This window comes from Lemur catta, chromosome X, assembly GCF_020740605.2.
Source record: "Lemur catta isolate mLemCat1 chromosome X, mLemCat1.pri, whole genome shotgun sequence".
Taxonomy (NCBI): domain Eukaryota; kingdom Metazoa; phylum Chordata; class Mammalia; order Primates; family Lemuridae; genus Lemur; species Lemur catta.
In genome coordinates, this window is record NC_059155.1 from 57,373,166 (window position 1) to 57,511,346 (window position 138,181).

Consider the following 138,181-nt stretch of genomic DNA (forward strand, 5'->3'; position numbering starts at 1 on the left):
CAAAACTTATTCAGACTTTTCAACAAATTTTGTCATTTTTCCCTTCACCATTGCTTATAGGAATGTCCAGCTTCCTCTTAAATCTACTGTTTTTCTTGTAGGGCTGCATACCCTAATAATTATTTCAGAAAGGGTATGTGTGTCATGAACTTTCTAAAATATTTTTGGTCTCATTCTGGATTATCCTGGCTGGATATAGATATCTAGGTTCAGTCATTTCTCATCAGCTCTTTGAAGAGCTTCTGCAGTATAGTCTCTCTTCCCTCTTTTCTCTCTGGGACCTTTCAGGATTTTATCTTCATCCTGAAATTTTATTTCTGTGTGTGTGTGTGTGTGTGTGTGTGTGTGTGTGTGTTGCACGTGCACGCACGTGTGTCAATCATGCTTTTCATTTTAAAAATTCATGTCTTTCTTCAGTGCAGGAAATTATTCAGAACATTATTTCTTCAAGCAATGCCTTCTCTCCGGTCTCTCTATTCCCTGTGTCTGGAACTCCTATTAGATGAATGTTGAAAATTCCAGGATCTATCCTCCATTTCCTTTAATTTTTTCCTTTCATACTTCCTTTTTTTTTTTTTTTTTTTTTTTTTGAGACAGAGTCTTGCTCTGTTGCCCAGGGCTAGAGTGCCATGGCGTCATCATACCTCACTGCAGCTTCAAACTCCGGGGGCTCAGGCAATCCTCTTGCTTCAGCCTTCTGAGTAGCTGGAACTACAGGCACACACCCCCACGCCCAGCTAATTTTTCTATTTTTAGTAGAAACGAGGTCTCGCTCTTGCTCAGGCTGGTCTTGAACTCCTGACCTCAAGTGATCCTCCTGTCTCAGCCTCCCAGAGTGCTAGGATTACAGGCGTGAGCCACCTCGCCCGACCTCATACTTTCTATTTCTCAATCCTTTCGTGCTACACTATGAAGTGGTGCGGTGCCCGAACACATTTTTGTTGAGTTGCTCCAGTTTCTCTTATTGACATGAAAATGCTTTGTTATTTATTAGAGATAGTTACTTTTAATTTGTTGCATGTTTCACCATTTCCCCCTAAATTTGCCTTTTTAAAAATGGTTGTTTATGGCGTATTTTGACTTAGATGATACTTTAAGTTTTACATCTTTAAATATGTCAGATTTATGTCAGAGTTCAACTTTTTTTTTTTGCATGGCATTAATTCCTAAAACCTTCAGAGTTTCCCAAGGCACAGTCACTTTAACAGAGAATAGAACAAATTATGACCATTCGCACACATTTCCATTCTACACATGAAAACAGGATTGAAATTCTTGCAAAAGTGCTCACTTCAGCATCATATTGAAACAGGTCCTTGGGTCAAGCTTTGTGAAATAGGATGAGATCACCCTCTGCTGATGCCAGGAGCAGGGGCATCACCTTCATCTGCTTTTGTGGTGCTTTTTGTTACATATGAAGACTTGCATTTTTAAGGCCAGGCACTGGAATTTCAGGTTACCATTATTATTAAAAGGCAGGCTTGTTCAGCTTAAGTTTAGTGGCAGTAAGGGATAAAGAATAGTGAAATTAGAAGTAGATAGTATTAATCAATTACAGTCAATTGCCCTATTTGTAAATAGGGAGGGGGGAAAGATTATATATCTGTAGTGGCTTGTATATGAATAAAAATAATCTTTAAAGAGAGATGTCCTTAAGCATCTGAAGATTTCTTTTATAAACACACGTGAATTGTTTTTGGTGTGGCCCTTGCACTAAAAATGGCTTCCCTATTTCTAAGTGATTGAAAAAAATCAAAAGATAATTTGTGACACTTGGAAATTACATGAAATTCAAATTTCAGTGTCTATAATACCATTTTCACTTATTAGGTGGCAAAGATCCATGTTGCATAACTCAGGCTGTTGGCAAGGCCATGGTGAAATCAGCCCTCACATCCCCATGCTAGGTGCTCGTGACTCTTGTTTGGACCAGCTCCTTCCTACCTCAGGGCCTTTGCACTTGTTGCTGCCCTCTGCTTAGAGACACTCTTTCCCATGATAACCATGCGGCTTGCTCCCTCTAGCCAACCTAGAGCCCAGCCCACTGTCCCCTCCTCGGTGAGATCTCGCTGACTGCTCACACACCACTTCCCCACATCACTTCACATTTCATAGCTCTCATCTTTATCAGAAATGATTCCTCTCTTAGCCTCTCTTCTGCTAGCTAGCTTTTTCCAAAAAGAGCCAGAGAGTAAATGACATTGCAGGGCCATATGGTCTCTGTTGCAAATCCTCAGCTCTGCACAAAAAAGCCATAAACAATATGTAAATGAACAAGCATGACTGTGCTCCAACAAAACTTGACTTAGAGGCACTGAAATTTGAATTTCATATGACTTCCAAGTGTCATAAAATATTATTCTTTTGATATTTTTTAATCATTTAGAAATATGAAAGCCATTCTTACCTTAGTTCAAGGGCCATACCATAATAAGTGGCAGGCTGAATTTGGCCTGTGGGCCATAGTGTGTCCACTCTTGTGCTAGACCATCAACTCCTTGATGGGCACTATCATCCGCTTCATTCACTGCTATGTCCCCAGCACCTAGAACAGTGCCTGGCACCCAGTAGGCTCTCAACAGATGCTTACTGAGTGAGTGACCACATGGGAACAGGCACAGTCCTACTTTCAGGGCCTCAGTTTACCCCAGCCTGGACTTGAGCAGGCTTCACCAAGAAGTCTTAGGAAAAGATCCGAAGGCGGAGGCCAGAGCTGTAATTCAACATCTTTATTCTTCCCCTTTAGCCCAAGGGTAATTCTGACCAACAGCTTTGGCCAGGAGGAGACAGAGAAGACTGGGCTGGGCAAGGGCTCCCCCAGGGCCTGGCCACCTCCTCCTTCCATGGAGTTGGGGTTGCAATTAGGGCCATGATCCAAGCTCAGCATCCCTGGGGAGGAAGAAAGTGGACCACTCTGCAGCCTCTGCCGCCCCCACTTCCAACAGTCATGCTAATGAGAACCAGCCCCCTCCACACCCCAGGCACGAGGGACCCTAGAGAGTGGCCCAACTCCCTCCCTCCATACGCACGTATGTGTGTGCACGGGGACCGAGGCAGGGCATGGTCAGTGTCCAGACACACTGCTCTGGCCTGTGGCCCAGTTGGCAAACATAAAGCCTATACTGATCGCCATGAAGAGGACCCCCAGGGCACCAAAACACAGAGCCTGCAGGCAAGAGGGAGAGAAGATAGGGCTAGTTGAGACTCCCCACCTAAGCTCCACCTGCGAATGTTCCTTAAGCTCTCCACCACCCTCCAGAGAGAGCCCAATCCACCCTGACCCTCCTCTGTGCTCCCTACAGCCTTCCCCTTCCTGTGAATCCTCCCTCATCTTCCCAGGACCCATCCAGGAGTGCTCTCCTCCAGGCTCCTTCTGGAAAGTACTCCCAGCTCTCTCCCCAACAGTGCTCCTTCCATCTGCCTGCAGAATGCTCCTCGCATGGCAGCCCCTTCTTGAGCGCTCCCTCTTTTTTCCCAGCCCCTGCTGGTGCTCCGTCTGCTCTGCCCCTTCCTGAGACAGTCACCCCTGTTCTTCCAGACCATCACCCCTTCTGCATGTTCCTTCTTCCCTCAGCCCCCTCCTCAGAATGCCACCTGTCCCCAGCTCTCCCCTGGAGTGCTCACCTGAATCTTGGGCCAGGAGAAGAGGGGCTCCACCTCAGAGGGTACAATGCGGAGGTAGAAGATGCTGGGGAGGATGAAGATGAGGCTGGGGGCTGACGTGGACCCTGGAGGACAAGAAGGAGGGACAGGAGTCAACCTAAGCTTGGGTACAAGGCCCATATTAGGTGGGGTATGGGACCGGGGTTGGGGATTCTGACCGATAACCCCAAAGATATCCCGGATGGTCGGCACACAGATGACAAGGACATTGACCAAAACAAGCAGGATCAGGGCTATGGCCACGTGTCGCAGCCAGCTGAAGGCCTTGCCTGGGAAAAGCAGCTGCTGCAGAGCCCGGCGGATCTGCGGCCAGACAAGGGTGCGGCAGAAGTCAGGACCCAAGTACTGCCCCCTTCCATGTGATAATCCGCTCTGGCTCCACCCCCATCCCGATCCCCGATTTCCCCTCCCTCTGTCTATGGCTCTGCCTTTCCAGACCTTCCATCTGTGCCTCCACCTGCTCGGTGAGCTTCCTGCCTCTACCCTCTGACAATCCACGTCCCCTTCTGTCTGAACATCCACTTGTGCCTCCTCCCACTGCCTGAAATCCTCGCCCTCCATCTCACCATCTCTGCCTGCCCCATCTGATCATCTACCTGTCCTCCCACCCTGAGATCCCTGCCTCTCTCCAACTGACTACCTCTACCTCCCCCATCTAATCATTCCCGCCTGCCCCTCCCCCAGCCCCCTGACCCTCTCTGACCTGCCATCTGCATCCCCCCTTCTGTCTGACCATCTATCTTTGCCTTCTCTGTCCATCTGTCAATTCTGCCTTCCCTGTCTGTCCATCCTTGCCTCCTCCATCCACCCATCCACTCCCATCTCCACCCTCCACCTGAACATCCATGCCTACGTCGTCTATCCATCCATCCATGGCCCTCCTCCCCATGGGCCCACCCTCGCCCCCACACACAGGGAACAGCACGACTGGCACAGTGAGGGTCACCGCGAGCAGCACGGCCAGGCGCACGCAGAGGATGAGCATGTCCTTCTGGCTGTACATGTGCAGCATTTCCGCCTCCACGCTGCCTGGACCATGGGACAGGGAACACTCGATGCAGGATGTGGCAGGAGCACCAGGACCAGTGCCCCAGAAACCCACACACACATACATGGTGACAGAATCTACACGTGTAATGCACACCGCCTCTCTTTAGAAACGGATAGGTACAAGGTCATGGAAGAAAAGAGCTCAGAGGCTCCTGCCCCAGCCCTCTGCCCAGTCCCCACACCTGTGCCCCAGGCCTGGCCCCAGGCCCACTCACTGTAGAAGGTGAGGTATCCGAAGGTGGCTGTGAGCCCGTACATGCAGAACATAGCCCCAATGGACACATTGGCCACAGCCTGCATCCTGCGCTGGGAGGGCCTGAGGTGCAGAGGCCATAGAATTGTCATGCCCAGAATGCTGGACTTGGCCTAGACCTCTCAAAGCCAGCCCCCACCCTCCAGCATCCCATTCTCGCAGGCTGACGTTCAGCTGGTATACACTGGGATGCCCATCTCCACCTCCCCGTGTGACTAGCCAAGCTTCCCCTCTCTGTCCATCCATATCTCCCCCCATGAGACCACTGGGATACCCCAGGTAGCCTACAAGGGGCAATACGCAGAGCCTCAGAAATCAAGGGACCCCCACCATCATGGCAAACCCCATCTCTGCCTCTCCCCTCCATTTGACCACCACTGCCTCTCCCTTCCATCTGACCATCCATGCTGTCCCTCTGTCTGATCATCCACACATCCCCCCATCATAACACCCCTACCTCCCCACCCCTGTCCCTGCATACCACCCCTCCATGTGATCATCTGATCTCAGCCTCCCAACTCTGCCCATTCACATTTGTGCTGGATGTTAAAATAGGGGAATACTTAAGCCCCGGTCAGTAAATAGTCACCGCCCTGAGTCCCTTGAGGCCTCCCGGCCACCCCAAACCCCTCCCTTGGCACAACCCAGCCACTAGCAGGCTACAGTCCCAGGACTGCTGTAGGGATTGCCAGGCATATGACTACCACCCCCCTGCTGGCCCATCTCACGTGCCCACCTGCCCGCCCACTCACCGGCAGAGCTCTGTGTAGATGGGCAGCACCTCAGGGTGGCAGACAAAGGCGAAAGCCATAATGGGCACTGTGTAGGACATCTGTGGAAATGACCCAAGTACACAGTATTAGAGTCCACAGGGGTCCATCCCCTCCCCCCAGCCCCACCATCGCCCTCCGTATCAGACACGTGGGGGCCCCCCAATGCCCAATACCTGGCTTCCCTCTGAGCAGGATACTCCGCGTGACAGGATCAGAGGGTCTGAGTGTGACGCAAGCTCCTGCATGCCCGCATACCCACCTGTGAGTCGACTGTGAACATCTTGGCCTCACAGCTGCTGTTGAGCCCCGGGGGGGCTTCACTCTCTATTGCTGTCTCATTGCGGCTGACAGCACAGCCAAGTTGGAACTTCTTATAGATGACCTGGGGGTGGGGGGAGCAGGGAAGAGAGGCCATGGTAGAGGCTGTGTCCCAAAGTCCCAAACTCCCTCCCCACTTTTTCATATTCTTCTCTCTGACTCACCGAAATGAGGAAAAACAGCATGCAGGTTAGAGAGAGACCACTGGTGTACCCCAGGTAGCCTACAAGGGGCAATACAAAGAGCCTCAGAAGTCAAGGGATGCCCCCCATGCCAAACCCCAAACCCCTAGTCTGGCCTTCAAGGACCCCTTGCCCCAATTACTTTTGCAAAAGCTTTTACTTCCACCCAGACCAGCCACCCCTCCATAGTAAACTCCTACTAATCTGCTAAAACCCACATCAAACAAGCTTTCTCCTGGTGTCCCGTAGCCCTTGAAAATGGGAAGTTTCTCATTGGCCTCCCCTCTCGAACCCGCTATCCAATGACCAACCCAGGAAGCCTCTTACCCAGATGTTTCATAAGGGCCAGGGGCAGGATGATTAACACACTGACAAGGATGATAAGGAAGTTTCCCTTCAAGAACCAGTTCCTAGGGAGACAGGGAAACACAGTGCCTCGCTGCCAGCCAAAGGAAACCGTCAGGTAGACACTCACAGAAGACAGACAGACAGATCTCCACCCACAGTCAGGAAAGATAAGCTGACACCTCAGCTGTGATAAGTCATTCAGGTGGTTACAGTGACAGATGGCACAGCAGGATTGCGAAAAACAGACTGATTATGAAGACAGTCAGTCAGACACCGTTGAGGGGACAGAGCTGACAACACATGCACAGTTGGACAAAGCTCACCGTCAGATTCAGAAGCGGATATACAATCAGATGGTCAAACATGCCAGATCAATCAGACTCAATGTGAAAATCAGTCCAACACAAGGTGCCAGATACAAAGATAGAGTGAGTCACCGTCCTGGTATGTCTGACAGGTAGAACAACAGTCTGATGAGCTGATAGACAGGCCCCAACACAGAGTCCGTCAAAAAGTCAGAAACACACATGCACGCTTGTTTGAACAGCTTAAGGTTTGCTGGATGCCTGAAAGTATGCCCATGGGATGATGTGGCCACACAACCAAAAAACAGACTGAAATAGAAACAAAATCAGCCAGCTGGCCACTGTTGGAACTAAGCTCCAAGAAAAACTGAGATGTCGGAGGGATACTGGAGGATACTGTACAGATATTAGAGGGAGGGGCCCAGGGAAGACTGGTTAATGCAGAATCAGCTGAGCAATGCTCATTTGGTCCAAACAACTTGACTGAATGCCTACTATGTTCCAGGCATTCACACGTTCTCTTTCTATCTCATACATAAAGTTACCCAGAAATAAACCAACAAAGCGCCATTGGCCATATATACAATGAGAGCTAATTATAATAATTAGACATACCTAGTCACACTGTAAGCTACCTGATGTTCTCAGAATCAAATCAAAAATCTAACAGGATATATACAGGCAATAAAAAGCAAGCACTCAGTTAAAACTGTCAGACACACAGACCAACCAACCCATAGTCACACTCACAAAACCAGACACATGCATACACACCATGCAAAGTCCATGGGACCAGAGTCAAAGTCAGCCACTGGTCACGTAGAGCTGTGCGTTAAACATGCAAAGGCAGCTAGACACACCGAGCTCGAGCAAAAGCATCACCACACACTGCACGCACACACACACTGCTGGGGCCCATCATAGACAGACAGACAGACTGAGCAAATGCTGGGTGTGGACTCAAACACACAGTTAGCTGGATGCATGGTCGGAACAACAGTCAAAGTTGCAAACCGTAAGACAGGGGCCATATACATACAGTCAGAGTTGGGGAGCACACACACACACACACACACACAGCCAGAGAGAATTTGCCAGAACAAAAGTCACCAAATCAAACCCAGAGATGGAGTTGACTGGATACATACAGTCAGAGCAAGTCACACAGACATAGTTGATACCACAGTATACTACCCACACACACATACACATAACATTGGAATCAGCAATCACACACTTGCGGCTAGACAGATTCAGCCAGATGAACCCAAAATCAAACTCAAAGAAACAGCTGGATGGGGAAAGTTAGAGTCAGACACATATGGTCAGAATCACAGTACACAGGACACAGCTGGAGTCAAGCATACAGCCAAGCCAGAAAGAACCGACCAGCACAACAGTCACTGAATCAAACCCACAGACAGAATCTAAGTCTACTGGCTATGCGCAGTCACACACACACAGGGTCAGCGTCAGAGGACACTGGCCATACAGAGTCAGTCACCAGCCAGAAGCAGCCAGAATGACAGTCACAAAATCAGCACATGGTCTACTGGACTTCTATAGTCAGAGGAACAGTCACACATACTGTTGGCATCACGATATGCAGGAATCACAGTCAGACCCAACTGGCCTGCCCAACAGTCACAAAATAGAACACCTGGGAGTCAGCTGGACACAGAGAGTGGAAGAGAACAGCCAGACTGACCTCACAGGCAGAGTCAAGCGACTGCAGGCCAGCCGAAGGGTGTTGCTCACTCACCCCTCGGGGGCCCTGTTCAGGAAGGTGCCAATAACCAGGGGGAGCTCAGATTTGATGATGAACAGGTAACTGGACATGGCTGGTGCGGGTAGGGGGAGGTATAAGTAGAAGGATTCCCTTCATGCCCCCACCTCATCTTCCCCAGCCCAGCCCACCTCACCCCACCCTCTTCCCCACCAAGCTGACCCCCACCTCACAGACTCCTCACCCCCAACATTGTGCAGACAGATGACCGCAGCCACCGCTACCTTCCCCGCAGGCCCGAATGCCTTCTGTCCCAGCTGCTCATAAGCCCGGATGCCTAGTGAGGGGAGGGTATAGGCAGGAACAGGTTGTAGGTCCAGGAGGCCAGGCCAGGGGTGCAGGCCAGACGTTCGGGGAGCTGGGGAGTCAGGGCTTGGGGGAACTGGGTTTGATTGATGGAGGCTGGAGGTGTGGGCTAAGCAGTTAGGGCTGAGTTTGGGGGTAGAGTCTGGAAGGTGGGATCCGAGACCAGGGAGAAGATTGGGGGCTAGAGGTAGGGAGTAGGGGGCTTGGAGCCAGAATATGGACTGAGACCACGATGGGAGTGAAGCCCAGGAGCTGGGGAGCCGGGTGCTGAGGAGTGGGGGCCTTAGGGTTATGGGGCTAGCTTCCAGGTTAAGGGGGCAGTCTGAGGACTGAGGGTGGGGTTAGAGGTAGAGTGCAGTGGTCTGAGCAATGGAGTCTGATGGCCGGACTGAGGGGTGGGGGTTGGGAATTGGGAGATGGGGATTTGGGAGACCAGATAAAGTCTGAGGGTCAGGGTTCTGGAGTTGAGTGAGGGGTCTGGGGTGCTCAGCCTGAGATCTGGGGTCAGGGTGGTATACCCAGAGTCTGGGTATTGGGTTGAGGTCTGGGGTCAGGGAGTTGGGTTCGGGGTCTGGGGTCCAAGGTCTTGGGTGAGCTCTGGATGTGGATCAAGAGAGCCTGGGGTCTAAAGGGGTGGGCGTAGGGGCTGGGATCCAGGCTCTGGGTCTCACCTATGACACCAGCACACGTCAGCAGGAGGTGGATGGAGTACGAAGACAGAAGTGCGATGCACAGCAGCAAGGCTCTGTGGCGAATGGCAAAGCTTGGACTTCGTCCCGGGCCTCCCGCCTGCCCCACAACACCCCTGGCCCCCCAGGCCACCCATGGACTCACAGGAAGAAGAGGACCCCTGTGTGGGCCATGGCATAAGCCAGCCCCAGGATGCCGCTGCCCATGATGGCGTTGCTGAGGTTGAACACTGACATTCCGAACGATATCTTACCCTCGAACTGCAGGCAAGGGGTAAACCCCGGGCACACATGGGGAGGGAGGACCAGGTAAGGAGAGGAGTGCTGGAGCCAGCGAAAGAAGTGAGTGGAGTGGGGGGGAGACACCTAGGAGGGGCCATTGGAGGGAAGAAAAGGCTGGAAGGGAAAAAGAGTTGAAGATGGAAGGAAGCTGGGAAAGGAGAGCTGGGAAGAAGAAAACTAGGAGAAACTTTGGAGGGAGCAGCTAGAAGTAGAGAGGACCAGGGGAAGGTGGAGCAGCTACCAGAGGCAAAACAGCTGGGGGAGTAGCTGGGGCTGGGGATCAGCTGAGGATGGGGAGCACCGGAGGGGGGAAAACAGCTAGGGGAGCAAAGCAAGCAGGGAGGGGAGCAGCCAGGGAGGGCGTACCTGGGGAAGGGGAGTATCTGGAGGGGAAAGCAACTGAGGAGTAACTAGCTGGAGTGGGGAGATAGCTAGGTATGGGGACAGTTGGGGGAAAGAGTAGCTGGGAAGAGGCAGCAGTAGGGGAGGAGATTAGCTGGGGCAGGTGCCGCTGGGACAGAGCCTCCAGGGTCACTCACATCCATGAACTGGACCGGCTTCCTCCCAGGAGCAGGACCACGGCTGGGCAGGAAGCCCTCACGTTCCTGCCTGTAGCTGGGTAGGCCAGGGACATGGGGGCTGATGAGAGGGTAACCCTGACCCCCGACCCCACCTCCTTGAACCCCCAACTCACTCCACAGCATCCACAGGAAGGGTTCCGTTCATCTTTGGATCCTGCAGTTCCATCCTGTAGGTAGAGAAGTGTGGTGGGGGGAGGGAGAAGTGGGGGGGTACTACGAAGTGAGGAGAGCTGCGTGAAGGAGGAGGGGGTCACACAGGGACAGGGAAAGAGATGAGGTAGGGGAACAGGAACAGAGAGGGATGAGAGACAGGGATATAAGTGGAGAGAAGCCAACAGATAAAGAGACGAGAGAGTGAAAAGACTCAGAGGAGAGAGGCCGCCAGCTACTCAGAAAGACACAGAGAAAAGATGGCAGTGACAGATAAACAGAGGGAGAGAGAAACAGGAAGTCACAGAGAGACACCAACGGCAGATGATATGGCCATTTGGAGCTGGGATAGCCTCTCAGACCGGGGACTCACTCTGTCTCTCCTGCCGGCTGTCTCTTTCATTCTCTTTCATTCCCCCGGTCCCCCGCGCCCCCCCCCCTTTCCCTCCACCCTCACTGCGTGGCTCACTCCTTGCAGGGACACGTGTCGAGCCCGGCTGCCCCACCCCTTCTAATGCCCCTCACCCCCCCTCCTGCCCAGAGCTGATGCAACCTGTTGAATGGACTGGGGGTTGGGGCAGACTTGCAGACCCCAGCTCCAGGCGCTGCAAACTGCTCTCTGCCACAACTCTGAATATCCTCACTAGAGGCCAAAGACAATCCCCAAACGAAGCCCCTCCCCAGGGATAGAAGTGACCCAGAGACTCCCATTTAATTCCCCTCCTAGGGCCTAGAGGTATTTTCCAGGACCCCTATCACGTCTTAAACACTCATCTTTTGGCAGAAATAGCTTTGGAGACACTTCCAGACTTGAGAAACTTCCTGGGCTTAGGGTGCCTCAGGGACCTGACCCAAGCCCTAATTTCCCCTCCTGAGGATGAGAAGTCTCTGAGACCTTCAGCAAAGCCCCCCTCCCAGGGCCTAATGTGTTTCCTGGAGTGGAGGTGTCTCTGCAATCCTCATCCAAGCCCAGAGCCCCCATCTTGTGGATGCAGGGTTTCTGAAGAAAGCCCCAGCTGTAGCTCACTCCCTGGGAATGAGGTCTCTCAGACACCCCCATTCAGAGTCCCCATTAGAGCTAAGACCAGATCCAGGAAACCCCCTCCCAAGTCCTGAATCCCCTTTCTGGAGTGGGGAGAGGTCTCAAGGAGCCCCACCCCTAGCCATGAGCACCCTCTGAAGACTCCCACCCACTCCTAAATTTGCTTCCTGGGATCAAGGTAACCAAAGGACATCCCCCCGCCCTATTCAATTCCCCCCACTAGCGCTAAAAATGGGTTCCCTGAGCCCCTTCCCGGGACCCCAACTCATATCTTGGGGCCTCCGGAGACACCAACCGCACACCCCCTCCTCACCTCCTTGCTCCTCTCAGCTCCAGAAGCCGTAGCAACTCAGACTAGGACGCAGGGACCCCCACAGCCAGCGGCTCCGCAGCCAATCGGGGAGCAAAGCAAGCAGGGAGGGGAGCAGCCAGGGAGGGCATACCTGGGAAGGGGCGTATCTGGAGGGGAAAGTAACTGAGGAGTAACTAGCTGGAGTGGGGAGATAGCTAGGTATGGGGAAAGCTGGGGGGAAGGAGTAGCTGGGAAGATGGAGCAGTAGGGGAGGAGATTAGCTGGGGCAGGTGCCCCTCCCCTCCGGAGGCCCCAAGATATGAGTTGCGGTCCCAGGAGGGGGCTCAGGGAACCCATTTTTAGCGCTAGTGGGGAATTGAATAGGGTGGGGGGATTTTTTTTTCCCGGGGAAGAAATGTACATTTTACTTTTTGTTTTCTTTTTTTAATCTTTTTTTTTTTTTTTTTTTTTTTTGAGACAGACTCTCACTCTGTTTGTTGCCCGGAATAGAGTGCCGTGGCATCAGCCCAGCTCACAGCAACCTCAAACTCCTGGGCTCGAGCAATCCTCCTGCTTCAGCCTCCCGAGTAGCTGGGACTACAGGCATGCGCCACCATGCCCAGCTAATTTCTTCTCTCTATATATATATATATTTAGCTGTCCATATAATTTCTTTCTATTTTTAGTAGAGATGGGGTCTCGCTCTTGCTCAGGCTGGTCTCGAACTCCTGAGCTCAAACAATCCTCCCACCTCGGCCTCCCAGATTGCTAAGATTACTGGCGTGAGCCAGCTAGTCTGGCCAGAAATGTACATTTTAATTTCTTTTCCTTCCTTTTGGCCCTAGGCGGGGGAAGGAGTGGGGGGAGGGGTGCCCCCATCAGGACCAGCCTGCGGGGAGGCTGAGGTCTGTGGGTGTCTCGGTGGTGTGGGAGATGGACTAAAAGACTAAGGCAGTAGATCCATACCTAGAGAGAGGGACAGGCACACAGAGGGAATGGAGTCAGCGATCAGACAGACAGCAGGAAGAGATGGATGGCGGGAAGAGGTGCACAGAGAAGGAGAAAGAGGAAGAGGAGGAGAAACAAAGTTACAAATAGAGACAGGCAGGCAGGAGAAACAACCCCACAGGGACAAACAGACCACAGAGGAAACAGAAAGACAGGAGGGGGTGGGGGGGGCAAGGGGAGCATGGTAGACAGGCAGAGGGGTGGTCACGGGGAGAGACATATGGACAGACTCAGAAACAGGCAGGTGGGTAGGGACAGGCTCATGCAGGCACCTGGAGGAAGGCAACAGGCAGTCAGGCCCAGCAATAGACAGGAGACACAGGCTGGCAGATAGACAGGTGGACACACCCAGACATCCCCAAACAGGTTGGGACCAAACACACCCACCCAGAGAGGCAAAGGAACAGAGGGAGAGGTTGAGGCAGAGAGACACACAGAGGGACAGAAGAAACAGGCAGGGAGCCAGACAGGGTGGATGGAAAGGCCTAGGGACAGCAGTGGGACTGGTGCAGGGCTAGACCAGCCAGGCCATCATAGGCCTTATAGGCAGACCACAGACAGACAGCCTAGTCGGGAGAGGACCCTAGACCTTGGAGGCCTCCAGAGGGAGGCAGGGAGGGCATTTGTGGTTGGGTGAGGAGTGTGGACACACACAGTCTGCACACTGGGCATGCCCCGGCATCTTGGACCCCAGCCCGGGCATGGGGTGGGGCCTGTCCAAGCTCTAACTCAGGAGCCCCAATGTCTGTCTGTCTTATATGGGGGTCTGTCTGTTCACTGCCATGCAGGCATGTGACAGGAATGTCTGTCCCAGGCAAGGCATGGGACTCCCCTATGGGGAGTCAGGCAGGGTGGACTTGGGGTCTTCACGCAGCTCAACTGGGCTGCTTGATGCCCAAGTGGACAAGAAGCCTCTGTCTAGGCCCCTCGCCTGCCTGCCCACCCCCTATAGGGAGCACAGAATTCCCGGAAAGGCCAGGAGCTGGCTGAGGCTTCAAAGCTAGCCTAGATGCCCCCACCACACCCGAAGTTGGAAGAGGGCAACGGATGGGGTGTTTACTTCCCCACAGCAGGAGAGAGACTCCTGCACACTCTGGGGATCACAGCTACACAGCAGGCCCCATCACTGCCCCGTCCAGGGGCTCAGAGATGGGGGCAGACTCACCATCACCCACAGAGGTGCAAACGAGTACAGCCCAATGGGCACACACACTCACAGCCACACACGGAGAATACAGGCTGACGGACACGACACACTTAGACTCACCAGTGCACACGGACAGCCCAGACTCACGGGACAGTCACACGCACTCACAGCCACACAGGGTTGCTAGTCTTACAGGTATCATCAACTACAGACCCAGAGCCACGTACAAAAAGCACAGACCGGCCCGGACATAGGCTCATATAGATTCACAGACACTACAGACTCCCAGACATCGTCACTCACAGACCCACAGCCACGCCAAAGATGACCAACAGGCAAGTCACACACATAGACTCGCAGCCACATACAGCCAACAACATCGTGCACAGGCTCTATATCTCCCCCCCAACCCCCTGCCCCACCCCCACCACACACACACACACACACACACACGATTCCACATTCAGATGGCCCCAGAGGCAAACTTCCAGATTCAAGGCCTAAAATGATACTTCTGTGAACTAGCGTGTGCACTTGTGGCCACATGTAACCACATGCAGCTCTGATCACAGAGAGAGAGAGGCACTCACAGGCAGACATGATTCTACAAACAGAGAAGCTACAGCCACACACACACACACACACACACACACACACGCACAACTGCATTGGAGCAGATGGCTGCATAGAGCCGTGTACACACACAGCTATTCACAAGTCACGTCTGGAAAGAAACAGGGAAAACATATACAGGTGCACAAACAGGAAGTGCAGGGATACAGAGAGTACACTCGCTATCGTTGCAAAGAGGAAATCCAGAAAATAGACCCAAAGCTGCCTGAGGAAGAAACAGGGGAACCAGAGAGTACACATACAGCAACAAAAGAAACACCCCTAGGGCACACATACCAGCAGCCGCTCACCTAGAAGAGACACACTGAGAAGCGAGAAGACAGACCCATAGACATAGGCAATACACACACAGGAGGAACAAATCCTCAAATACACTCATCACCCACAAGCATTACAAAGGAGACAAACACCCAAGCAGCACACGCACAACCCCATATAAATGAATTGTACAGGCAGATGGTACCAACACACACGGTCACCAAAAAAGAAACACATGGGCAGGCACGGTGGCTCACGTCTGTAATCCCAGCACTTTGGGAAGCCGGGGCAGGCTAGGATCACTCAAGGCTAGGAGTTCAAGACCAGCCTGAGCAAGAGCAAGACCCCATCTCTACAAAAAAATAGAAAAACTAGCCGGGCGTGGTGGCGTGTGTCTGTAGTCCCAACTACTCGGGAGGCTGAGGCAGGAGGATGGATCGCTTGAGTCCAGAAGTTTGAGGTTGCAGTGAGCTATGATGATGCCACTGCACTCAAACCCAGGTGACAGAGCAAGACTCTGTCTTGGAAAAAAAAAAAGAAAAGAAAGAAAGAAACACATGAGTTGAACAGGTAGACATAGACAGAAGACACAATCAGGCAAGTTATTTAGGAAGACACACATGCAGCTCACATACAGGTGTTTATGGCTGAGAACCTGTACAGGCAGATGAGATACACTCAGGCTATTCACACACACACAAACACACACACACACCTTCCCAGTACTCCCCTCCAGGTCTATCTACTCTGACTCTCTCTCCTCTGATACCCCTCCCCCAGCCACAGACATTACACGTGTGTGCTACGTGCTGGCCAGGGAAAGAGACACCTGTCAGCAGAGGCCTTGGCCCAGGTAGTTAAAGGGGGTGGGAGATGGGGCAAGGCAGGTATCTATATTTCAAGAAAAGTCCGGGCCGGGTGCGGTGGCTCATGCCTATAATCCTAGCACTCTGGGAGGCCGAGGTGGGTGGATCGTTTGAGCTCAGGAGTTCGAGACCAGCCTGAGCAAGACCGAGACCCCGTCTCCACTAAAAATAGAAAGAAATGATCTGGACAGCTAAAATTATATATATAGAAAAAAATTAGCTGGGCATGGTGGCACATGCCTGCAGTCCCAGATATTTGGGAGGCTGAGGCAGAAGGACTGGGCATGGTGGCACATGCCTGTAGTCCCAGCTACTCGGGAGGCTGAGGCAGAAGGCTTAAGGACTCCTTAAGCCCAGGAGTCTGAGATTGCTGTGAGCTAGGCTGACGCCACGGCACTCTAGCCTGGGCAACAGAGTGAGACTGTCTCAAAAAATAAATAAATAAATAAATAAATAAAAAGAAAAGTCCTAAGTGTCCTGTCCAAAGAACTAGTGTACCTTGGACAAAAAGATAGATACCCCCCCCCCCATCCATTTACCACCTCCCCGCCGCAGCCTCCTACTCTGGTCACTCCCGTCCTAGAGTCTTCCCCAGCTCTCCAACATTGCCCAGCACAGGGCTACCAGGCACACAGCAGGTACTCAATGAATGTCACTTATCAGGTGTCATATTATTATCACTATCATCTTCTAGGGGACGGATGAACCTCCACCCAGCTCTACACCCCGTAGCTCTGCTAAGTTTCAGGGCACTGCAAATAGCAGGTGTTCACCATATGCTGGTAGAAGGAAAAACAAGGTGAAAGCAGGGGCTGACTGCACAAGGGCAACCTGCTTTAGACCGAACAGATGTCTGTAAGCACGACCGAGGCATTGAGGCCATGCCGGGGATAAGAACGCTTTGTTAGTTCAACAGAGTAGGGCCCCTTCTCGGGGACATTTATGGGTTTTGTTGGTTCAGTAAAGCAGACCCTTGTGTGACATGTGGGATTCCTATCCAGTCTATTCAAAATAATTTGGGGTTTTTGTCAGTTCTTCTAAAGGGGACTCCTGATTTTCATTAAAACAGGTCACTGCTTGGTAGCCTTCAGGAAAGGAAGCAGTTAACAGCAAAAGCTTTCTCAGCTCTGCCACTTATTAGCTGTGTGGCCAGGAGCAAGTTCCTAACCCTCACTGTGTCTCAGCTTCTTCAAGGGCATGATAATGCCTAACTCACCGTGCTATTGGGAAGACTGAATGAATTAACACAGGCAAGGCACTTAAAACAATGCCTGACACATAGTAATTGCTCAATATATATGTGTGGATGGAATTAATGAATTATTCTCAGTCTGTGCATTTAGGATTCTAATCTGTCCTTTCATGCAGACTCCCCACAGAGTAACTCTCTTTCTAGTCACTTCCGTCCCTCAAAGCAGCCCCTGGGCAGCAAAGCTCTAGTCCGGTGCCCCTGGCCCACCTCCCTCATTCCCCCACACTGTTAAGATGCCCCTCCAGGAAAGAGCTGGCCTGGCAGCTCCCCCCTCCTTGACCTCTTCAGGAGGCTGAGGGGAGGACACCTTTACACTCAGTGGGGTGCCGGGTGGGAGCTGCAGGCCGACACCCTACTTCGGGAAGAGCCTGGGGAGTTCAGAGCCTGGCTTCTGTCCCCTAAGACCCCGGCCCTGCTGGAGGAAACAAGTTTCTTTGCTGAAAATTAAACATCCTCTTTGTGAGCGGCAAGAAAACAGGACGTGGGAAGCGTCCCAGGGTGAACATGGGCCCCCAATGCCTGGCACCCTCTCCTCTCTTGTGGAACAGAAGCAAAGTGGCTTGAACCCTTCCTTTCTCACACTCGCTCAGCTCTGCAGGGGAGCCGCAGTCCCACAGCCCCCACAAAGCCCTGGAGCTCCGCTGACGAAGCTCTCAGGGACTCCTTCAGGAGGCTCTGTGTCTCTGTCTATGCCTCCGCCCAGAGCTCCACAAAAGTGCAGGGCGCACCACAGAGGAAAGAATGAAGGAACAAAGCAACAAAAGGGTAAAGGCAAGAAACATTTATTAAACATCAGCGGTATACCGGCCCTGTTCTAGGCCATGGGAGGCAGCAGTGAACATGACAGAACAGGAACCCCCACCTGATGAAGCACCCGTGCTAAGAAATGAGGAATCAAACATTCAATTCTTTGAATACTCACCAAGCTGGTTCCCATATCAGGGTCCCCTCTGCCTGGAACGCTCTTCCTCCAAATATTCCTAGGGTCTGCTCCCCTTCAGGTCTCAGCTCAAATGTCACCTCCTCAGAGAAGGCTTCCCTGACTCTCTCATTCTCCATACCTTTCTTCATAGCTTTTTCACCACCTGACATGTCACATATTTATATATTTAATAGTATATGCTTACCACAATTACTTACTAAGTAAATGTATAGAAACAATAGAGTATTTCTATTAGCATATACATTATATGTCATATGTATAAGATGATACATAGATTTGTATACATACACTATACTAAATGCATAAAATATATACCATTATATTAATATATAATGGCATATTTCTGTTTATTACATGTGTTTATTATGTAATTTATGTACTAGTAAATATACATCACTATTTCTATATATTGGTTTGTTTTTTTTTTTTTTTGAGACAGAGTCTTGCTCTGTTGTCTGGGCTAGAGTGTCGTGGCATCAGCCTAGCTCACAGCAACCTCAAACTCCTGGACTCAAGCAATCCTCCTGCCTCAGCCTCTTGTGTAGCTGGGACTACAAGCATATGCCACCACGCCCAGCTAATTTTTTCTATATATTTTTAGTTGTCCAGCTAATTTCTTTCTATTTTTAGTAGAGACGGGGTCTCACTCTTGCTCACGCTGGTCTTGAACTCCTGACCTTGAGCGATCCTCCTCGGCCTCCCAGAGTGCTAGGATTACAGGCATGAGCCACCATGCCCAGCCTATTTCTATGTATTGTTAAATAGCATATATGTTTATATCGGTTTTTTTTTCTTAGAGATAAGGTCTCGCTCTGTCACCCAGGCTGGAGTGCAGTGGCATGATCATAGCTCACTGCAACCTCGAATGCCAGGGCTCAGGCGATCCTCCCGCCTCAGCCACAGGCGTAGCTGAACTACAGGTGGACACCACCACAGCTGGCTAATTTTTTTTATATTTTGTAGAGACAGGGTCTCACAATGTTGCCCAGGCTGGTCTTGAACTCATGGCCTCAAGTGGTCCTCCCACCTTGGCCTCCCAAAATGTTGGGATTATAGTGAGCCACTGCAGTCTGCCATGTTTATAAACTTAATATAATAATATATATCTTCCCTTGTCTCAATTTCCTCAGCTGTAAACTGGGGATAATTACAGTAACCACCTCATAAGGATTTTTTTTTTTTTTGAAGAGCTGGATCTCTCCACGTTGCCCAGGCTGGGTTCGAACTCTTGGGATCAAGCAATCCTCGTGCCTCAGCCTCTGGAGTAGCTGAGACTACAGGCGGTACACCACCGTGCCCAGCTAATACTCGTATGGATGTTGTCAGGATTATGAATGAACAGAGGAAAAGATGTGCTGGAGCCAACTGTACAGGTTTGAAGGAGCTGCTTGTTCAACTTTCAGAAATGTTGTGGACTGGCAGTTGAACAGCTGTTGTTAAAAATAAAATTATATAAACTTACAATTAAATAAATCAGACATTAAAGGTAATAAATACACAAAATTCATCACTTCCTATTTTACTGCATTTCACTATTTTCTATGTTCTTGAGGTCATTTACCCCTATTTTATCTGAATTGTTGAAAGAACATATAATGGTGTACACTGCATCTCTTTTGAACTCCCCGTTCAGTGACTACATATAGATAACTTGAAATCTGATAAGATGCCAGTATGTAAACCGTGGAAATTGCCAGCTACTCGTGAGATTGAGACGGGAGGATCATTTGAGCCCAGAAGCTGGAGGCGGCAGTGAGCTATGATCCTGCGGTGCACTTCAGCCTGGAGGGGAGGAGGGGAGGGGAGGGGAAGGGGGAGGAGAAGGGAGGGGAGAAGGGCGGGGAGAGGAGGGGGAGGAGAGGGGTAGGGGGGAGGAGAGGGTGGGGAGGGGAGAGGGGAGGAGGGAGGAGAGAGGAAATGTTAGAAACGAAGACTCCACTCCCCCCCTCCAAAAAAGTCAGTTAACCATTGACCAGCACACCACTGAGAGCACTTAGTGCCTAGCACACGGTAAACGCTGCGAAAAATGTTTCCTACTATATTTATGTTTGTCCACTGGGGTCGCGGTGTATAGTCTTTTACATGTGTGGGTCGGAATTAAAAATCTGAAGAAAAAACAGAATTACAAAAAGCCAGATGGTGTGCTAAGTTACACTTATTTAATCCTCCCAAGAATGCTGTGAAGTCTGCACTATTGACTATCCCCATTTTCCGGATGGGGAAACTGAGATTCTGAGACGGTAAAACTCCGGCGGCGCCATCCGTGAGCGGAAGCGGGATTCGGCGTCGCAGCACAGCAGCATCCGCGCTCGCGCACTTGATCGAGGCCCTTGCCTTACTCTCACGGTTACGCCACCAGCGGTAATTTCGCTTGACGGCACAAGTGAAATGAATAGGTGCCTTCGTGCTTTTGGCATCTTGGGAAATGTAGTCCACAGGCTCAACGACCATCACGGTCCGAGAAGGGAGGGGCGGGGAGTAAATCGGTCATGGCCTTGAAACAAAAGAACAAAGAAGCCCTTCTTGTGCGCCGCGACGTTTCAGCCACGCAGCGCGTGAGTTTCGTCGCTTTGGTCGTGCCCGTTGCATGTTGGGAACGGCAGGTCTCATGACTCGGATACGTCGACACAAAATGACGGGACACACGTTGTACGTTCCCATCAGGTCTGGGCCTCGCCCGAGCCTCGGCGTTCCAGGACGCCAAGCTTGCGGTGCAGCAGTAACCTTTAGGTATGTATGACAGGCGTTCGGGTCGACCACGAACACAAACTGAAGCCCTACGACTTTTCATGTGTTTGGGCTCCCGCCGAGGCTCGGACTGCTAGCGGACCACCCTCCTTCCTCCGGCTTCTCCCCATTCTGAAAGCTGAGGTAGGCCCTGGAGCGCGGAGGACGTGGATACAGACTGAGGCCGTGAGGCACGCCTGCACTGTCCCGCCGGCGGGGGAAGGAAGGTGGTCCGTCCTCAGCGCCGCAGCTTCATAGTCCAGGCACCTGGCACCGGGTGGGTGGGCTCCAGACCCAAGGTTTGTCAGCAGAAGCGGACCAGTATGTGGGGTGGGCTTGGTGGGCAGGCATAGGGTCGCAGCTGTCCGGATATCCGCGGAGCCTCCTCGAGAAGGATCTGGTGATCCGGATGGAGCCACGGTTTTGAGGTGTTGATGAGCAGGGACGGGGCTGTGGTCAGAGGGCTGTTAATGGGAAGTTGGGTGGACCATGCAAGAGTAACAGGGGTCAAGTGGAGTGTTACTGGGTAATCAGTGGGGGCTAATATGAGTGTTTTAGTCGATGTGGAGCTGTTGGGATATGTTCATTGATTAGCTGAGGGGGTGGTAGAGTGGGCATCTAGAATATAATGGGAGGTGGATGGAGGTGTGATACCCGAGGGATTGATGGAGTTATAACACTCAATGGGTTAATGGAGAACAATGGGGGCATGGTAATTGAAAGGATAGTAGCAAGGCTATCAAGGAAATAATAGAGAAGGATGGAGGTCGATCAAGGGACTAGTGGGGGTAGTGGTGAAAGAAGAGATAATGAGAAGCTGATGGATATTGTAGTCAAAGGGTTAATGTGGGCTATGGTGGCATGACCATCTGGGAATTAATGGGGACAGAGTGAGCAAAGAAAGGGTACTAGTAAGCTGTTGGGGGTGTGATCATCCAGTGATCTATCAGTGGGGGGCACAGTTGGGCAGTGAGGGGAGAACGGGGAATTGATGTGTGATCATCAGGGAGTAACAGGAGTGTGTGTTACGGAAGGGGTTACAGGGTAGTGCAGTGGTCTGTGAGGGGTCAGTTGGAGGGCTGAGTTAATGGGGGCTGATAAATCAGTAATTGAGTGTTTATGGGGAGCTAATAGGACATGATCCTCCAGGCATTAACAGGGGCCGATAAAGATATATTAATAATAATAAAGGAATTACTGGGGGCCTGATCATTTGAGGGATTAATGGGGACTGGAGTAGACAGAGATCAAGGGGTGAGAAGTGCAATGAGGTAGTATTAGGATAATGGGGATAAGAAGGGATTAGTTGGGGACTAATAGGGCTATATGAATCTAGGAACACTGGGGACAACTAGGGAGACGTCACTGAGATGTAAGTAGGGATGAGGAGGGCAGGGAAGGGTTGATAGTGGGAGTTACAGGGTTTAATGTGTGGAATGTGGTTGACAGTGATGGGAAGTGCACAGGGTCACTGATGGGTCATCTATGGGATAAGTGTTGGGTTTGTGGGGTCTTTAGTGGAAACTGTGAGGTAAGTGATGGAGCCTGAGAGCTCAGTGATAGGGTCCTTGGGGCCCTATAAAGTCAGTGGGGTCAGTGCCAGGGCTTCAGTTGGCTCATCTGCTGAGTAAACTGTCACATGGGTCAGATGAACCCAGTTTGGTTTGTGTGGTTCTCTCCACCCTGCAGAAGTAGGTGGCAGCCCATTCAGCTGGTTACTGATACTGGGTGGCGTCAGCTGACTGTCGGGAGTTCCTTGGACAAACTGTGTGTGAGATGGGACGGACATCGAAGGACAAGCGGGATGTCTACTACCGCCTGGCCAAGGAGAATGGCTATCGTGCCCGTAGCGCCTTCAAGCTGCTACAACTTGATGAAGAATTCCAGCTCTTCCAAGGTCCCTAAATGGCAGACGAGTCACTGGGAAGTTGGTGGCGGGGTGGGCAGAGGAGACAGACAAGTGGACTGGGTCTGCAGAGCCCCTGCGGTAGGTGGGCTGACTCAAATGGGCCTCTGGGGCAGGAAGATGGGCAGAATACCCAAGAGGAGTTGGGTACCTGGGCAGTGGAGAGATGGGGGTGCTCCCCAGTAGAGAGGGATGAACTTTGCAGGGTCCCCAGGTTGGAGAAGTAGGTGCAGCTGACCAGTATACTTTTGCTGTGTATCCCCAGGTGTGACACGGGCAGTTGACCTCTGTGCAGCCCCGGGCAGCTGGAGCCAGGTGCTAAGCCAGAAGATTGGGTAAGTGTGGGGGTCCCCGATGGGAGGTCCAGGAGGGCGGGGGCCAGGAGTGAAATTGGGCTGACATGGGCCATGTTGTCCACAGGGGCCAGGGGTCTGGCCACGTGGTGGCTGTGGACCTGCAGGCTATGGCTCCGATACCAGGTGTGTTACAGATCCAGGGAGATATCACCCAGGTGAGAGCATGGCTGAGGGAGTTGGGGTGTATCCTGGGTGAAGGCCCCCACCTGGGAGCTATAGAAAGTAGAAGAGAGACAGAAGGATAGAAACAGAGACTGAGAAAGACAGAGTAACAGCAGAGAAACAGAGCCAACAGGTCTTCATCGGAGAGAGGCAGCAAAAAATGATGGCACTGGGTCCCTAGAGTTGGAGCCAAGTCTTAGACAGGCAAAGTCTGAGAATTTGGCTGACCCAGGGGCTGTGGGCCAAGGCCATGGGCAGGTGGGGTTCAAGGGCAGCAGTGGGAGGCCCTGGGGCCACTCATCCTCCCTCTCTCCATAGTTGTCCACTGCCAAGGAGATCATCCAGCACTTTGAGGGCTGCCCCGCGGACCTAGTAGTGTGCGACGGGGCTCCTGATGGTAAATAGCCACAGGGGGTGGGAGGCCCAGTGTGGGCCCCTGTGTGTGTCCTTCTCTGTATCTCCCACCTCGGTTGACTTCTGCCTCTTCAGTTACTCCTTCCTCTTCCCTCCACTCCCAGCCTTCTCCACATCTGGCAGCTCCTCCCCACCTCTGTCTTCCTCCTCCGCATATCCCACCCTTTGAGTTTGGTGTCTGTTGTTCGCCCTTCCCTCCTCTCATTTCTCTGCAAACGTCCATTGCCACGGTAGTGTTTATTCATCGTTTCAGCCAGCCATTCAACACACATTTACTGAGTACCTGTTGTGTTGGGAAAACATCTGTGAATAAAATTCCGCCAATGTCTGACCTCATGGAGCTGATGTTCTGGTGGGAGCAAATGGAAAAGAAAATAGACGATTGAGCCAATGGCCTGTTAAAAGGCGCTAGGTACCAGAGGGAAATCAGTGAGCAGGCCCGGAGGGGGGATACCTGTTGGGATTTTAAATACAGTGGACGAGGAAGGCCTTACTGACTTGGCAGCAGAGACCTGCAGGAGGTGAGGGAGTAAGTCATGGGTATGTGTGGAGAAAGAGTGATCCAGGCGAAGTTCCAGCCCATGTGAAGGAGGGTGCTTGGTATGTGTGAGGAGCAGTGAGGAGATCAGTGGTTGGAGCAGAGTGAGGGAGAGAGTGGTAGGTGAGGTCAGAGAGGTCACAGGGGACAGGTCCTATAGGTCCTCATGGGTCATGGTGAGGATGTTAGCTTTTTCACTGAGATGGGAGTTCAGAGAAAGCCATGTGAACACAGGGGGACTGTGCCTGACTGGGGCTGTGACCAGACCCCTCGAGTTGCTGTGAGCCGTGTGAGGGACGAGGGTGGAAGCAGGGGACCTGGGAACGAGGAAGTGACAATGGAGGCAATAGCGGAGAGGAGAAGAGGGTCAGGTCAGGACATCTTTTGAAAGTAGATTTGCTAGTGGCTTGAATGCGGGTATGAGGAGAGGACATCGAGTGGCGGCGTCAAAGGTATCTAAGGTTTGGGGCCTGAACAACCAGAAGCATCAGATGAGATGGGGAAGCTCGTGGGAGGAGCAGGGTCGGGAAGGAAGGTCGGGAGTTTGGTCTGGATGTGTTGAAGATACGAAGTGTGATCTGTGAACCTGGAGTTCAGAGGAGCAGTCTGGGCTGGAGGTGGGAATGATAATGATGCTTGTGCATGTGGTGGTTTTGAGAATTAAAATGAGTTCCTAAGGATTAGGAGCTCAGAATGTGCATCCAGATGGCAGAGAATGATTTGCATCCAGAAACTTAGCAGTAACAGAGCCTGAGCCTGGGAAACGTTTGTAAGCTTCTCATCTCTCTGGTACAAGAAGATGCATAGAATTACACGGGACCCCGTAACGCTGTTCCTCTCGCCACAGTAACTGGCCTCCATGACGTTGATGAGTATATGCAGGCCCAGCTCCTCCTAGCCGTGAGTAACCCTGGCTTCCCCTGACCTACCCTGGCCCCCTCCTGGCTGTCCCCCCCTCAGCCTTAGCCATCCCTCCTGCCCACAGGCTCTGAACATTGCTACACATGTCTTGAAGCCAGGGGGCTGCTTTGTGGCCAAGGTAAGCCTTGTGGGACCTGGTGGCATGTAGGGAGAAGTCCCTGAGGGCCGCCCTCACCCCTTCATCTTTACCTCCCTACCCTGCAGATATTCCGAGGCCGGGATGTGACACTCCTCTACAGCCAGCTGCGTGTCTTCTTCCCCAGCGTGCTCTGCGCCAAGCCCAGGAGCAGCCGGAACTCCAGCATCGGTCAGTGGGGTGGAGAGGCTGGGCAGGCAGAGGGGGATCTCAGGGACACAGCCTACAGAGGGTGGAAGTGGTAGTCACCCCTCACTCCAGATTCCTCCCACAGAGGCCTTCGCTGTCTGTCGGGGTTATGACCCTCCTGAGGGCTTCACGGCGGACCTGACCAAACCCCTGCTGGACCACTCGTACGGTGAGAGCTAGAGCCTGGGCCCATCCCTGGGGAAACTCTGCCCCCCTTATACAATTTGTGTCCCGAAAGGGCCGGCACCCTCAGCCCCTGGTGAGAATTCTTTCCCAAGAGGATCCTCCACCCCAGCCTCTGGTGGAAATCCACCTCCTCATGGATATTTTGTCCCAGGAGGGTGCCAAGCCTTGCCCCGGTGGACACTCCACCTGCCTAAGGCAATTCTGCGCTGGGAAGACTCAGTCATGCCCCCAGTGGAAACTTCACCCTGTGTGGAACTTCTGCCCCGAGAGGGTTTTTAGCCTCGCCCCTAGTAGGAATTGATGGAGAGGTGAAGAACCTACCCTTCTAGAGACACATTCGAGGGAGGCAACACGGAATGGAATATCAGAACAGGGGGGTTTAGAAGGGGTGATTATGGAGGGCCTCCCTGAGGAGGTGATCAGAACCAAATGACAGATTTCTGGCAGAGGCATGAGAGACTAGCTGGTGGATCTGTGGGGGCGGGGCTTGGCACTTTGCTGCAGCCTGTGTTGTGACTGGCCCCAGGCGTCTCAGCCTTTTCCTCAGTCTTATTTTGCCCTTTTTCTAAAACTCAGATTTCAATCAGCTAGATGGTCCCACCCGCATCATTGTGCCTTTTGTGACCTGTGGGGACCTGAGCTCCTATGATTCGGACCAAAGTTACCCACTGGATGTGAGTGCCCAACCAACAGTTAGGTGGGGGGTGCGGGGAGGCTGTCCTGGGTTCCCGGGTCCTTACCAACTCCTCACCTCTCACCTCGTGTCCCTGCAGCTAGAGGATGGCTCAGAGTACAAGTATACCCCGCCCACGCAGCTCCCCATCTCCCCACCATACCAGGAGGCTTGCACGTTGAAGAAGAGGGGGCGACTGGCCAAGGAGATCTGCCCCCAGGACTGCCCCATCCGCAGAGTGGACACCTTGCCCCAGCCCCTGGCCGCCCCTCAGCCCCACACCCTGCTGGCCCCTGAGGTCTGGAAACATGGCTCTGAGCTCACATTTGACCCCTTCCCAGTTTGCCTCCCAAACCACATGGTTTCTGGGGCCAAAATTCTCTTCCCTGTCTCCCAATAGCTATAAAAATCAATGGGTAAAACCAAGCATAATGAACAGAAAAGTTCAGCAAAATATCTGAGTCTCTTTTTTTTTTCCCCTTGGGTAGATGGAAGACAATGAAATGAATTGTTCACCTTAACCCATTAAGGTAAGTTTGCCTTTTTGTCTAAGGGTTTGTGTGCCAGGCACTGATTCAGGTCGAACTAGAGCAGGGAGCAAACAGGCAAGTGTCTCGGCCCTCTCAGAGCTTCCAGTTTGGGGAAGAGACAGACAAAGTCATAGACTCATGACAAGTCCGTGAGTACAGGAGTTTCTCCATACATACACACTGTTAAGTATGTCACAGTGATACAGGGGATGAAAAATAGAAAAAATAAAGCAGGGTCAAGAGTACCAGGAATTCTAGGCATGGCAGTTTGCGCTTTTTAAAAAGGTTGTCATGGACGGCCTCACTGAAGTAATGTTTGAGCAAAGACCTGAAGGCGGGAATCCGTGCGTTTATCTGGAGGGGAGAGCATTTTGGGTAGAGGACACAGCAAAGTCCCAAAGGTGGAACTGTACCTGGTATGGGAGGAAACAGCAAGGGGGCCAGTTTAATGTAGCCGAATGGGCTGAAACTGAAATGTTAGAGAACGGCCCTCTCCAACAACGGCCAAGCAAGTTATTGAGACTTAAGTCTTCCATTTAAAAAGATACCTTAAAAAAATTGAAACAGCAAATCACAGTGGGAAAAGATATTTACAAGCCTTATATGTAGTGTTTTTAATATTGAAAAGGTCCTATAGGGCTGGGCGCGGTGGCTCACGCCTGTAATCCTAGCACTCTGGGAGGCCAAGGCAGGTGGATCACACGAGGTCAGGAGTTTGAGACCAGCCTGAGCAATAGTGAGACCCCGTCTCTACTAAAAATAGAAAGAAATTAGCTGGACAACTAAAAATATATAGAAAAAATTAACCGGGCATGGTAGCCCATGCCTGTATCCCCGGCTATTCAGGAAGCTAAGGCAGAAGGATCGCTTGAGCCCAGGATTTGAGGTTGCTGTGAGCTAGGCCGACGCCACGGCACTCTAGCCTGGGCAACAGAGTGAGACTCTGTCTCCAAAAAAAAAAAAAAAAAGGCCCTATAAATCATAAGAAAAAACATGAGAATGGCCAATAAGCACATGAAAAGCTGTTCTCACCAGGGAAATGCAAGCTAAAACTAAAAAGATTGACAACACTAAGTATTTGGAAGGACTGCAACAATTGGAACCATTGTACATGCTGCTAGGAGCATAAAATTGTGTGGCCACTGTCAAAAATTATCAGGCATTGTCTACTAAAGCTGCGTGTATGCCAGGTCCACTCCTAAGAGATGAGTACTAGAATGTTCCTAGCAGCGCTATTTGTAGTTACCTCCATTAAATCATGGTATATTTGCAGAGGAGAGCTACACGGCAATGAGAATGGACATCCTATAATTATACAAAATAACACCTTATAGTTACTCATTAAGCTGAACATCATATATGTTTTATGCATTTTTCTATGTGTTACAGTTCATGATAAAAGGGGGGAAAGTCACAAAAATGTTAGCAGCTTAGTGAACAGTGATTATAGTAGAGAAAACTGGAACACATGTTTTTGTTTAAAACTTCCTTTTCCTTTCATCTTTTGGTTAGCTGGCATGGCAATAAAACTCAGAAACTGCCTGCTATCAGGAAAACCGGAACGTGGGTTGATGAACTTGTTTTCAAATATCTCATCAACGGGACCTGAATGAACAAGCCCTGAGTAGGAATCTGCAACAACCAGCACGAAGACAACAAGGAAGGAAACACTGCAGAAGTCTGTCTGTACTGCAATGGGAATTCTTGAATGAGGTCTTACCGCTTCTCTAAACCTCCTCGGGGATGTCCTGATTACATCTAGAGTTTCCCCTGAAAGCAGAGGTTCTTACCTGGATAGAAGTCAGGGGTATCCATGAACTTGAGAGGAAAATGTTACATCTTTATTTTCACTAATGTACTGGCAATGTAGCCTACTCCCAGTTGCAAATGTTGGCAATAAATGGCAATAGGAAAAGCAGTACCTGCAATTTTCCCACCAATACAGATCTGTTATTTTTATGTGACATTACAGATGTTACAGGCATCTTGAAATATTGTTCACATTCATCACCACTTGGAGTGATAGTAGATGTTATAATTTGGTGTACTAATAAAGTAGCCCATACATTACTGCATCTCAATTTTGTTTCAGTTTAATGTATGGTGATAACTGCATTTCATCGTAATTGGCTCCATTGCAATCTTGTGTATTTGTGTGTGTGCGTGCATGTGTGCTTTTAAAAATATTCTGAGAAGGGGTCCACGGATTTAACCAGATGCCAAAGTGTTCCCCAGAACAAATTATTTAGGTTAAGAACCCCTCTCCTAAAGAAGTGTCAGTGGGCCGGGCACTGTGGCTCACACCTATAATCCCAACACCTTGGGAAGCTGAGGTGGGAAGATCACTTGAGGCCAGGAGTTCAAGACCAGCCTGGGCAGCATAGTAAGACCCCATCTCTAAATATATATATATATATATATATATATATATATATATATATATATATATATATATAAATTAGCCGAGCATGGTAGTGTACACCTGCAGTCCTAGCTACTCAGGAGGCTGAGGCAGGAGGATCACTTAAGCCCAGGAATTGGAGGCTGCAGTGAGCTATGATGATGCCACTGTACTCGAGCCCAGGCAATAGAGCTAGACTCTGTCTCGGGGAAAAAAAAAAAAGAAAAGAAAAGAAATGTCAGCAAGTCTGCATTGACTGCAGTCCTGAATTTCTACAACTAGCAAACGGGAGATGACAAAAAGTCCCCATCTATACAGAGGTGTTTTGTGCAGCTTAATTCCATGTCTTTAGAAACTCTCTCTGTGACCCAAGGACTACCAGTGACCTCAGGAGTTGCCACACCCTAGTCTGTGTGACCCCAGGAGTATACACACTCAAGTCTGTGACAGTGTCCAATCCCCAGTCAGAAGTGGTGTTTAAACACTGGAGTGTGTTTATAGGTGTGTCTACACTCCAGTCTCTGACCACAAGAATAACCACACCCCAATCTATGTGACTCCAGGAATGCCCAAACCCCACTCTATGTGAGTCTCAGACTATCCACACCATAGTGATTTAACCCAGGGGTCTTCTCACCTAAGCCAGTGTGACCACAGGAATGTCCATACCCCAGTCTCTGTGGCCCCAGGAATGTTTGGCAGAAGTGTCCACACAAAAGGCTGTGTGATTGCAGATGCATCCACACCCATTGCAGTGCAAATCCAGCAGTGTTGACTCATGCAATAATCTGAGACCCCAGGCTCTGTGAGTCCAACAGTGGCAATGCCTTGGTCTGTGAGACCACAGAAGTTTCCACAGCCAGTCTTGGTGGTGCCATGAGTGTGCACACCCTCAAACTGTGTGACCACGGGGGTGTCCAAACTCCAGTCCGGGTGACCCCACGGGTGTCCACAGCTCAGTCTGGTGCTCTGGGAGTGGTTCTTCCCCAGTCCAGCAACCTCAAGAACATCCACTCCCCAATCTCTGTGACCCCAGGAGTGGCCATACCCAAGTTTTTTGTGACAGAAGTAATGTCCAATACCAGTGTATGTGACCCTGGTGTTGTCCAAACCCCATAGTCTCTGGCCATAGATCTGTCTACACCCCAGTCTTGATGGCCTCAGGAGGGTGTACTCCCCCATCTGTGACTGGGAGACTATCTACTCCCCTGTCAGTGTGACCACAGGAATGTGAAACTCCAGTGCCCGTGACTGCTGGTAGGTCCAGATTCCAGTCTGAGTGACCCAGGGAGGACACATCCCCATCTGTGTGACCAAAGGATTCTCCACACCCCAGTGTCTGTGACCACAGGGCAGTCAATTCCCTAGTCAGTGTGACCAGAGGAGTGCCCACACCTATTGGCATGTCCTGAGAGATGTCTATATGCCAGTGGGTGTGACCCCGACAGTGTCCACAACACAGTTTCCTTGACTGCAGCAATGTCCCTGACCCAGCCAGTGTGAGTCTAAAAGTGTCTACACTGAGTCTCTGGGACCCAAGGATGTCTGTTCCATAATTTTCGTGACTCAAGGAGCATTCATCCCCCAATCTGTGTGACCCAAAGAGTATCCACAGCTGGGTCTGTGTGACCTCAGCCATGTCCACATCCGAATCCGTGTGACCCACCACATGACCACATCCCAGTCTGTGACCCCGTAGAGTCTCCATCCTAATGTGCGACCCCAGGAGTATATACATCACAATCAGCATGACCCCAGGATTCCTTACTCCCAAATCTAGTGACATGATGAGTGCCTACACCCTCACCTGTGTGAGCTCAAGAGGGTCCACACCCCAGACTGTGTGACCCTGGAAGGGTCCATACACCAGTCAGTGTGTACCCAGGAGTGTATTCTTCCCAGTCAGTGTGACCCCAGGAGGGATATGTCTAGAGGAATAGTGATCCGGGCAAAGGGGAAAGCCTGTGCAAAGGCCTTGAGGCAAGAGCATGCCTGGCACATTTGATGGACAGCAAGGAGACCAGTGCAGCAGGAGCAGAGTGGCCGAGGGGCCGCTGGTAGAAGGTGACATCAGAGAGGTCCTATAGGACCTTGTGGGCCAGGAGAGGACTTTGGCTTTTTCTCGGAGAGAGATGGGGGCCACAGCAGGGCTCTAAGTGCAGGAGGGCCATGGCCTGGCTTGGGTTGTAAGAGCATCCCTCTGGCTGCTGCAGCATGGTTACCCAAATGTTTTTATTTGTGAAAACTCAGAGAATACTAAAAGGGTGCACACTACTGTATGTCCTCTTTTGTAACTCTTTTTATATTTAAATTATAACTTTTTTTAAAAAGTGCAATACTTCGGGCGCGGTGGCTCGTGCGTGTAATCCTAGCATTCTGGGATACTGGGCTGGTGGATCACTAGAGCTTAGGAGTTTGAGACCAGCCTGAGCAAGAGTGAGACCCCCATTTCTACTAAAAATAGCCAGGCATGGTGGCACACGCCTGTAGTCCCAGCTACTCAGGAGGCTGAAGCAGGAGGATCGCTTGAGCCCAGGAGTTTGAGGTTGCAGTGAGCTGTGATGACACCACGGCACTCTAGCTGGGATAATAGAGCGAGACTCTGTCTCAAAAAAAAAAAAAAAAAGTGCAGGCCGGGCGCGGTGCCTCACGCCTGTAATCCTAGCCTCTGGGAGGCTGAGGCGGGAGGATCGCTCAAGGTCAGGAGTTCGAGACCAGCCTGAGCAAGAGCGAGACCCCGTCTCTACTAAAAATAGAAAGAAATGATTTGGACAGCTAAAAATGTATATAGAAAAATTAGCCAGGCATGGTGGTGCCTGCCTATAGTCCCAGCTACTCGGGAGGCTGAGGCAGGAGGATCGCTTGAGCCCAGGAGTTTGAGGTTGCTGTGAGATAGGCTGACAACACGGCACTCTAGCCCGGGCAACAGAGCGAGACTCTGTCTCAAAAAAAAAAAAAAATGCAATGCTTTGCAAGCAATAAAGAATTCTATGTCTAAAAGAGAGGTTGCAGTTGTGCCTGTTGTTACTCCTCCCCTCCACGTGCTTTCTGCACAGACATGTCTCAGGAATGCACCTGAGGAGAAGGAGGAGCTGTGGCCTTCTGCAGCTGCTCAAGGTAGCACTTCGTTTATTGTCTGCTATGGACTGAATTATGAATTCAACAAATTCATGTGTTGAAGCCCTAACCCCCAATGTGACTGTATTTGGAAACAGGGCCTTTAAGGAGGTAATTAAGGTTAAATGAGGCCACAAGGGTGAGGCCCTAATCTGACAGGACTGGTGTCAACATAAGAGAAGGAAGAGACACCAGAGCTCCCTCTCTCTCCCGTCATGCACACATGGAGGAAAGGCCATGTGAGGACACAGAAAGAAGGTGGCTGTCTACAAGCCAGGAAAAGAGACCTCACCAGAAACCAACCTTACCAGCACCTTGACCTTGGACTTCCAGCCTCTAGAACTGTGAGAAAATAGATGTCTGTTGTTTAAGCCACCCAGTCTGTGGTATTTTGTTATGGCAGCCCAAGCAACTAATACATTGCCTCTCAGGTTCAAGGCTGATTTCAGGAGACTCATCTTGACCATGTGTGAGGGGACCAGGTGCTCAAGTGAAGAAGGAAAATTCGGCACACCCTTCTTGTCTAGTTGAAGAGGGCTGTGGAGCCGAGGGAGGGGTGAGTGGCCCAGAAAAAGCCAGGGATGAGAACCACAGCACTCCTGCAGGTTCTGGGAGCTGTGTTCATGGAACATTCTCAGCCACATTGCAAGATGAGTAATAATTACTTGGGAAGATTTCCAGAACTGCCTCGAGTCTTCCTCTAACGCTCTACCCACACCTGGTTCATGTAAGGTTGTTCTCTCACAGAACACATATGCAGGTTTAGAGCCATTGATGCCTTGGTTCAGAAGAATAAGTGTAATGGTGTAATTTCAGGCTGGTGGCAGCCCAAGGGAAGGGGCAAGTGTCTGAGTCTCTCTAGGTGACACAGGGGCTGGGGAAAGCTGGAATGAATCATGGGTCACAGCCCATGACTCACAAGAAAGTTCTGCCAGATGCAGGAGCTGGGAGCCATTACCAGCCAAGCAGGGTTGATGGATAAAAGCTTCAAAGGATAATTGGGTGTGCATGCCTGCACACATGTGTGCACACATACCAGCATGTGTGAAGTTATGTGCATGTGTGCATGGTGTGCTTATGCCTGTGTGTGTGCACATTTACAATGTTTTTGCATGCATGCATACATGCTACATGTGTGCGTATTTGTGCTTTGCTGTTTTGAATGTTGGTGTGATTATAAGCACATGTGTGCAACACAAGTTCAAGTGTGCACACTCATGGAGGTGCTACGGTGCAGCAGGTACGTGGGGACCTGTACCCTGACAAGGGTATTTGTGAAAAGCAATTGTACATGTCTATGAGGATGTGCTCATGTGTGAGATTCCATGTGCAAACCCCTATGGCCATGGGTGTTAGCCTGAGTGTTTGCATCTGTGTGTACATGCCTGTACATGTGTATGCCACATGCACAGTTGTGTGTGAGTGCACAGGTACAGGGAAGCCCACTGGCACAGACTAGTGTGTCTAGCGTCTATGCATGCATACCCCTGGGTGCCTATGCACATGCCAGCGTGAGTGAACAGGTATACACACGAGCCTGGGTCTGGGTGTCCATACACATATGTGCATGGCTTTAGGAATTTCCATTGGTCTGGGCACCCGTGAATGCACGTGTGTGTGTACAAGTGGCCAGGAGCCTAGACCTCTGGGCACCATGCATGTGTGTGTGCATGAGTACAGGTGTGCCCATGGACTTGGCCCTGGGTGTCTGTATACATGTACCCCTGCGTGCCCACAAATGTGTGTGTGTGCATGGAAGCATATTTGTCCACGGGCCTGGGTCTGGGTATTTGTGTGCATATACCCTGTGTGTATGTGGATGGGATCAGGTGGGCCCATGGACACGCCTCAGTGTCTATGCATGGGTACCTCTGGGTGCCCATTCATGAGTGTGTGCACGGTTTCAGGTGGATCTGGGTATACGTGTACATGTCCCTAGGGGCCCATGCATGGGTATGCTCACGTGTTCAGCTGTGCCAATGGGCTTGGGCCTTGGTGTCTATGCATGTGTACCCTTGGGGGACCACTATGGCATTTGTGCATGCATATGTGACCCTGTGTGGGGCATGGGTGTGCAGATGCACTTCCACCTACACCTGGCTAGGGATTATAAGGGAAACCAAGGAATGTGCTTCCTCTAGGAATCCGGGTTTGGGCGGAGCCAAGGGAGTGAAATTCGGAACTGTTTTACTTGTCTCAAACTTTGTCACTTGACACAAAGGTAGAGCTTGGAAAACACCCCTTCCTTACTTCAATCCCCTCCCCCTGAGTTGAGCTCTGTGGCAACCCAGAGACAATGTGGCCAGACTTCAGAGGGCTGGGAAGATGAGCAGTGCTTGCGAGCCATCATGGCAGGAAGCCACTGGGAGCAGGGAGGAGAGAATTGTGCCTGGAAACTCAGGGGAGGCTTCCTAAAGGGTGAGGTAGGAAGATGCAGCAAAGGGGGCCCATGGTACTGGGGAGGACCTGGACCTGCAGGGATGGGATAGGAGGACAGATGGCAAGACAAGGGACACTCAGAAGCAAGGGCCTGGGAGTGGGGAAGCAGTGTCCATTCAGCCAGGAAGCTGTGTCTGGCTCTCTCATCACCTGTAAAAGAGCAAGTGCCCAGGCTTCGGAGGGGCCCAGAGACAAATGAGGGTGTATGAGGGTGAGTGAGGGTGTCTGAGGGTGTGTGGGAGTGTGAGGGTGTGTGTGGGTGTGTGAGAGTGTGTGAGTGTGTGGGTGTGTGAGAGTGTGTGGGTGTGTGAGGGTGTGTATGGGTGTGTGAGAGTGTGTGTGGGAGTGTGAGGGTGTGTGTGGGTGTGTGAGTGTGTGTGTGGGAGTGTGAGGGTGTGTGTGGGAGTGTGAGGGTGTGTGTGGGTGTGTGAGAGTGTGTGTGAAGGTGTGTATGGGTGTGTGAGGTTGTGTGTGTGGGTGTGTGTGGGAGTGTGGGGGTGTGTGTGGGTGTGTGAGAGTGTGTGGGGGGGTGTGTGGGAGTGTGGGGGGGGTGTGGGTGTGTGAGGTTGTGTGTGTGGGTGTGTGTGGGAGTGTGGGGGTGTGTGTGGGGGTGTGGGGGTGTGTATGGGTGTGTGAGGGTGTGTGCATAGGAGTGTGAGGGTGTGGGTGTGGGGGGGTGTGAGGGGGTGTGTATGTGAGGGGGCGTGTGTGAGTGTTCTTTCTGTCCCTGAAACAGGCAGTTTAGGCTTAAAGAACTGTCCAGGATTCCACAAGCCCCTGGGGCCCAGAGTAAGCTGCCTGCTCTTCCTGGGCCTCTGGTATTTGCCACTGTCTGCAGCCCAGGTACAAGGGAGCATTTAGTCTGAAAGAGTAGCCTACGGGCAGTGAGCAGGCAGGTGGCCACTCCCCAAGATTGGGCCATCTTCCTCTCCTCTGACACTTCTGGGTCCTAACAGCTAGCCCCAGGGTCAAAGCTTGGATGCCGGCTGGAGGAGCCATGGCCACAGGCCTATCAGCATGAGGGTAGTCAGGCCTGGTGGGGCTGCAACCCTGGGCCAGGAGGGGACACCTCCACTGCTAACCCTGGTCACCCACCAACCCACCCAGGCATGGCAGATGCCTGGGGGGCGGTGGGAGGCACAGGGACCCGCAACTCTCTGCCTGGCCCTGGTTGGAGAAGGGTGATGCTTGTCCTCAACTCCAAGTCTGGCCCAGATGTAGAGCAGGTTTGGAGAGGGCAGAGGGATCTCCCCTCCCAGCCTTGGCACCCCAGCCCTGCCCGGCTTCACCCCAAAAAACTCTCAGGTACAGGATCAAGACCTTCCTGTGCTCTTACCCTAACCCTAAGCTAATAGCTTTCCTTTAGATCCCCAGGGGGGTCAGCAATACTGACTGTGGACTGTCGGGCAGCAGGCCACGGTGCACAGTCGTTCAGGCTGTGCCCTGACAAAGGACACCTGGCCAAGGAGGAAAGAGGGGACAGAAATGCATCCCGGTCTCCTCTAGCATTCCTAGGGCCTGCCTTGGGGCTGTGTCCTTCAAGAGGAAGGGGTGTCCTTTTCTAAAGTTGACAAAGGCACTGAGTGAGCTGGTGGCACCCCTCAGTGTCCAGGTCTTCAAAGGCAAAGGAAGACTGAAGAGGTTGCAGAAAGTAGACATAGCTCCGAGGGCTGCACAGGCCTTAGCCTGGGGATGTCTCTGAGCGGAAAAAGTGCTGGGCTATTGTCTCGTGCACTCGTCCGGGAAACTTGTAAAAAGCTTTTAAACAGACAAGACTATTCCCAGGCGTCCTTTCAGTGACATGCTAGGCGTTGTCTAGCAGACTCTTAAAGCTTATCTGATTCTATAGGAGGCTGCACCTCTGTCTTTGACTGGGCCATTTTCAACTCTGTAGAGGTAGAAGTTAAGCTGTGCAGGGCCCACTCTTCCCATTCGTAAAAATGCAAACGAATTTTGTCCTGTATCAAAGATACAACTGATTTCTACCCTGTGGAAAAAGATGATTCCAGATATATTGCATCTATTGGCAAATTCATTTTGGTGTCCCTGGGAGCCTAGATGTCTGTTCTTCAGATTGTCCTTTGAGCCCATTGTAACATCGTACCAGTTCCCTCAGTATCTATATAAAATCTTTGACACGGGTTCACTTTATATTTGTATGAGTTGTGTTGTTACCATTTTGGAAATGATCCATTAACCGCATCTACCAGCTCATAGTCCAGATGACATCACCAAGCAGGGAGGGGAGGGACTTGCTTGAAGTGACCCTCAGGGACTGAGACTCGAGGCAGGGCTGAACCCAGGCTGTTGTGGGCTCTGCCCTGCTTTGTCCAGGGTGTGGAATGGGGGCCTGTGACACACCTCCACCATGAGGATGTGGAATGACCCTCTGGGATGAGGGGCCCTCCTGTCAGTTCCCACCCTCTGTGCTGTGCCCCAATTCAGATTCAAGACATGACCAGCCCCCACGTCCTCCCCCAGGCCGTCCTGGCTAGTGGCAGTGCTGAAATGTCCCCATCCTGGGCTGCTGTGCTGGAGACACATGTAGGAAGGGCTTTATTCTCAGGCAGGCTATTTCAACTGTCATGCCTCAGCTTTCTTATCTATAAAATGCAGATAATTACAGTTCCTGCCTTATGGTGGCAGGGAAAAGATTAAATGAGATAATGCACACAAAGCTCTTCAAATCGCCTAGCACAGAGTAAGCACTCAGTATATATCTGCTGTTAGTCATTAAGTCTGGTTGCTTTGCAGAGCTTCCAGTGGCAGATGTCTTTGAAGGGATACTTGGGACCCCTTCCAGATGCTGGCCTGGGGGGACCAGCTGCTCTATCCTTGGATAAAACACCCAACTCCCTGGATCAGGGAGGTCAGACCTCTGGCCAGGCAGGATATGCCTGGCTTGCTCTCTCTGGAACCCCTGTGCTGCCATCCAAGGGATCCTGGGGCCCAGGGGAGAAAGTGGGTGCAGCACAAGGAGAGGCTAATTCCCTACAGGTAACAGTGGGGCCTCCCGGGGAGGTCACCTCTTGGTTTCCCCATCTGCACAATGAGCACTTTGGAGCTGTGCATTGCTGAAGACCTTTGCAGCTACTTTTTGGGGAAGAACAGATGGTCTGCAAGAGCACAACAGCTGGAAGCCGAAGTTCCCCCAGCCCAGGCCCTGCCGTTGGAGACAAAGTACACAGACACCCCTCTCCACAGCATGGGAGGTTGCCCAGCAAATTGAGAGCCCAGTTGCCCAAGTTTCTTGGCTACTGAGGAGGAACTTTGGGTTCAGGCCAATCCTGAGGCCTGCCTGGGGGACTTGTGGGGGACAGGGGATAGACTCAGTGGCCTGAAGGGTCCCTTCCAGTCCAGGCTCCTCTCTGTGTGTGGCATTGGTATGCTCCGACCTCAGAGGACCAATCTGCAAAATGGGAAGATAACCCCACGTGGGCTGAGAGGGCAAGAAGGTAGATGTATTCTTCAGGGATCTGTGGGTTGTAAGTGGCAGAAACTCAAGTCAAACCAGCTTAAGGTAAGAGGGGATTTACTCGAGTAATGGAACAGACCTGGGACAGAGTGAGCTTTGGGCCTGCACACCACGGCCCAGGAATCAACGTCTCTCCGGAAGGGAGATCTGCTTTCTCTTTGAGAGCTTGGCCCTCAGCAAGCTCTCCCACGTGGTGGCTGCCTCACCTATCCCCAAAGAGCAAGGGACCCCCACAGACAGAGAAGCCTCTTTCCCTTCGGGTCCAGTTTTAGGTCACGTGACCTGGCTTGGGTCCCACACCATTCATGACCCTGTGGTCAGGATGACAGATTGCTCTGATGGGCCAGACTAGTTACAGGTCCACTCCTGAAGATAGGGGTTGGGAGCAGGGGATGGGCAGAAGTTAGTCCCATAAGGACAACATGTACTGGAGTGAGGTGATGTGTGTCATCAGAAGAAAGTGGAGAGTGGCGTGTTTTTTTTTTGTTTGTTTGTTTTTGAGACAGAGTCTCGCTGTGTTGCCCGGGCTAGAGTGCTGTGGCATCAGCCTAGCTCACAGCAACCTCAAACTCCTGGGCTTAAGCGATCCTCCTGCCTCAGCCTCCCGGGTAGCTGGGACTACAGGCATGCGCCACCATGCCCGGCTAATTTTTTCTATATATATTTTAGTTAGCCAGATAATTTGTTTCTATTTTTAGTAGAGACAGGGTCTCGCTCTTGCTCAGGCTGGTCTCGAACTTCTGAGCTCAAACGATCCACCCGCCTCGGCCTCCCAGAGTGCTAGGATTACAGGCATGAGCCACCGCACCCGGCCCGAGAGTGGCATTTAATAGAAGAGGGAAGAGGTGCTGAGTTGGCAAAAAGAATGCCTGCCTACCATGGCAGGCCACTGGCATGCCATCCTTAAGTACAAGCACTGGCAGCCTTGGTCTCTGTCTGCCCACCATGTGGACGTCCTCAGTTTTATGCTATAAAGTTACCCCATCTCTCTTAGCCACCAGAAATTCTGCATTCCATGACAGATAAAAAAGGTAATTTATACTAAAATGCCAATGGCTACCAGAAGCCATTAAACATGTTTGCAGCAGAGGCTGTCTGAAGAAGGCAAAGCCTCTCTGTGCATGACTTAATCTTCTGGTGGGATTTAGGGCAGTGTGGCAGAAGGATGGGGAGCTCTCGGAGAGACTGCCAAGTACTCCATGGGCCTGGCAGCTCAAAGGCAGCCCAGGGGGAGAGAGCAGCCTCCCTCCCATCTTCTGTCACCATTCAGAGCAGATGGACCTCCCAGGCACATCTGAGCTCCAGGCTCTTCTGTCCCCTTCCTCTGAGGAATCTGTCTGTTCAGCTATCAGCCTGTCAGTTCGGCTCTGGTCCAAAGATGTTGTGTAGGTGTGTATTCATCGAGCATCAGTTTCTAACACTGATTTTTTGGAAGAGGGAGGTCTGTTCTTCTGGACCATTAAGGATGAGTTCTGTGTGAGAGGGTCAGAGGGGAGGGGCGGGAAGCAGATGGGATGGGTTAGAACATTAGAATTGTCATCAACCTGCTTTTCCATCCACCCACAAGTCATCTACCCAACCACTCACCTAGACTTGCACCCATTCATCTACTCGTAATTCACCCATCTACCCACCTATTCATTCATCTGTTTATCTAGCCACCCCCCCACGCACCATGTAACTGACAACTGTTGTGCCCTTTCAGCCCTCCCAGTCTAACTGGAGAGACATCCACAGGTGTATCTCACTGCATGATTCTGTGATCAGTGCTGTGGATACCCCCCAAGGAGCATTTGATTATGACAGTGGCATTTTAGCTGAGTGCTCACAGATCTGTCGGTCTTTGCCAGGAGAGAGGAGGAGGAAGGGCGTTCCTGGAAGTGAGGACAGTAGGTAGACCCTGGGAGGTGTAAGAGAGAATGAGTGTGGTTGAAGCATACAGTGGATGGGGGGCCAAGGCAGAAGTTGGCACTGGGCAGCTGAGTAGGGGCCTTTAATTTCTGGCCCAGGGGAGTCAGGGGTGGCTTTCCATCAAAAAAGCCAGCACCCAGAGAGTGTGGCCAAAAGCCTGGGGTGGCTGGCCTGCTCTTGCTCCAGGCCTCAAGGAGACACATGTGCCAACCTCCAGCCTGCAATTCAAAGAAACAAAAAGACACTAAACCTCAGGAAGAATGCCATTTATAGGAACTGCCCCCAAGATGAATAGACAGATGGACAGATGGATGCTTAGACAATGTGTGTGTGTGCAGATGCAATCGTGAACTCTGGTCCATACCACACACTCCAGGGACACATGCCAGGGACCCAGTGTGGTCAGGGGCATCATGCATGTGCACCCCAATGTACCTGGCTCTGCAGGGCTTGGAGGGTTCACAGGATGCACGGCCGTGTTGCCGAGGGAAGAGGGCAAGAAATTATCTGGCCAACTAAAAATATATATAGAAAAAATTAGCCGGGCATGGTGGCGCATGCCTGTAGTCCCAGCTACTTGGGAGGCTGAGGCAAAAGGAATGCTTGAGCCCAGGAGTTTGAGGTTGCTGTGAGCTAGGCTGATGCCACGGCACTCTAGCCTGGGCAACAGAACGAAACTCTGTCTCAAAAAAAAAAAAGAAAAGAAAAGAAAAGAAAAGAAAAGAAACCATTCGAGGCCTCTTCAGGAGCACTGGGTGCTACTGGCTCTGTTGAATGCAGTTGTCTTTCACAGGAAGCAAGAGCTAGGAGGACAGTCAAAGATGTGTCCTAGGAATGACACCCCTGGCAGGGGATGGGGCTCAGTGCTGAACCAAAATACCTGCACGGTGCTGCCAGCCTGCTAGGTATCAGGTCAGAAAAGTCCCTCAGCCTTGACAGCTTGGCATGAGAGTGGTGCAGTCAGATCTTGGGGTGACAGAGGGACCTAGGTTAGGGGATGATGTGCAGGGAGGCCCTCGGGTTCCAGGAGCAGTGGGGAGACCCCAGCTGGTTCTGGAAGGAAGGGGAACAGCAGCCTGCAAGTGGGGTGGGGCAGAAGGCCAAGGGCAATGGGTCTGCAGGGTGAGGAAGGATCTCAGCCTCCACCTAAAGCCCAAGAGTCCTGTGGCAGCCCCATTCCAAGCGCTCTCCAGGCACAAAGAGGCCAGTAGCACCTATTTGCTGGGGTTGATGGAATCCTGTAGTCAACATTGCCAGGCATCACCTGGACGGCAAGCCCAGTGCAGGCACTGGGAGCTCCAGACAGGACAGAGATGGGGCACTGCCTGGTGGGGAGACAGCCAGACACTTCCGTGTGGTAGGGTTATGGAGCGAGGGTCTGCTCGGGGCTTGGGAGTCCCAGAGGAGAGAGGTGGGAAAGGTCTCCCCCACCTCAGAGGTGACACTGAGCTCCTGGATCTTGAAGGGAAACTGGGAGCTCTCAAGGATAAGAAGGGAAGGGAGGGCGTTCCAGGCAGAGGGCATGGCATGGGCAAAGGCAGCGAGACATGCAAAGGGAGAGTAAGAGACAGGAACAAGTTGTGCCCCTGGTGTTAGGGTCTGTGAGGTACAGACTCCAGGACACAGTGCAGGTGGACAGGGAAGATGAGGCTCCTCCGACTGAGACCTCACTGCCTGAGGCTTCCGGTGGGGGGGGTTCCCTTAACCCTCACCTTAACCTAGAATCCCACTGCCCCATTCTACAGAGAGAAAGCTAGGGCAGGGAGAGAACAAAGCCATCCTTCAGAGATGAGCACATGCGTGTCCTGCCAGGTAGTTTGGTGGCCAATGCAGGGAGGACACTGTTGTGGCCAGGATGAGCTTGGGGATGGGTTCCATGTCTACTGGACAACAGCCACAGTTTCCAGTTTCTACCCAGTTACTAGCTCACAACGAGACTTTGAAGAAGTCACTGAATCTGCCTAGACGTCAGTTTTTCCATCTGGTTTAATGGTATCACTGATGCTCCAGGCTCAAGGGCGTTTAATTGGGAGTCTATGGGTGAGGGGCATGCATAGATGAGTTTCCAAAGAGCCCTTGAACTTGCATCCAACTCTGTAAGTGCTGTCAAAGCCAGCCAAAGACTCCCAGGAGCACATGTGTGGTAGAACAAGTGGGGTTTATTTCTCATTGCAACAAGGGAGACCACGCACTGTGGGGAATCGTGGGGTGTCTCAGTAAAAGGGAGTTCAAAATAGGATTTGGGCTTGTGTCAGGTGACTTGGGGGAAGGGTTTAAGGAAGCAGGGCTTTGCTTTAGATAGGAAGTGGAGGCAATTCTATAATTGGGCAGCTTAATAAATCTCACTGAGAAGGAGGGCAGACTAGCTAGAGTGGAGGCTGAAGCTGTAATTGGGAAAGAAGCAGCATAGTAACCAGGCCAGGGGGACATTTGGTTATTTCTGTGGTTTGGACAACGCTCATGTGTCTGTGCTCAGACAAGATTATAGACCGGTTTTAATTTTGTCTTGATCCATCATGGTCACAGAGCAGCCTTGTCTGATATTGATGTTTTGTGAAATTGTTCATGTTCAGCAAGAGGACATCAAGCCCTAGCTATGGGTGCCAGACCAGCTCCCGGATAGCAAGGGCTGTTTTTCCCTTTCTCAGTGTGATCTTAAGGAGAGGGCTCTTGGCTTTCATCGGATGTTCTGGGAGATTCAGAATCCCACAGAGAAACATGCTTAATCTCTAAAACCATCTGTAGCCCAGATAGACTTTGAGTCACAGATATCTGCCCACAGATGGCCCCCCAGGTTGCTTATCACATCTGAGCCTCAGTTGCTGCCTCTCTAAAATGGGCAGTTCCTATGGCAGTGTGAGATCGTGTGTGGGAGTGGGTAGCCACTAGCAGAGGCTCTGACAATGGTGAAATTAAATCACTCTGTAAAAAACCAGTCTTTGTGAAATTAAATCCCTCGACCTTAAAACCACCATGGACTATTGGATGTCAGCAAGAAAGACTGTTTGGTTTCTTTTGTAAAGATCAGCTTTTCTTCTTTGTGCTTTTTTAAAAGTCCTTTTTACAACATCAATGGAGGGGAATTTGACATCTAATAAAAATGCATGTGTTTCTCTTTCGCCCCAGCAATCCCACTTCCAGCAATTTACCCTGAAGATACACTTCCAACAATGTGAAAATACAAATGCACAAGAGTATTCATTGCAGCATGGTTTATAATTTCAAAATATTGGAAACAATATCAGTTCCTATACATAGGCAGTGATTTAAATAAACTGTGGTACAGTCACACGATGGAGCTCTATGCAGCTGCAAAATGATTGAGGGAAAAAATCTATGAACTGATGAGGAGTGATCTACAGGCGATACTGTTAAGTGGAACAAGTGCAAAAAAGTATGTATAGTATGCAAGCCTTCATGTAAGAAACAAGATGATATAAGAAAACATATGCATATTTGCTTATCTGTACAAAAATAAACATTGGAAGGATAAAGCAGAAACTATTGAGACTGGTTGCCTAGAAGGAGTGGGTAGGAATGGGATGGAAGGAGGAGGACAGAGAGTGACACTTCTCTGAGTATACCTTTTGGTCTAGTTCTGACTTTTAAAACCATCTTAGTGTTTCGTATACTTTACAAATAAATGAAATTAACAAGGATAGGGGAAATTACTGTTAGTGAGAATGTAAAATGGTGCAGCAGCTGTGGAAAACAGTATGAAGGGAAGTTCCTCAACAAATTAAAATAGACTGGGCTACTCAGGAGGCTGAGGCAGGAGGATTGCTTGAGGCCAGGAGTTCGAGACCAGCCTGAGCAAGGGTGAGACCCCATCTCTACCAAAAATAGAAAAATTAGCTGGATGTGGTAGCACGCACCTGTAGTTCCAACTACTCAGGAGGCTGAGCCAGGAGGATCTCTTGAGCCCAGGAGTTGGAGGTTGCAGTGAGCTATGATGACGCCACTGCACTCTAGCCTGGGTGACAGAACAAGATCCTGTCTCAAAAAAAAAAAAAATTAAAAATAGAAATACCGTACGATCCAACAATCCCACTTCTGGCTATATATATCTAAAAGAATTGAAAGCAGGTCTCAAAGAGATATTTGCGTAGCCATTTTCATAGCAGCATTATTCACAATAGCCAAAAGGTGGAAGCAACCCAAGTGTCCCATGACAGATGAACAGAGAAGCCAAAAGTGGTATATACAGTCAGCCCTCCATATCTGTGGGCTCTGCATCCATGGATTCAACCAACCAGAGATCAAAAATATTCAAAGAAAGAAGTGTGTTTGTACTGAACATGTATAGACATTTTTTCTTTTGTTATTATTCCCTAAATAATATAGCATAACAACTATTTACATAACATTTACATTGTATTATGTATTATAAGTAATCTCGAGATGATTTAAAGTATACCAGAGGATGTGCATAGGTTAAATGCAAATATAATATTATGCCATTTTATATCAGGAACTTGAGCATCCATGGATTTTGGTATCTGAGGGGGTTCCTGGTACCAATTCCCCATGGATACCGAGCGATGACTACACATACCACGGAATATGATTCAGCCTTAAAAAGGAAAGACACATGCTATACCATGGATAAACCTTGAGGACATTATGCTAAGTAAAATAAGCCAGTCAGAAAAGGGCAAATACTATATAATTCCACTTATATGGAGTACTTAGTAATCAAATTTGAGGAGAAAGTAAAATGATGGTTGCCAGGGACTATGGGGAGGGGACAATGGGGAATTAGTGTTTAACGGGTATGGAGTTTCAGTTTGGGAAGATGAAAAAAGTTCTGGAAGTGGATAGTGGTGTTGGTTGCACAACATGTGAATGTGCTTGATACCACTGAACTGTATACTTAAAATTAGTTAAGGTGGTTGGCCGGGCACGGTGGCTCACGACTATAATCCTAGCACTCTGGGAGCCCGAGGCGGGAGGATTGCTCAAGGTCAGGAGTTCGAGACCAGCCTGAGCAAGATAGAGACCCCATTTCTACTAAAAAATAGAAAGAAATTAGCTGGACAACTAAAAATATATAGAAAAATTAGCCAGGCATGGTGGTGCATGCCTGTAGTCCCAGCTACTCGGGAGGCTGAGGCAGGAGGCTCACTTGAGCCCAAGAGTTTGAGGTTGCTGTGAGCTAGGCTGACGCCACAGCACTCTAGCCCGGACAACAGAGTGAGACTCTGTCTCAAAAAAAAAAAAAATAGTTAAGGTGGTAAATTTTATGTGTACTCTACCACAATTAAAAAAACATGCTCAGTGAAAGAAACAAGACACAAAAGATCACATATTGTATGATTCCATTTATATGAAATGTCCAGAATAAGCAAATCTATAGAGACAGAAAGCGATTAGTAGTTGCATAGGGCTGCCAGGGAGAGAGAGAGATTGACTGCTAAAGGGCACAAGGTTTCTTTTTGGGGTGACTAAAATGTCCTAAAATTAGATTGTGGTGATTTTTACACAAGTCTATAAATATACTACAATTGCATTGTGCACCTAACATGGGTTAATTTTACAGTATGTAAGTTACATCTAAATTAAGCTATTTTTGAAAATAAATAAATAATAACTATAGTAACTGATTTTTAAAAATTTTTTTTTAATTTTTGTTGTTGTTGTTGAGACAGAGTGTAACTCTGTTGCCCAGGCTAGAGTGCTGTGGCATCAGCCTAGCTCACAGCAACCTCAAACTCCTGGGATCAAGCGATCCTACTGCTTCAGCCTCCCGAGTAGCTGGGACTACAGGCATGTGCCACCATGCCCCGCTAATTTTTTCTGTATATATTTTTAGTTGTCCATATGATTTCTTTCTATTTTTAGTAGAGACGGGGTCTTGCTCTTGCTCAGGCTGGTATAGTAACTGATTTTAACCTGTAAATTAAAATAAGAATCCATGAGTCCCAGAAAAAAAGGAGAGAGAGAGAGAGAGAAAGTGAAAGCAATTCCTTACGCTAAAATCCCAGCTATACATGTAAAAGAAAATAATCATTTGGCCACCATCATAGTAGTAATTACTTCAGGCAACAATCACCAATGGAAGCTAAACTAGAGAGTAAAAGTTTGAGAAAAAAATGGAGAGTTACACAGTCTCAAAGTATCTCCCTACAAGCTATTGCTTAATTACTAAGGGAAAATAGTAAATTTACAGTGTTGAAAGCTGGAAGACACCAACCTTAACCAAAAGATCAGTGCTAAGACCAACAATTTCGAAACTAACTGATATCTTGAGCCTCCTGATGCACTGCGAACACAGCGTCACTTCTGTGGAATTCCTGCCAAAAATGCAGAATCCAAATCTAATCACAAGGAGACATCAGATAAACCCAAATCGAAGGACATTCTTCCAAAGAACTGGCCTGTGCACTTCAAAAACATTAAGATCACAAAAGCTGGCCAGGCGCATTGGCTCACGCCTATAATCCTAGCACTTTTGGTGGCTGATGCGGGAGGATCACTTGAGCTCAGAAGTTCAAGACCAGCCTGAGCAAGAGCGAGACCTCGTCTTTACTAAAAATAAAAGAAATTAGCCGGGTGTGGTGACGTGCCTGTAGTCCCAGCTACTCGGGAGGCTGAAGCAGGAGGATCGATTGAGCCCAGAAGTTTGAGGTTGCTGTGAGCTAGCACTCTAGCCCGGGTGACAGAATTCTGTCTCAAGAAAAAAAAAAAAAAAAAGACCTGATAAGAGAACATACATCATGACCTAGGATTCCCTTTTCCTATAGAAAGACACTATCGGCATGCCCACTAGAATGGCTAGAACCAAAATGTTAGATAACAAGGATTGGTGAGACTGTGGAGAAATGGGACCCTCATACTCTGCTGGTAGCAATGTAAAAAAAAAAATCCTTGTTCTTAGGAAATTCATACTGAAATATTTAGTTAAAAGGGCATCATACCTTTAACCACTATAAAATAGTTCAGAAAAAAATTATTGTGTGTAGTTCAAACAAATTTTATACATATACATATTATATATGTGTGTATATATAGAGAGTCAGACATACAGAGACACCAAAAGAGAGTAAATATGTTATTATTTTAAGGCTTGGCATCTTTTTGCCAGTCTCAGAAGTGAAAAAGAGGATCTCATTGTTTTAACTTGCATCTCTTTAATTATGGAGAGGCCATTTAAAATGCCACGGAAACCATAACTCAGAATGACCACAAAGGCTATAAAATTTGATGTTTCCTGAGGGCCCGCTCGCTGCTAAGCTCCAGTGATAAAAATACAAAATACCACATCTGGTAGATGTGAAATGGTATCTCCCTATTGTTTTAATTTTGCATTCCCCTGATAACTAAAGAGATCAGATTATTTTTTCATATATTGTACATATTGGCCATTTCAGGTGTCTTCTGTGAATTACCTATCTATATTGCATCCTCTTTCCATTGTCCAGTGTATTGTTTATCCTCTTCTTATTGATTTGTTGATGTTCTTTATATGTCCTAGAATCTAGATACTAGTTCTTTGTCACGGACATCGAAAGCCTAGGTGGAAATAATCAGGTCTGTGCAGCTCAGGGGTACACATAGTAAGAATCTTCCAGTTTTAAATGCCAGGTCTTACAACTAAGGGAATTATTGTTGGCAGGTGCTGTGGGTCGTTGTTGACTCTACTTGTGTTTGACAACACAGAAAAAAATTAAAATGAAATTTAATTCATAAAATGTATGTCCTGTATTCTGCTATTAAGGAAAGGAATTGATATTTGTGCATCTGGCCTAGGTTATTATTCGTTTTATAAATATATATATATTCTTACTTTGTTAAATATTTTTCATTTGTAATACATGAATATTAATTTATGAGCTAGAACTCCATGTAACTTCATGTTAAAATTTGTTTTAAAAAGAGAGGAGAAGGCTGGGTGCGGTGGTTCACACCTGTAATCCTAGAAGTTTGGGAAGCCAAGGTGGGAGGATTGCTTGAGGTCAGGAGTTCAAGACCAGCCTGAGTAACATAGCAAGACCCTGTCTCTACAAAAAAAAAAATAGAAAAATTAGCTGGGCGTGGTGACAGGCACCTGTAGTCCCAGCTACTGTGGAGGCTGAGACAGGAGGATCACTTGAGCGCAGGAGTTTGAGGTTGCAGTGAGCTATGATGACGCCACTGCATTCCAGCCTGGGAGACACAGCAAGACCCTGTCTCAAAAACAAAAACGAAACGGAAAAAAAAAAAGGGAGGAGATTTATACATTTCTCTTCAATTACCGTTGGCGTTTCCAAGCAAAGAACTGCTAATCCCACTCTTTTGTTTAACAAAAAGGGACATGGAAATGGATCAGTGAACATGACTTGCCTGGCTCCATACAAGCAGGCATTAATCTGATTAGAACCTGTTTTCCTTGGCTGGCCAGGTCAGGGTGGGGTCCAACTTGACCTGGGCTTCCTTCTCCCTTCCACATCATAGCTAAGCATGCAGTAAGTACCCAATAAACACTACTTTGGAAAAACAGACCCTTCTTTAGCCTAGGGACAAAGTGAATGCTCAGAAACCTTAGGGTAGGGTAGGTAGGCAGCAGGTACTGCATATATGCTTAGTGTTGATGCAACTAGAGCCTAATACAAATCTTTCTTGGGGGCCAATGTAAGTGCTTTATAAATGCTCCTTTTATAAGTGCTCCGTATTAGCCTCCTTTTGATTCACAGGGACCATTGACTAGTCGCTGGGGTCATCTTCAATGCAAGGTCGAGTCCGGTGGGGAATTAAGCAGGCAAATCAGTTCTCAACCACAAGCCAAGTGCTCAGAGCTAGTCCCTAGGGGGAAGCACAGGCGCCTAATTCGTGCTCCTAGGTGACACAGTCATTACTTATAAATGTTCCTGGCTGGTCCCGGGGCTGGGGAGGCTTGGAAATTCCTTCAGTTCCCTCAAAGGATGGGGAAGGAGAGACCTAGGTTTGTTTTTCCCATCTGTGAGACCGGGACGCTACACCTCGAGAGGACGTGCGCGGGTGAGCATGTGGGGGAGCAGGGGCTCTTCCTCCTCCCTCCCCTATCTTTCCCATCTCAGCTCCCAGCGATTAGAAATTTGGCGATTGGGAACTTTGTTCTTGGGCGGCCAAAAACCCTCCAGACGCTACCGTCCCGGGGCTGGAACGGCCGCAGGCCGGAAAGGTGCGGGCGCGAACGTTCCGCGCGCCAACGTCCTCCCGCGCCCCGCTCCCCTCAAGCCCGCCGCTCCTCCTTCCCTCAATCCTCCCGCTCCCCTCCTCCCGGTCCCCGCCCCCTCCCGCTCTCCCATTGGCCCAACCGGCTGCCGGGCCTCCCCGGGATTTAAAGGGCCCGCTCGCGCCGCGCCGCCCTGGGAGCCGCTGCAGGTCCCGGCCTTGCGGCCTGCGGGGGAGGCTGCCGGGAGGAGGCGGCGACGGTGGCGGCGGCAGCGCGTCCCCGGTCCCCAGGACCACGGCTTCCTTCCTGCCAGGTAAGTCGCCAGTAGTGCGCGCACGGCTCCCCAGCTCCCATCTCTGAGCCGGCCTCCTGGAGCGGATCTGTAGCGCGGGTCCTGGGACCCCCCCTCCCCATCACCTTTCCGACGCTCCTTCCTGCTATGTCTCCCACCGCCACCTCCATCTCCCTGCAGCCCCCCGGACCTGGGCAGGACTTTGTTGGCGGCCTCTCGCCGGGTGGGGGTGAGATGGGGCGCGCGGAGGATACAGGACACCCTCCACATCCATAGAAGGAGAGATGCACACGGCCCCCAAGTGTCACAGAATCCCCCTCTCTGCCCTCCACATGGAGCGACTCTACCTTGGAAACCAGGGATCTGCCCCCACACCCCACCCCCTCCCCGCTCCATTTGATATAGGAGCCTAGAATGTATTACCATTCGACCACCATCGGACCGGACTGTTCACAGCGTTCAAGAGATAGAGGTCCTTCATTCACTGCAGGTCACAGGCTGTGTGTGTGTGCATACATAACCCCCATACACACACCATCGGCGGCTCGGTCTGATGTACCTGACGCTCACACCCTCCCCCAGGGCCCCAGTACCATGGCTCTACAAGGGTTGGGCAAGCCCCAAAGTGAAATCCGAGTGCTCAAGTCCGTCCCTTGATCATGGTCTTCCCCATGGACACCTGCTCCCTCTGTGTACCTTCTTTGGCAGATCTATCCATCTGTCCATCCATCCGTGGGGGTCCACAATGGCCACCTTCAGCCGCCAGGAATTTTTCCAGCAGCTACTGCAGGGCTGTCTTCTGCCTACTGCCCAGCAGGGCCTTGACCAGATCTGGCTGCTCCTTGCCATCTGCCTCGCCTGCCGCCTCCTCTGGAGGCTCGGTAAGTGCCTGTCACATATGTGCCCCCAAGCCAGGCCATATCATATCTGCCACGTTTATCCATACCAAGCCACACCTCACCCTGCCACATCCTGCCATGCCAAGCCAAGCCTGAACATGTCCAGCCCCACCACATCCCACCAGGCTGAGACCCATTCCACCACACCACATCCTACTATGCCTGGCCGCCCACACCAAGCCACATCCTGCCAAGCCATGCCCTTCAGTATCCCTGCGTTCTGGGATTCTGAAAAGCTGAAGTTCTTGGATCTTGAGATCCTGAAATGTCTATATATCCTGAGGTTATAAGACTTTGGAAAGCTGATGTCACAGGGTTATGAAATCCCAAAGTACAACGGTTACAGAGTTTGGAGATTCTGACGAGTTGAAAATCTCATATTCTAGGCTTCCAAAGTGTTGGCATTCTGGATTTCTGTAATCAGGTCATGGTGAGATTTCTGGATTCTAGGATTCTGGAATGTTTCCACAATCACTGCAGGCTTGTATCTAACTGATAAGATTCCAAGTCTCCGAGGTTTCGACAGGATGCTCAGATTTCTGGAAATCCGAGATTCAAAGGTTCTACGCTTTCCTTTTTTCTTTTTCGTTTATTTTAAATGGATGTTTTATTTTTTCCCAGGTTTATTATTTTGAAATTTTTCAAAGCTACTGAAAAGTTGAAAGAATAGTACAATAAACACCCATATATATGCATCAACAGATTCTTCAACTGTCAACATCTTGCCATGTTAGCTCTACCTATCTATCTTCCTATCTATCTATCATCTTCCTGAATCACTTGAATAACCTGCTGACATCATGACACTTCATCCCAAATCCTTCAGTGCGTGGCCGCCAAGAACAAGGACATCCTCCCCCACAACCATCCCCCCCAAGAAATTGGATCTGGATGCGATAATATTATCCAGCATAAATTGATATTTGAATTTCTTCCAAGGTCCCCCAAATGTCCTTTATAGATGTTTCTTTTCCTTAAACCCAGGCTGTGCCACGCTCTCCAGACCCCTAACATGTGCTTTGGGCCCCCTGCAATCCTACCACATTCCAACCTTTGCCCAGGCAATGTCCTCTACCCAGGTTGTCCTCCCCTTCCTACCAGCCCACCAACCTTCCCTTTCTTGTTCTCTCTCTTTTTCTCTCTTCTCCCCCTTTCTCTCTCTCTCTCTCTCTCTCTCTCTCTCTCTCTCTCTCTCTCTCTATCTCTCTCTCTCTCTCTTTCTCTTTCTCTCTTCCTCTCACCCAAAGGGTTACCATCCTACCTGAAGCATGCAAGCACCGTGGCAGGCGGGTTCTTCAGCCTCTACCACTTCTTCCAGCTGCACATGGTTTGGGTCGTGCTGCTCAGCCTCCTGTGCTACCTCGTGCTGTTCCTCTGCCGACATTCCTCCCATCGCGGCGTCTTCCTCTCCGTCACCATCCTCATCTACCTACTCATGGGGTATGAGTGTGTGTCCTCATCCTCCCACTGTTGGTGGAAGGGCGGGTGGGTCCCCAGGTCTCTGATGAGCTTGTCCAAGACAGGGAGGGCATAAGATTCCCAGGAGAAAGAAGGGAGTTTGGGGGAACCATTCCCCTGTGAGGAGGCACAGAACGGGGAGGGTGTGGAGTGTTCCTGGAGAAGAAAATCCAGGATACTTACGCTTTCAAAAGACTGTACTGGACAAGTTGGGCATGGGCTCCCCCTGGAGGGGAAAGCCTGGGAGAATTATTCCTCCATGAGGCTGTGGAGGACAGGGGAAGGCACAACTCTCTTGGCACGTGGATATCCCCCTTCTGTGGTCTCGGAGGCCATGGGGATCATGGGGCCAAGACCAGCACCTTCTTTCCTCAGTGAGATGCACATGGTGGACACCGTGACATGGCACAAGATGCGAGGTAGGTAGTCCTGTCCCTCTCACCTGCCACAGCCCTCCTGCCCCACTCCACACCTCCTAACTGCCCCCACCCTGTGTCTCCCCCACCCCAATTCTCTCCCTCATTAGCCCACCCCACTGGACACGCAGGCCTCCCACTCCCCTTGAGTCTGTGTGTCTTTCCACCATGCATTTTCCCCCAAGCCTATCTGTCTCATCTCATGTATGTGCCTGACTCTCTTGAGTAAGGGCATCTGTCTGTCCTAGGCTCACTTGCCCACCTGCCTATCTGACCTCGTGCCCACCTATCCATCCTTGTACCCCCTTTTCCTACCACCTGTCACCTGGTGTGCCCCCTCCCCCACACGCTGACCTACTCTCTGCCGGTCCACTTGACCATGGGCACCACACATAGGGGCCCAGATGATCGTGGCCATGAAGGCGGTGTCTCTGGGCTTCGACCTGGACCGGGGCGAGGTGGGTGCAGTGCCCTCACCTGTGGAGTTCATGGGCTACCTCTACTTCGTGGGCACCATCGTCTTTGGGCCCTGGATATCCTTCCACAGCTACCTACAGGCTGTCCAAGGCCGCCCACTGGTGAGGTCCTGGGTGGACAGGTGGGTAGGGACAGTGGGAGCTGCCATGGGGCAGTGCTCATGGAGCCTTGATCCCCACAGAGCCGCCAATGGCTGCAGAAGGTAGCCCGGAGCCTGGTGCTGGCCCTGTTGTGCCTTGTGCTGTCCACTTGCGTGGGCCCCTACCTCTTCCCGTACTTCATCCCCCTTGATGGTGACCGCCTCCTTCGCAAGTGAGCACAGCCTTCGAGGCCCCTGCCCAGCAGTGAGGGGGTTGGGTAGGGACCTGGGGTCTCCCCAACTCCAAGCCTGTCTCTTAATGCTTCTGTCTGTCTTCTGTTACTACAGCAAGAAACGCAAAGCCAGGTAAATGAGGGCAGGTGCTGAGGGCGAGTGGAGTGGGGAACGATGGGGGAAGGGGGCACGGGTTCTGTGAGTCTGAGTCTGTCTGCCTGTCCGCTCCGTGGCTAGACAGAGACTGTGCTGTCTGTTTGACCAAGCTTGGCTTGGTGACTGTGTGTATGACTGACACTCCAACACATGCCTTGTGTCTGGTTGTCCCATCTGTTCACCTGTCTCACCGTTACAAACAAGTTACATGACTGTAATGGAGAGTGACATGTGTGTGTTGGCTGTCTAGCCTGTCTGTGATGCTGGCTAGGGATATGTTTGGGTTGTTCACCTGTTGGCCACCGACTCCCAGAATGTGGGACTGTGAGTTCTGGCTGTGCCATTGTCAATGATGGGGTATGTGGCTATCATTGGATGGTGATGATTCTGGCTTATCCACAACTTTGGCCAGGAATGGGTGTGAGTGTAGCATATCGTGTGCCTTTCTGTGACTGATTCTGCCTGTGTGTCTGCCCTCTCTGACTGCTTGGTGTCGTCTAGCTGAGGGATCGTGACCGACTATGTGCCTGTGCCTGTCTGCAGGACTGACGATCTGCCTCTGGTTTGACTGCAGGGTTTGATGTGGCTGTCTGAATGTATGACCACTCCCCCACTCCCCAGCTGCTGACTGGCTCTGATGCTGAATGAGTCTCCAAAAGTCAAAGGACTTGACCAGTGTCACCCAGCTAAGCAGCCAGGCATTAATCCCATGCCTAACCTCAGAACCTATGCTTTTTCCAGTGCAGGATGCTGCCTGTTTTTGCCCATGTCTGCCTGACAGCTGGCAGGATATGCATGTGTGCATGGCAGGGCGTTTGACAGTCTTCGTGCCTAGCTCAAAGGTTTTTCAGCTGTCTTCTGGTGGCTGAGTCAGGTTAGAGTGCTGCGAGGCTAGGAGTCTGGTAGTATTTATATCTGGGGATGTGGCTGTTTGAGGGTGCAGGGCTGCAAGGCCAGCTCTCTGATGGTGGCTGAGTCTGGCGGTCTGGCCATGTGAGGCTGCAGGGCCATGCCATGTAATAGGACAGCTCATGCATCCGTTGGAGCCACATGAAACTGACCGCCTGATGGTGGATGTCCATGTGTGGCTGTCACGGTCCACCTCTTTTGCCACTGCATTTCTGTCTGTCTTGTCTGTGAACAACTCAGGCCAGCCACCAAGGCCTCCCTGACTCTCTTTTCTTTCTCCTCTGCTGCCTTCCTGACCCCTGGGGCCCTAGGGGCACCATGGTAAGGTGAGTCTACAGAACGGGGCTGGGGATGCTGACACGTGGTGGGGTGTCATGCCAGAGCCTGGGCATGATGCCTCTCTCCCCTGCTGCTTCTTCCCCAGGTGGCTGCGAGCCTACGAGAGTGCTGTCTCCTTCCACTTCAGCAACTATTTTGTGGGCTTTCTGTCCGAGGCCACGGCCACGTTGGCAGGAGCTGGCTTCACCGAGGAAAAGGATCACCTGGAATGGTGGGGAGGACTTGGGGCCCCCTCTCCCACAGGGTGCTGCCTAGAGAAGCCACAGGGAGGAGGCAGGGCACTCCCAGGGGAGGGAACGGCCAAGACAAAAGTGTGGCAGTCAGATGTGTTGAGATCCCAAATGGATTTGCATGTCTCTTCTGCCCACAGGGACCTGACAGTGTCCAAACCATTGAATGTGGAGCTGCCCCGGTCAATGGTGGAAGTTGTCACAAGCTGGAACCTGCCCATGTCTTATTGGCTAAATAACTGTGAGTCATCAAGTCCTCGCTCCAGCAGAGTTGGTTAACCAGGCCCTTTCACACATTCATACAACAAACATTTACTGAGCATCTTCTATGTGCTAGGCATTGAAGATACATCAGGGATAAAAAACAAAACCCAAATCGCTACCCCGTGGAGCTGTAATTTTGTAAGGGGAGCAGATAATAAACAAGAGAAAAAAATACACAATAGCTCAGGTGCTATAAAAAAAATGATACAGCAGGTAAAGGTGATCCAGGAATGTTGGCAGAATGAGGGGGTGTTGCAATTTTAAATCAATTAGCCAGGGCAAGTCTCACCGAGGAGGTGACATTTGCATGCACAAAGACCCGAAGAAAGTGAGGGAGCAGGACTGCAGATATATCGGGGAGGAGTCTGGCAGATGGAGGCAACAGCAGGTGCAAAGGCCCTGAGGTGGGTGCTTGCATGGTGTGAGGAGCAGCCAGGTCAGTGGGGCAGGAACAGAGTGGCCGAGGTGCCGCTGGTAGGAGGTGAGCTCAGAGAGGTCCTATAGGGCCTCCTGGGCCACAGAGAGGACTTTGGCTTTTTCTCTGAGATGGTAACGACAGCAAGAGTCCGAGCACAGGAGGGCCATGCACTGACTTGGGTTGTAAGAGGATCCCTCTGGCTGCTCTGAAGACAGACTGAGGGCAGGGGTGAGGACAGAAGTGGTGAGGAGGCCGCGGCAGCAGTCCAGGCCAGCCATGGTGGCCGCGGCAGTGGATGTGGAGAGAAGAGGTCAGATTCGGGTATATTCTGAAGGTGGAACTGACAGGATTTGCTGAGTTTGGATGTGGGAATGCAAGGAGAGCAGATCAAGGGTGATTCCAAGGTGTTTGCCCTGAGGAACTGGAAGGGTGGGGTTGACATTGACTGAACTTGAGGACTGCCGGAGGAGCCGATTGAGAGGAAAGATCGGAGATATGCTTCAGGCAGGTGAAGTTTGAAGCCATCATTAGGACTTTATCCCGGAGGCTCCAACAGGCTGTGGGTGCCCTCATCCTGCCTTAGGCCCTCCAGGAAGGACAGTAGGAATCTCTGGAGAATCTTGACTTGTGTCTCCTCCCCCTCCAGATGTTTTCAAGAATGCACTCCGCCTGGGGACCTTCTCAGCCGTGCTGGTCACCTATGCAGCCAGCGCCCTCCTGCACGTGAGCGAGGCAGAGTGGGGAGGAGGGCGGGCGGGAGTGGCAGGGTCTCCTCCTCACTGATCTCATTGTCCCCGGGCCCCCCAGGGCTTCAGCTTCCACCTGGCTGCTGTCCTGCTCTCTCTGGCGTTTATCACTTACGTGGAGCACGGTGAGTGCAGGCCCCAGCCCAGCAGATGGATGGAAGGTTGGTGAGCAGCCCCTGAGGCTAACCTGTCCCCCTTACCTCTCCCCACCACCCCAGTCCTCCGGAAGCGCCTGGCTCGGATCCTCAGTGCCTGTGTCTTGTCAAAGCCGTGCCCACCAGACTGTTCACACCGGCATCGCTTGGTGAGGGTTCAGCCTGGGCAACCTCGTGCCCCACACTCCCCCTCAAAAATATTCCTTCTGTCTCTACCTTGTGTCTCTCTCAGGGCGCCCAGCTTCCTCTTCCGGTGACTGAGCCATCACCAAAACCTCACCTCTAGTCACTGGCATCCGACTCTCTAACAGACATTTATCAAGCACCTGTTGTATACACACCTGGCATTCATTTCCCCCAATGAACATTTATTGAGCACCTACTGGTACCAGGCACCGTTCTAAGTGTTAGAGACATAGTGGTGAACAAAACAGGCCAAAGTCCCAGCCCTGTGGGGCATTTTAACCAGGGAGCCAGTAAATATTAAGAAATAAGTCAGTAAAGTCTAATAATAGTTTGTTAGATTGTGAGTAGTGCTAAGGAAAAAATACATAAGGGAAAAGGAATGGGAATCATGGGGGAGGGTGGTTTCTGTTTTAAATAGGGAGGTCAGGGAAACCTCCCTGGTGAGGTGACTTTTGAGTCCTTTAACTGAAGGAGGTGAGGGAGAGAAGCATTCCAGCCAAAGGACACCCAGTGTAAGGGCCCTGAGATGGGAGCAGGCCTGGAATCTTTGGGGAACAGCGAGGAGGCCAGTGTGGCTTGAGCAGAGGGAGTGAGGGGGAGAGTGGGGGCGTGGGCCTTCTAGATCATGATAGGAATTTGGTTTTGTTTCGTTTTGTGTTTTTCATTATGTGTGCAACAACGAGTACAGACAACCTCATATTTGTCTCCCACCTGACACCAATGTTCGTCACCATAAAGCCCCGACTCAAAGCCCCACCATTCTTCCTCCTCTGCCTGAAGATTGCATCCCCCCCAAACCTGGATGCCCTCATTGTGAATAGCACCCTCACCCTTGGATACCTCTGAGCTCCCATAAGAGCCTCCCTGAACCATCTCTTCCTGTCTTATGGGGGTAACCACGGCATCTTCAATCCTGGGACCCACTGTGCCTTGTGTGTCCCCCTGGGGTCCCCTGCACAGGCAGAGGACAGTGAATAGGTCCAGCTGCCAAGTGTATCCATCTGTCCCCCACAGGGCCTGGGGGTGCGAACCTTAAACTTGCTCTTTGGGGCCCTGGCCATCTTCCACCTGGCCTACCTGGGCTCCCTGTTTGATGTCGATGTGGATGACACCACAGAGGAGCAGGTGAGGTGGGGCCCTGGGCTGGGGGTTTAAGCAGGTATGGTGCTACCTGCTTGGAGGAACCATGAGGACAAAGGCAGGGAGGCCAAGGCATGAGCTCCTCATATCATGTTTCTTCGCTTGTGCAGCCAGTGCTCCTTGGTCCTTTCCTGTTGTCCCTTTAGTTGAGTCACACTGGTGGGTTTTTTATCTGGGTGAAGTGTGCAAAATAGGTTTACTTAGTTTACTTATAAAATGAATTTTATAGAGTACAAAATCCGGGTTTTACTTTTTGTTAATTAAATATTTCCCTTCATTTTTGTTTAGGTAGAATTTGCAAGATTTCTTATTTAATTTTTTAAACATATTTTATTTTGCTCAGGATAAGTGTGCAAACTCTGGATCCTGCTACTTTAAAATTTTATTTTAAATGTTATATGCTATTTTTGTTCATGTTAAGTATGAAAATTCCAGATTTTACTCCTTAAATTTAGAACAATTTTTTAAATGACGTTTATTCCCATAGCTCTTGCAGAATCCAAGTTTTTGCATCTCTTTTAGCTAGGTTTTTCATTTTTAATTAAAAACAAAACTTTGTGTCTTGAAATTAAAAGCAATTTTTAATTTTTATTCAGTTTGAGTGGGCAAAATTCAGGGTTTTGCTTGGTTTTCTTGTTGTAGTTTTTAGAGAGTCTCAGGCTGGGCGCAGTGGCTCACGCCTGTAATCCTATCACTCTGGGAGGCCGAGGCAGGAGGATCGCTTGAGGTCAGGAGTTCGAGACCAGCCTGAGCAAAAGTGAGCCCCTGTCTCTACTAAAAATAAAAAAAAAAATTAGCCGGGTGTTGTGGCAAGCGCCTGTAGTCCCAGCTACTCGGGAGGCTGAGGCAGGATTGCTTGAGCCCAGGAGTTTGAGGTTACTGTGAGCTAGGCTGATGCCACGGCACTCTAGCCTGGGCAAGAGAGTTACACTCTGTCTCAAAAAAAAAAAAAAATAGAGAGTCTCGCTCTGGCCCAGGCTGGAGTGCGGTGGTACAATAATAGCTCACTGTAACCTTGAACTCTCGGGCTTAACAGATCCTCAGGAGTTCGAGACCAGCCTCAGCAAGAGCAAGACTCCATCTCTACTGAAAATAGAAAGAAATTAGCCAGACAACTAAGAATAGAAAAAAATAGCTGGGCATGGTGGCGCACATCTGAAGTCCCAGCTACTCAGGAGGCTGAGGCAGGAGGATCGCTTAAGCCCAGGAGTTTGAGGTTGCTGTGAGCTAGGCTGACGCCACAGCACTCTAGCCCAGGGAAATGGAGCGAGACTCTGTCTCAAAAAAAAAAAAAAAAAAAGAGACCCTTCTGGCTCAGCCTCCCAAGTAGCTGGGACTGCAGGTATGCACACCACACCCAGCTAATTTTCTTAATGTTTTGTGGAGACAGGGGCGGGGTCTCACTATGTTGCCCAGGCTGGTGTTGACCTCCTGGCCTCAAGCGATCCTCCTGCCTCAACCTCCCTCACAAAGTGCTGGGATTACAGGCCTGAGCCACCATGCTTGGCCACTTCTTTTTAAATAAAGTTTTTGTTTTATTTTTATTAAGATAGTTTTAAATACTTAATGCATATCACATGGTCAAAAACCAAACAGTATTCAAGATATTCAGGATAGAGCACCCATGCTCTACCCTCTTCCCTCTTACAGGTAATCACTTTTATTCATTTTATAAAAACATCCTTCCAAAGTTTAATCATATCAAACAAATATAAAAATGTATTTTGAATCCATCTCCCTAGATTTTACCCTAAAGGTAACACACAAATGACATGGTTCTACAATTCTTGAAAATGTTCCACATCAGTATATAAAGTGTCCTCATTCATTTTTTTCCACTGTGAGGATCTGACACAGTTTAATTTGTCCCTTATTGTTGGACACTCAGGTGATTTCCAGTCCTTTCCTATTGCAAACGATGCTGCAGCAAGAACTCTCATACCCATGTGGATCCACACAGGTGCAGATTTGTAGGATCTATTCCTGGTGGTCTCAATTCTCAGTGGAATAGTTACCTTTTTGCCCTCCCACCAGCAATGTGCATATTTGCTTGTTGCCCCACCAACACAGAGTGCCTCTCAAACTTCCTGGATATGCTTGCCAGCTCAATAAGAGGAAGATTACGAGTGAGCCTATTATCATATGTTTAAGAGCTATTTGTTTTTCCTTTACTGGGAATGGCCTACTCACTTCCTTTGGCAATTTTTATCTTTAAAAAATTGATTTCTAGGAACTCTTTATATATAAGGGAAATTACAGGTCAGAGAGTAGGACTGCCTTGTTCTGATTTCAAAATGATTTTTAAAGAAGAAAACAAAAACTATATCTGGTCGCCTTTCATATGCACCCAGGCCTTTCTATAGGGCCTCACTAGGGTTACCATGCAGTCAAAGAAATGTCCTTGAGCAAAGGATGGGTTTTCCTAAGACCCTCTTTTTCCTTGCTGAGAAAGACCATCACCTCTTTCTCTCCCACAGGGCTACGGCATGGCATACACTGTCCACAAGTGGTCAGAGCTCAGCTGGGCCAGTCACTGGGTCACGTTTGGATGCTGGATCTTCTACCGTCTCATAGGCTGAGGCACATCTGTGGACCCTCACAGCTCCCTCAAGACCCCTCTCAGGGTGCCAGCTCTGATGGGGAATGAGGGAAGGCCCTCTCTCTACTCCTTGAACCTTCTCCATCCTTGACACTCCAACACACACACACACACATACATATACACCTTTTCCATGCCTGTCAATCCCCACCCCACCACAAGGCGGGAAGAGGGTGGTCCCTGCTGGGGTGAGGGATGCTTGGGGAAGCAGAGAGGGGGAGATACAGGGCTTCCCCGCCTTCCTTCTTCCTTTTTATATACAGTTTGTTATTGTCAAATAAAAGTAGGAAATATATAATAGGCTCTTTCTTCACTGCTCATAGGGGAATAGGAGTGAGTGAGGAAGGGGGTACAACATGGATAAAGGTTTGGAAGCTGGAAACCATGAAGAGAGAGCAGATTGTGATTGGTTCATGTTAAATTATGATTGTTCATGATTGGATGATGAGCCCGAAGATGGCAGGGTCCTGGTCCTGCTTGATTTGAGTGGGGCTAGGACAGATTGCATAGTTGGAAATGGGGGTGGGGGGGAGGCTTGATACAAACTGGCAGGAAAACTGAAGGATCCCATTCTGACTGGCTGCTCTGACTGGGACAAGAGAGGTAGGGTTGTGCATCCTAATTGGTTGAGAGTTCCAGGATGGGTCTGGATTCTGATTGAGTGCTCAGCCTGGGTGCCCACTTATTAAGGGTTATGGCGTTCTGGTTGGCTCTTTAGGATCAGCACTGGCGGACTGAGGGTCTCCATGTCAACTGGCCAGCAAGAACTGAGGGCCTGGGACATTTTTTTTTTCCAGACAATCTTGCTCTGTTGCCTGGGCTAGAGTGCCTTGGCATCAGCCTAGTTCACAGCAACCTCAAACTCCTGGGCTCAAGCGATCCTTCTGCCTCAGCCTCCCGAGTAGCTGGGACTACAGGTGCGCGCCACCACGCCCAGCTAACTTTTTTATTTTTAGTAGAGACGGGTCTCGCTCTTGCTCGGGCTGGTCTCGAACTCCTGACCTCAAGTGATCCTCCTGCTTCAGCCTTCCAGAGTGCTAGGATTACACGCGTGAGCCACCGCGCCTGGCCGAGTGTCTAGGTTCTGATTGGTTCTTCTGACTTGAGGTCCGGAGCGGTGAGAATGACTGCTGCTATTAGGACTGAGAAGTTCCGAGTACTGAAGGGCTTAAAAGGTGGCTGTGGGCTAGAATTTGCAGCGTACAGGAAGTCATCTGCCTGTAATATTAACAGTTTCCTTGCATTGGGATTTAAGGTTGGGCTGGAAATTGATTGGGTGAGGACACAATGCAACGCTGATTTCACCATCAGACGAAGAGAATGCAGACCTTAATTAATGATTCCCCTGTTGTGACTTACTGATAAAGGGATTGGGAAATTGAAACCGAGGCTCCATTCGCTGCAACCTTGCAGATTGGCTACGGGCCAAAAACGCCCACCAACCTTGGGCCGTCCCCGCCTACATTCCACCTCTGGCTCCGTCTCAGCCAACAGCGAAAATGGCACCACGCGTGGGGGCGCGGCCGGCTGCACACAGAGAGCACCTATTGGTTGGCAGCGGCACCGGCTGCCTCGTTTGTTTCTCCATTGGCCCGCTCCGAACCCGTGAGGGGAGGAGCCAGAGCTAGGCGTGTTAAGGAGCTGGGGAGCCAGCCTAGAGGGAGCCGGGAGCCTGTGGGAGACGGTGCTGCGAGCGCGCGACTGAGTGAGTGCCTTCTGCCCGGCCCTCCCCTCCATCCCTGGCTCTACGCGGCTAGACGGCCAGCCGTCGGCGCGCCTGTGCTAGACCCTCGCCCACATCCCTGCCTTGCGCCTGCCACGCAGTTGTCCAGACGACAAAAGATCCGCCTTTTCATTGGGCAGCTGGACCGGAGGGTTCTATTTCTGATTGGTACTTTTTGTATTTCCCCCTCCTGTCCCTCTTTAGCGCCGCAAGCTAGACACCTGCCTTCAGCTTGCTTCCTCGTTCCAGCAGGCTGCAGTTTGCGTTATTGCGGGGAGGCTCTGGCTTTCTTAACGCCGGGCCTGAGGGTTGTATTTCTGTTTAGTCTTCTTTCCCCCATCCCCCAACTGCAGTTTTCAGGACTACAGGGAAGGGAATAGTTTTCCGTTGAACGGTGCAAGACACCCCTGCAGTGGGACCACACCCGGTTCCTGTGCCTCCCGTCAAACCTTGACCCCTGAGTGCTGGAACAGATTTAGTGATCATGTCTCTCCCACCAGACTGTGACCCATGAAGGATGGGGCAGGCCTGGTCTTCGCCAGACTTTGACCTCTGAGGTCTGGGATCAAGGCTCACGTTCCCCTGTGTCTTTCACCATACCATGATCCCTGAGGGCTGGGACCAGGCCTGTTTCCTGTTTCTACCACATCATAATATGGCTCCCATAGAGCTAGAGCAAGCTTTCAGTCTTTCTGCGGCCTTATATTTGTCATCATGTTCGTAAAACAGCATATGATTAGATTATTTTTAATCCAGTCTTAAAGTCTGTTAACTGGTAAATTCAGTCCGCTTACATTTCATATGGTAGTAAACTATTTGGGTTTGATTTTATTATCTCATTCTGTGCTTTATATTTGTACAGGTTTTTCTGTTCCTTTTTCCTCCTCCCTGTCCACATGCAGCCGTCATCCCACAAAGACATGACCACCGACGCTGGCCCCTTGCACCCATACTGGCCTCGGCACCTAAAGCTGGACAGCTTTGTGCCTAATGAACAGCCCGGCTGGCATTTGGTGGCTGGCCTCTTCTCTGTCTCTGGGGTCTTAGTCGTGACCACATGGCTGTTGTCCGATCGTGCTGCAGTTGTCCCACTGGGGACTTGGCGGCGACTGTCCCTGTGCTGGTTTGCAGTGTGTGGGTTCATTCACCTGGTTATTGAGGGCTGGTTCAGTCTCTACCACAAGGACCTTCTTGGAGACCAAGCCTTCTTATCACAACTCTGTGAGTCTTGAGTTCTTTCAGGTACTGTGGGAGGGAATTTTCTGGGCAGGGATTGGCTTGGATGTTTACCCACCCACCCATTCTTCCATTAATTTATTTTTAAAATTCATTTAACTTTTTTGTTGCATATATATTTCACATTGGTCAAAAAAAACCATTTAAAGAGATGTGCAGTGAAAATCTGTCTTCCATCCACCAAGTTTCCCTAAACAATATTAACTACTGTTAATAATTGTGTATGTTTCCTTCCAAAGTTTATTTACACAAAAATTACACACATAAGCCTCAGTTTGCTCAATTGTGAAAGGTGAATAATTGTAATACCCAGCATACATAAGGTACTTAGAATCTGGCAAACAGTAGATGTCATGTAATTGTTTACTATTATTATTATCATTAGTTTTATTTCTCTCTTTTTACATAAATGGTAACATGCTATATACACTTCGGAATTTGGCTTTTTTTTTAACGAGGTCACTCCATCAGTTCATAAAGAGCTTTCAAAGCATAGATATTACTGAATTATTTGACTTATCTAATACTGCTGGGCATTCTCCCCCAATCTTCTGCTACTGTAAACAGTATTCCTTTTTGGCCTCATGAGTAACGCTGCTAGGACCATTTTAATACAAGTATTTGTGTGGATATTTGCTTTCATTTCTCTTGGGTAAATATGTAGGAGTTGAATGTCTGGGTCTTATGATAGGTGTGTGTATAACTTTATGAAAAACTACCAAACTGTTTTCAAAAATAGTTGTACGATTTTTCATTCCCACCGACAGTATAGGAGAGTTCTGGTTCTTCTACATGCTCACCAACAGTTGGTATGGTCGGGTATTTCTTCAATTTTAGTCATTCTAGTGGATGTGAGTAATATTTCATTATGATTTTAATTTGTTTTCCTTAGTGCCTAATGAACGTTTGAGCACCTTTCATACGTTTATTGGCCATTTGGAAATCCTCTTCTCTAAAGAACCTGTTCAAGTCTCCTGCCTATTTTTATACTGGGTGATCTTTTTCTTATTGATTCTCTGCTCACACTTTCATTCAGTCATCTGTTCACCTGCATGCACTCACTTTCACTCTCTCTCACTCATTGGGTACTTCACTCCATCATCTATACCTGCCTCCTTTATGCCACAAACGTTTCTTGAGTACTAAACAATCACAGCAACACTGTTCTGTCAGGCTTTGCACACAATATCCTGTTTTATATATATTAACCTCTAGAATCCTAACTGCCACCCCATTTCACAGGTGAGGAAACTGAGGCACGGGAGGCTATGAAGTCTGTCTTCTTATAGGAGCTCCCAGCTCTCACAAATGTGAGTTCCTTTTCCTGCCTTTATTCTTCATATATCTCTCTTGTTTTCTTCAGGGAAAGAGTATGCCAAGGGAGACAGCCGATACATCCTGTAAGTGTTTGCCTCTGTTAATGGAGACCTGCGTCGGTTTGAGGGGCGTGAGTCAGGGAGCACTAATGGGGTACCCTGTGGGCAGAGCACACTTACTTACTCCAGTGTCCCTTCATCCTTTCTCCTGCAGGGCTGACAACTTCACGGTATGCATGGAGACTGTCACGGCTTGCCTGTGGGGACCACTTAGCCTGTGGGTGGTGATTGCCTTTCTCCGCCACCAACCCCTCCGCTTTGTCCTACAATTCGTGGTCTCTATGGGTGAGGAGAGGGCCTACGCTGGGCACTGTAGGGGTTGATGGGGGATCCACAGATACAAGTGCATTCCTGCAAGTGGGATCTCAATTGTGCCCATCCAAGGGTGAGTCAAACTGAATGACAGATTCCCCGAGGTTCTGGTGTCCCTCTCTGAGCCTGTGCTCTCAAGCAGGAAAGGTCCATTGCTCTTCCTCCTCCATCAAAAAGTCTCCTGTAAAGGTTACACAAGGTGGCCCACGATGGCAAGAAGCCCCTGCATCCTCCACGATCAGGATCCGAGATCCCTTTGTCTGAGAGTCAGTCTTCCTGTGTTCCTAACTCATTAGCTTTCTGTAGTTGTAGAAATATGAATTCTATTTAGTCCCAGAACCCTAGCCTATCTTGAATTCTAGGATTTTAAACTTCCTTGAATTCTAAAGGTATGAGCTCTCCTGAGTTCAGAAATTCTCAGCTCTCTGATTTCTGGAATTCTGATTTCTCAGATTTTCAGCTCTGTGATTTCAGAATGCTTAGCTCTCTGCATTTGGGGTCTTAAGCTCTGAGACCTTGAGTGATGACTTGGAAAATGCCTTGGAATAGAGAGTTTGAGATAGCTTGCCCTCCCTCACAGGGGCTTCTTCTTCCCCTCCAACCTCTCACAGGCCAGATGTACGGGGACATACTCTACTTCCTGACAGAGTACCGAGATGGATTCCAGCATGGGGAGCTAGGCCACCCCCTCTACTTCTGGTTTTACTTTGTCTTCTTGAACACACTGTGGCTGGTGGTTCCTGGAGTCCTTGTGCTCGACTCTGTGAAGCAGTTCACATATGCCCAGTGTGTGTTGGATGCCAAGGTCACAAAAGCCAAGAGCAAGCAGAACTAAGGAGTTGTGGACCAAGCCCCAACACCGGCCAATCAGGAGCTCTCCAGCTGCCAGAAGAATCCGGTCCTGCTTCTACAGGTTGGAGGGACAAAGCTAATTGATCTGTCAAACTCCAGCTGATGGGTGGACACAGAAAGGGCCAGAGATGGGGAAGAAAGGGGCTGTGTGAAGCTACTGCCAGGAGACATTGGGACACAAAGGTATAAGAGGAACTAGGAGGTTCATGATGGTGGCAATTTTTTAAATCAGGAAATAAAAGATCTTGATTCTAACACTGAGAGGTCTTTAATTACTAACTCCAGAGATGCTCCATGACTGACCCACAGACCCCTATCTCTGACCTCACAAACCATAGATGCTGTAAGTCACCACATACACCCTATCACTGACCCCACAGTCCTTTTGTCTTAGCTTGGGCTGCTGTAACAAAATGCCACAGATTGGAGGACTTAAACAACAGAAATGTATTTTATCACAGTTCTGGAGGCTAGAAGTCCAAGATCAAGGTGCCAGCAGGTTTGGTTTCTTCTGAGGCCTCTCTCCATGGCTTGCAGGTGGCTGCCTTCTCGCCGTGTCCTCACATGGTCTTTCCTGTATGATAGGGGCTATACATTCATGCTCCTGATAGCTCTGTGTGTATCCAAATTTCCTCTTATAAGGACACCAGTCAGATCGGATTAGAGCCCACCCTACCAGGTTCATTTTTACTTAATCACCCCTTTAAAGGCCCTATCTCCAAATATAGTCACATTGTATGGTACTAGGGGATGAATTTGAGAGGGACACAATTCAGTCCATAACATTCTGCCTTATGGTCTCCAATACTTCCCTCATTCATTCATTCATTTATTTATTATTTTTTTTATTTTTTGAGACAGTCTTACTCTGCTGCCCGGGCTAGAGTGCTGTGGCATCAGCCTAGCTCACAGCAACCTCAAACTCCTGGGTTCAAGCGATCCTTCTGCCTCAGCCTCCGGAGTAGCTGGGACTACAGGCAGGCACCACTATGCCCGACTAATTTTTTTGATGTATATTTTTAGTTTTCCAGCTAATTTCTATTTTTAGTAGAGGCAGGGTCTTGCTCTTGCTCAGGCTGGTCTCAAACTCTTCAGCTCGGACGATCCACCCGCCTTAGCCTTCCAGAGTGCTAGGATTACAGGTGTGAGCCACCACGCCCAGCCTATGTCCTTATGTGCAAAACACATTCACCCCCATCCCAGAAGCCCAAAATTCTTAACCCAGTGCAACATTAACTTTAAGTCCCAAGTCTCATCTAAATATCATCTGGGCCGGGCGCGGTGGCTCATGCCTGTAATCCTAGCACTCTGGGAGGCCGAGGCGGGAAGATTGCTGGAGGTCAGGAGTTCGAGACCAGCCTGAGCAAGAGGGAGACCCCGTCTCTACTAAAAATAGAAACAAATTATCTGGCCAACTAAAAAATATATATAGAAAAAAATTAGCCGGGCATGGTGGTGCATGCCTGTAGTCCCAGCTACTCGGGAGGCTGAGGCAGGAGGATTGCTTGAGCCCAGGAGTTTGAGGTTGCTGTGAGCTAGGCTGACGCCACGGCACTCTAGCCCGGGCAACAGATCGAGACCCTGTCTCAAAAGAAAAAAGAAAAAAAAGTATCATCTGAATCAATTGTGGGTGAGACTTGATGTATGATTCATCCTAAGAGAAAGAAATTCCTCTCTAGCTGTGAACCTGTGAAACCAGGTAAGTTATCTGCTTCCCAAATTCGGTGATGGGATAACATAAGATAGATATTCCCATTCCAAGGAGAAATTGTTAAGAAGAAAGTTATCTTAAGTCCCAAGTAAGTTTGAAACGTAACAGGGGCAAATTCCATTAGATTATTAAGGCTTGAGAATAATCCCCTTTAGCCAGATACTGTGTCCTCTGGGCCTACTGGGGTGGACTTTCCAGGCTCTCCTGGGAGTTAGTGTTGCTCCCTCTGCCCTGAGTGGCAGTCTGGCTCACTGAAACCGAGGAGGTGTCCCCGCCCTCTGGAACTAAGGAGGAGACAGTCCCCCCTTTGGGATCACTCTTCCTTTTTCTTAAAGGATAATGCATGTTCACAGCCAGAAAGAATTTTTTGTCCTGTTCTGTTGAATCCCAGAAGTCTGACAGCCTTCATTTTGTCCCATTTAAAGGGGTATTATGCCATCTCTATTCCTGGCTTCTACTGAGATGGCTGATTAAATCAATGGGTCACACCCATGACCTTCCTTATGGAGTGATATCCAGCCACACCCTTAGTGTTCTCTCCAGAACACACTTTCTCAGCTTTTGCAATATTGGATAGGCCAAGAATTTTCTAAATCTTCACATTCTGGTTCCTTTCTGCCTGACAATTTCTTTTGCAATTTATCTGTCTCCTCTTGTATTTTACTATAAAAAGCAAGGAGAAACTGGCTACATTTTCAACACTTCTTAGAGATCTCCTCAGCTAAATATCCAAGTTCATCACTCACAAGTTCTACCTTCCACAAAACACTAGAACACAATTCAACTAAGTTCCTTGCCTTCTCTCCAGTTTCCAATGACATGTTCCCCATTTCCATCTGAGGCCTCACCAGAAGCACATGTAACATCCATATTTCTAGCAATAGTCCTCAAGGCAATTGTCTTAGTCTGTTCAGGCTGCCATGATAAAATACCGTAAACTGGGTGGCTTATGAACAACAGAAATTTATTTCCCACAGCTCTAGAGTCTGGGAAGTCCAAACTCATGGCTTCAGCAGATTCGGTGTCTGGTGAAGGCCTTCTTCCTCATAGATGGTGCCTTCTCGTATCCTCACGTGGTGAAAGGGTAGAACTCTGGTCCCTTCATCCCTTATAAGGGCACTAATCCCATTCATGAGGCCTCCATCCTCATGACCTAATCTCCTGCCAAAGGCGCTACCTCCTAGTAACACATTGAGGATTGCATTTCAACATATGAATTTGGTTGGGGAGACACAGAAATTTCAGACCATCCAGCAATGTAGGCTTTTTCTAACATGTACCTCAAAACTCAGCCTCTACCCATTACCTAGTTCCAAAGCTACTTGCATATTTTTGGGTATTTGTTACAGCAGCATGCCACTTCCCAGTAACAAAATCTGTGTTAGTTTGCTAGGGCTGCCAAAACAAAATGCCACAGACCAGATGGCTTAAACAACACATTTATTTTCTCACAGTTCTGGAGGCTGAAAGTCCAAGTTCAAAGTGCTGGCAGGTCTGGTTTCTCCTGAGGCCTCCCTCTCTCAGTGGCTTGTAGATAGCCACCTTCTTGTGTCCTTACACAGTCTTCCCTCTGGGGCTGTTCATGTCTGTATCCTAATCTCTTCTTATAAGGGCACCAGACAGATTGTATTGGGGCTCACCCTACCAGGCTCATTTTAACTTAATCACCTCTTTAAAGGACCTATCTCCAAATACAGTCACCACATTCTGAGGTACTGGGGAGTTACAGCTTCAACATGAATTTCGGGGGGGGGATATAATTCAGTCCATAACTTCCCTCTATGCTCACCCCACTCACTTCCCAATACTTACCACAGACCTTCCATCACTCAACCCACTGACCCCCATCACACACCCTGATTATTCACCCCACAGCCCCCCGCATTGCTGCTGCATAGGCCCATGTTATTCAACCCACTGTACCCCTGCAATGCTCATCCTGCAGATCTCTAATCACAAACCTTAAAGATCCCCCATCATTAACCCCACATATTCACACCACTTGCTCCACAGACCACACATTACTCAGCCAATAGACCCCACCCCTGCATCATTTGGCTCATTGGCCCCTAATCACTCACTGCGTAGACTCACTCATCACTGACCCTGCAGAGCTCCAATCACTCACCCCAAGGTGCCTCATGACCCATCTCACAAACCCACCATCTCTCACCTTACAGACCAGCACATCAGTGCCCCTACAGACCCCTCATCACTCCCCCGACAGAACTGTATCAGTCACCTACAGATCCCCCATTACCCTAAAGACACCTTCACTCACCCTACAGATCCCATCATTCGCCCCACAGACTCCCCATCACTTAACTCATGACCTTCATCACTTTGCAGGCCCCATCACTCAGTTTCTTGTCCCTTGATCACACCTAACGCCTCATCACTAACTCGCTAGACCTTCACCAACCCCTGCATTAGTCAGCTCGGGCTTCCATAACAAAATGCCACAGACCGGGTGGCTTAAACAACAGAAATTTCTTTTCTCACAGTTCTGGAGACTGGAAGGTGCAAGGTCAAGGTGTCAGCAAGTTTGATTTCTCCTGAGGCCTCTCTCCTTGGCTTGTAGATAGCTGCCTTCTTGCTGTGTCCCTCACATAGCCTTTTCTCTGTGCACTCATGCCCCAGTGTTTCTTCCTCTTCTGTTTCCACACACACACACACACACACACCTTTTTTTTTTTTTTTTTGAGATAGGGTCTCACTGTCACCCAGGCTGGAGTGTGGTGGCAGGATCATAGCTCACTGTAGCCTTGAACTCCTGGGCTCAAGGGATTCTCCTGCCTCAGCCTCCTGAGTAGCTGGGACTACAGGCGTGAGCCACTATGCCCAACCTCTTCCTCTTCTTATAAGGACATGAATCCAGTTGGATTAGGGCCTCACCATTATGAACTCACTTAACCTTAACTACCTCCTTGAAGATCCTATCCCAAATACAGTCACCTTAGAGGTTAGAGCTTCAACATATGAATTTGAGGAGACACAATTCAGCTCGTAACACTCCCCATCACTCACCCTACAGATGCCACATCTCTCACCTCAGAGAGCCGCCAACACTCACCTCACACCCCCATAACTCAGCCTTTTGGCTTATGATAAGTCACTCCACAGACATTCCATCACTAATTCCACAGGTTCCCCCATCACTCATCCCACATACCCCACCACTAACCCCTAAGACACCCATCACTCTTCCTACAAACACCTTTTCATTTGTTCCATAGATTGCCCATTATTCACCCCACAGACACCCCATAACTGACCCCATAGGCCCTCATGGCTCACTGTAGACTGTATCGCTCACTCCACAAGCCCCTATTACCCCCAGAATCTTCACTCATTCTGAAAACCTCATAACTTACCCCATAGCCTACACATCACTCATCACTCACCCTACCAACCCCATCACTAAACCCACAGACCCGCCACTCATCCTACAGATCCCCCATCACTAACCCCATAATCTTCCCCTAATTCACCTTTCAGAACCATCACTCAACCCAGAGTCCACCTCTCATCCCACAGACCCCTTATCATTCACCCCACTGTTCCATCTCTCAACTCACTAGTCCACCGTTCACTGTATACACCACATTGCTCACCCACAGATGCCGTCATCCACCTCATAGATTCCAATACTCTCCCTACAGACCTCCTGTCATTCAACCCACAGATGCCCCTCACTCATCCCACAGTCTTTATCATCAACCTTATAGACCCTTGATCATAAAACAGTTGGGTACTTCAGGAGTTTTGAAGAGATGGCAAAGAATGAATAATAAAACTGCAGATACCCATCGACTGGCTTCAGGCCAAATCCTGGCTCTGCTCAAGCCCACAGTATAGCTTTGGAGAAATGCCTCACTGTAAAGGTCAAAGCCATGCTTGATCTCACTTCATTACTTTCTTATCCCCTATGCCATCCTCATCGTTTGCTAGACTTAAAGGCTTGCTGACCTCCTTGCTCTTCCTTGGACATGACAGGCATAGCCCCAACTTCCATCCACTGCACTGCCTCATCTCTATGCCACTGACTACTCCTTTGACCTTGAGCTTGTTTCTCCCTGGCCTTCAGTGCTCTCATCTGTAAAATGCTAATAATAATAATAATACTCACTTGCTATGGTTTGAATGTTTGTCCTCTCTGAAACTCAAGTTGAAACTTAATCCCCACTGAAACAGTATTAAGAGGATGGGAAATCCAACTATGGTATTTGAGAGGTGGGGCCTTTGGGAGGTAATTAGGATTAGATGAGGTCATAATGGCGGGGCATTTGTGGCTTTATAAGAGGAGAGAGACCTGAGCTAGCATGCTCAGCCCCGTTATCATGTGATGCCCTGTTCCACCTCACAACTCTCAGAGATTGTCCACTAGCAAGAAGGCCCTCACCAGATGTGGCCTCTTGACCTTGGACTTCCAAGTCTCCAGAACTGTAAGAAATAAATTTCTTTTCTTTATAAATTACCCAGTCTTGGGTATTTGATGATAGCAATAGTAAACAGACTGAGACACTACCTCCTAGGGTTTTGGGGGTTTGTTTGTTTGTTTGTTTGTTTGTTTGTTTGTTTTTGAGACAGAGTTTCACTCTGTCGCCAGACTAGAGTGTAGCGGCATCCTCATAGCTCACTGCAACCTGATTCCTGGGCTCAAGCAATCCTCCTGCCTCAGCCTCCCGAGTAGCTGGGACTACAGGTGCATGCCACCACACCCAGCTAATTTTTTCTATTCTTAGTAGTAGAGACAGGGTCTCACTCACTCTTGTTTAGGCTGGTCTCAAACTCCTGACCTCAAGCAGTCCTCCCACCTTGGCCTCCCAGAGTGCCTCATAGGGTTCTTATGCAAATTAAATGAATTAATATATATATGTAGCCAGTCTAGCATATACTTTGTATTTGTTGAATGGAAGAATGAATAAACAAATAAAAGAGAAAGTTCTCCCCAGGAGTATGGCATCTGACCACATCATACCCTTGTCTAAAACCTGTGTTCAAATGCCCCCAGGATCAACTCCAAGCTCCAGGTTAATGGTTTGCTCATCTCACCCTATGATAACTTAAATGAGAAGCAGACTCTCAAACTACTTTCCATCAGAAAATCCAGCAATGCCATAGGTGTTTTTGACTCCATACACATGGGACAAAAGGACATGCCAATAACCGTCTTCTGGCTTTCAAAGAAAATGCCCCATTATTTATAGCTTCCAAAAAATAGAGATGTCTATTTAATATTAACACCAAGGCAAGGCTGGGTGCGGTGGCTCACACCTGTAATCCTAGCACTCTGGGAGGCCGAGGCGGGTGGATCGTTTGAGCTCTGGAGTTTGAGACCAGCCTGAGCAAGAGTGAGACCCCCGTCTCTACTAAAAATAAAAAGAAATTATATGGACAACTAAAAATATACACAGAAAAATTATCCGGGCATGGTGGCACATACCTGTGGTCCCAGCTACTCGGGAGGCTGAGGCAGAAGGATCGCTCGAGCCCAGGAGTTGGAGGTTGCTGTGAGCTAGGCTGATGCCATGGCACTCTAGCCAGGGCAACAGAGTGAGACTCTGTCTCAAAAAAAAAAAAAAAAATACCAAGGCAATACATTATTTTAAAAGATACCAAAATAGAATTGTAGACTTGCCTAGAACATTAACCTTAAGGGTAGCATCCATATGACACTGCAATAGTAGCTGAAGTCCTAGTATCTTACCAGACTCATTTGTTAGAAATAACATTTGTAAGGGCAGCCTATATTTTGTCCAAACCACATGGCATTTGTGCAATTAAGTAGGGAGAATGTCTTTTTGCATTTTGCCATACATAAAGTTTCTCAGAGGAGTTTTAGATACGTTCAATCATTCATTCAGCCTATATTTAGTGGACACACATCGTTTAATAACAGGACTAACTTCAATGTGTGGTGAGGATTAAGTAAGACAAAGGCAAACTTTAAACAGCTAGGACTGCCAGAGAGCATAAAACTCGCTTTTTGGGGTAAATTATTTAATGAAGTATAGCATGCGTACAAAATCAAAATCATAAAGTGCAAAAATCATAAATGTACACCTCCATGAATTTTCACAACATGTAAACTATTTTTTGATTTTTTTTCTTTATATGACCTTACTGTGTCAGGGTGTAAACTATTTTTAAAAACACTCTGGAACAAGAATTTTTTTTTCCCGTTCAGTGGATTCATAAGAAGCGAGGGCCACCGGTATTTGAAATAGATGACATCATCTGTCAGCAGAGGGGCGAGGTAACTTGGGGCGGGGCGTGCAGCCTTGACAACATCACGCAGCAGCTTCCTTTCCCCGCCTACTTCTCTCGCCCGAACGGGTCGTCAGTTTAACACAGATCTAGGTGAATCCGGAAGTCGACTGCCAAAATAGCCAAACCAAGGGAGGAGGAGAGGAGGCGCCTCAGCAGGCGCCTGCACACTGGCTGAAATGAAGCAAAATGTCCGGCTTTTGGGGGCGGGACTCCTGGCAATAGCGCGCTAGGCGCATGTGCACAGGCGACCTCCAGCTAGGGCCAGGTGGGAGGGGCAGTAGGGGGGCAGGGTCGCGCAGTGCCCTCTGCGCCTGCGCTCCGGCGCAAGGTGGGGCCGCGGGAGCCCGCACTGTAGGGTGCGCGCAGGGGTAGGGGGCAACTGTCAATTGTCACCCTGAGGCTAGCAGCAGCGGGATGGCGACAGCCTCCGGGTCTTTGGACTTGGCTGGCTCCGGAGCGCCCCCGCCCGGCGGGGGAGCCCAGGCGGCGACAGCTGAGGAGGAGGAGCGAGAAGTGGTTCGGGTCCGAGTCAAGGTGAGGCTGGCAGCCGGTCGGCCAACCCGCCAGGGCATCCCAGGGGAGGCAAAGGCTGTGGCTGTCATAGGATAGAGGGCGGGACCTGAGATTTGGGGCGTTACCTGAGGGGCGAGGCTTGAGGGTCGAGTGATGGTGGCGAGGCGGGGGGGCGGAGGGTGAGGGAGGGCCTGAGGGTATGGAGCCTTAGGGATAAACCCTAGGGCGTGTGAGTGAAAATGCATGGGCAGGGGCTTAGGGAATGTATGGGTGGAGTTTATGGGTGGAGGGGAGGGGCCATAGGGTTGGAGGAGGGGCCGCAGTAGTTGAGGGTGGGGCCCTGAGGAGTGAGCCGTGTGCTGTTGCTGTCTGAAAGGGGGGCTCTGAAGTCAGTCAACACGTATGTGTTGGGAATGCACTTTTGTGCGATTCCCCACCATTGGTGAGCTGACATGTTCCTTAGAAGAGACAAACAGCTAAATAAATGAGATGCTTCAGACACTGGTGAATGCCATGAGGAAGTAATGAAAACGGTTATGAACTAGGGAGTTACTTTAGCCAAGGTTGTACCCGAAAATTTCCAGAGGGGGTACTGAAGGAGCAGAGACCCGAATAAAAAGGAGTCAGTCATGTGCATATCAGGGGAAGAGTGTTCTAGGCAGAGGGAACAGCAAGGGCAAAGGCTGGAGGTGGGGATGAGCTTGGCCTGTTCCTGCGTAGGTTCCCATATTGCTGGAGCAGAGAGAGGGAGGGAGAGGGTGGAAGGAGGTGAGTCAGGGAGGTAAGAGGGGGCAGATGGAGAAGGGCCTTTGGGTGTGTACTCAGAGGAAGAAAGCCATTGCAATAGTTCCAGCAAGCAATGATGGTGGCTCAGACTAGAGTGGTGGTACTTACTGGCAGTGATGAGAAGAGGGTCAGCAGATCACTTAATCTCTAAGGTAGAGGTTTGGGAATTCAGAAAAAAGATGATGCCTGAGTTGTGAGTGAGCCAGATGAAGAAAGTGGGAAGGATGATCCACACAAGCAAAGGCCTGGAGTCAGGATGTGTTCAAGGTAACTTCCAACTGTTTGGTTCTACCAGAGTGTAAAGTTCAAAAATACTGGAGAGAGGCTGGCTAGGGCCCTATAGGCTCACCTGCTGGGGACCCTAGGGTTGCCATTGAAGAGATTTAAGCAGGGGGTGTTGTAGGTAGATGTGCTAGATTGGTTGCAGCATGCAGGACAGATTTAATAGGAGCCAGACTGGACATAGTAATTCTGACAACCATAATTGAGAGGACATAGAAGAAGGACTGGGGGCCTGGACTATTGCAGTAGCCTCCTCCTCAGTGGATCCCCTGCTTCTACTGAGGTGCTCCACAGTCTGTTCTTTGCAGAGTAGCCAGAAGGATCCTATTACATCCTAATTCAGGCCACGTCCCACCTCTGCTCAGAAACCTTCTGTGGCTCCCCCTCACTCAGAGCAAAAAACAAAGTCCTCGATATGGCCCAGAATGCCTACCTCGATCTGGCCCCCGCCACCTCTCTGACCCTGCCTTCTACCACTCTTCATCTCATTCACTCTTCAGCGTGGTGATGTGGCCCCTGATGGCCTACTCTGTGTCTTCTCTCCCCAGAAATGTGAGAGCATCTTGCCACATGAGTTCCGCTCTTTTGCTGTAGACCCCCAGATCACCTCACTGGACGTGTTACAGCACATCCTCATCCGAGCTTTTGACTTGAACGGGTGAGTGAGAAGATGCTGGGGACTGGCCAGCGGACCACGCAACAGTGGTTTTCTGGCCTTGTTTGGTAGGGGTTTTGTTTGTTTATTTTACTGTTACAAATAATCCCACAGTGAGCAGCCACAAATGCATATCTTGGGGTACAGTAGTTGTGCCTTTTCCAGGGTTTCACTTTCTACGTTTTTCAATTACCCACAGTCAACTGTGGTCTGAAAATCTTACATACAATAAGATATTTTGAGAGAGAGAGACTACATTCATGTAACTTTTATTACAGTATACAGATGGTCCCCAACTTGCAATAGTCGGACTTAAAAGTTTTTAACTTTATGATGGTTCAAAGCAATATGTATTCAGTACCATACTTCAAGTACCCTTATAACCATTCTGTTTTCACTTTCAGTACAGTATTCAATAAATTACATGAGATATTCAATACTTTATTGTAAAATAAGCTTTGTGTTAAGTGATTTTGCCCAACTGTAGGCTAAGGTTCTGAGCATGTTTCTAGCCTAACATAGGCTAGGCTAGGCTATGATGTTTGGTAGGCTAGGTGTATTAAATGCATTTTCTACTTAATGATATTTTCAATTTACAGTGGGTTTATCGGGACAAAGCCCCAGCATAAGTTGAGGAGCGTCTGTATTGTTATAATTGTTCTATTTTATTATTAGTTATTGTTTTTAATCTCTTACTGTGCCTAATTTATAAATTAAACTTTGTCATAGGTATATATGTATAGGAAAAAACCATAGTGTATACAGGGTTCAGTACTATCTGTGGTTTCAGGTACCACTGAGGTCTTGGAATGTATCCCCTGTGGATAAGGGGGGACTTACTGTATTTGGGAAATTCTAGTCATGATATAATTCCTGGCAGTGGTATTTCCGGGTTAAAGGGTGTGTGCTTTTTAAACTTTCAGTGTATGGTTACAACATGCTCTCCAGACAGGTTTTACCAATTTACAATCTCACCAGCGCATATAAAATGCCTGTTTCACCCACACCCTCCCAAACACTGGTTACTATAACATTGCAAAATTTGCCAACGTGATAGCTCAAAAGTGTGTCTCTTGGGGTCAGGTGTGATGGTTATTTTGTAGTAGTTGTTATTTTGGAGGAATACATGCACATGGTAACAAATTCAAACAGTACAAAATTGATGGGTATTTGGGATGGTTCCATGGTTACAGTGATTATCACACAACATACTTTGCATAGTTGCACAAGTATATCTGAAGAATAAATTCTTAGTTATTTGACTTTTTTGCATAAACATTTTTTTGGTGAAAAATAACAAACACTCGCTTTATTTTTATGTAGTAAGAAAGCTGCTTTCTTCTCACTTCTATCCCTCAACTATCCTGTTACTATCCCCAGAGGGGACCAACATTTTACCAGTTTCCAATGTGCCCTCCAGATACAAGCAGGTGTGTATCTATTTCTGTGTTTGTGTAACAAAGTGGGTATAAATGACCTGACCTCAGGCTGCCCACAATCCTTGGCACAGTACCCAGCACATAGTAGGAAGTTGTTTTCAACACCTTCTATCCCCCTTGTATTGGAAACTGTCGCTGAGGCCTCCAGGGAACTGGGAGCCCTGAGAACTCCCTGGTATCTTCTATCCAGGAAGAAGAACTTTGGCATCAGCTACCTTGGCCGGGACCGACTAGGACAGGAAGCTTACCTCTCACTCTTATCTGACTGGGACCTCAGCACAGCCTTTGCCACTGCCTCCAAACCTTATCTGCAGTTGCGTGTAGACATTCGGCCCTCGGAGGACAGTGAGTACTCAATGCCCCAGGGGTACTGCTCTGGGATCCACCTTTCCCCATAAAGTGACTCTGCCCCTTGCAATACACCCCCTCACAGTGGGCTGGGCAGCAAGGTATCCTAGGTCTAGATCCTGGTTCAGCCACTGCGCCTCAGTTTTTTCAGGTCTAAAGTAGAGATAATAATATCTTAGGGCCATTGTGAGGATTAAATAGGGAAGTACACATAAAATGCCTAGAATAGTACATGACTGCATAGTGAATGCTCAAAAAGTGTTAGCTCTAATAATGGTAATTGTATTGTACTATTATAAGCATATAACCTGGTAATATATGTTACAATTATATAATGCAATATATAGCTGTATTACTGTATATTTTAGTTATAATATGTAAATATAACAATGCTTATTATAATAATAGTAATTGTGTTTATCCATTCATTCATCCTATACCCATATTTGTTTGTGCTGTTGTTCACTCATTCATTTGTTCCCTTCATCTCTCAGCCACTTCTTCTCTTTGTTCCTCCATTCTTGACTATTCTGGTCCCCATGAGCACACAAATAAATTAAGACATGGTCCCCAAAATTTGGTTATAGACCATACATTAGATAATAGTATTGTATCAGTGTTAAATTTCCTAGGTGTATGTCTTAGTCTGTTTGTGCTGCTATAACAGAATACACACAGACTGCGTAATTTATAAATAGATATTTATGTCTCACAGTTCTGGAGGGTGGGAAGTCCAAGATCAAGGTACTAGCAGGTTGTGGGTCTGATGAAGGCCTTCTTGCTTCATCCTCACCTGGTAAAAGAACAAAAGAGAGCAAACGCATTCCCTCAAGCCCTTTTATAAGGGCCCTAACCTCATGACTTAATCACTTCCCAGAGGCTCCACTTTTTTTTTTTTTTTGAGACAGACTCTCACTTTGTTGCCCGGGCTAGAGTGAGTGCTGTGGCATCCACCTAGCTCACAGCAACCTCAAACTCCTGGGCTTAAGCGATCCTACTGCCTCAGCCTCCCGAGTAGCTGGGACTACAGGCATGCGCCACCATGCCCGGCTAATTTTTTCTATATATACTTTTAGTTGTCTAGATAATTTATTTCTATTTTTAGTAGAGACGGGGTCTCGCTCAGGCTGGTCTCAAACTCCTGACCTCGAGCGATCCACCCGCCTCGGCCTCCCAGAGGGCTAGGATTACAGGCGTGAGCCACTGCGGCTGGCCCAAGGCTCCACTTCTTAATAGCATCACATTGGTGATTAAGTTTCAACATATGAATTTTGGGAGACACATTCCAACTGTAGCAGTGTGTTAATGGTATCATGGCAATTGAAGGAAAATGCGCCTGTTCTTGGGGAAAACACAGAAAAGTATGAAATAGTAAAGTATCATGATGTCTGCAAATAATTTGGCAAAAATAATATGTTTATATACAAAGAGAATGAGATGAAGCAAACGTGGCAAAAAATGTTAATAAGGGATCTAGATGAAGAATGTATAGATGTTCAATATATTCTTCTTTTAACTTTGTTGTAGGTTTGAAATTTTTTAAACTAAAAATTATGAGTGTGAGACATGTCTCCCACTTCAGCCTCGGGGAGCTCACATGCCCATTTGGAATGACTGAGGCACTTTTACTGACATCATAACATCTAAATAGCTAACATATATTGAACACTTGGGGTCATTCTGTGTACATAATTTTTTTCATTGAATCATCAAAATAATCCTACAGGGTAGGGATAATCATTTTCTCCATGTTATAGACAAGGAAATTGAGGCTGAGAGAGATGACAGGAGTTGTCCAAATCATACAGATAGTAAGTGGAAGAACAGGATTTATTTGTTTGTTTGGTTGGTTTTTTTTTTTTTTTTTTTGAGACACAGTCTCACTCTGTTGCCCAGGCTAGAGTGCCATGGCATCAGCCTAGCTCACAGCAACCTCAAACTCCGGTGCTCAAGCAATCCTTCTGCCTCAGCCTCTCAAGTAACTGGGACTACAGGCATGTGCCAACATGCCCGGCTAAGTTTTCTATATATATTTTTAGTTGTCCAGATAATTTCTTTCTATTTTTTTTTTGGTAGAGACGGGGGTCTCACTCTTGCTCAGGCTGATCTAGAACTCCTGATCTCGAGCGATTCGCCCGCCTCGGCTTCCCAGAGTGCTAGGATTACAGGCATGAGCCACCGCGCCTGGCCTGTTTGGGTTTTTTTTTTTGAGACAGAGTCTTGCTCTATTGTCCAGGCTGGAGTGCTGTGGTGTCGGCCTAGCTCACAGCAACCTCCAACTCCTGGGCTCAAGCAATCCTCCTGCCTCAGCCTCCCAAGTAGCTGGGACTACAGGCGTGTGCCACCAGCCTGGATAATTTTTTCTATTTTTAGTAGAGACAATCTCCCTCTTGCTCATGCTGGTCTTGAACTCCTGACCTCAAGCGATCTCACCTTGGCCTCTTGGTGCTAGGATTACAGGTGTGAGCCACCTCGCCAGGTAGGAAGAACAGGATTTGAACCCGGACAGTGGCTGAATTGGCTCCAACATCCTTGTTCTCAGCCATTTGACACTACAACAGTTTGGGCTTGTTAAGATTGGCAACCTTGAGAAAAAAAGGCAGACGGAGAGAGAGAGAAACAAGGATCAGAGGGAAAGACAGTGACAGAGATGGGCATGGAGACAAACAGGAAAATATAGGGAGCCAGAGACACAGGAGCCTCTGCCACTGAGCAGCCATATGTGCTTAGGTCAGTCACTTAACTAGTTCCCCAGGCATTGTTTTCTTTAGCTGTAAAATAGACACTGTAGCACTATTTCACTACAGAAATAAAATCTGCATGGCTATTAAACATGTAGAGAAAACCCCAACTGCACAAGAATGGAGAGAAATGCCAGTAAAGCAGAGACACAGACAGATACCTATCAGTTTAGCAGAAATATATTTTAAAAGTTATCTTTTTAAAGAGAATCAACTTTCCAGTTATTGACGAGTCCATTCTTTTCCTACTGTTTTCAGCAGCCACCTGACTTATTTGCCAAATTCCTGCATATATACAAGTCTGCTTTCAAATCCCTGATTCTCTTATACTGATCTCTTTATGAAATCGTAAGCCAGTTCTGTGGGAGCTTTTTTTGTTTTATTTTGAGACAGAGTGTCACCCTGTCGCCCTGGCTAGAGTGCAGTGGAATCATAGCTCACTGCAACCTCAAACTCCTGGGCTCAAGCAATCCTTGCGCCTCAGCCTCCCAGGTAGCTGGGACTACAGGCATGTGCCACCATGCCTGGCTAATTTTTCTATTTTTTGTAGAGACAGGTCTCACTCTTCCTCAGGCTGCTCTCAAACTGCTGAGCTCAAGCCATCCTCCCTCCTCGGCCTCCCAGAGTGCTAGGATTACAGGCGTGACCCACAACACCTGGCCAAGAGCGCATTCATTCATTCATTTAGAGGCAGGGTCTTGTTCTGTCACCCAGGCTGGAGTGCAGTGCCACAATCATAACTCACTGCAGCCTCTAACTCCTGGGCTCAAGCGATCCTCCCACCTCAGCCTCCCAGGTAGCTAGGATTACAGGTGCACACCACCACATCTAGCTTATGTTGTTTTAATCATGATAGTTTTATATGTCTTGATATTTTCCTTTTTAAAAAATTTTCTTGACTATTCTGACCTAAGCACATATGGTTGCTCAGTGGCAGAGGCTCCTGTGCCTCTGGATACCTGTATTTTCCTTGTCTCCCAGCCCATCTCTGTCACTGTCTTTCTCCTTTCTTTTCACTTAATATAATTAGCTTCATTATTCCATTAAAATTCTGATGGGAATTTGATTGGAATTTTAAAAGGAACTGATTTTTAATTACCCAATAAAAATTCTTATTAAAAATTAAACATTTTCAGTAGTGCTGAAGGCTGAAGTCTCCTGGGAACACTATGCCTAATCTCAATCCTCACCCTTTTGCGCTAAGGGACTCACTTTGAACAGTATGATGTGTAACCTTGCATGTCCTTTACTTATTTGCACACACACATACACAAATTTATCCACGTATAAAGATATGTAAGTATATTCAGATTTGTGTGTATATACACAAAATGGTATGTGTCTAACATAAATGGTATACTATATACATTTATAAGTGTCCAAAATATGGAGCTATTGTTATGTTATCAACGGCATTCTTGTGATCATTATTATGGTTGTGAAAGCAACAAGCATATGGAAACCACCCAATCTTTCTCTCTGGGAATAAGCTACTTTCTGTCACCTCTACAGTTGGGAGATTACCAAGCCTAGGCCTTTGACCCATTTGTACATTTGTGATATGAATCCTCTTTCTGTCATATGTACTGCAAATATTTTTCCCATTTTATCTTTTGTTTTATGGCTTTGTTTATGGTATCTGTTTTGTCACATCAAAATTTAAAATCTGGCCAGGCACGGTAGCTCACGCCTGTAATCCTAGCACTCTGGGAGGCCAAAGCGGGCGGATCATTTGAGCTCAGGAGTTCAAGACCAGCCTGAGCAAGAGCGAGACCCTGTCTCTACTAAAAAAATAGAAAGAAATTAGCTGGACAACTAAAAATATATAGAAAAAATTAGCCGGGCATGGTGGCGCATGCCTGTAGTCCCAGCTACTCGGGAGGCTGAGGCAGAAGGATTACTTGAGCCCAGGAGTTTGAGGTTGCTGTGAGCTAGGCTGACGCCATGACACTCTAGCCCGGGCAACAGAGTGAGACTCTGTCTCAAAAAAAAAAAAAAAAATTAAAATCTATATGTACTGTTATACATATATCTCTTTTCCTTTATGATTTCTGAGTTTTTCCTCTTACTTTGGAATATCTTCCCCATCCACAAACTTATACAAAATTCTACCTTTTCTTCTACTATGCTTATTGTTTTCTTTTTTACATATAAATCTTTACTCTGTCAACGTTGTGATAAGTAGACCTAGTTTTTTTTAAAAAAAATTCCAGGCCAGGCTCAGTGGCTCATACCTATAATCCTAGCACTCTGGGAGGCCGAGGCTGGAGGATTGCTTGAGCTCAGGAGTTTGAGACCAGCCTGAGCAAGAGTAAGACCCTGTCTCTACTAAAAATAAAAAAAATTTAGCTGGGTGTGGTGGCATGTGCCTGTAGTCCCAGCTACTCAGGAAGGTGAGGCAGGAGGATCACTTGAGCCCAGGAGTTTGATGTTGCTATGATAATGCCACTGCACTCTAGCAGGGGTGACAGAGTGAGACTGTGTCTCAAAAAAAAAATTCCAGATAAATAGTCAGTTATGCCAGCATCCTTTATTAAATGATGACCTTTTCTGCACTGGTTTGAAATGCCACATTTGTCATATGTTGAGTTCCTATATATATACTTGGATTTATTACTGGGCTTTCTATTGCATTCTACCAACTGGCTCTATTTGTCTATTGCTATGCTAACACCATGGTATCTTTATGACAGTGGTTTTGTGGTCAGTTATAATAAGGCAAGCCTTTGCCATCCTCCAACTGTGACTTTTCTTAGCTATTCTTGAACATGAATTCTTCCATATAAACCTTAAAATAATTTTATCCAGTTCCAGCAAAAACTCCATTAGATTTCTCACTGGCATTGCACTGAGTTCATATATTAATTTAGGGTTTGGGAAGTTTGACGATTTTATAATAAGGAAATATAGTACGTATCGCATGTATTATGTAATACCACAAGCAGGGTCTGGGCCAGCAGCCCATGATGGAACACTTGGGTGTTTCTTCAGGGAAATGTGTGCATATTCACACTAAGTGGGTTATATAAAGACTACATATAGTCTTGTGTCAGTTCAGATCAGATTTTGCCACTAGGTGAGTTTGTGCTTGCAAAAATGCTTTGCTTATTTTATTAATGGGTTCTTGGGGATTTTTTATTTTTGTAGGTTTTTAAAATCAGTATATAATGTCTCTTTTTATAATGCTTTTGGCTTTGCACTGTGTTTATCTGACATTCACATTGCTACTGTTGCTTTCGGTTTGTGTTTTCCAGGCATACCTTTAGGATTCTTAAATTTTTAACCTTTTTTTATCATCTAGTTTTAGGTATGTCTCTCATAAAAACCCCATTTATGCTTTCTTAAATGACTGACAGTGAAATGTTTAGGCCACTTTTTCTCCTCCAGTCTCTCTCACCCTCCCTGGCCCTTGAAATGGAGCTTTAGAATACTTCTAATGCTCATTCTTTCTGTCATTCCTAATCCTTAACTTCTGGGTTTTGCTTAGGCAGCTTTAATTTTTTTTTCTTTCTAAATTCCAGGCTATCATTATATTTTCTAACTGACATACTAAATCACTTATGTTTCAAGAATTATAGCATAACACATAATATTACAAACTTCCAATCACGTTATCTTTGTCATTTTATGTTTAACTATACATACATTAAAAACCAGGCTGGGCATAGTGGCTCATGGCTGTAATCCCAGCACTTTGGGAGGCCAAGGCAGGATGATCGGTTGAGACCAGGAGTTTGACACCAGCCTGGGCAGCATAGCAAGAGACCTTGTCTCAAAAAATTTTCTTTTTTAAAATCAGCTGTGCATTGTGGCATGTACCTGTAGTACCAGCTACTCGAGAGGCTGAGGTAGGAGGATCGCTTGAGCCCAGGAGTTTGAGGTTATAGTGAGCTATGATGATGCCACTGCACTCTAGCTTGGGCAACAGAGCAAGACCCTGTCTCTAAAAAAAACAGAACACAAAACAAAAGCTTGTGGCCCACCACCATTTACCCTCCTTTTTCTTTGCCTTCCCCTATCTTGAGCCCTTGGAGTCATTCAGTAGTCATTTGCTTAGAGAACTTCCTTGTTCTCTCAGTGTTCTCCTCCAACAGGGTACATGGGTTAGATGCACTCTAGTGGTCAGAAATGTTTTTTGGCCAGGTGCAGTGGCTCACGTCTATAATCCCAGTGCTTTAGGAGGCCAAGGCAAGAGGATCACTTGAGGCCAGACTTGTCTCTACAAAAAATAGAAAAACTAGGTGGGTGTGGTGGTGGTGTGTATCTGTAGTCCCAGCTACTTGTGAGGCTGAAGCAGGAGGATCACTTGAGCCCCGAGTTCGAGGCTGAAGTAAGCTGTGATCACACCACTGTACTCCACCCTGGGCAACAGGGTGAGACCCTGTCTCTTAAAAAAAATAGCAACAACAATAAACAAAAAACATTTTTCTTTGGCTGAATAGATCTGTACTGTCTTGGCTGGGTGTGGGCCCCTTGGTTTGGATCTCAGGCTTTCCTTTTCAATGCTCCATAAGTGCCATGAGCCACCGTCTTGCTTCCAGGATTGTGGAGTAGAAGTCCACTGACAATCTGACCTTCTTTCCATTGTAAGCAGTCTGTTCTTTGTCTCTGGAAAATGACAAGTGTTTTTCATTCTTAGAATTTGGGCATTTCACCTGCTGTGAATAGAAGTGGGGGAGGCCTGTTGTAAGTCTGTTTGTTAATTAATGCTATCTAAGACTTAGTGAGCCATTTCTTCTCAGGGAAATTTTCCTTCATACCTGTTTGATTCTAATGTCTCCACCTAATCCCTTTTCTCCCTTTCCATTTCCTAATATTTGCTTATTAGGTCTCCTGGACTTGGCCTCTAGGTCTCTCTACTTTTTCACTCAAATCATGAAGCCTTAGCTCCGTGCCTTCAGACCATTCATTTGATTTTCAGTAATATGACCATCTTCATTTCACCTGTTAAGTGTTTTAATACTCTGGTTAATGTTTTAGAAAGACTACTCTGGCAGCTGTTGGGAAACATTGGAAAGGAACAGAGAGGAAGTGAGGACTGGTTAGGAGGCAGTTTCAGGTGAGAGATGTGGTGGCTTGGACAGGGTGACAAGGTGGAGATGAGAGAAGAGGGGGAATTAAAGAAGGGTTTGCCTGCAGAAGTCACAGGGCTTTGAGATGGTTTGGACCCAAGAGTTGAGAAAGTGGGAGGGGGCAAATTTGCCTCTTAGGTTTCTGGCTTATTAAGCAATTGAACAGATAGAGATGCTCTTCATTTAGATGAGGAGTAGAGGAGGAAGCCATGGATTTCGGGCTCCCCTTTTGGACCCCTTAGGTTGCAGTGCCCTGTGAGACATCCAGGGAGAAGCAGTGACATTTAGACGTGGCTTAGAGTTTGTTTCCCCCTCAGCTCTGTGGGGAAAAGTGCAGTGGATTCCATGGAAATGCTGCTTCAGAATGGCATTTGCCTGTACGTGGCAGTGGCTTAAACAGATAGAAGTTGATTTGTTTCATACAATGGAGTTTGAAAGTTGGCCACTGGACGTTGCTGTTGCGGGCTTAGCAGCCCTCTGGCGTCAGGGCTGACATCTCTTAAGACTCTTGAACTTACCTTCAGGTGGCCATTGGTGCTTCACCTGCCACATCACACATGAGGTGGAAAGAAGGGCTGTGAGGGGAAGTGAAAAAGAGAGAAAGGATAGACTTCTGATGTTTTAAGGGCCAGAACCGGACAAAGCCAAGCATAACATTGTTTCATTTGTCTAACATACATGGCATACTGGTTCCACAATACTTTTTCTAAAATTTGTCTGGGCTCTTCAGTAAGGTAAATGTTGTTTAGATCCCAGCGCTACCATTTCCTGACTGTAGAATCTTGGTCACTTACTATTTGTCCCAAACCTTTTTGCCATTTTCTGTAAAATGAGAATGGTAAGGTTTGTCTCTACTGTTTGTGGGAGGAAGACTGGCAGGAATATAGGAGTTTGGGCCCTCAAGCTTTGGGCCTGGGCTTCAAATTTTGGCTCTTTCACTTAGTAGCTATGGGGCCCTTGGGCAAGTATCTCATCCTGACTGTGCCTGTTTCCTCATATAAGGAGTGGCAATAATAGTAGCACCTAACTGATAGGATTGATGTGACTATTAAATGAGTTAATGGCTGGGCGCAGTGGTGGTGGCTCACTCCTGTAATCCTAGCACTCTGGGAGGCTGAGGTGGGAGGATCGCTCGAGGTCAGGAGTTCAAAACCAGCCTGAGCAAGAGCAAGACCCGTCTCTACTAAAAATAGAAAGAAATTATCTGGCCAACTAAAAATATATAGAGAAAAAATTAGCTGGGCATGGTGGCACATGCCTGTAGTCCCAGCTACTCGGGAGGCAGAGGCAGTAGGATCGCTTAAGCCCAGGAGTTTGAGGTTGCTGTGAGCTAGGCTGACACCACCGCACTCTAGCCTGGGCAACAGAGCGAGACTCTATCTCAAAAAAAAAAAAAAACAGTGAGACACCATCTCTACTAAAAATAGTAAAAATTAGCCAGGTGTGGTGGCACACACCTGTAGTCCCAGCTACTTGGGAGGCTGAGGCAGGAGGATTGCTTGAGCCCAGGAGTTTGAGATTGCTGTGAGCTATGATCATGCCGCGGTACTCTAGCCCCGGCAACAGAGTAAGACTCTGAAAAAAAAAAAAAAATGAGTTAATATTTGCAAAGGGCTCAGAACAGTGACACTTAGCACTATGGAAGTGTTAGCTACTATTATTATTTCTTTTTCTTTTTTTTTCTTTTTGAGGCAGAGTCTCACTCTGTTGCCCGGGCTAGAGTGCCATGGCATCAGCCCAGCTCACAGCAACCTCAAACTCCTGTGCTCAAGCGACCCTCCTGCCTCAGCCTCCCAAGTAGCTGGGACTAGAGGCATGTGCCACCATGCCCAGCTAATTTTTCTGTATATATTTTTAGTTGTCCATATAATTTCTTTATATTTTTAGTAGAGACGGGGTCTCGCTTTTGCTCAGGCTGGTCTCGAACTCCTGAGCTCAAACCATCCACCTGCCTCGGCCTCCCAGAGCACTAGGATTACAGGCTTGAGCCATCGCGGCCTGCCTATTATTTCTTATATTAGTGTTCAGCCCTTGTCCTAGTGCCTGGCATATAGTAAGCACTCAGTAAATATTACTTGATATCATTCAGGTATTAGAGACTGCCCAGCCATTTGGTGAGACTTTTACTACAGAGTTGTTCATGATTTGATTTTCTGACATGATTTGAATGATACGGAAAGAGGGAGTGGGAGTCATTTGTTGCCCTGCAGGTGGCCTGGCTTTGGTAGAAGGAGAAGAACCGGGCCCTGAGGTCTGGGTTCTCATCCCTGTTCTCATAGTGCTTCACTCTGTGTGCCCAGGCCCGTTGCTGGAAGATTGGGACATAATCAGCCCCAAGGATGTCATTGGCTCCGACGTGTTGCTGGCTGAGAAACGGTCATCGCTGACGACTGCTGCCCTGCCCTTTACACAGTCAATCCTCTCTCAGGTGTTTTCAGGGACCCTGGGGGCCCAGCTATGGTTGGAGGGCAGGGCCTACCTGGCACCCCGATTCTGAGCATGCTGGTTGGCATCTTTCCCTAGTCTGCCCAGCTGACCAGTGGCTTCCCTCCCCCCTTCCTTCATAGGTGGGCCGTACCTTGTCTAAGGTCCAGCAGGTACTGAGCTGGTCATATGGGGAAGATGTCAAGCCCTTCAAACCACCCCTGAGTGACGCCGAGTTTCACACATACCTGAACCACGAGGGCCAGCTCTCCCGCCCTGAGGAGTTGCGCCTGCGGATCTATCATGGTGGTGTGGAGCCCTCATTGCGAAAGGTGAGCTTCCGCAGTCACTCGTTGGATCCATCATTCTTGTGATCATTAGTAGCACATGTCAACCACGCTGTCATGGATGGAGATATTCCAGGGCTGGAAGCTATCTTTCAGGAGCAGCTAGGAGTCAGAGGCGAGAAGGCAGATTTGTCAGTAAGAAGACAGAGGCCCAGAGGGGTTTGGGAGGTGGTGACTGATTGACACTGGGGTGTGGTGGCTTATCTGGAGAACCTCAGCCTTATCCCTTTCATCCCTGGCCAGGTGGTGTGGCGGTACCTGCTGAATGTGTACCCAGACGGACTGACAGGCCGAGAGCGAATGGACTACATGAAACGCAAGAGTCGCGAGTATGAGCAGCTCAAGAGTGAGTGGGCCCAGCGAGCGAGCCCTGAGGACCTGGAATTCATCCGAAGCACGGTCCTGAAGGACGTACTGCGCACTGACCGGGCCCACCCATATTACGCGGGGCCTGAGGATGGCCCACATCTGCGAGCGCTACACGACCTGCTCACCACCTATGCCGTTACCCACCCACAGGTGTCCTACTGCCAGGGCATGAGCGACCTTGCCTCACCCATCCTCGCCGTCATGGACCATGAGGGCCATGCCTTCGTCTGCTTTTGTGGCATCATGAAGCGCCTGGCTGCCAACTTCCATCCTGACGGCCGTGCCATGGCCACCAAGTTTGCTCACCTCAAATTGCTGCTGCGACATGCTGACCCCGACTTCTACCGGTACTTGCAAGAAGCAGGTGCTGATGACCTCTTCTTCTGTTACCGCTGGCTGCTGCTCGAGCTCAAGCGTGAGTTCGCCTTTGATGATGCCCTCCGCATGCTCGAGGTCACCTGGAGCTCGCTGCCCCCTGATCCTCCTGAACATGAGGTGGAGCTGGTTGGACCTCCCAGCCAAGGGGCAGACAATGGCTTTGGTGGCCACAGGGGGCGGCCTGTGCGACAGAGGCACATGCTGAGGCCTGCTGGTGGAGGAAGCAGTGCCTTTGAAGATGCTGTTGACCACTTGGCCATGCCCAGCCAGAGGCCTGGTGGTGGGGGGCGTCTCCTGAGGCAAACCAGCCTGGATGGCCTCCAGCAACTCAGGGATAACATGGGCCCCAGGAGGGACCCTCTGGTCCAGCTGCCTCGCCCAGCTGCCCTCATCAGCTCCAAGTCCCTCTCTGAGCCCTTGCTGAACTCCCCAGACCCACTTCTCTCCTCCTTTTCCCACCCCGATTCCCCATCCTCCTCATCTCCACCATCCACCCAGGAGGCCTCTCCCACTGGCGACATGGCTGTAGGATCCCCTTTGATGCAAGAGGTAGGCTCCCCAAGGGACCCTGGGAAGTCCCTGCCACCCCCACCCCCAGTGGGCCTGCCCCCACCCCAGGAGTTTGGCCGGGGGAACCCATTCATGCTCTTCCTCTGCCTGGCCATCCTGCTGGAGCACCGTGACCACATCATGCGCAACGGGCTAGATTACAACGAGCTGGCCATGCACTTTGACCGCCTCGTGCGAAAACACCACCTGGGGCGCGTCCTGCGCAGGGCCAAGGCTCTCTTCGCTGATTACCTGCAGTCAGAGATGTGGGACTCGGAGGAGGGGGCTGAGGCCACAGCCCCGTCTTGATCGAGCTCCCTCCATTCCACCATCAGCCCCCCACCAGGTATCCATTCTTTGCCATGCAGGCCTACACATGAGACCCCACCTCCTTGCCTGCCAGCCCCTAGACCTGTTGGAGTGTGGGGCCCCTTTTCCCCAGGTCAGAGTGTGTGGGGTTCTGCTTCAGCACTGCCCCCTGGAGGCCACAGCCTTTTTTTCCCCCTTTTTGTTGTTTTGTTTTTAACTATACTTTGCACACATGAAGGTCACTGTTGTCTGTGTATTTCTCTGCTCCCTCCCTGGTTTTTGCTGTAGATGGAATCCCCAAGGGCTCTTTACCTGAAGGAGCTGAAATATTTCACTTGGTGGAAAGCAGCTCCCGCTTCCCCAGTGGTGGGGAGAGTGGATACTGAAAATCGGTTCTAGAAGGTGAGCCCAAGTCAGGGACTGCTTGAGGAAGGCCTGAGTCTGTTTTTGGTATATCCGTCTGCCTGTAAGAGTCTGTCTTATGGCTGTGAATGTATGTTTTCAGGATGGGCCTTTGAATGAGAGATGAGAGAGAGAGTTCTTGGCTCAAAAAAGGGCAAGATTCATTATTAAGATTGGGAAGTACAGGCTACTTAGAAACGTTGGACCAGCCATCCCCGGCATACCACATGTCACCATTTCTAGGATCTAGACCCTTCTCTGAGTCATATGTACCAATGCTAGTACCTCTGGGCAGGAGTCTAAGGTTCCTATTCATGCCACTTGCTTTGGAGCCAGCTTGAGGGTCCGTGGCCTCGCCATACCTAGGTCCCTGAACTGGGTTTCCAGCTCATGGGTACCTGTCTTAACCATTTCAGCAATATTAACCATTTATTTGCCTCTTCCATCCCACTAATGTAGACAAACATCAGACCCTAAAAGAAGTCACCTACTTATTTGGAGAGTAATGATCAAAAGAAGGTCCTTTTGCCCACTTACCTTCTCAGAAGGTAGGATTCTCACACAGGCCAGGGCCAGGTGCTAGTCTCCACAAAGGACCTGGAAGATGGCAGGTGGGGTACCTGGGGTCCTCAGGTCATGGCCTAGCCATGCCATGTTCTCCCATCCAGGTACTAACCAGGCCCAACCTTGCTTAGCTCCTGAGATCAGACACGATGAGCACGTTTACGGTGGTATGACTGTAGACTGTGCCAGGTTCTGGCCAGAAGTCATTTCACCTAGGCAATGCTGCCAGAGATGAGGGGGCATCAGGGCAGCCATCCTCTCATCTGTCTTCCTCCAAGAATGTCATAAAAAAGCTGGGGATGACTCTCAAAAGGCTCCTGCCATGTCTCCCACCCCCAGTATTGGAGGGGAAGCTGACCGTGTGTCCAGGGTGCTCAAATACTGTGGTTCTCCTAAGTGCATTCTGTGGTTAAGGGGCTGAGACTCCCCCAAGGGCCATCCAAGATATGGAAGTGTCTGGCCCTCTGAGGACCTGAAATGTCCCTTTTGTCAGTAACCAGCTGACACCTTCTGGGATACGTTCTGTAATTAATGAGCTCAGATACTTGAAGGGCCAGACAAGTCAATTCTGTGGATGGTGGCTTTGGGCCTCTGAGGGCCAGAAAAGCCCTTTCTCTGAATAGGAGGCTCAGGGATGCTGAAGGGCAGAAACCTATTATTCCTCTAGGATACTTGGGGCTTCTGGTTCCTGCCAAGATGACAGATAGCACGAGCTGCTGATGCCCTTGCCTGGAGAAACTACAGAGGAAAACATGGGTTCCAGAAACTGCAGCATAGTTCTGATAGACCCATGGAGAAATGGAAGGCTGTCTTTAACTGGTGTGTGTTTTGAGGGGCAGATGGTTGGAGGCAGCAGATAAAGTGTAGACAAGGGAAGAAGAGATTTAAGTTCTGGTTCTTACCTCTCCCCCGTATTGCCTTGGGGACGTCCCTGTCTGCTCCCCTCACTGCAGAAATGATCCAAACCACTGGTACAGGTATCTGGGGGGCTGTGTCAGGGTGGCAAGAGCCCTGATGGGGAAAGAAATAGACAGCCAGAGGCCATGAGTCCTCTACCTCTCCCCCTCCAGACACCAGGGCTGGTAGATTCCACCTAGGGAGACTGCCTCCTCTTAAACCTGCCTTCCTCAGAGGGTTTACAGATGAATTCCTCACTGGCGGGGGTGGGGGTCAGGTGTTGTGAGAGGAAGCAGGAGTGATGAATGTGCTTCTGTGGTATCTGGGACTGTCCAGCCTCTGGCTTAAATCTCACACATCCTTTTACCCTGCAAACTCCAGGTGATTGAGCAGACTAGAGGCTAGCCCTCAGCCTTTCCCTGGTACGTTTTACCAGCCAGGGCAGCTAATAACATCAGGGGAATGTGAGTCCACTGCCAGAGCTAGACACCAGGACACCGCCAGAGAAAATCAACTAAATGTATTAGTTATCTACTGCTGTATAACAAATTACCCCCAAACTTAACCACTTAAAATATCAGTCTCTGAGGGTCAGGAATCTGGAAGCAGCTTAGCGTAGTGGTTTTAACTCAGGATCTCTCCTGAGGTTTCAGTCGGATTGTCAGCCAGGACTGCAGTCCGCTGAAGGCTTGACTTGGCTGATGGACCCATCTCCAACATGGCCCGGTCACAGGGCTGTTGGCAGGAGGCTTCGGTTTTTCACCACCTGAGCTTCTCCACGGGGCTCCTTACATGTGATCCGAGCAACCAGGTGAGACACCATGACCAAGACAGAAGCTACATTGTCTACTATAACTTAATCTCAGAAATGACATATCATCGCTTCTGCTATATTTTATTGGTCACATAAGACCAACCCTACTACAGCATGGGAGGGGACTATACAGGCTGTGAATACCAGGAGGCAGGGGTAACTAGGGGCCATATTGGAGGCTAGCTACCACACTGGGTAACAGAACATTTGAAACAGGAGGAGTATTGGGACAGACAGATGAATATTTTAAATAAGTATAATAAATAAGAGATAATATTAGAATATAAAATGGGAACTAGAGATTATAAAAAGGGCCCCAAAAGATGTTAGGTATGACTATGATGGTAGAAAAAATGCAATAAAAAATATACTGTAGGCTGGACATGGTGGCTCACGCCTGCAATCCTAGTACTCTGGGAGGCCCAGGCGGGAGGATGGCTTGAGATCAGGAGTTCAAGACCAGCCTGAGCAAGATCGAGACCCCCCTCTCTACTAAAAATAGAAAAAATTAGCCAGCTACTAGGAGGGTTTGGCAGGAGGATCTCTTGAGCCCATGAGTTTGAGGTTGCTGTGAGCTAAGCTGACACCACGGCACTCTAGCCCGCGTGACAGAGTGAGACTCTGTCTCAAAATATGTATATATGTATGTATATACTGTAAATGGAGTATATGAAAATAGATGTCAGGACTAAGTCCTAGTATAATAATAATTACAAAGATATTTAAAACAGAGACCCTTGGCTGGGTGGGTGGCTCACGCCTCTAATCCTAGCACTCTGGGAGGCCGAGGCAGGAGGATTGCTTGAGCTCAGGAGTTCGAGACCAGCCTGAGCAACAGCGAGACCCTGTCTCTACTAAAAATAGAAAGAAATTAGCTGGACAACTAAAAATATATAGAAAAAATTAGCCGGGCATGGTGGCGCATGCCTGTAGTCCCAGCTACTTGGGAGGATGAGGCAGAAGGATCTCCTGAGCCCAGGAGTTTGAGGTTGCTGTGAGCTAGGCTGACACCACGGCACTTTATCCCGGGTGACAGTGAGACTCTGTCTCAAGTAAAGTAAAATAAACCACAGACCCTCGTTGGATTAAAAAAAAAATCCAACAGTAAACACACACATATAAAGATTTAGAAATGTTGAAAACGAAAGGATGGAGAAAAGATATGGCAGACTGATAAAAGCTCAAAGAAAGCAGAGATAGCCATTCTGATAGCTAACAAAATAGAATTGAAGACTTAAGGTCACAAAGGACAAAGAAGAGCATATACTCCTTGACAAGGAAGATATGTCTACTAAAAACACGAATATTCCTAAGAAGCCTTAAACAATACATGTTAAGTTTGATATATAGATATATATTATATTTTTATACATAGATATCTCACATTATATAACCCCCCAACTTAACAAATGGAGAAGACTCCTTTTATGTTTACACTTAGCAATGACAAAAGTAGATCATGTTAGGGCACAAAGGAAGCCTCAATAAATTCAAAAGTATCAATATTAAGTATGTCCTCTAATGATATGTAGTAAAATTAGTAACTAATAAAAGCTAAAAAAAAAATCCCTCATTTTTTAGAAACTAACATTACTAAATAACCCTTGGATGAAAGAAGAAATCATAAAGGAATTTTACAAATATTTAAAACTTAATAAAAACAATACATGTAAAATTTGTGGGACACAACAAAATTAGTTAATAGAAAAAAATTCATAGCTTTAAATATATTTATCAGAAAAGAAAGTTGAAAACCAAATGATGTAAGCATTTAACTCAAGAAGTTAGAAAAGGCTGGGCGCAGTGGCTCACACCTATAATCCTAGCACTCTGGGAGGCCGAGGCAGGAGGATCCCTTCAGCTCAGGAGTGTTAGAGACCAGCCTGGGCAAGGGTGAGATTATGGCATGCACTTGTAGTCCCAGCTACTCGGGGAGGCTGAGGCAGGAAGATCACTTGAGCCCAAGAGTTCGAGGTTGCAGTGAGCTACAACGATGCCACTACATTCTACCCAAGCAAACAGAGCAAGACTCTGTCTCAAAAAAAAAGTTGGAAAAAAGAACAGAGGAACTGAGTTATAGAGGAAATAATGAAGGAAATAAGTGCAATAGAGAATTAAAAAGTAATAATAAAGATTAACAAAATAAAAAGCTAGTTCTTTAAAAATGTTAATGATAGGCCAGGGGCCTTGGCTCACGCCTGTAATCCTAGCACTCTGGGAGGCTGAGGCAGGTGGATTGTTTGAGCTCAGGAGTTCAAGACCAGCCTGAGAAACAACGAGACCCCGTCTCTACTAAAAACAAACAAACAAACAAAAAAAAAAAAAAACAGAAATTATCTGGACATCTAAAAATATATATAGAAACAATTATCCAGGCATAGTGGCATGTGACTGTAGTCCCAGCTACTCTGGAGGCTGAGGCATAAGGATTGCTTGAGCCCAGGACTTTGAGGTTGCTGTGAGCTGGGCTGATGCCATGGCACTCTAGCCCAGGCAACAGAGTGAGACTCTCTCTCAAAACAAAAATGTTAATCATAGACCTTTGCCAAGACTGATTTAAAAGAATGCAAAGTACAGAACAAAAAGAAGAATTACAGGCACAAAAAGAGGTTAAAAACTGTAAACTGGCCCAGCATATTTGCTGACCCCTGTAATCCTAGCACTCTGGGAGGCCAAGGTGGGAGGATTGCTTGAGGCCAGAAGTTTGAGACCAGCCCGAGCAAGAGTAAGACCCCATCTCTACAAAAAGTAGAAAAAAAAATTAGCCGGGCGTTGTGGTGCGCGCCTGTACTCCCAGCTACTTGGGAGGCTGAGGCAGGAGGATGGCTTGAGCCCAGGAGTTTGAGGTTGCTGTGAGCTATGATGATGCCACTGCACTCTAGCCCAGCTGTCTCAAAAAAAAAAAAAAAGAGTAAGCTAATACATTTGAAAACATAAACGAAAGGCATAAGTTTCTGGTAAAATTTAAATGTGCTCAAATTGATGCTAAAAAATAGAAAACTTGAATGTAACAATTTTTTTTTTTTTTTGAGACAGTCTCACTCCGTTGCCCCGGCTGGAGTGCTCTGGCATCAGCCTGGCTCACAGCAACCTCCAACTCCTGGGCTCAAGCAATCCTCCTGCCTCAGCCTCCCAAGTAGCTGGGACTACAAGGGGCGCACCACCACGCCCAGCTAATTTTTCTATTTTTAGTAGAGATGGTGTCTCACTCTTCCTTAGGCTGGTCTCGAACTCATGAGCTCAAGTAATCCTCCCACCTCGGCCTCCCAGAGTACTAGGATTACAGGCGTGAGCCATCGTCCCCGGCCGAGGTTAAAGGACTAGAAGGTGAAGGAGGTTGACCTCAGAGGATGGTAATTACGTCGGCAGGGACCTAGAGGAAGACACTGTGATGGTGAGGAAGTCGTGGGGGATCATATCCAATGGGGGAAAGGACGTTAAGGACGAGAGGGTGATGTCAGGGACCGAAAAGAGTGTAAGAGCGAAAAGGTTCCTGTGCGGAAGGGACAAAGACGGCTCGGCTGGTGGGGTTTACGTTAGGGTACATCTATCGCACAAAGTTACCTCTATTCCGGGAAGCGCGTAGAGAGCTTTGTTCCTTTTGCTCTACCGTCGCTCACTCTCCTCGGAGCCCCGCCCCTGCTGGCCTCAGCCAATCAGCACACACGCCGCCGCGCGCTGGGGCACGTTAAGTGGCGTACACGCTACGTAAGCTTTATCAGTCGTCTTCGCGCGCTGTAGCCTCCCTCTTCTCTCTGCTCGCTGGTGTGCGCGGTTTGTCCGATCCTTTTGCTTTTTAATTTCCAGGTAAGCAGCGTACGCTCTGCAGAGCGGCCGCTCGTCACGTCGCACACGTGCGCCGCGCGGGCGGAGAATAGGGGCGCGAGTGGGGCGAGTAACGGCCGCAGACATGTAGGCTTGGGCTTTTCCGGGGCGGGCGGGTGTGGTGCTCCGAGGTTTGTAGGAGGCTGGCGCGCGCTGTATCCTAGTGCCAGGGGTGCCTGGCGGAGACGGCAACGTTGCAGCGATAGTGACCACGCGATAGCAGAATCTGCTGCCCCTCTTTAGTCCCACGTGATGGCCGCCATTTTCTGCCGGGGCGGGGGAACGCAAGCGTCTTCTGGGCTTGCGCAGTGGCACGAAATGCCGGGCGTGGCGGCAGAGGATGTTGTGGGCATGCGCGATGGCGTCCCCAAATGGCGGCCGCCTGGATCCAGCCCCGGAGATTCCCTTCGTTTCGGTTTTCGTTTTTAGTCTTTATATGGTTACTCTTTATTCTGTTTCTCTAGTATATTTGCTGTGCTTCTCGACCCCTTCCCTTTCTTAACCCTTTTTTCTGACTTTTCCAATCTCTTTATTATTATCACTATTTTTGCCACCTTTGTCCATATTTTTCCCACAGGACTCGAATTTACTACCATGTCCTCTGAAGAAGGGAAGCTCTTTGTGGGAGGGCTCAACTTTAACACCGATGAGCAGGCGCTGGAAGACCACTTCAGCAGCTTCGGGCCTATTTCTGAGGGTGAGACGTGGACTAGACCTGTAATGGCAGGGGGGAGGTGAAACGAAGCCTGGGACCTTTGCATTTCGAGGAACATTAAGAGAAAAGTCAGGATCCCAGGACTTGAAATTCTCCTCTCTTTCCTAAGCCTAAGATGTAGACTGAGGCTAAGAAGAACCTTGTAATTTTCAGGGTTGGTTGGAGGGGTCTATTCTCTCCACCCCCTTTTCAGGCAGCTTCTTGCTACTTACCCCTTCTAGTGGTGACTCATCCTGTTGCTTCATTTTCTCTCCCTTCCCCAGTGGTCGTTGTGAAGGACCGGGAGACTCAACGATCCCGGGGTTTTGGCTTCATCACCTTCACCAACCCAGAGCATGCCTCAGATGCCATGAGAGCTATGAATGGAGAGGTGAGGTCTTTTACCTGCAGAGGGGCTCTGTCCCCATCTGCGACTTCTTCCATTCTTTCTGTTTTTCCCTCTGTGTCTGCTAGGGGCAGCGTGGCTACCAAGCCCCGCAGTGCCCACTCACAGGAGCATGACTGCCTTCTGTTCTAGGGGGTGGAGGGCAGCGGCAGACAGAGCTGCCTGGGAGGCGACGACTGGTTCTGCATGAGGCCGAGAAGCCACCTGTGGATGGTTCACCTGCCTTGGGCTTAGGTAGTAGAGTCTGCAGACCTGTGGGCCTGGCCCGGAGAGGACCTCGTGAGTCTTCTGGGATGGACTCTGAAGCCTCAAACCAAGAGAGGTGTCTATCTAGCCCTAATAGTCGGGCAGCTTAGAGGAGTGGGGAGGAGAACTCGGCCTGAGTTCAGTCAAGATGTAAGTAGTAGCAGGGGGAACATGGTGGATTCAGGTCATTTTGTGGGATTCTACAGCTCCTGGTGAAGCCATTCTGGTCAGAGGAGCTTATTCTGAAACATGGCACCCAGAACCTGGTGCCCAGCAGAAATTTCTGGGCTCTTTTGCTTACCTGCCCATGCCCACTCTTCCTTCACCACTGCCCTGACTGACTGCCAAACCCATCCTCTTTGTGTCTCCCTCCCACATCTAGTCCCTGGATGGTCGCCAGATCCGTGTGGACCATGCTGGCAAGTCTGCCCGGGGAACCAGAGGAGGTGGCTTTGGGGCCTATGGGCGTGGTCGCGGCTACTCCAGAGGTGAGTATAGTGGTAGGTTTGATCATGGAGTGAGAGGGAGAGCCACTTATTAATGGTCTATGTGTGAACAAATGCCATTTTAATTTTTATTTCCTGTAGGTGGTGGGGACCAGGGCTATGGGAGTGGCAGGTATGACAATCGACCTGGAGGATATGGATATGGATATGGATATGGACGGCCCAGAGACTATGGTGGCAGGTAGGTAGCCAAGGGTCTGGGGTATTCTGCTATTGCTTCCCTCTCCTTAAGAACTCAGATGCGTGGGTATTGACAGACATCATAACCTTGGTGTTGCTAGCATGTGTGTAAAACAAATATGAAACTTACTGTTTTGAGTTACGTATAATGAATTGTATTGTCATAATATGGTAGATGATATGTGTTGATTGTACTGTATTGGTTAATTATGCAATTGTATTGCTTTAACATGCAATGTGAGTTAACATACTATAACTATCTAAATTGTATGCCACGAAATTGTTTACTACGTGGTGTTCATATACTTAATATATTCTGTTTTTTATATTTAAAGTTTATGTTATAAGGTGTGACTTGTATGGTTGTTAATATTATCAGTGGTATTTGATGCATTTCTGTAAAACTTTTTCCGCAGAAGCCAGGGTGGTTATGACCGCTACTCAGGAGGAAATTACAGAGACAATTATGACAACTGAGATGAGACATGCACACACAATATAGGTGAGACTGGATATTGGTAGTGAGCAGACCTCTGTTTATCAAACCCTGTCATGTCCCTCTTACCTTTTCTGGCCAGACTGCTCAGCATTTCTGTTGCCCTCATGTACCTCTCCCAGCCAGCCTACCAGACACCATTCCTAGGCCTCCCTTGTTCTCTGGTCCTTGTCAGGGTTAGTCTAATTGGAGGGGGAAGGGATCTAAAATCCTGTAATCTGCTCTTGTGTGGGATGGAGGAGATGGAGTGTCCGTATGGCTGAGCCCTTGGCATCTTTGTTAACTGTGGGAGGTAAGCATTGTTGTTGGCCTGTACCTTCCTGACATCGCAATTCTCACTCTTCTTAATGTTCTCAGACACAAGGAATAATACTTCTGATCCAGGATCGTCCTTCCAGATGGCTGTATTTATAAAGATTTTTGGAGCTGCACTGAAACATCTGTTTTAATACACCAACTTCTATTTTTTCATTGCTCTCCGAAGGTGGCTTGTTAAGGACCTTTTAGAAAGCTCTGTATTTTTTAAGATATTTTTTCCCTCCCATTTAAAGGCAAATTCTGAGACATTTTTAAAGTCTGGGTATTTTTCCTTTTACCAGTTTTTTGTTTGAGCTCTCAGGATTATTGGTCCTGGCAAGCTTAGACTGGTTTTTCTTTCCTTTTAATTAATGATTATCTAGAATATTTTATTTTTTTTAGGGACATTTAAAAAACACATATACAATGTTTATTATGGTTAGGAAACCATTTCTAAATGTACCTGAGAGAAATCTGTGTCATGAACATAATTGCCTAGGGTTTTTGTTTTTTGGGTTTTTTTTGTAAATGAAGTTAACCAACCTGATTATATAGAAGAGCTTGTTAAAAATGTTTTTAAATGTTATTTTTTAAAAAATACTGGAAGAAAAAAATATTCTGTTGTGTCTCACGTATTTAGATTATCTTTCATGAAGCTAATTAAAAAGTTGAAACTACAAAACATTGATATTGATAGTGCTTTTTCCTTACTCAGCCCTCTTAGCAAATAAAAAACATAGGCAGATCAGGAGGAGTGAGGCTTGGGGAAAATTTGGTAAGGGGGGGTGGTGGGAAAGGATTGTCAAAAGGGTAAGGGTTGCCTGACATGGTCTCTTGGTCCTATTGTCCAATCAGTGTTTGAGTTTGAATCTCCTTAGTTTCTCTGAGCATTAGGTGGACACTGTTCTCACAGACTTGTAAGAATGTCAGCACCTGTCCATGGCATGAGCTAAACCCTGTCATAGAGGGTGCCTTTCTCTGAAATGATAAGGGTTGGGGAGAGGTGCTGAACTCATCTTTGTGTGTGAGGAATAAGAGGGAGATCTGATTTGAAAACAGGATTCTAAGAGCTCAGACTGGACTCAGATTCTAAGTCCGGCCTCTGCTACTTCCCAGCTATTTGACCTTGGTGGAGTCATTTAACGTCAGCATGCCTCAGCCTCGCGGGCATTTTACATTTTCCTTGGGGGTTAAATGAATTGAATAGGCATATAAAGATATTGAGAAGACTGACGTAAGTGCTCAGTTGTGGGGATTCAATCTTTTGGTGTGTTACTTGGGTGGTAAGGTGGTGTGATTTTAGTCTGATTTTGTACCTCCAGCTGGCTCCTTAGTTCTGCTTCTTCTTTTAGTCATGGGTCTTTCTAGTCTCCATTGGTTCCAGATTGGAACAGAAAAATCAGTTATGTGGCTTTCACCTGGCTAGTACTGAGCCAAGCACCACCAGATTGTAAACTCTAGGACATTATTATCTTAAGCTGCCTTATTCTGTCATTCATGGAGCGTGAAGCCCTGTATTATGAGTCCCAGTCCTGGAAGCCTGCCTCCTGGGTCTCCCGGCTAGTTGGGACAGGCCCCAAGGTTCCTTCTTCCCACCCAGTCATGAATTTGCTTTGGCAGGTAGATGGAGACTTGGGAATTTCCCATACTTCTGCCTCAACCGACTGAGCCAGGTTCCAGGTAATGGGGCATTTGTGGCTAACTCCACCGGGTGGGTACTTGGTTTGAGGAGGCATTCTGTTCTGGGCCTTTAGGGAGCTAAGGCAGTAGGAGGACCACCACTACTGCCTTGTAGATGCAGGGGCCATTGGGGGTGGGTATGTCTGCTCCCTGCGTGAGGGTGGCAATGTACTTCTTAGCCCCAGTGACACCTGAGTGAGTTAGGGTCCTGTAATCAGCCACAATATTGTAACAAAATGACCCTCTAAGTGGGATCGACCATAGGTATTCTCACAGACTGGTATAGCATCTGTCAACCTGTTCTCATTTTAGAAGATGCTTTGTGGTAATTCATCTCAGGGAGGCCTAGTCTGCTGTTTGCTCAAAGGAAAAGTGCCCCAGAGGACCCACAGTTTTCTGTGGTGCCATGGTCCCTATCAGCAAAGTTCCAGATTTGAGATCCAAAGTCCTTTTCAAAGTGCTTCTTAGTCTCCTGCTTTGGTTTGTCTCCAGTATCCCATTAATGGACTTGTGTTCCCAAGAACCCACTGAAGATAGAAACCACCACTCAAAGGTACCTTGAGAATGTATATCCCGAGGCCTGCAAAGACCAAACACATGGCCTGCAATAAGTTTTATTTTTGAGTCCTGGATCTTTTCTATACCAAAAGTCTTTTTTTTCCTTTTTTTTTTCTTTTTTTAAGGCTGGTCAAGTGAATATACCAAAAATCTTTTTTTTTTTTTTCAAGACAGTCTCACTCTATTGCCCAGGCTAGAGTGCCGTGGCATCAGCCTAGCTCACAGCAACCTCAAACTCCTGGGCTCAAACAATCCTTCTGCCTCAGCCTCCCGAGTAGCTAGGACTACAGGCATGTGCCACTACGCCTAGCTAATTTTTTCTAATTTTAGTAGAGATGGGGTCTCACTGTTGCTCAGACTGGCCAAAAATCTTGTATCTTTTTCACACAAACTGCCCCAAGCCCTTTTCAAGGTCTGGCTTTTGACTTCTAGTTTTCAATTTGGCTGTCAAATCCTGAGCCCTGCCCCTTCTACCCTACCTGGATAGAAATCACTGTTTTCAGACCCTGTTTCCTGGGTTAATTCCTCTGCCTCAGTTTCAACATGTGTAAAATGGAATCACAGCCTCAGGCAGGCTGTGATTAGGCCAGGGCAAGATGTCATTGTCAGCATCTATTACAGTCCCCACCTCACAGAGGAGTGAAGGACATTAAATGTAAAGTGTTAGGATTGGGCCAGGTCCCTAATAATGCTCCCACACCTTTCTCTCACATTCTGGATTTAGTGGAGGTGTAGAATACTTTCAAAAAGCTTTTTAAAATAAGTTGCTGTGAAAGAGGGAAAATATTAGTCCTTTGGTCATTCTATTCTGTATTCAGTTTTGATTCAGTACTGTAAAAGGCTTTGGGGGACGATACTACGTGTGGTAACAGTAATTTTACTAATGCAACTGCATTGAAATTCACTCAGATGTCTCATTATCAGATTATATTCCAAACAAGTATTCTGTAAATCCAGACAGATTACCATTTTGCTATAGACTTATTATGGAACAGCATTCTGTTTGGTCTACATCAAAAATAGTTTGCATAAGTTAGTCTTTGTTACCATCTAAAATATTTTTAAATATTTTGAAGACAAAAAATTTATGTTGTATTTTTAAACCTTTAGGGGCTTTATCTTTCTAAGTCAGTTAACTGTACTTTAAAAAAAAGTATTTTGTATCTACTTTTGTAACTTCATCAGAATAAAATATATTGAAAGCAAAAAAAATTAAGTTGCTGTGAAAATTTCAGGTATATCAAAAAGCATACTGGGGTGGGTGCGGTGGCTCACGCCTGTAATCCTAACACTCTTGGAGGCTGAGGTGGGCAGATCGCTCAAGGTCAGGAGTTCGAGACCAGCCTGAGCAAGAGCGAGACCCTGTCTCTACTAAAAATAGAAAGAAATTATCTGGCCAACTAAAATATATATAGAAAAAATTAGCCGGGCATGGTGGCGCATGCCTGTAGTCCCCCAGCTACTCGGGAGGCTGAGGCAGTAGGATGGCTTAAGCCCAGGAGTTTGAGGTTGCTGTGAGCTAGGCTGATGCCACGGCACTCACTCTAGCCTGGGCAACAAAGCGAGACTCTGTCTCAAAAAAAAAAAAAAAAACATATTGGATGACAATCAGTAGCCAGTGTTCTTAACCAATCTTATCTGTTTATCAAGACTCCCTGCCCTGCTGCATTCTAAGTATTTTCAAATTTGGTGGCAAGACCTGATCTGAGGCTTTTCATAACCTTTGATCAGTGGGAATATGCATACAGTTTACTGCCCTAGATCCTCTGGGGGGTGGGTATTTATATACAGTGTATACATACGGTTTAGGCTTCTAAATGGTTAAAAGCAGTTGTGCCATTCTAAATAAACATTTCTAATACACTGCTGAGTTAATTTTTTTCATGCTTACATCCATGTACTCATGCTGAAGGCTGGGAAATCAGCATATGAGTCGATCTGAAAATAAAGGGGCAAAACCTACTCAAGGAACCATTTGGTAAAGAAGAAAGTGGAGTAGCAGAGTGGTTTAAAGGCGGGAGTTGCAGTGGCAACCTGCTGCATTGAAATCACCCAGAGTTTATGGGACCTGGTTGCTTTGTATACTGGCTTAGATTCCATGATACCCAAAGTGCACACCACGTGAAACAGGTGAAAGTAAGAATTTGCTACTTTAGGGCCGGGCGAGGTGGCTCACACCTGTAATCCTAACACTCTGGGAAGCTGAGGCAGGCGGATCATTTGAGCCCAGGAGTTAGAGACCAGCCTGAGCAAGAGCGAGACCCCCGTCTCTACTAAAAAAATAGAAATTAGCTGGACAACTAAAGATATATAGAAAAAAATTAGCCAGGCATGATGGCTTGTGCCTGTAGTCCCAGCTACTTGGGAGGCTGAGGCAGGAGGATTGCTTGAGCCCAGGAGTTTGAGGTTGCTGTGAGCTAGGCTGACGCCATGGCACTCTAGCCCAGGCAACAGAGTGAGACTGCATCGAAAAAAAAAATTTGCTACTTAACAAAAGATCAGTTTATGTATTGATGTCCCTAGTTTGTCTACAATGAGGTTTAACTCATACAAAAACCTTTACTTAGGGAATTTGCCTACTTGAGAAAGCAAGTTCACCTACTCATCGCCCAGCAGACTCCTCTTTTCCTTGATAGTTCAGCAGATACATGGAAACATTTTTTAAATGTTTAAGAGTACATCTGTCAATATTCACATTGTAAAATCAATTAATACCTCTATACTTCAAGCTTGTTTAGCAAGTCTTTTTTGGTTTTTTTCTTTTTTTGAGACAGAGTCTCACTCTGTTGCCCAGGCTAGAGTGCCATGGTATCAGCCTAGCTCACAGCAACCTCAAAGTCTTGGGCTCAAGCAATCCTTCTGCCTCAGCCTTCCGAGTAGCTGGGACTACAGGCACATGCCACCATGCCCAGCTATTTTTTTCTATATATATTGTTAGATGTCCAGCTAATTTCTTTTTCTTTTTTTTTTTTTTTTTTTTTAGTAGAGATGGGGTCTCGCTCTTGCTCAGGCTGGTCTCAAACTCCTGACCTCTGAGCTATCCTCCCGCCTTGGCCTCCCAGAGTGCTAGGATTACAGACGTGAGCCACTGCACCCGGCCTAGCAAGTCTTTTCTTGATAGTCATTTTTTGGTAGACTCTTTTTTACATTAATTTTTCTCCCAGCTCTTTTGAAGTCTGATTGACAAAAATAACATATATTTAAGGCATACAACAGGATGTTTGATCAATATGCACATTTGAAAAGATTGCCACAGTCAAGCTAATTAACACATGTATCACCTCATATAGTTACCCTTTTTGTGTATGTGGTGAGAACACATGATCTACTCTCAGCAAATTTCAGGTATATGGTACAGTATTAACTAGTCACCATGCTATACATTGATTGGATCTCCAGAACTGATTCATCTTACAACTGAAAGTTTGTACTCTTTGACCAACATTTCCCCCAGCCCTTAGTAACCACCATTGTACTCCATTTTTATGAGTTTGACATGTTTAGATTCTATGTATAAGTGGACTTTGTGCAGTATTTGTCTTTCCGTGACTGGCTTATTTCACAGCATAATGTCCTCCATGTTCATCCATGTTGGAAATGGCAGAATTTCTTTTTTTAAGGCTGAATAATATTCTGGTGTGTGTGTGTGTGTGTATACATTCACTTCATTCATCTGTCATGGGCATTTAGGTTGTTTCCATACCTTGGCTATTGTGAATAATGCTGCAATGAACATGGGATTGTATATACCACTTTGAGATAGTGATTGCATTTCTTTGGGAAATATACCCAGAAGTGGGATTCCTGGATCCCATGGTAGTTCTATTTTTAATATTTTGAGGAACTGCTACACAGTTTTCCCTAATGGCTGTATTAATTTACATTCCCATCAACAGTGTACGAGGGTTATGTACACTGTGTGATGCCTTCAACCTTGTTCTATCTCAGGATCACTTCGGCTATTTGGGGGTCTTTTGTGGACCCATATGAAATTTTGGATTTTTCCTATTTCTATGAAAAATGCCATCGGATTTTGATAGAGATTGCACTGATTCTGCAGATTGCTTTGGGTAGTGTGGACATTTTAGTAATTCTTCCAATCCATGAGCGCAGGCTATCTTTCCATTTATTTGTGTCTTTAATTTCATTCATCAATGTTAGGCGGTTTTCAATGTACAAGTCTTTCACCTCCTTGGTTAAATTTATTCTTTTTAATGCTATTGTAAATGGAACTGTTATCTTGACTTCCTTTCTAGACAGCTTGTTGTTAGTGTATAGGAATGCAGCTGATTCTTTATGTTGATTTTATATCCTGCAAATTTACTGAATCCCTTTATGCTAACAGGTTTTTTTTGTTAGGGTCTTTGGGGCTTTTTATATATAAGATCGTGTAATCTGCAAACAGACAATTGTATTTTTCCCTTTCCAATTGGGATGTCTTGTGAGATTTTTTTGTTGTTTTTGGTTTTTGCTCTGGCTAGGACTTCTAATGCTATGTTAAATAAAAGTGGTGAGAGTGGGTGTCCTTGTCTTGTTCCTGATCTTAGAGGAGAAGCTTTCAACTTTTCACCATTCAGTATGATGCTGGCTGTGAGTTTGTCATATATGGCCTTTATTATGTTGAGGGTACATCCCCGCTATACCTAATTTATTGAGGGTTTTTATCATGAAAGAATGCTGAATTTTGTCAAATGCTTTTTCTGCAACTATTGAGATGATACAGTTTTTGTCCTTCATTCTGTTAATATCTATATCACATTTATTGATTTATGTATGTTGAACCATCCTTGCATCCCCGGGATAAATTCCACTTGATTGTGGTATATGATCCTTTAACATGCAAATGCAGTTGTTTGCTAGTATTTTTGTTGAGGATTTTTACATCTGTGTTTGTCAGGGATTTTGGCTTGTAGTTTCCTTACAGTGTCTTTGACTTTGGTGTAAGGGTAATGCTGGCCTCATAAAATGAGTTTGGAAGTGTTCCCTCTTTAGTTTTTTTGGAAGAGTTTAAGAAGGGTTGGTATTAAATTTTAAAAGTTTGGTAGATATCACCTGTGAAGCCATCTGGTCCTGGACTTTCCTTTGTTGGAAGATGTTTGATTAATGATTCAATCTCCTTGTTATTGGTCTGTTCAGATTTTTTATTTCTTCATGATTCAGTCTTGGTAGGTTGTATGTTTCTGGGAATTTATCCATTTTTTTCTAGGTTATCCAATTTATTAATTATTCATAGTAGTCTCTTATGACCCTTTGTATTACTGTGGTATCCATTATAATGTGTGCTCTTTCATTTTGGGTTTTATTTATTTTGTTTAATCTTTTCAAAAAGCCAACTCTTAGCTTTGTTCATCTTTTCTATTGTTTATCTCTGTTCTGATTTATTTCCTTCTTCCTGCTAACTTTCAGCTTAGTTCTTTTTCTAGTTCCTTGAGATATAAAGTTAGGTTGTTTATTTGAGATATTGCTTTTTTCTTAATTAGGCATTTATCACTATAAACTTCCCTCTTACTGCTTTTGCTCCATCCTATAAGTTCTGGTATATTGTGTTTCCATTTTTGTCTCAAGATATTTTTTTATTTTTCTTCTGATTTCTTCTTTGATCCATTAGTTTGTTCAGAAATGCATCGTTTAATTTCCACAATTTCTAGGTATCTGTATACAGCAAAAATAAAAAATAATAATTTCCATACTTTGTGAATTTTCCAGTTTTCCGCCTATTGCTGATACCTGGCTTCATACCATTTGGTCAGAAAGGTTCTTGATATGATTTCAATCTTCTTAAATTTGTTATGACTTGTTTTTTGAAGGTTCATTATATCAATACTATTCTTCTATGTAAGTTTGAAATTTTCCATAAAAAATGTTAAATTAAAACTATTAGGGTGGGGTTTGTTCAACATCCACATTGGCATGGGAGGTGGATAGCTGTCAGGTGTTTTTTGCTGGCCGGGGCTCTGTCCCCCAAAGCCCTCTCCTGAGTTATAGGCATTTCTACTCCAAGGGCCTCAAGAAACCCTGTTCTACAATATAAAAGCTAGCTTCTATCTCTTGACATCTGACATTCATTGATAAAGTTGATATTTTCCAGATACTGGCCCTAGAACCCCTTTATGCTTCCCCTCCCTAGTCACAGCCCTCAGGACCCATCTGGCTTCCTCAGGCAGAAGGACCATCCCTTTGCACAGCATCAGAAGTCCTGCCTTCTCTCCTCTAGAATCCAGGACTTCATTAAAAACCTCAGTTTTCTTGCCTATAAAATGGGGATAATAAAGGTAGCCCATTAAATGAGTTAAGACATGGGAAACACCTAGAACAGTGTCCAGTAGTTGGCACGGAGTCAATAAATGCTAGCATTTGTTGTGTGTGCCATATGATGATAGTAGGGACACAGTAACGGAGATGACGTTCCTTTCCCTCAGGAATTACTACATATTGGTAGGGTCTACATATAATGAACTAAAAAATTGCTGCATGATGTAATGTTAGGGAGTGGGAAGCAGTTGGAAGGAAAATAAAGCAGGGTGGGGTGGAGAGAGAGGAGATGTGCTGCTGTACACAGGGAAGGCAGCTCAGAGGAGGTGGATTTCAAGAGAGGCTCCAGTTAGAGAGCAAGGAGGATAGCTGGCTTGCAGAATGGTTCCGACATGGTGCTCTGGCTATCTTGGCATATCTCCACACAGGCCACTTAGGTAAGCTGATCTAAGTCTTGGCAGAACACTCTGTTATCCTCGGAACACAGAGCACAGGAGGCTTGTGAGGCCATTTCCCACTCACCTCCCTATATATTATGCCAAGGAGGCTGTTAGGAGACAGTTTCTCCTCACCTGCCAAGATTCTGGTGAGGTTTGAGGCTTTCCATACCCTCGACTCAGGGCTATAGAGCTGCTTAGCTGCAGCATGAAATTAGCTTCTCAGCAACGGGATGACCTACCATCCGTGGCACAGTCATCTCACCCCTTTTGTTATGGTGTCGCCCAGCACAAGAGACATGAGCCGGAATCTAAGGCTATTCTTGCTTTCACTATATGTGTAAGTAACATCTGAATCTAACAAAAGTTCATTTCTTTACCAGCCAAATATGTCGTCCTTACCTTGCCTTGACATCTGGAAGAGGAGAATACAGGTAGAAGGAAAAGCAAGCAAGTGCAAAGGCCCTGAGGTGGGCACTTGCATGGTGTGTGTGGGGAGCAGCCAGAAGGTTAGTGGGGTACAAGCAGAGTGGCTGAGGGGCCGCTGTTAGGAGGTGAGGTCAGAGAGGTCCTGTAGGGCCTCATTTGCCACAGAGGGGACTTTGGCTTTTTCTCTGAGGGAGATGGGGGCCACATCATGGCTTCGAGCAGAGGAGGGCCGTGGGCTGACTTGGGTTTAAGAGGATCCCTCTGGCTGCTGTGGGGACAGAAGTGGTGACGAGGCCACAGCAGTAGTCCAGGCCAGCGATGGCAGTGGTGGCAGTGGATGTAGAGAGGAACAGTCAGATTGTGGTATATTCTGAAGGTAGAACTGACAGGATTTGCTGACAGATCAAATGAAGAGGCCGGGCGTGGTGGCTCACGCCTGTAATCCTAGCACTCTGGGAGGCCGAGGTGGGAGAATAGCTCAAGGTCAGGAGTTCAAGACCAGCCTGAGCAAGAGCGAGACCCCGTCTCTATTAAAAATAGAAAGAAATTAGCTGGACAACTAAAAACATATAGAAAAAATTACCCGGGCATGGTGGTGCATACCTGTAGTCCCAGCTACTCGGGAGGCTGACATAGGAGGATCACTGGAGCCCAGGAGTTTGAGGTTGCTGTGAGCTAGGCTTACGCCACGGTACTCTAGCCCAGGCAACAGAGCAAGACTCTGTCTCAAAAAAATAAATAAATAAATAAAAACATCAAATGAAAAGGTATGGGATGAGGGAAAATACTTGTTAGGAATCCGCACTAATGGAGCTCAAGCGAAATAACTCGGCAGTTGGTGTTAGAGTAGTGGTTAAGAGGAAAGATTCTGGAGCCAGGTGGCCTAGTTGTAAGTTGAACTCCATTGCTTACTGGCTATGTGACCTTAGACAGGTCACTTCATTTCTTTGCCTTCATTTCCTCATCTGTGACATGGGGTGGTAATAGTACCAACCTCATAGGGCTGTTGTGAGGATTCCATAAGGTTTTCTGTTTACATTGAAGTACTTAGAAGAATGCCTGGCACAAAGAACTTGTTATTAATAACGTTAACGTAGGATGAGATGCATCAGCGAAGTGAGTGCATAGGAGAGAGTATTCCAAATACCAGGAACATTTTGTACAGTTTTCAAAGGATGTGACAGGAAGCCAGTGTGGCTGGAACATGACCTGATGGAGTAAGCACCAAGGGACGAGGTTGGAAAGGAGGCCTAGGAGATCAGCTTCTTACAGTAGCTGGAAGCCACTGTGGATTTCAGGGTGGATATACCAGTCCTGGAGATCAGAAGAGAGATAGGAGTGGAAATAGATTTAGGATTTAATGCAAGGGATGTTCAGAGAAAGAAGAGTGATGGAACACTATTGTCAGCACTGCTGGCTGGTTACCAGGGGTTGATGGTTTCTGGTGTCCAGGATAAGAAACAGTCCAGTTTGACTTCCTGCCTGAGTACAAATACTAGTTCTAATCTTTTCTACATCTGTGGCCATGAGCAGTAAACCGGTCTAGGGTTCGCTTTCCTCATCTGGAAAATGGGGCTAAATGTTATACCTACCTTGTTAGGCTCGTGACAGTATATAAGATCAGTGTAGTAAGCACTCAGTAAATGCAGGCTGTCACCACAACCAGGTGGGGCCTACCCGAGGAAAGCAAGGGTGGCTTGACATTTGAAAAGCATGAGATATCGTTCAATATATTAGCAGAAAAAAATGAGAATCAGGGGCTGTACCCATTTAGCCTATAATGACCTGTGACTGATATCAAACCCAGGGTCCAATCTTTTCTAGGCCCATAGCCTGGCCCTGAATCCCTCACTGGGCAAGTTGAATTGAGATCTTAAGACCAGAGAGGGCCGGGCACCGTGGCTCATGCCTGTAATCCTGGCACTCTGGGAGGCCGAGGTGGGAAGACCACTTGAGGTCAGGAGTTCGAGACCAGCCTGAGTGAGAGTGAGGCCCCCATCTCTACTAAAAATAGAAAAACATATAGCCAGGCATGGTGGCACATGCCTGTAGTCCCAGCTACTCGGGAGGCTGAGGCAGAAGGATTGCTTGAGCCCAGGAGTTTGAGGTTGCTGTGAGCTAGGCTGGTGCCATGGCACTCTAGCCCGGGTGACAGAGTGAGACTCTGTCTGGGGAAAAAAAAAAAACACTAAAGAAATCAGAATAAAGTATGACCTTAATTAAAAAAAAAAAAGACCAGAGTGACCCTAGTCCTTCCCCTGTGAAGTGATATTTCTGCCTGCTCTGAATCTGTCACTGACGCATCTTACTGAATGTGCTCAGCAATCTAGGACTTTGTGTATCTGCCTCCTTTTCGCCCTAGTACTAGCTCAGATTTATGTCCTCCAGCCCCAGCAACACTAACCAAACTACTATTTTTTTAAGTACTGATTTCTTAAATTATTTTTTTGTTTATCTTGGCAGTTAGAATGGCAGCTCCATGCGAGCAGGGACTGCTTTGTCTGAGTTACTGTTTTCCCAGTGTGTGCCACCTGGTAGGGGTTGAAGAAATACTTGTCAGAAGGCTGGCGAACTATCTTCTCCATGCTGAGGGCTGCTCCAGTGGTCTGTTGATGCTTTTTTCCAACTGCAGAAATCTCGTTTCTGACGTAGGCCACAGAGAGTTGCCACCATTAAGCCTTTGGGGGTTGTGAGAACTTTGGCTTCAGAGACAAATGTTTTTCCACCAGGAAATGCTGAAATTTAAGTTATGACCTCATGTCCTAACCCCCACTTGGCCCATTTAGGACGAAATGTCCAGGGATGAGATTAAGTGAATGAGGATTCAGTGTCTCCATTCCAATTACACCTCAGCTCCACAGCCCCTCCCATTTCACCATCTGGCCTTGATTCTCAGCACACCCGTGTCACCCCAAACCCTTAGGCTTCCCCTCAAATCATGCTCCACTTTGTCCCCTGAAGTCGGGGCCCAACTCCAGCTTTTAGTTCAGCCTATGATAGTAATGAAAAGCAGACACGGCCAATGTGGCCCAGGGCTTTATTTTGCATTTCTAAACTTTGGGAACCAAATAAGCAGGAGGTGCATTAAGGAAGGATGAGTCTAGAAGATACATGGCCCCTGCCTGTTTCTTCCACCATTGGAGTCACTATGGTGATGCATATTATCCTCAGACAGCTGTGGCTTGTCTGTCTCTTCTGTCCACATCTGTTTTTGTTGTTCATTTAGCTAGGACCTTCAACTGTTACTCTGACAGTAAAATAGCCCTGAATCCTGTTAGAGTGAGTGGGACTTGTCCTCCGTGGGCTAGAGCTTCTTTTCTAGATGTCATCATGGTAACCAAGGTCAGTCACAACCTCCAGGAACTGCTTCTGGTGACTTGATACCACCAGGCCTGAGACCCTCCTTTCCCCCACCCGCTGACCTGCCATTCATGCAGATAAATCTGCTCCTTTCTCTCCAGGCTCCTGAGAAACTAAAAGTGCCTTTTGTCATCAGCTTGTTCAAAACCCATTTTTAGGCTAGGCATAGTGGCTCACGCCTGTAATCCCAGCGCTTTGTGAGGCCAAGGCAGGAGGACCGCTTGAGGCCAGGAGTTCAAAATCAGCCCACATAGTGAGACCCCATCTCTACAAAAAAAAAAAAAAAACGAAAACTGCCAGTCATGGTGGCACACACCTGTAGTTCCAGCTACTCGGAAGGCTGAGACAGGAGAATCTGCTGAGCCCAAGGGTTCGAGGCTGCAGTGAGCTATGATCCTGCCAGTGCACTCCAACGTGGGTGACAGAATGAGACCCTGTCTAAAGAAAAGAAAAAAAAAAGAAAACCAACCACTTTTAATCTAATAAAAGCATGTAAATGTTAAAAAAAAAATGAAACATGCAGAGCATGTAACAAATGCAAGAGGTGGCTGTGATCATTCTAATTCAAATGACTTCTGCACCAGAACTATCTCTGGCTGGAAGATGTATTACTGGGAAAAGCTTTTAAAACAACTAACAGGCACAGTGGCTCATGCCTGTAATCCCAGCACTTTGGGAGGCCAAGGCAGGAGGATCCCTTGAGGCCAGGAGTTGGAGACCAGCCTGGTTAACATAGCAAAACCATGTTGCTACAAAAAAAAAAAAAATGTCAGCTGGGCATGGTGGCATGAGCCTGTATAATCCTAGCTACATGGGAGGCCGAGGCATAAGGATTGCTTGAGCCTAGGAGTTGGAGGCTACAGTGAGCTATGGTCACACCACTGTGAGCTGTGATCGTGCCACTGTATTTCAGCTTGGGCAGCAGAGTGAGACCCCCATCTCTTAAAAAACAAACAAACTAACAATGGTCAACATTAACTGGGTATTTCCTCCATTCCAGATGCTAGTGTAAGTTTTACAAGTATTAACTCATTTAGTCCTCACAATAACACTATGATACAGCTGTTTTCAGATAAGACTGAGTCACGGACAGGTTATGTGACTTGCCTGAAACTACACAGTTCATAGGTAGTGGCCAAGTTACATCGCCTTCTGAAATGTACTACCTCTTGAGATAATAGCAAATGTTCACACAACAGATGTTATAAACACTTCGTGTGCATTAGTATCTAATTTATACTTATAACAACCCTATTTTATCTAGTATCTTATGCCTTGTAGGATGAGATTTTTTAAATAATTTTTGAAATTTTAATATATGAATATTGTGAAAGCAACAACAAAAGAATTAATTCCAATGGTGAGACAGTAAATCTCCCAGGCATCCCTGACTCTCCTGTGATTTCCTCCCATCATGTTTCTTTGCAAGCAGAGTGGTGGGATGAAGGGGTGGGGCTCTGTTGAGGGAGGGTGAAAGTGAATGGGAAAGGTATTTATCACAACACTCCTTATGATGAAAAAAGAGCACGGAAATAAACCCAATGCTGATCATAAATAGGAGACTAGTTCAATAAAATGTCACCCTTGAACTCCCTGGGCTTCAGAGCTCCTCATCTGTAAAATGTGGATAGTATTATAGGCCAGGCTCGGTGGCTCACGCCTGTAATCCTAGCACTCTGGGAGGCCGAGGCAGGCGGATCGTTTGAGCTCAGGAGTTCAAGACCAGCCCGAGCAAGAGCGAGACCCTGTCTCTACTAAACATAGAAAGAAATTATACAGACAGCTAAAAATATGTATAGAAAAAAAAATTAGCCGGGCATGGTGGCGCATGCCTGTAGTCCCAGCTACTCGGGAGGCTGAGGCAGTAGGATTGCCTGAGCCCAGGAGTCTGAGGTTGCTGTGAGCAAGGCTGATGCCATGGCACTCTAGCCCGGGCAACAGAGTAAGACTCTGTCTCAAAAAAAAAAAAAAATGTGGATAGTATTATAAAAGAACCCATAACATTCAGTTATTAAGTTTAATGGGGGCCTGTAAATCCCAGCACTGTGGGGAGGCCAGGAGGGGAGATTGCTTGAGTTCAGGAGTTTGAGACCAGCCTGAGCAAGAGCAAGACTCCGTCTCTACTAAAAATAGAAAAATTAGCTGCACATGGTGGCACGTGCCTGTAGTCCCAGCTACTTGGTGGGGCTGAGGCAGGAGGATCGCTTAAGCCCAGGAGTTTGAGGTTATAGTAAATTAAACTATGATGATGCCACTGCACTCTAGCTGGGCAACAGAACGAGAACCTTCCTCAAAGAATAAAAAAGATTAAATGGATTAATATATGTAAATCACCTTGAACAGTGCCCAGCACCTTGTCCAATAAATGTTAGTCCTTCTTGATAAGGCTAAACGTTTGTGCAGTGAAATAGAGTTTATTCTTTAGCAATCATGTTACAGAAGGGTATTTAATATCATGAAAAGACACTAATAGCTTAGTTACATGGACAAGAGAGGTGCTGAATGAATACAATACAGTGTGATCTATTTTTGTTAGAACACAATAAAAGGGTAATGTGTCTCTTCATTTCACGTGGCCTTAAAACATTGTTCAGTTGATTGTATTTGTTATGAAAATAGTGTGGATAATTAAGTTTTGAAAATTGTGTCAGTTAGTGTTAAGATGCAATAGGAAACTACTAAACCTTGTATTTCAACCTTGTAAATTCTGTTTATCCTGATGACATTAAGATAAACAATTTGAAATGCAGCTTCCTGTTGGAAGTTGAAATAAAGATGATTATTATAGCCTTTTGGATCCAACCCTCAAAGCTTGTTTTGCCTAATTATATCTTCTGCCTTTAGAGACTCAAGCCTCAAGCTTTCTGGCAGCATCCAACTCCAACCACTCCCCGTCATGCACACACAACTGGCTCTTCACATCACAGGCGTGTCCGGAGGCCGATCAGTCACTCTAAGAACTGGAGAACTTTCCAGGCATCTCTGCATGTACTATTTTTTCTTATTCTACTATTCAAATTTTGCTTGGACAAGATTATGCTGCTAAAAAGCGGCCTACACCACTCTTTCAAAAGAAAGTCGTGTTTTGGGCAGGGCGCGGTGGCTCACGCCTGTAATCCTAGCACTCAGGGAGGCCGAGGCGGGCGGATCGTTTGAGCTCAGGAGTTCGAGAGCAGCCTCAGCAAGAGCGAGACTCCGTCTCTACTAAAAATAGAAAGAAATTATATGGACAACTAAAAATATATATAGAAAAAAAATTAGCCGGGCATGGTGGTGCATGCCTGTAGTCCCAACTACTTGGGAAGCTGAGGCAGGAGGATCGCTTAAGCCCAGGAGTTTGAGGTTGCTGTGAGCTAGGCTGACGCCACGGCACTCACTCTAGCCCGGGCAACAGAGTGAGACTCTGTCTCGAAAAAAAAAAAAAAAAAGAAAGAAAGAAAGTCATATTTCTTCTCTTTTTTCTTAAAAGTCATGTTTCTGATTTCTAGGGAGTAATTTGCAGACTCACACTTGTCCCTGTGGCCCTTAGACATAACCCTTGTGCATACAAAACTGCCATTAGGGAGTGGGTAGAACTCGAGGGGTGGAGCCTCTGTTCCCGTGTTGGAAGCTACTGTGACTCAGTGCGCCTGCGAGACTCCCACGCCCTGGAAAGGATTCCTATCGATTCACTCTGCGCTCGGCAGTTCTTTCTGGTAGGAGGCGGCCATCTTGCCTGGAGCCCGAGAAAGGGAGGAGACAGAAGGAACGGGCGACAGTGGTCTCAGTGCCGCCCCGGGGGCCTCAAGAGCTGGAGGCAGCCCCGGAGGTGGTCCCCGATCCCGGGCTATGCTCTTGGACCTGAGAAGGGAAGGCGGAGGGCGGCGGGGACAAGATGGGTGGGGAATGTCAAGCAAGGATTGCTAGACGGGGGAGGGGCGTTGCCATGGCGACCGGGGAGGGGCGGTGTCAGATCTGAATCGCTGTTGTGTGTCATCCAGACGCTGCCCAGGAAGGGCAGGGCTGGGGTGATGACCATGGTAACAGCCGGGTGGGATTTCGCGACATCCCCGCCGCGGAGGGATTCGGTGTCCGTGACAATGGTCGCTTGGCGAAAGGGACAGAACTAGATCCCTTCGCTTGGAACGCTGACATTCCAGGCCCTTGTCCTGCAGGCTCCCGCGAGCGGATACGCCAGAGGAGGAGGCCGGGGAATGGCCGCGGTGTGGCAGCAAGTCCTAGCAGTGGACGCGAGGTGAGCCGTGGGGTCGAAGCCCATGGGAACAGAACTTACTGTGGTGCATGCGCAATGGCGATAAGTGAGGCTGGGCGGAGAACTTGCCTTATGTCGCTGTGTGGGCATGCGCAGTACCAGGGTGTTGGGACACACCCTCAGTGGGATGGCCCGGCCAGAGAGTTTTCAAAAGGCATCAGATGTGGGCGTGCGCAAGCCGGCCGCCTTTGGGAGGGGGAGTGGAGTTCAGCCTGGTGACATCCTGGCCTCCAGGGGTGCTCCACAAACTTCTCTTACCGTCATCACTTTCCCGTTCTGACCCTATCACCACTCCACACTAACCCCCATTGTCATGTCAGTCTTACTTCTATCACCATGCTAGACTGACTCCAATTATTGTCTGCACTGAGTCAGTCACCCCATACCAACTCCAGCAGAGCCGCAGACTGACTCCATTGCCCCCTTGCTGACCTCATCACTATACTCATTATTACTGCAGAATCACTCCCATCACCACTGCTGATCACTCTTGCCACCCTGACCCTAATCACCACCACGCACCTCATTCTCCTGCCCTATCCCTCGAGCTGATTCATTCCCTCTGTCCTGTGCCTGCTGCCTGCCCCACCTCCTGACCCCACAGGTATAACGCGTACCGCACACCAGCGTTTCCACAGTTTCGGACCCAGTATATCCGCCGGCGCAGCCAGCTGCTACGGGAGAATGCCAAGGCTGGGCACCCCCCAGCGCTGCGTCGGCAGTACCTGAGGCTTCGGGGGCAGCTGTTGGGCCAACGCTACGGGCCCCTCTCCGAGCCAGGCAGTTCTCGTGCTTATAGCAACAGCATCGTCCGCAGTAGCCGCACTACCCTTGACCGCATGGAGGTGAGCTCCTGGCCACACCACCCACTGTGCACACCACTTGCCTCTACACATTCACTCCACAGACTTGTCAAGCACCTGCTGTGTGCTGGGCGCTGTTCCAGGCTCTTAGCATCAGTAGAGAACAAAAATAAGCCAATAGAGCCAAATAAGTCAATAAACAGACAATAAACTTGATAAACAGGTCGATAAACACATAGCAAGCATATCTTGAGTATCTACTGGGTGGGGAAAGGGTGGGAACAGCAGGACTAGTAAAGGAACTGCTGCAGCAGTGTGTGGGAGAAGTGATGCTGGTGGCAGGGGACTCGGGAGATCTGGTTCTGGGTCGATTTTGAAGGCTCCACAACTCAAAGGTTCTTGGGGGCTGTTTTTGAGATGTGCCCACCCTGACCCTCTCCATTTGCAGGACTTTGAGGAGGATCCTCGGGCCCTGGGGGCCCGTGGGCACCGCCGTTCCGTCAGCCGTGGCTCCTACCAGCTGCAGGCACAGATGAACCGTGCCGTCTATGAGGACAGGTATATACCAGAGGCAGCAGAGGGCTGGGGGATTTGTGAGGACGAGAGGGACCATGGGGCAGTGGCAGGCCAAACACTTGTACCTACTATTACCCCTCATTTCCTATTGGGGCCCAGGCCCCCTGGCAGCGTGGTGCCCACGTCAGCGGCAGAGGCTAGTCGAGCCATGGCCGGGGACACATCACTGAGTGAGAACTACGCCTTTGCGGGCATGTACCATGTTTTTGACCAGCACGTGGATGAGGCAGGTGAGCCAGTGGGTGGCAGGTCCCATCACCAAGTGTTTGCCCAAACTGTGGCAGCCATCCAAGGTATCCTTTCCCAAATGCAAGTCTCCTGGCACACCTCTGAAGGAGGAATTACCATCTGTAAAGCCTTTTACAAACTAAAAAACTCTCTGCAAAGTGGTCTGCAAAGTCCCGCTACTTTGTATACTGTAACGGACCTCAGAAGCTTAAGAGAGCACTTTGCAGCAGGTTGCCTGGGTTCGTGGGTCTCTTGGAAGAGTCCAAAGCCTTTGCTGATGATAAATCCCCCTGCAGAGGGCAGAGTGGGCTTCAGAGTCTCAAGGTCTTTGCAAACTGCCAAGACCTTGGTGATTGTAAAGTGCTTGCTAAGATGTAGAAGCTTTTCCACCTTGCAGAAGACTTTTGCAATCTGCAGAATAGCTGCTGTGATTTAGAGGGGGGCTTTTGGCAGAGGGCCTTCTGGGGTTACAGCTCCCTTTGCCAGCCAAGGAAAGCCTTTTATTGAGGCCACTGTGCCTCATGCAGTGGGGCCCCAGCCCCTGGCACACGTGGCCTTTTATAAATGAAAGTGCTCAGTGAATGTGCTGACTCCCACAAATGGCTCCTTGGCCTTGCAGTCCCAAGGGTGCGATTCGCCAATGATGACCGGCACCGCCTGGCCTGCTGCTCGCTCGATGGCAGCATCTCCCTGTGCCAGCTGGTGCCCGCTCCACCCACCGTGCTCCGAGTGCTGCGGGGCCACACCCGTGGTGTCTCCGACTTCGCATGGTCCCTCTCCAATGACATCCTTGTGTCCACCTCACTGGACGCCACCATGCGCATCTGGGCTTCTGAGGACGGCCGCTGCATCCGGGAGATCCCTGACCCTGATGGCGCTGAACTGCTCTGCTGCACCTTCCAGCCCGTCAACAACAACCTCACTGTGGTCAGGCTCCAGGGTGCCCGCTCACTAAGGGCGAGCATGCCGGGTCAGGAGGGCTCAGGGAGTCAGAGTGCAAGTGTGGGATGGCCTAGGAAATCTGGAACCCCCCCCAGGCCCATCACAGCAGTCCTACTGTAGTCAGACTCAAAGGGAAATAGGTCAGAGGACAGGGCAATGCAGTCCTTGGTCTGCGCTGGCTTTGCTGTGGTAGACTTCATGGGAGCACTGGTCGGAGGTAGTGGTCCCATCCACTACCGTCCTACTGCAGGATGATGAGGCTGAAACCTCATGTGGTCTATCAGTAGCAGCTCCACCATGGTCAGACTCCAGGACAGATTGGTCAGAGAGCAGGGGAAGGAAATTAAAAGTCTGGCATGGCCCAGGGTCGGGTGAGGGAGAAGTACAGGGGAACTGGCCAAGGGTATATTTGTGGTTGGGGACCCTTCCTGTGTCAGCAGCAACCCCACAGGCTCCAGGCAGGAGCAGCCAGGAAGCAGAGGAAAGCTATCAGAGGCCTGGGATAGCCCTGTGGTTTTCAGACTACAGGGGGACTGGCTGGGGGACAGCATTATGGCTCTGAGACCCCTTCACTCCCACGAGCAGCTGTCCTACTCTCGGCAAATTGCAAGAGGGGATGGCTTGGGAGGAGGATTACATGCCTAGGTCACCTTCTCATCTGCCTGCTGCAGCCCCACTGTGAGTAGAGACCAGCCAGTCCTGTGAACAGCATCCCTGTTGTGGTGAGAGTCAAGGAGGGACTGGCTAGGAGCAGGATGATGGTGTGTGCATTCTACCTGCAGGTGGGGAATGCCAAGCACAACGTGCATGTCATGAACATCTCCACGGGCAAGAAAGTGAAGGGTGGCTCCAGCAAGCTGACAGGCCGTGTCCTCGCCCTGTCCTTTGATGCCCCTGGCCGGCTTCTCTGGGCAGGCGATGACCGTGGCAGTGTCTTCTCCTTCCTCTTTGACATGGCCACAGGTAGGCAGGCTATGGGCCTGGGTCTGGGCGCTCACCCTCCAGGGCTCCAGGGCCCAGCACACACCCTTACCTTTGCCTCCCTTCCTCCTCTGCTGCAGGGAAGCTGACCAAAGCCAAGCGCCTGGTGGTGCATGAGGGTAGCCCTGTGACCAGCATCTCAGCCCGGTCCTGGGTCAGCCGTGAGGCCCGGGACCCCTCGCTGCTTATCAATGCTTGCCTCAACAAGCTGCTGCTCTACAGGTGGGTTCCCCGCATCAGGGCCACCTGGATAGAGGGCCTGGCTCCTTCAGGAGACTAGACAGGAGCCGGTCTCTTCCATCAGATTAATTTCACTGAGGGATCAGTAGAGCAATAATAGTAATAGCAATAGAGAGCACTTATCTAGCAATTGCTGTGGCCAGGCCCTCTTCACAGCACCTTCTACATATCACCTCATTTAATTTCACACCAACCTGGGAGGTAGGTGCTATTATTATCTCCACTATGCAGTTGAGCAAACTGAGGCAGAAAGTAGACTAGGGCCCCCTTACAGCAGAGGCCTGTTTTCCTTCCTTCCTTTCTTTTTTTAGGGGGGTGGGTTTATTTTGGAAGGGGTTACTATCCCCACTTACATCTGTCATGGTACCCAAGTATAGTTCTCAGCCTGGGCAATGCACTGGAATGACCTGAAGAGCTTCAAGAAATCCTGCCCCAGGACTGGGCACAGTTGCTCACACCTGTAATCCTAGCACTCTGGGAGGCCAAGGTGGGAGGATTCCTTGAGCTCAGGAGTTTAAGACCAGCCTGAGGAAGAGCAAGACCCCATATCTACAAAAAATAGAAAAAAATAGCTGGGCGTGGTGGTGCGCGCCTATAGTCCCAACTACTCGGGAGTCTAAGGCAGGAGGATCACTTGAGCCCAGGAGTTTGAGGTTGCTGTGAGCTATGGTGATACCATAGCACTCTAGCCCAGGTGACAGAGCAAGACTCTATCTCAAAAAAAAAAAGAAAAAAAAAATGCTGCCCAGGCCCTACTGCAGGCCAGCAGTTTTAGAAGCTTTGAGATAGGCCTGGGCATTGGTAGATTGAAATATTCTGTAAATGATGGCCAGCCAGGCCTGAAAACCACTATCCAATAGGATGCTTTTTTTTTTTTTTTTTTTTGAGACAGAGTCTCGCTCTGTTGCCCAGGCTAGAGTGAGTGCCGTGGCGACAGCCTAGCTCACAGCAACCTCAAACTCCTGGGCTTAAGCGATCCTACTGCCTCAGCCTCCCGAGTAGCTGGGACTACAGGCATGTGCCACCATGCCCGGCTAATTTTTACTATATATATATATTTTTTTTTAGTTGGCCAGATAATTTCTTTCTATTTTTAATAGAGACGGGGTCTCGCTCTTGCTCAGGCTGGTCTTGAACTCCTGACCTCGACCTCCCAGAGTGCTAGGATTACAGGCGTGAGCCACCGTGCCCGGCCTTATAGGATGCTTTTTTTTTTTTTTTTTTTGAGACAGAGTCTCGCTCTGTTGCCCAGGCTAGAGTGAGTACTGTGGCGACAGCCTAGCTCACAGCAACCTCAAACTCCTGGGCTTAAGCGATCCTACTGCCTCAGCCTCCCGAGTAGCTGGGACTACAGGCATGTGCCACCATGCCCGGCTAATTTTTTCTATATATATATTTTTTTTTAGTTGGCCAGATAATTTCTTTCTATTTTTAATAGAGACGGGGTCTCGCTCTTGCTCAGGCTGGTCTTGAACTCCTGACCTCGAGCGATCCACCCGCCTCAGCCTCCCAGAGGGCTAGGATTACAGGCGTGAGCCACCATGCCCGGCCAAGGATGCTTTTTATTGTACTATTTTATTTCTCTTCTCCTTTTTAAAAAATTCATTCGTGTGTGTGTGTATGTATGTACTTAAATTTTTTAATTTAAGTGTACTCTTAAGTTTTTGCCCATTTCTCCCTTTCCTTCCTCCTGCCACCTCAGGCCTTCTCCTGCCACTGTAAAGCATGTGGACATTATGTGTTTTTTCATATTTCATTTTCTCTTCATGAATCCTCAGCATGCACACATACCCGCATGTTTTTGAGGGGGTCATGTTTTACAGAAACGGGCTCCTCCTATATCCTCTTCCATATCTCATGTTTCTCACCAGACAAAGCCCCGTGGAAACCCATCCCCGAGGTCACCCACAGGAGCTGTGGTTCATTCCCTTTAATGGCTGTGCAGTTTTCCACAGTGTGGTGTACCATGGGGTGTTCATTTCCTCTCTTTATGCTTGTCTTAAGACCACAATCTTTTAGAGATCTTAGAAAGAAAAACTAGTGAATGAAACTGCAGAATTTCTAAATCGTCACCAACTCACACATGAGCCCATATTTACAGATTTATGTGGTCATCTCAAAACTGGATTTCACTCAGGCACGGTGGCTCATGCCTGTAATCCCAGCACTGTGGGAGCTTGAGGCCAGGAGTTTAAGACCAGCCTGGGCAACATAGTGAGATCCAGTCTCTCTCTAAAAAAAAAAAAAAACAAACTGGATTTCATGAACCATGAAAAGAACTCGGGCACAGGGGTGGGGACAAAGACTGGCCCACCACTGGTCCCCCTTCTGGGGCTGAGGCTGTGCCCTAACCCACTCTCTTGTCCTCCCCTCAGGGTGGTGGACAACGAGGGGACCCTGCAGCTGAAGAGAAGCTTCCCCATTGAGCAGAGCTCACATCCTGTGCGCAGCATCTTCTGCCCCCTCATGTCCTTCCGCCAGGGAGCCTGTGTGGGTGAGTCCCATAAGGATGGGGGTCTGGGCAGGGCAGGGACTGGAGCTGGTGCCAATTTAGCACTTATCTGAGCACTAACTCAGACACCATGATACCCTGATGCCCTGACTTCCTGGACCTTCTAACCTCTCACTCCCCAACAGCCTCACGCTGGGACTCACAGCCCCAAACAGCTCAGAGAACTCACACTCTGAACACAGACCCCTGAACAGCCCAGAGACCTCTCACTGCACACAGAACTGAAACAGCCAGGTGACCGCCCATCTAAGGATGGGCCCCCCTCAGATCTCCCCAAGCCACGCTGGGACCCCACACCTCAGACGTAAGCCCCTGAACATCTCAGGCACCTCAGGGGCTTCACACCCAGGGCGCCCCAGGCACCTGCTGACGGCCTCTCCCTCTCACTTTGACAGTGACGGGCAGTGAGGACATGTGCGTGCACTTCTTTGATGTGGAGCGGGCAGCCAAGGCTGCTGTCAACAAGCTGCAGGGCCACAGTGCACCTGTGCTTGACGTCAGCTTCAACTGCGACGAAAGCCTGTTGGCCTCCAGTGACGCCAGCGGCATGGTCATCGTCTGGAGGCGGGAGCAGAAGTAGGGTCCTGCCGCTGCCCACTGCCCCACTCCACCCTCAGCCTCGTGCTGTAAATAAAGTTCCTGTGGTCGTGCTGAGGGCGGGCTCCCAGGTATGCCTGGGGCGGGGTGAGGGAGCGGGCAGCTCCAGGACCCGAGGTGGAATGCGGATCATATACTTATTCGTGCATCAGTGTTTTCACTCAGTCGACAAGCATTTATTGAATGTCTCCTGTGTCACAGGCACCGCCTTTAGTGTTTTACACAGTCATGCATTTGACAGACATTGGCGAGCACCAACTGTGTGCCAGGAACTGTTCTAGACACTGGGGATCCAGCTGTGACCTAAACTGATGGAAATCCCTGTCCTTGTGGGGCTTGCATCTTAGTGGAGGCAAGTAGACAATGGAAAAAATAGATAATAGGTCACTAATAATGAGTGATGCGAAGAAAAATAAAGTGAGGATGGGAGACAGTTGCAGGAGTGAGGGGGTGATGGGCTCTTGCTGGTGACATCACCAGGGAGGACATTCCTGACAGGGTGACATTTAAACAAGACCTGAATGAAGTGAGAGGGAGCCACAGTGTAGGGGAGAAGAGAGAAAAGGCAGTGCGAAGGCCCTGAGGCTGGAGCATGCCAGAAGGATCATTGTATAGGCTGGAATCTTGCTGGACCAGTGTGACAGTAGATGAGGTCGGACAGGCCAGGTGCTATAGGGCTGTGTGAGCCACAGTGAAGACTTTGGCTCTTTTTCTGAGTGTGGGGTGAGTCACGAGAGTTTTAAGCAGAGAAGGGACATAATCTGACTTGGTCATATCAACCTCCCGCTGGCTGCTGTGAAGAGAGCAGACTATAGGGGTGAGGGTGGAAGCAGGGGACCCGGCTGGAGACCACTGCAAGAGCAGTGATGGGGACTTGCACTAGGCTGGCAGCAGTGGAGGAGCTGGGTAGGGAATGTTGGGTTTGACCCCAGGGATTCATCATGTTAGGCTGGAGGACTCTGCTGGCTCCTCAGGGGGCCTGAGGCTCCCAGACTCTCCCACGTGGCAGCCCAGGCCCCACCCCTGTCTAAGCATTGGGTTGTTTCCAGGGAGCAGGGGTGTTGAGTATTTGGTGCAGGGGCAAGCAGGACCTAAGGCTGAGCTCAGGGGTCCTGCTGTGGGGTGGCAGCAATGGGGAATGTCCCTCCATCCCTCAGACCACCCCTATCTCCCATGCCCACCCAAGGCCCAAATGCAAGCCCTGGAGCAGCTCAGGGACAAAGAAGTAATGTTCAATATTTGAGGGGAGCCCCAAGTGAGAAGTGAAAGCTTGGGTATTGACCAGGGATAAATAACCAAAATCCCTTGTCAATGGCCTGAGTCACCAGAAAATGTCAAAGTTACCAGGAATGTCAAAGAGGCTCTTGCTCCAGCCCCTCCCTTTCCGCAACTGGAACTGCAGCTAGTATCTTGGGACCTCAGGGTCTGTTCACAGAGTCGCATGGACTCCGACCTGGTCCAACATTGTTGAGCTGCTGAACCCACACTAGCAGTTTTGGAGGAGGAAATAATCTGTTCAATACACTATTATTTGACAGTGTGGCTCCTTGCACCCCAAAGCATTTCTTTCTTTTTTTTTTTTTTTGAGACCCCAAACTCCTGGGTTCAAGCAATCCTCCTGCCTCAGCCTCCCAAGTAGCTGGGACTACAGGCGCGCTCCACCACATCTAGCTAATTTTTTCTATTTTTAGTAGAAATGGGGTCTCGAGCTTGCTCAGGCTGGTCTTGAACTCCTGAGCTCAAGCAATCCTCCCACCTCAGCCTCCCAGAGTGCTAGGATTACAGGCTTGAGCCACCACACCCAGCCCCCAAAAGCATCTCTAACTGGTACTTCCATCTGACAGACCTTAGGGTAAGTGGTGATGAGATAGGGGTATCAGTGAGCTTGATTGTTCATGTGGTCAAGATCATGTCTGTGTGTGTCAGGGTCCCCAATATCAGCCCCAGGCTCAGTGATTTGCTAGGAGGACTCACAAGACTCAGCATATGGTTGTATTTATGGCCATGATTTATTACAGCAAAAAGATACAGAGCAAAGTCAACAAAAGGAAATGGTGCACCGAGCTGGAAAGTCCCGGGGAGACCAGGCACAGGTTTCTAAGGGTCCTCTCCCAGCAGAGTCACACAGGTTGTGCTCAGTTGCCCCAGTAGTGGGTTGTGACAGCACACGTGAAATGTCACCAACCAGGGAGGCTCAATTAGAGACTTGAAACCCAAAGTTTTTATTGGGGGCTGGTCACATAGGCACCCCCTGCCTGGCACATACCCAAATCCTAGACTCCCAGAGGGAAAACAGGTGTTCAACATAAACTATATCGTTTGTACAAATAGTTGAGGCACAGTGAGCCACTCTTATCATTTAGGGACTGGTGGGATCACTTCTGAAATCTGAGTTCCCAGACACCAGCCAAGGGCCAATGTCGAAGCAGGCCTTTCCAAGGATATCAGTTCAGGCCTGCTGTGTGAACTCATTTCTGTACAGTATGCAACACCAAATAGATGCCAAGTTTCAACCAAGGTCTGTAGATGGCAAGATAATTTGGGGGATCCTCCTTTGTCTCTAACACTTTCTTCTTTTCTTCGTACTCTCCATGTTCTTTATTGAGTCTGGACTCAAGTTGATTGATCATGAATATTGTGCATGATTTTGCAGATTTCCTCCTTGTGAAATTTTGAGGTGGCAGAGTTGATGTTCTATTTTAAATTCATCTTGGTGATACTTTTCTTGACTCACAACCTAAGAGGAAATGAATTCATGAATGAGGTGCTATGGTGACAAAAGAAATAAAAATAATAAGCAGAAATAATGAACAAATAATAAAGAATAAAAAGACTATTATTGGTCAAACTTGAGCCTCTGTTAACTTGCCCATCATCACTGTGCCTCTCATTTTACATCAGATCTGGAGTTCTGTTAACCATTCCACCATCAGTGCCATTCTAGTCTTGCCTCAAATCCAGGCCTCCATGAACTGTTCCATGTCTGACTCTGAACCTGTGTGTTTGTTATTAATATCTACTTCACCATCAAGGGCCTCTCTGGTCTGAGCCTGAAGCTGGGCCTTGATTAACTATTACCCCACCTGTATACTACTGGTCAAATCTCAAACCAGGTCTTCTGCACAGTATTCCACTGGCAGTTGTCTTCTGATCTGACCTTGAACTTGAACATCCAACTACTGTACTTTGTGATCAATGCCCTTTGCTCTGTTCCAACCTTGAGGACCTTCAGTCTTGATCTTGAATTTGGGCCTTGGTTAATTATTCCACCATCCACACCCTTATGGTGTCAATTCCAACCTGTACCCTTATCTTAACAGTTGCACCATTGATACCCATGGGGTCCAAACGTAAGCCAAGGCCTCTGTTAACTAGTCTACCATCACTGTTCCTTTGGTCTGACCTCAAATCTGGGCATCCCTTAATGTTTCCTCCACCAATGCCTATCTATTATGACCTCTAACCCAGGTACTTTAAATTCTACCATCATCAGTGTCTATCTGGTCTACCCTCAAACCTGGGCCTCTATTAATGCTTCTACCATCAAGACCCCTAGTTTTACTTGGAACTTAAGTCTTCTTTAAAATTTTTGTTTATTTTTTGAGACAGGGTCTTGCTTTGTCACCTGGGCTAGAGTGCATTGGCATGATCATAGCTCACGGCAACCTCAAATTCCTGGGCTCAAGTGATCCTCCTGCCTCGGCTTCCTAGAGTGCTAGGATTACACATGTGAGCCACCACGGCCAGCACTCATTTTTTATGGCTGAATAATATTCCATTGTGTATTATGTACCACATTTTCTTTATCCATTCATTTGTTGATGGACACTTAAAACCTGAGTCTTTTTAACCCTTCCATCAGTGTCTGCTATTCTAAACTCTAACCTGGGACACTGTAATTCCACCATCAATAACTCTTTGCCAGGCCCTTCAATTCAGGCCTCGGTTAACTCATTATCAATGCTTCTCAGGCCTCTGTTAACTTCCACACTCAATGCTTCCCTGGCCTGATCTCAATAAATTATTCCACTATTTATATCCCTCTGATCCTACCTCAAACCCTGGTCTCTATTTACTATTCCTCTGTAATTGCCCCTGTGATCTGATCTTAAACCTTGGGCACTGGTCACAATTGCAGCATCAATTCCTTCTGGGCAGGCCTCAGACCCATGTACCAGTTAACTGTTCCATGATCGCTTCCACTCTATTCTGACCTTGAACCAAGCTTCTGCAAACTATTCTACCATCAGTATCTCTCTGGTTTCATTTGGAAATGAAATTCTGCTCGCTATTCTTTGGTCTGACCTTGAATCTGGGCCTCTGGGTAATATCTCCCCATTACTGGCCTTCTGCTCTAATTGGACCTTTGTGAACTCTAGAACTGCTGAGGCCTCTCTTATCTGACCTTGAATTTAGACTCTATTAGCTTTGACTCCATCAAGATCCCCTTTGATCTGAATTCTCACGTGGGCATCTCTTAACTAATCCAACATGACAGGTCATTCATGCATCCAAAACCCAGATTTTTTGTTAGCTATTCTACTGTAGGCTCCTCTGCCATGACCTTGAATCCAGAACTCGCTAAACTATTCCACCATCATCAGCCCTCTGGGCTGACCATCAATTGAGAATTCTGTTAACCTCCAACATCAAGGTCCTCTGATGTGATTTTGAACTATTCCAACATCCCCACCTCTCTGGTTTGACCTCCTCTATTAACAGTTTCACCATCAGTGGTCTTATAATCTGCCTCAAAAAACAGGAGTCTCTGTTAACTATTCTACCATCACTGCTCCTCTGGCATGGCCTTGAACACAGGTCTTCATTTGATATTCTAGCTTAATAGCCCCTCTGATCTCAAATCAAACCCACACCTCTGTTAATTCTTCATCCAAGAATGCCACATTGGTCATACCTCGGTTTCTTTTTAACTATTCAACCTTCCACCCCCTCTGATCTGACTTTGAACATAGGCCATTTTAATTCTTAAACCATCAGTGGTCCATTGGTCTGACCTCAAACCTGGTTCACTATTAACCACTACTCTATCAATGTCCTTCTGGCCTGTTCTCAAAGCAGAGTTCTCTTTTCTAGTCATTCCACCTTCCGTGTCAACCTGGTCCCTAATCAAAGCTCTTCCACTATCCTTGTTCTCTGGTCTGATTCTTAACCAGGACTTGTTTACTATCTCATATTCAAAGATCTGCTGGTCTAGGTAGCCAATACAGCCATTTAACTATTCTAAAAGTCCTACTCCAGGCCTTCTCAAACCAGTCTTCTGTTATATATACCACCATCAAGTCCCCTCTGGTTTGACCTGGAACCTGATATTCTAATAACTGCTCCATCACCAGTGCCCTGTGGGTCTGTCATTGGACTTGTGCAGTTGTTCTCTCTTTTAACATCAGTGCCCCTAGAGTCTGAACTCAAACCCCAGGCTCTGTTAATTATTCTAGAATCTAGTTCCCTCATGACTGACCTCAAACCCAGATATTTATTCAATTGTCCCTGTCCCTATTTCTTTGGTCTGACCCTAAACCAGGGCCTCTGCTAACTATTACACCTTGAATGCTCCCCTCATCTGAGTTTAAGCATTTGCTAAGTATCCCAACATCAACACCCACCTCTCCATTTGTCAACAGAACAATTGTTAACTAATTAATAATCCTGGCCCCTTTTACTTGACTTCAAATTTCAGTGTCTTTATTCCATCATCAATGAATTTTTGGTCAGTCATTGAACTCTGTGCATTAACTCTTCTATCATCAATGTCCCTCTTATCTCTGTTCATTCTTCCACCATCAGTTCCTCCCTGGTAATGTTGCCTTCCACCCAGGCCTAAAACAAGGGCTTTGGTTAGTTGACCATCAATACCTTCTTGTTTTAAAGCACTGACCCTGGCATGTGTTAACTAGTCCATCACCCATGCTCTCTTCTATGACTTTGAACCTGGACCATTTTTAAGTCAACAACCATTCCTCTTTGGTAAGACTTCAATCCATGGTGATGCTCTTGACAGTGTTGATCTAGTCAGCTCTCAACACATCAAAATTACTCATTCTTTTTTTTTTTTTGTGAGACAGAGTCTTACATTGTCACCCTGGATAGAGAGCAGTGATGCAATTATAGCTCACTGCAACCTCAAACCCCTGGGCTCAAGCGACCCTCCTGCCTCAGCCTCCCAAGTAGCTGGGACTACACCATGCCCAGCTAATGTTTTTCTATTTTTGGTAGAGACGGGGTCTTGCTCTTGCTCAGGCTGGTCTCGAACTCCTGAGCTCAAACGATCCTCCCAACTCGGCCCCCCAGAGTGCTAGGATTACAGGCGTGAGCCACCTCACCCGGCCTAATAATCTGTTTCTTGAGGTACACTGCTTGTTACATGTTTCAGGAGCTCCCCACAGACTGGTTTCCCAGATCTGGGAATAATCCATTTGATATTCTTGTGGGGTTTTTGATTTCTTCTTTCTTTCTTTATTTTAGAGATGAGGTCTCGCTATGTTGCCCAGGCTGGGCTCGAACTCCTGGCCTCAAGCGATCCTCCTGCCTAGCCTCCGGAGTAGCTGGGACTTTAGGTGTGCACCACACCCAGATAACTTTCTATTTTTAGTAGAGACGGGTCTCACTCTTGCTTACACTAGTCTCGAACTCCTGAGCTCGAGCTATCCTCCCTCCTCAGCCTAGTGTTAGGATTACAGGCGTGAGCCACTGTGCCCGGCCAAAATTGAACTTTTAATACTTTAAATGTGCTAGGCTTGAAAAAGATTCCTCTTTCAGAAACTAACTCCAAGACTTTTTAAGAATCCAAGTTCACATAATTAAGGTAATTAGACTAGTTTATTTATTTCGGTTAATAACAATTATTATTATGTTATTATGTATGTTTTCTCTCTGATCCGTGTTAAGTATAATTGGAGTGTGCATTTTACTATACTTAGGTTTGTGGGGGTTTTTTTGTTTTTTTTGTTTGTTTGTTTGTTTGTTTTTGAGACAGAGTCTCGCTTTGTTGCCTGGGCTTGAGTGAGTGCCGTGGCGTCAGCCTAGCTCACAGCAACCTCAAACTCCTGGGCTTAAGCGATCCTACTGCCTCAGCCTCCCGGGAAGCTGGGATTACAGGCATGTGCCACCATGCCCAGCTAATTTTTTCTATATATATTTTAGTTGGCCAGATAATTTCTTTCTATTTTTAGTAGAGACAGGGTCTCGCTCTTGCTCAGGCTGGTCTCGAACTCCTGACCTTGAGCGATCCACCCGCCTCGGCCTCCCAGAGTGCTAGGATTACAGGCATGAGCCACCGCACCTGGCCAGGTTTGTGTTTTCTTAAATTTATGCAGGTTTACTCATTAAATAACCTACCACTACTCCTACATAATGTTGAACATTATGAAAAATGTATATTTGTATTTGACTAAATCATTATTCTGATAAATTTATTTCAACAGTAAATATGTTTGGTAGTACTCAGTTTGAAGATAATTTCTAATATCTTTAGGTAACTGAAAACTTGAACGGATACTCAATTGAGTTAATTAATGGATATTCATTGGATGACCAGATAATTTCTAAATAAGGAAGAAAACTGAAACACTGATTACTAAGTTTAAGTTGATATAATTTTGCTTCTTATTTTTATATAGCTATGGAGAGGCTCTATCTTTGGGTCTGTCAATGAACATGTCCCTTTTTGCCCTGTGAAGTTGTATGAGGCCAGGCGCGGTGGCTCATGCCTGTAATCCTAGCACTCTGGGAGGCCGAGGTGGGAGGATTGTTTGAGCTCAGGAGTTCCAGACCAGCCTGAGCAAGAGCGAGACCCTGTCTCTACTAAAATTAGAAAGAAATTAGCTGGACAACTAAAACTATATAGAAAAAATTAGCCGGGCATGGTGGCACATGCCTGTAGTCCCAGCTACTCGGGAGGCTGAGGCAGGAGGATTCCTTGAGCCTAGGAGTTTGAGGTTGCTATGAGCTAGGCTGATGCTACGGCACTCTAGCCTGGGCAACAAAGCAAGACTTTGTCTCAAAAAAAAAAAAGTTGTATGAGGAATGTGGGCAGCTCCAGCAAGATGAATTAGGTATAGCCCTGAGCTCAGCTAGTTGCTAAAATGACAGGCAATTCATAATTGTCCATGCCCAGTGTTCTCTGTGAAATTGAAGTTAGTTATTTTAGTTAAAAGTTAGACTGGTTGTAACTACACTTTGGAGCAATAGTGACAGAAATACAGCCATGTATGTGCTTTTGCTTTACAAGGCAACAAAGTAAAAGCAATGGTTTGCAAATGTTTTGGTCTCAAGACCCCTTTACAGTCTTAGGGCTTATCGAAGATCCTAAAGAGCATTGATTTATGTGGGTTATAGCTATTGATACTTGCCAGGTTAGAAATTAAAACTGAGAAAAGTGGAAATGTTTATCGAGTCATTTGATGATAGCAATGATGAATGCATTGCATGTTTAACATAAATAATATCTTAGTGTTATTATGAAATTAGTTCTGACATTGTGGGCCCCTGACATCTGTCTTCAAGTAAAGTGTCAGTTTGTTCCAGAATATGAAAGACAATAGTGAAGGACAAAACTTGGAAGGCGAATTTGATTTGCCTTGGTTTCTAATACCTGAGTCTTGGAGGAAGCTACCTAATGCGTCCACACCTTAGGCTTGTTTCCTTGGTTTACTGTTTGCTATTGCCTTTGCCTACAACATAAGTGGTTATTCTTTACTTTCTATTTAGTCTGCCTAGACAGGAGACTCTGTGTCTTACCAGAAACAGCTTTCTGTGTTTTATCTGGCTTTATGATGTCTTTATTTATTTATTTTTTGGAGACAGGGTCTTGCTCTGTTGCCTGGGCTAGAGTGCAGTGACATCATCATAGCTCACTGCAACCTCAAACTCCTGGGCCCAGGGGATCCTCCTGCCTCAGCCTCCTGAGTAGCTGGGACTATGGGCGCATGCCACCACACCTGGCTAATTTTTCTGTTGGTCAGGCTGATCTTGAACTCCTGACCTCAATCGATCCTCCCACCTCGGCCTCCCAGAGTGCTAGGATTACAGATAGGAGCCACTGCACTCCACCTGTCCTTAATTTTTGAGGAAAAGAAATACAAAGAATAACATTTTATCACTTAACTCCTTTACAATCATATTACTTTCTGTGTTTATTTTTATATGTTTTATTGTCACTTTGGTTAAAGAGGTCACCAACATTGTTTCTCAGGCACCTATGATCCTGTCTTAATCAAGTGTCTAAGTCTCCTCTGACAAAGTTTTTGATTTTTGCCTTCCCAAAGTTGGACCTGAATATAGAAAAAAATGAAATAAAATTCAACTTTCAGGATTTCTTTTGTAGCTAAAACTATCTTCAAGATTTCACACAGGGCCTGTAGAAAACCGCAGAGATCTGTTCTTTTACTTTATCAAAAAGATGCTAGAAATAATTGTTTATTTGATGTATCACTATTGATGAGTTGTATGGGAAAAGTCAGATCAAAAGAGATCCTCATTTTTTATGGCTGAGTAGTACTTCATGGTATACATATACCACACTTACAGCTGTGACTCAAGCATTACAAAAGCAATCCAAGTAACCAAAAACACTTGTGCTCCCTTAATACTTTGCAAAAAAAAAAAAAAGATCCTCAGCTTTCCCTAGGCTAAATTTCTATGGTTAAAATGTCATTAATATAAACATTTCAGAAAGTGTATGCTTTATGGGAAGTCCCCAGAGATTTGTGCTTTCTCTTTTCATATGTTGAAACTCAGAGGAAACACTAACCCAAACTCTTATGAAATATTTCTGTTGAGTTTTCCTATATTTGTCAGAGTCCTGGTAGTACTTTGCCTGATGATGTTAGACGACAGCAGTATAGAGTTATCAGTCATAATATCAGTTATTATTGTAAATGTTTACTTCGACACAATTTTAACTTCTATTTAAATCTAGCATCTCGGCTGGGCGAGGTGGCTCAGGCCTGTAATCCTAGCACTCTGGGAGGCCGAGGCGGGAGGATCGCTCTAGGTCAGGAGTTTGAGACCAGCCTGAGCAAGAGCGAGACCCTGTCTCTACTAAAAATAGAAAGAAATTAGCCGGACAACTAAAAATATATAGAAAAAATTAGCCGGGCATGGTGGCACATGCCTGTAGTCCCAGCTACTCGGAAGGCTGAGGCAGAAGGATCGCCTGAGCCCAGGATTTTGAGGTTGCTGTGAGCTAGGCTGATGCCACAGCACTCTAGCCCGGGCCACAGAGCGAGACTCTGTCTCCAAAAAAAATAAAAAACAAATCTAGCATCTTCTAGGTTGGTGGTTCTCAATGCACATCAGACTTAACCATAAAGTTTTATTAAAATACAGATGTTTAGAATCTATTCCAGATTTATAGATTCTTTTACTTGATATCTCTGGCATATTATGTCTCAGGATTATTATATATTATATATCAAGATGTTGTCCTTTATAAAAATTTGTTCATCCATTTTTTATAAACCAGAGGTAGCATTCACTGACTTCTTTGAAAATAAGCTTAATTATTATCCTTAGAGAAATTTTGTCTAAAAAAATTTTTTGGAATGGCGTAAAGCCATAAACATTTATTATCTCACAGTTTCTGTAAGTGTGGGATCTGGGTGCAGCTTAGGTAGATAGTTGTGGCTCAGGGTCTCTCATGAGGTTGCATTTGGGGCTGCAGTCATCTGAAGGCTTGACTGGGGCTGGGGGCATCTGCTTCGAAGAAAGTCCACTCGTGGCTGGTGATTGATGTTGGCTGTTGGCTGGGGTGCTTTAGTTCTCCTCCATATGACTCTCAGCCTCTGGGGCCTCTGTGTTTCATGTGGCCTTTACATAGGAGAGCCAAGATTTCTTTACATGATGGCTGGGCTCCAATTTGAGAGGTGAGGGGGGGAGAGAGGGAGAGAAACCCAGATGGAAGCTGTGGTCTTTTTATAAACTAATCTCAGAGGTGGTATCTTTTTTTTTTTTTACCATTTGTTGTTTTTTTTTTTTTTTACTGCAGCATATTATGGGGGTACAAAAGTTTAGGTTATGTATATTGCCCTTGCCCCGTCTCCCCACCCCGAATCAGAGCTTCAAGCATGTCCATCCCCTAGACGGTGCGCATTGCACTCATTAGGTGTGTATATACCCATCCCCTCCCCCACCCACATCAGCCCGACACCCGATCAATGTTATTCTTAAATGTGCTCTTAGGTGATGATCAGTGAAACCAATTTGATGGTGAGTACATGTGGTGCTTATTTTTCCATTCTTGGGATACTTCACTTAGTAGAATGGGTTCCAGCTCTATCCAGGAAAATACAAGAGGTGCTAGATCACCACTGTGTCTTATAGCTGAGTAGTACTCCATGGTATACATATACCATATTTTATTAATCCTCTCATGTATTGATGGGCACTTGGGTTGTTTCCACATCTTTGCAATTGTGAATTGCGCTGCTATAAACATTTGAGTGCAGATGTCTTTTGTTCTTTTGGGTAGATGCCCAATAATGGGATTGCTGGATCAAATGGTAGGTCTACTTGTATCTGTTTAAGGTATCTCCATATTGCTTTCCACAGAGGTTGCACTAGTCTGCAGTCCCACCAGCAGTGTATGAGTGTTCCTGTCTCTCCGCATCCACGCCAACATGTATTGTTTTGGTACTTTTTGATAAAGGCCATTCTCACTGCAGTTAAGTGGTATCTCATTGTGGTTTTGATTTGCATTTCCCTGATGACTAGAGATGTTGAGCATTTTTTCATATGTTTGTTGGCCATTATTCTGTCTTCTTTTGAAAAATTTCTATTCATGTCCTTTGCCCACTTTTTGATAGGGTTGTTTGATTTTTTTCTTGCTGATTTTCCTGAGTTCTAAATAGATTCTAGTTATCAGTCCTTTATCCAGTGTGTAGCCTGCGAAAATTTTTTCCCATTCTGTAGGTTGTCTGTTTGCTCTCATGACAGTTTTTCTGGCTGTTCAGAAGCTTTTTAATTTAATCAGGTCCCATTTATTTATTTTTGTTGTTGCTGCGATTGTCTTTGGGGTCTTCTTCATAAATTCTTTGCCAATGTCTATAAGAGTTTTTCCCACATTTTCTTCTAGAATTATAATAGTTTTGCACCTTAAGTTTAAGTCTCTTATCACTGTGATTTGATTTTTGTGAGAGGTGAAAGGTGTGGGTCCTGTTTCAGTCTTCTACATGTGGCTATCCAATTTTCCCAGCACCATTTATTGAATAAGGATTCTTTTCCCCAGAGTATGTTTTTGTCTGCTTTGTCAAAGATTAGATGGCTATATGAGGACAGTTTTATATCTGGATTTTCTGTTCTGTTCCACTGGTCCGTGTCCCTGCACTTGTGGCAATACCATGCAGTTTTAATAACCACAGCCTTGTAGTACAGTTTGAAGTCTGGTAAATTAATACCTCCCATTTTGTTCTTATTGCCTAAAATTGCTTTTGCTAAACGGGGTCTTCTCTGGTTCCATACAAAGCATAAAATTATTTTTTCTATATCTGTGAAAAATGATGTTGGTAATTTAATAGGGATTGCATTGAATCTGTAGATCACTTTGGGTAGTATAGACATTTTAACAATGTTGATTCTTCCGATCCACGAGCATGGTATGGTTTTCCACCTGTTTACATGGTCTGCTGTTTCCTTCCTCAGTGTTTCATAGTTCTTCCTGTAGAGTTCTTTTACCTCCTTAGTTAAATATTTTCCTAGGTACTTTATTTTCTTTATTGCTATTGTGAAGGGTATTGATATCTTATAATTTTTGTCATATTCTGTTTGTTAAAAGTAAGTCACTAAATCCAGACCATACTCAAGGGGAGTGGATTACACAAAGGCACAAACACCAGGAGAGGGTGTCATTGGGGACCATCTTAGAGGCTGACTATCACACTGCCCCTAAAGTGTGTGGGGCCCCAGACAAATATTTTTGTAGGGCCTCTGTCTATAGAAACAATTTGAATTAAAAATGTATTACAAGATCAGGGGTCCATATGAGGTGCTGTGATTTTTTTCTTTCTTTCTTTCTTTCTTTCTTTCTTTTTTTTTTGAGACAGAGTCTCACTCTGTCACCCGGGCTAGAGTTCCGTGGCGTCAGCCTAGCTCACAGCAACCTCGAAGTCCTGGGCTCAAGTGATCCTCCTGCCTCAGCCTCCCGAGTAGCTGGGACTACAGGCATGCGCCACCATGCCTGGCTAATTTTTTCTATATATATTTTTAGTTGTCCAGCCAATTTATTTCTATTTTTTTAGTAGAGACGGGGTCTGGCTCTTGCTCAGGCTGGTCTCAAACTCCTGAGCTCAAACGATCCACCCGCCTCGGCCTCCCAAAGTGCTAGGATTACAGGCATGAGCCACCGCGCCCGGCCAAGGTGTTGTGATTTATTGTGATTTATTGATGAAGATTTAGAACAATGTGTAGAAATGAGGTACTTAGGCATTTGTTTATTGTCCAATCAATGCACATGAAGAATCCTCATAGTCTTCAGGCTCCATCTCTTCCTGTTCAGGTCCAGGAACCATTCCTTTGTTCTTTATTTATGTTCTTTATTCTCAAATGTGCTATTCCTGGTTAACTTCATATCTCCCACCAGAAGAAGGTAGCAACACCATGATTATTCACAATGTATGTACTGAAAAAATGTGGTTCTTATTGCCTCTGTAGGTTCCTAATACCATTTATTTACTGCTGGTTTCATTATTACTCATGATGCTGCATCATCCATTGGGCTGCCCATGAATAATGGCTGCCAGTGATGCTCTCAGAATTTGTTACTGTGTTTGTCGATAAGGACCGCAAAGCAAGCCTTACCCAGAGTATGCAGGAAAGTGTGAACAGTACTTCATTTTCTGGTCGTGTTAAAATTACTGTTTGAAATTTTATAGTATAAATGTAGAACAACACATCTTCTAACCATGTTTTCTCTTTAACTCTTTAGACAATAATCATTGCGTTTCTAGAATGAGATCTATTTCAAGCTTGCCTGCACCCCTGCCTTCCACAGCACTGCCAGTGGGAAGGATAGGCTAGGGGCCACGGGCAGAGTGAGGAGTCCCTTGTACAAAGAATGTCCATTCTTCATCTGGCCTGGCTTGAGCCTGACCTAGGGGTGCATTGATGGAAGCCAAGAGAGGACATTGATGCTAAGCCCCTGTTGGAGTTGTGAAGCAATAGTCTCGAAAGTCCTCGGAGGAGGTGGGCATGACCCAGAGGATCACCTGGCATCTGTTGTGGAGCTGTGGAGGGAATGGCTGTCCTGGGTGCCAGTGTTGGGGAGACAGACAGGGTAAAGACATCTGCCACCACCCTTGCCACCTTCGAGTGCTCTAGAGGAGGCAGCCCCTCATAGGTGAGAGATGGTACATGGACCTACACATGCAGCTCAAGCCAAAGGGTTGGCAGTGGCTTGTTGGCAGCCTAGAACCCTGAACTTGTCTTGTAAATGACATGAAAGAGAGTCACCCAAAGTCAGCGTGTCAGCATCATTCTGATGGCCAAATCTCATGAGATCCTGTGAAAGAAATGCCACACCAGCCAGCAGGAGCAATCCACTTGCCAGGTCATGCCCCTGGAACTGGAACCACATAGCCCTGGGAGTGAGCCCGTAGGTATAAGTTCCAGAGCTTCTAGGACGTCTGTCTGACCCCACACATAGGGTTGAGGGTAAGTGAGAGCACCTCCAAAAAGGAGAAATGGGATCAGGGCCCAAATGGATCCTGGCCCAGACTCAGGGTACCTCACTCATAGGGTACTTCTGGCCCAAGCCAGTCCCAACCACAAAAGGGGATTTTAGACAAGTTTGAGGAAGGCACTCCACAGCACAGGGTCCTCTGAGACTCAGATCCTTGCACTGCCTTGTGCTTTATGGATAAGACATGCTAGGCTCCATATCATCTTTCATTAAGGAGGTTAAACTGTAATATATTAGTGTGGTGGTTTCATAATATGTCCACAAATTCTTTGATACACCTCC

At 47.8% G+C, this 138,181-nt stretch overlaps 7 protein-coding genes and 2 long non-coding RNA genes across 37 annotated transcripts in view; 7 read left to right on the top strand and 2 right to left on the bottom strand.

Moving 5' to 3' along the window:
• Positions 1-2,714: 2,714 nt before the first annotated feature.
• SLC38A5 (solute carrier family 38 member 5) lies at positions 2,715-12,226 on the bottom strand. 11 transcript variants are annotated; one of them, XM_045538025.1, is made up of 17 exons: positions 11,060-11,111; positions 10,650-10,703; positions 10,495-10,570; positions 9,819-9,934; positions 9,656-9,729; positions 8,863-8,955; positions 8,655-8,733; positions 6,567-6,649; positions 6,222-6,280; positions 5,999-6,121; positions 5,719-5,798; positions 4,929-5,029; positions 4,610-4,692; positions 3,933-3,966; positions 3,625-3,728; positions 3,030-3,166; positions 2,715-2,889 (listed from the first exon to the last, which is right to left on the bottom strand). In XM_045538025.1, exons 2-16 carry the CDS (start codon positions 10,700-10,702, stop codon positions 3,065-3,067), a joined length of 1,260 nt encoding a protein of 419 aa, XP_045393981.1. In that variant the 5' UTR covers position 10,703; positions 11,060-11,111; the 3' UTR covers positions 2,715-2,889; positions 3,030-3,064. The 11 variants fall into 11 exon arrangements, with proteins under 11 accessions (XP_045393981.1, XP_045393980.1, XP_045393979.1 ...); XM_045538024.1 differs by having other exon boundaries at positions 4,577-4,692; XM_045538023.1 differs by having other exon boundaries at positions 3,822-3,966; positions 4,577-4,692.
• Positions 12,227-20,359: 8,133 nt separating this feature from the next.
• On the top strand, positions 20,360-28,946 carry FTSJ1 (FtsJ RNA 2'-O-methyltransferase 1). Of its 4 annotated transcripts, XM_045538032.1 has the most exons (13): positions 20,373-20,857; positions 22,544-22,751; positions 23,026-23,095; positions 23,181-23,271; positions 23,597-23,675; positions 25,078-25,130; positions 25,216-25,269; positions 25,356-25,458; positions 25,562-25,645; positions 26,239-26,336; positions 26,436-26,633; positions 26,824-26,865; positions 28,378-28,946. In XM_045538032.1, the coding sequence occupies exons 2-12, from the start codon at positions 22,631-22,633 to the stop codon at positions 26,854-26,856; spliced, it is 984 nt and encodes a 327-aa protein (XP_045393988.1). In that variant the 5' UTR covers positions 20,373-20,857; positions 22,544-22,630; the 3' UTR covers positions 26,857-26,865; positions 28,378-28,946. The 4 variants fall into 4 exon arrangements, with proteins under 4 accessions (XP_045393985.1, XP_045393988.1, XP_045393986.1 ...); XM_045538029.1 differs by lacking the exons at positions 26,824-26,865; positions 28,378-28,946 and having other exon boundaries at positions 20,360-20,857; positions 26,436-26,781; XM_045538030.1 differs by lacking the exons at positions 20,373-20,857; positions 26,824-26,865; positions 28,378-28,946 and adding an exon at positions 20,866-20,998 and having other exon boundaries at positions 26,436-26,781.
• Positions 28,947-49,510: 20,564 nt separating this feature from the next.
• On the top strand, positions 49,511-60,632 carry PORCN (porcupine O-acyltransferase). 5 transcript variants are annotated; one of them, XM_045538033.1, is made up of 15 exons: positions 49,511-49,654; positions 50,342-50,514; positions 51,780-51,972; positions 52,366-52,409; positions 52,803-52,984; positions 53,065-53,195; positions 53,311-53,328; positions 54,573-54,587; positions 54,686-54,811; positions 54,971-55,071; positions 56,159-56,235; positions 56,320-56,383; positions 56,477-56,562; positions 57,614-57,724; positions 60,217-60,632. In XM_045538033.1, the coding sequence occupies exons 2-15, from the start codon at positions 50,379-50,381 to the stop codon at positions 60,316-60,318; spliced, it is 1,386 nt and encodes a 461-aa protein (XP_045393989.1). In that variant the 5' UTR covers positions 49,511-49,654; positions 50,342-50,378; the 3' UTR covers positions 60,319-60,632. The 5 variants fall into 5 exon arrangements, with proteins under 5 accessions (XP_045393989.1, XP_045393990.1, XP_045393992.1 ...); XM_045538036.1 differs by having other exon boundaries at positions 49,537-49,654; positions 51,851-51,972; XM_045538035.1 differs by lacking the exon at positions 60,217-60,632 and having other exon boundaries at positions 49,537-49,654; positions 56,328-56,383; positions 57,614-57,719.
• Positions 60,633-61,958: 1,326 nt separating this feature from the next.
• Positions 61,959-66,092, top strand: LOC123628354 (EBP cholestenol delta-isomerase). Its single transcript, XM_045538039.1, has 5 exons — positions 61,959-62,043; positions 62,924-63,282; positions 64,661-64,697; positions 64,828-64,958; positions 65,597-66,092. The coding sequence occupies exons 2-5, from the start codon at positions 62,958-62,960 to the stop codon at positions 65,818-65,820; spliced, it is 717 nt and encodes a 238-aa protein (XP_045393995.1). The 5' UTR covers positions 61,959-62,043; positions 62,924-62,957; the 3' UTR covers positions 65,821-66,092.
• A 7,880-nt stretch (positions 66,093-73,972) lies between these two features.
• TBC1D25 (TBC1 domain family member 25) lies at positions 73,973-90,270 on the top strand. The gene is made up of 6 exons (XM_045538040.1): positions 73,973-74,355; positions 75,951-76,060; positions 77,687-77,841; positions 87,958-88,085; positions 88,225-88,413; positions 88,672-90,270. Exons 1-6 carry the CDS (start codon positions 74,236-74,238, stop codon positions 90,031-90,033), a joined length of 2,064 nt encoding a protein of 687 aa, XP_045393996.1. The 5' UTR covers positions 73,973-74,235; the 3' UTR covers positions 90,034-90,270.
• LOC123628357 lies at positions 78,532-96,789 on the bottom strand. 6 transcript variants are annotated; one of them, XR_006731613.1, is made up of 9 exons: positions 96,275-96,789; positions 91,902-92,010; positions 90,973-91,032; positions 90,346-90,545; positions 89,104-89,356; positions 88,330-88,530; positions 86,176-86,232; positions 80,278-80,429; positions 78,532-78,637 (listed from the first exon to the last, which is right to left on the bottom strand). It is a non-coding gene; the product is annotated as an uncharacterized LOC123628357 (long non-coding RNA). The 6 variants fall into 6 exon arrangements; XR_006731611.1 differs by lacking the exon at positions 80,278-80,429 and having other exon boundaries at positions 96,275-96,786; XR_006731615.1 differs by lacking the exons at positions 78,532-78,637; positions 80,278-80,429 and adding an exon at positions 84,999-85,193 and having other exon boundaries at positions 96,275-96,787.
• RBM3 (RNA binding motif protein 3) lies at positions 96,414-100,046 on the top strand. The gene is made up of 7 exons (XM_045538041.1): positions 96,414-96,517; positions 97,113-97,232; positions 97,514-97,620; positions 98,264-98,369; positions 98,469-98,568; positions 98,984-99,069; positions 99,421-100,046. The coding sequence occupies exons 2-6, from the start codon at positions 97,130-97,132 to the stop codon at positions 99,042-99,044; spliced, it is 477 nt and encodes a 158-aa protein (XP_045393997.1). The 5' UTR covers positions 96,414-96,517; positions 97,113-97,129; the 3' UTR covers positions 99,045-99,069; positions 99,421-100,046.
• An 8,366-nt stretch (positions 100,047-108,412) lies between these two features.
• On the top strand, positions 108,413-123,330 carry WDR13 (WD repeat domain 13). Of its 7 annotated transcripts, none has more exons than XM_045538044.1 (11): positions 108,415-108,627; positions 114,921-115,064; positions 116,231-116,310; positions 116,933-117,173; positions 117,580-117,689; positions 117,807-117,937; positions 118,555-118,862; positions 119,660-119,840; positions 119,939-120,080; positions 122,474-122,592; positions 123,006-123,330. In XM_045538044.1, the coding sequence occupies exons 1-11, from the start codon at positions 108,496-108,498 to the stop codon at positions 123,188-123,190; spliced, it is 1,773 nt and encodes a 590-aa protein (XP_045394000.1). In that variant the 5' UTR covers positions 108,415-108,495; the 3' UTR covers positions 123,191-123,330. The 7 variants fall into 7 exon arrangements, 6 of the variants coding, with proteins under 6 accessions (XP_045393999.1, XP_045394000.1, XP_045394001.1 ...); XR_006731617.1 differs by lacking the exons at positions 108,415-108,627; positions 114,921-115,064 and adding exons at positions 116,041-116,095; positions 122,736-122,914 and having other exon boundaries at positions 123,006-123,095; XM_045538045.1 differs by lacking the exons at positions 108,415-108,627; positions 114,921-115,064 and adding an exon at positions 115,520-115,884.
• A 13,190-nt stretch (positions 123,331-136,520) lies between these two features.
• LOC123628360 overlaps positions 136,521-138,181 on the top strand; it is a 2,447-nt gene continuing 786 nt past the window's right edge. The window contains exon 1 of the long non-coding RNA XR_006731618.1: positions 136,521-137,403. This is a non-coding gene — a long non-coding RNA (uncharacterized LOC123628360). The remainder of the gene's footprint in view (positions 137,404-138,181) is intronic.

What these genes read in the sequence shown, in the direction of transcription:
- SLC38A5 (XM_045538019.1), bottom strand. Translation starts at nt 10,702, where the DNA reads ATGGAACTGCAGGATCCAAAGATGAACGGAACCCTTCCTGTGGATGCT. An exon ending in CTTCCTGTGGATGCTGTGGA is followed by an intron (nt 10,571 to 10,649) that starts GTGAGTTGGGGG and finishes TGGCCTACCCAG; the next exon opens with CTACAGGCAGGAACGTGAGG. An exon ending in CTGTCTGCACAATGTTGGGG is followed by an intron (nt 8,734 to 8,862) that starts GTGAGGAGTCTG and finishes TACCCGCACCAG; the next exon opens with CCATGTCCAGTTACCTGTTC.
- FTSJ1 (XM_045538029.1), top strand. Translation starts at nt 22,631, where the DNA reads ATGGGACGGACATCGAAGGACAAGCGGGATGTCTACTACCGCCTGGCC. An exon ending in GGGGCTGCTTTGTGGCCAAG is followed by an intron (nt 25,270 to 25,355) that starts GTAAGCCTTGTG and finishes CCTACCCTGCAG; the next exon opens with ATATTCCGAGGCCGGGATGT. An exon ending in ACCAAAGTTACCCACTGGAT is followed by an intron (nt 26,337 to 26,435) that starts GTGAGTGCCCAA and finishes GTGTCCCTGCAG; the next exon opens with CTAGAGGATGGCTCAGAGTA.
- PORCN (XM_045538033.1), top strand. Translation starts at nt 50,379, where the DNA reads ATGGCCACCTTCAGCCGCCAGGAATTTTTCCAGCAGCTACTGCAGGGC. An exon ending in CCGCCTCCTCTGGAGGCTCG is followed by an intron (nt 50,515 to 51,779) that starts GTAAGTGCCTGT and finishes TCTCACCCAAAG; the next exon opens with GGTTACCATCCTACCTGAAG. An exon ending in CAGCCAGCGCCCTCCTGCAC is followed by an intron (nt 56,236 to 56,319) that starts GTGAGCGAGGCA and finishes CGGGCCCCCCAG; the next exon opens with GGCTTCAGCTTCCACCTGGC.
- LOC123628354 (XM_045538039.1), top strand. Translation starts at nt 62,958, where the DNA reads ATGCAGCCGTCATCCCACAAAGACATGACCACCGACGCTGGCCCCTTG. An exon ending in GGAGACAGCCGATACATCCT is followed by an intron (nt 64,698 to 64,827) that starts GTAAGTGTTTGC and finishes TTTCTCCTGCAG; the next exon opens with GGCTGACAACTTCACGGTAT. An exon ending in ACAATTCGTGGTCTCTATGG is followed by an intron (nt 64,959 to 65,596) that starts GTGAGGAGAGGG and finishes AACCTCTCACAG; the next exon opens with GCCAGATGTACGGGGACATA.
- TBC1D25 (XM_045538040.1), top strand. Translation starts at nt 74,236, where the DNA reads ATGGCGACAGCCTCCGGGTCTTTGGACTTGGCTGGCTCCGGAGCGCCC. An exon ending in CGAGCTTTTGACTTGAACGG is followed by an intron (nt 76,061 to 77,686) that starts GTGAGTGAGAAG and finishes TCTTCTATCCAG; the next exon opens with GAAGAAGAACTTTGGCATCA. An exon ending in CATTCGGCCCTCGGAGGACA is followed by an intron (nt 77,842 to 87,957) that starts GTGAGTACTCAA and finishes CTGTGTGCCCAG; the next exon opens with GCCCGTTGCTGGAAGATTGG.
- RBM3 (XM_045538041.1), top strand. Translation starts at nt 97,130, where the DNA reads ATGTCCTCTGAAGAAGGGAAGCTCTTTGTGGGAGGGCTCAACTTTAAC. An exon ending in CTTCGGGCCTATTTCTGAGG is followed by an intron (nt 97,233 to 97,513) that starts GTGAGACGTGGA and finishes TCCCTTCCCCAG; the next exon opens with TGGTCGTTGTGAAGGACCGG. An exon ending in CCCAGAGACTATGGTGGCAG is followed by an intron (nt 98,569 to 98,983) that starts GTAGGTAGCCAA and finishes CTTTTTCCGCAG; the next exon opens with AAGCCAGGGTGGTTATGACC.
- WDR13 (XM_045538043.1), top strand. Translation starts at nt 108,496, where the DNA reads ATGAAATTAGCTTCTCAGCAACGGGATGACCTACCATCCGTGGCACAG. An exon ending in CTTTCCAGGCATCTCTGCAT is followed by an intron (nt 115,065 to 115,564) that starts GTACTATTTTTT and finishes TCTGATTTCTAG; the next exon opens with GGAGTAATTTGCAGACTCAC. An exon ending in CTACCCTTGACCGCATGGAG is followed by an intron (nt 117,174 to 117,579) that starts GTGAGCTCCTGG and finishes CTCCATTTGCAG; the next exon opens with GACTTTGAGGAGGATCCTCG.